Below are 115104 nucleotides of genomic sequence, written 5' to 3'. Positions count from 1 at the left end.
GCATCTCGGCCCCCTCCCCTCCTCTCCCCTCCCCTCCCTACTCACCCGGCCCCAGCGCACGCACGGCCTGCCCCTGCGCCTCACCCAGCTCTGTCCTCCCTGCCACTTCTGCACTGAGGTCCCCCCCACGCCCCAAGGCGAGCCCTTCTCCCACTGCCCCACGTGACTGCCTCACCTCCGCAACCTGGGACCAGCTCAGAGGCCCTCGGAGGGCCTGGCTGAAGAAGGCCCGTCACACCTGATTTCAATTCGCCTCCCTGTAACCTGCCCCTTGTTTACAGACCCACTTTAGGGATGGTCCCTCAGCTCCATGGGGGTAGAGCCTTTGTTAAGGGCACCGCTGTACCCCAGCAACTGAGGCCACGCCAGGCATGCAGTAGGTGCTCAATAAATGGCGGTGGACAAAGGAAAACCTTTCCCCAGCTCCACAACGCCTTCGGATCTAATCCACACGTCTCGCCCAGGCCCCCGAGGCCCTGCGCAGTCGACCGGCCTCCCACCGGCACTTCGGTTCCTCTCCCTGCTCTTGCCCACCCTTCCGCCCCCAGCCTTCAAAAGCGCTGATCCCCACCAAGGTCAAGGCCCCTCCCGCCACTCTGGGGGCCCTGCACTAGAGGAAGGGGGTTAGCAGAGCCTGACATCTGGAAAGGAGCTGGAACAGCGACCTTGGAGGGGCTCCGGGCAGCAGCCGCATGGAGAGGGAGGGGCCTGGGCGCTGCATCTGCCAGTTGTTATTTGGTTCTATGTCCCTCCCGTTCCGAGCCCCCCAGAACCTCTGTTTCCTTGTCTGGAAAATGGAGATGCTAATTTGGGCCCTGCCCTCCACCCAGTGTTATCCGACAAGGCTCTGTAACCTGGGAAGGGCCTTCAAAATCCTAGCAGAAATAATGAGGACATCAACTGCTAAGACAGCCTTAGGGCCCCCCACCGACCCCGCGCTCTTCAACGGTGGGCACAAGAACCGTTCACCACTGGCTTACTGCTATGCCAGCAGCTATAAATGCTTTCTACAAACTAACCCCTGTAACTGTCTCTACAACTCATCAGGTGGGAATTATCCCATGATACCAATGAGGAAAAGGGCTCAGAAGGGTTGAAGAACCTGCTTAAGGTCACACAGCCAGCGAGTGGTGGGGCTGGATTTGAACCTGGGCTCTGAATCACTTCAGTGCAGAGCTACACTGACCACTACAGAGGTCAGAGGGCAGGACACCGGACTCCTGGATCCCGGTTCGGCCAAGGTCAGGGGCTGGATACCCTACACTCAAGAGGACCTAGATGGGGGCGAGGGAGGATGGATGCTCTCTGGACTGCGGACTGAGCGTTTTCAGTGCCAGGCACCGTTCTAGGAGCTTCTTGTGGATCAACTCATTTAATCATCATGACAGCCCCAGGTGGGTGCCATTCTGAGATCACTGGACAGAGGTGAACACTGTGGCCCAAGGTCACACAGCACCAGAACTGGCACGCGTGCCCGCTACACCATCCTTGTGCAGGGACCTCTAACTCGGGTCCCCTGGTAGCTGTGTCACCCCCTGCATGTGTCTCTTACTGTTCTCTCCTGGTTCCCGGTACACACGTTGCCCCACGTTCAAGGATACCCTGGTCCAACTCTGAGAAGGGGCGAGATTTCAACAACAAGCCCAGAACCGCTGGATCGGCTGCCGGTAGAGGTGTTCCCAGCAGCCCTGGGCTCAGGGGATGAGGGAAAGGAACTGCCCGAAGGCGCAGCTGGCAGGGAGCAGGGCAGGGGCTTTGAGGTGACAGAGACCCACTGCAGCTTGAGACCTGGTGAGCAAAGAGTGTGCGACACCAGGGGCAAGCCAACCTGGGTTCAAACCCCAGCTTGGCCCCCTAGGGTCTGACACACCTAGGGCAAGGCCACGCCTCCTCTGAGCCCCAACCGGTGACTGCAAAATGGACGGAAACACCATATCCACATGGGGGCAACTAAACCACTGTTCCAGCTACTCGTCGACGACAGGGTGGCTCTGAGGCCAAGCCGGGTCAGGGGTTCACATGCCAGCTCTACCACTCCAGCTGGCAGATGGCGGGCAAATCATTTCACTTCACAGCAGGTGTCTCACTTTTCTCATCTGTAAAATGGGTATCACACTTCTCCCTACCTCTGTAAAACAGGCATAACCATGTCTACCCCATAGGTGTGTTTTGAGATTTAAATGAGGACAGGTGTGTACAAGGCCTGTCATGTGCCTGACATACAGTGCATGTTCAATAAACACTAGCTATTCACTAGCTCTGGAAATGATCTGCCTTCTCTCTGCCTCAGTTTCCCCTTATAAAACGGACATCACGACAAGAGTACCTACGGCTCCAGGATGTGAGTACTCAGCAAGTTAACCCACGTGAACCATTCTGAATAGTGTGCGGCACAGCACACACTCAACACACGTCAGCCATTAATCTCATGATTATTGTTTTTATTGCTGCTGTTAACCCCAGCAGGAAAACCCTCTAAAAGCTGGCAGGAGGAGACCAGAGGAACAAACCCCTAGTGAAGAAAAATTCTACAGTCACCACCGCCTCGCAGAGACTCAGGGACCTCCCTCTTCAGGAACCACAACCCTCGGAAGGCAGTAAGCTTGGACACCGATGCTGCGGACCAGAAGCGACTATCTGCCCCCTTTGACCACATCACCAGCCACGTTAGCTGGGTCAATGAGGGACTGTGGCCAGCCCTCCGGAAACTCCAGACCCAGGACAAAGGTTACGGGGCAAGCCAAGGTCACACACTGGCCTGGGGAGCAGGGGCAGTGGCCTCATGTCTAGGACTGGCTGCTCCAAGCCCCGACCCAGAGACCACAACAAGAAACCAGATCCGTCAGGGATGTGACTGCCCGAGTCCTTCAGAGCAGCCTTCCTCCCCCGTTGGGCTGGGCCAGGGGCACCCCCGCCTCAGTCCCCTTGGCCTGAACAGCTGGGAAAACAGCGCTCGGCCTCACTGCTGCCTAATGGTGAGGCCAACTGTTATCGCCTGGTGGGAGCGTAAACATGATGGGCCGCTGGACTGCTAACCTGGGGGCCACAAACAGCCTCATGGCCAGGATGGAGGTGCCTGCCGTGGTCTGTTGGTGCCCAGCCCCTTCGCACCCACCTCCAACCGAGGTGAGGCCAGGACTGAATGCCTGATGCTTCTCTAAGAGGGGAAGAGTGGACAAAGTTGAAAGGAAGCCCATGGAAGGACCCAGTTGCTCCAGCACAGGAATCGCTGAGCCCATAAAGCCTCTAAATGAGAAAAGGGGGTCCTCAGAATCCCAAGGATCAAGAGGTCCCGGGCCACCTTGCCCTGGTGGAGAGGTATCCCTCTAAACATTCCTCCCTCCCAAGTCTTAACAAGCAGGTCCAGGGGCACAGCTCCTCAAATCCAAGCTGGATACCCCCTTCCGCACTAATATGGAGCCGAAGAAAGCTCAGAAAACTTCAGACCGTGGCTTCCAAGACATCTACCCACCCACTCCCCACCCCCGCCCCCGGCCCTGGAAAGAAAGAATTGTCCACAGAGGCGTCCCACACACCTTCAAATAAGGTTTAAGACTGTGAAAGGAGTCTGGGGTAGACAGAACTCCCGGGGACCGGCCAGGTCCCCCCCAAAGTCATTAAAAAGTCCAATAAAGGGTGATCCTCCCCCTCCAGCCCAGTGTAAACCCCAAGCCCCACCCACCAAAACACAGGCGGCGGCAGCCCCTCCTCACTCGGCGTTACGGCCCTCCCAAAATACTCCCCTCAGCACCCACTTGGACCTGGGCCGTCCCGAGGACAGTACACACATCGCAGCCCGGCTCCTCTGCATTGATACGGCGCTGCTCCCCATCCTAAGGAGGGCTCCCCCAACCCCTCGGGGGTATAACCCAGACGGCGCTCTCCCGGCCACACTTGGGACAGGCCCCCCCCCAGATGCCCCCACTTTTCTAAACACACTCTAGGAAAGGCTCCCGCAGCCCCGGAGAGAGACGGCCCCCTACACTAGATAAGGCGCGCCCCCTCCATGGCTCAGCTCCCGCACACCAGCCACGCTCTGCCCTCCCGCCCCACCGATTCAGCCCCCCACCCTTCAGTGGTTCAGTCCCCGCACTTTGGCAGCCCCCCCCCCCCGCCGCGGCCTCAGTGGTACGGCCCGCCGCCCCCGCCCCCGCCCCCGCAGGGCTAGTCCTACCGCCCCCGCGCAGGCACCCCCACTCAGTCCCGGAAGGGGGGGCTCGAGGACCGTGGCCCCCGCCCGGCGGGCACGGGTGGTACGGCCCAGCGCGGCATCGCGGGGGGTCCGGACGCGACCATCGCAGGGGGGGGGCGCTCGGAAACACGCGCTGGCGCACTCACCTGTCACCGGCGGCCGCCCAGCCTCTCCGGCGGGGCTCTCCTCCCGCCCATCGCCACGCTGCGCTTGGTCCCGCTCCCAGTGTTTCCTGGCGGCGGCAACGGCGGCAGCAGCGGCAACGCCTTCTCCGAGCCAGGCCCAACGGCTCGCGAGGCGCGGCCCCCCCGCCCCCTCCCCCCAGCCCCCGCTTACCGCCCCCTCCCACCCTCTGGCCGGAAATACCGCCTTCTCCCGCCACAAACAGGAACTGACGTAGAAGAGCGAGCTATGGACTCGGAGAGCGCTAGGGCGCAAGCGCAAGGATGGAGAGGAGGCGGACTCAGAGCAGGGCGCCTGCGTACATTAGGCGAGCTTGGGCCTGTGTGGGTTCGGGCTATGTCTCGCGCAGGCGCGGGACGGAGAGAAGGGCTAGGAGGGCGCAGGCGCAGTGGGCCTCTGACGCCGGCTTTCCCTGGAGGCCGGCCGCGGTAGTTGTTTCCCGGCAGCCCGCGGTCCTCATTTACATACGCTTTGATCTCGCTTTCCTCGCCGCTCGCCTTTCCTCCCGGTTCGGAGGCTCCGTAAGAGCCCAGGAGCGGGGCTTCGAGGGGTGGCCTTTCAGTATGTCCCTGCTGGTTGCGCTCGGGCTCTGGAACCACACAAACCCAGCTTTGCATTTTCTTGCTGGTGACTGTGGGCGGAAGGCTCCACTGTTTCCTGTGCCTCAGTATCCACATCTGCAAAATGGCAACAACTCTAGCTGCCTCACTGGGCTGTTGGACTACTTTATGTTCACGGGACAGTTTATATCAATCAGACACTCTATGACTCCAAGAAATGAATCCTACCTGCTCATCGTATATATTAATTAAGTATGGGGTATAGCTTTTTTATGGGGTAATTTGGGCTTAGAAAGGCCTTAAGATCACTCTGCAAGGAAAGAGCTTTGCACAGATCCTGGCCCATTTATTAGTGTACCAGACAGCTATTGGACATCTGGTGCCCGGTCCCTTCTCTGTCATAGGTTGGATGGGGCTTGCCACCTTCTGAATTTGGGGCCCAGGATGCCCCACAGCGTGTCAGGTATGCGTTGGTTAGTGCATACTTCTAGAAGTCTTGCCTGGGAGTTGCAGAATCCTGGGTCCACCTAAGTCTGAGAGTGTGTCAGGCAAGTCCTGCTCAGGGGTGGATCTTGGCTTTCTCAGAGGTAAACCTAATGTTGGAACTGGCCCTTAGCTAAGGGGTTTCCAGCTTGGAACTCGCTGCTGTGTATTCCTAATTCATGGTCTTCCCCCATCCCAGTGTTGGTAACTCTGACCCATGCCTCCCCCACCACAGCCCTGACCATTTTAGTCCCTTCCTGTCCGGTGAGACGTCAGTCTCCTCCGCTGCACAGGGAGCTCCACAAGGCAAGAGATCAGGACTGTCATCACTGTGTACCCAACACTGGCCAGCAAAAGTCCTGGCACAGAGTGGGCTCTTGGGGAATGTTTATTTCAAGAATTATCCCTTGTGCTCTAATCTAGATTCAAGGTCACTGCGGCCCACCCTCTCTTCCTCTCCATGCTGAACAGCTCAGCCCATCCCCCTCCCTCTAAATCTTCCCGGGCTGTCTCAGTCACTGCCCCTCCTAGGGCACACAATGGATTATCTCACCGAAACCTCCCATTTGCTTGTGTATAAACTCCTTGGGGCACTAGTGGTGAAGGGAATGGCTTTCAAAGGACTTTAAGACCTACTACACACATATACGGACTCACAGTATAATGAAACCAAGTGTCACCAAACAATATTTACCCTTATGTATGATGCACTCTGATTTTTTTTTTTCCTGAGCTGTTAGAGACCCTGCTAAACTGATTTTCTGACCCGCTAATGGGTCATGCCTTGCAGGTTGAAAAACACGAGTCTGGGGGTGAACAGCACTCACCAGCTTCGGAAATGGACAGAGCTATTTCCAGTCATGCCTTCCCTGCGTCCTTGTCAAAATCCCTTCACTTCTCTGCACCTGCCTTTCCTCATTGCAAAATATCAATAGGATTTATTTAGCAACGTTACTGGCCAGGTTCTGTTCTTAAGACATCCCCAGCGGTATCCTGTTGCTGTCAACACAATCTTAGAGGTCAGGTTCGACAGTAAGGGGCTTGCTCAAGGTCCCAGGATAAGTTGCGGTGGAGGCACGATTTGAAGCCAGCCAGTCTGATACAAGAGCCTGTCCTTTGAACTCACATCATGCTGGAAAATGGAAAGTATTGGCCCTACTTCTGTCCCCTGTGTTGCTTTGGCAAACCACTTAATTATCATTTGGGGGCCTCAGTCTCTAAATTTCCACATGAAGGGTGATTGAGGAGAAAATTCCCTAAAACCCAAAATTGTTCTCTCCCCTCTAATCTGTTCTGTGAACTCCCCGCCCATGACTATAAATGTGGGCTGTGCGTGAATTTTTCTGGGGAGAAGGGCCAGTGGCTTCTCAGCTGAAGTCGGCTCGAAGTCCTCTTGATTCACAACAAAGCATGATTTAAGAATCCTGCCTTGGGGCCTGCCCCATGGCCCAGCGGCTAATTTTGCACGTTCTGCTTCGGAGGCGCAGGGTTCACCGGTTCCGATCCCGGATACAGACACTGCACTGCTTGGCAAGCCATGCTGTGGTAGGCGTCCCACATATAAAGTAGAGGAGGAGGGGCATGGATATTAGCTCAGGGCCAGTCTTCCTCAGCAAAAAGAGGAGGATTGGCAGCAGATGTTAGCTCAGGGCTAATCTTCCTCAAAAAAAAAAGAAAGAATCCTGCCCTAAGGAATGGAGAGGGCATCTCCTCGAAGCCCCCTCTGTCCCCAGGGAGCAGAAATCAGCCCCTGAGTCCATTTCAACTCTTCTCACAGAGATGGGGCTCCCAGTGGTGACTGGACAAGCTGCGTGGACCAGCTCTTAGCATCCCCAGATGGGAAGGTTTCCACTCATCCCCACGAGGGCTGGGGTCTATCCGTGGCAGTGGTGGAGGTGGCCATGGGCGGTCCCTCCCTGCCACATGGGCAGTCAGGAGGTGAAAGCAGGTGGAATCCAAATTCCCCCTTTCGTCATCTGCAGCAGAGCATTTTCGAGGGAGAAAGTCCATAGCATTGATCAGATTCTCAAAGGAGGCTGGAACAGTTAAAGAAAACAGTTTTTATTTAAAAGAGTTTCCCACGGTATACAGAAATGTTGAAATAATATCTTTGATTCTGCAGCCAGAAGTTACCAAGCCTCCCCACCCTAGATGCTGCTGTGTTGGGAAGATCCTTTTGGAGTAATTTTAAGTGTTGGGCAAAGGTACAGATAAGCCTCAGGCATTCTGTAAATGTTGGTTCCAATTTCCTTTTTATAAAGTGTGTTTCTGTTTCAAAAATTGCAATGGAAGACGCCATGCACCATGTGCGTTGTAAGACATCAGAGATTCCCAAAACGTTTGCATGGTCATGCTAGGCTATTGCACGTTGTGCAGACCTTGAGATAAAGCTTTTTTCACTCGGTGAGATTGAACACCTTATCAATCTGCTCCAAACACATGCAGGGCTTCCCATCCCCTAAGCCCCCGCCTGTCTCTCTAACTTCATCTCAAGCTGCTCTTGCCCTTGACCACCATGCTCTAGACACATTAACCTCTTTCTGCCCCTTCAAAAAGACAAGCTTGTTCCTACCTCAGGGCCTTTGCACTTGCTGTTCCTTTTGCCTGAACTATTCACTGCTCTGATCCTGATCTTTGCCTGACTGGCCCCTTCTTTGTCTTCCAGAACTCAGTTCAAATCTCACCTGTTTAGAGAGGCCTTCCCTGGCCACCCCAAATCCAAGAGATCCATGCTCTCACTATCTCTGTAGCATCCTTGAATTCCCTACTTAGCGCTTGACACTAATGGCTATTTTTGTTGTTAATTTTGTAACTGTCTTCCCCCAAACCAGAATATAAACTTTCCTGGAGGGTAAAGACCTTGCCTAGCTGGGGCTTGGGGATCAATAAACATTTGCTGACTGAATGTGGTTTTGATTCGGAAGGTGAAAGCTCTGTACGGGCTGACTTTAACTCCAGGTCGGAACTTGTCTACTCACAAATAAGTTGAACAAATAATAATAATCTTAACCCTTACCGAAGAATTCCCAAGTATCGGACATACTGCCAAGGACTATCTCCACAACCTTGTTAAATGTGCCTGCGGGTACACATCTCTGTAAGGCCTGCTTTGCAGATGTAAACACAGGCCCAGAGAGGGGGCGCCTCTGGCCAAATATCACACAGCCAGAAGGTGTGGCACGCAGGTCCCCTCCCAAAGATGTCCCAGGCCAGGCGCACACTTGCACCAGCAGCCCCGGACACCACCTCCGTGGGTCCACATTGGAGATCCAGCGACGTCTCATTTGATGCTAAGTTAAAGCATGTGGGTTTGAAACAGCGACATCCTTAAAACGTGGTTTCCCCCATTACTAAGAAAGATTGGGAGAATATGAATATCACCTAATTTTTTTTTTCGGTCAAGAAGGGAATCATTTCACAACGGCCGACAGTGATTTATAAACGCCACTGGCGCTGTGGCCACAAGATGGCGCCACCCGAGCTGCCATCCCTGCTGGGACGCTGACTTGCAGGCGTCCAGCCTTCTGGAGCCGGTGGGGGACCTTGGCGGTGTTATCTAAACATTCACTGCTTAGCAGGAGGCTCTGACACGACACCCAAAGGCCACGCGGGAGCCGGAGCTGGATTCTGAGCCCGAGGAAAAATGGCAATAAGGAACATTATTGGGGAAACTGATGGAATCAGAATATGGAAGGGGGTTTAGATAGGAGCACTGATTCCATGTGCAATTCCCTGATTTTTATAGTTGTACTAATGCTTATGAAAGAGAATGTTCCCAGGAAATACACACGGAAGGACTCCTAGGTAAAGGGGCATGATGCTCTCCACCTTCACCCCCAGATGGTTCACAACCACACGTGTGTGTGTCTGGATGTGAACATACTCGTGGAGAGGGAGGGAGAAGAGGGGACGGTAAGAGAAATGGAGCAGCAACTGGTAAGTCCGGGCAAAGTCCACAGGAATCCATGGAACCATTCTGCTACTCTTCTAAAAGTTGGCAATTACACTCAAAGTTACCCAAAAAGCTCTTTTCTGTAGCCAACGAAAATGTCATTAGAGGGTTCTTTAAGTGGTGGTGCTAAGGCTGCTCCTAAAAACCTTCCCTGAAAATCATCGATTTCAGAGATAAAAGTAGATGACAACACTGTGCCAGGGGCTGTTGGAAGCCCTTTTCACGAATCGACTCATTTAATTCCCACAACCAGCCTTTGAGGTAGGTGCTACTGTCACTCCCATCTTAGTGAAGAGGAAACTGAAGCACAGAGAGGTTGAGTAACTTGCCCAAGAACACACAGCCACAGAGCTCCAGCTCTGAATCACAGTGGACCATCAGGAGGGCCAAATGATCGCCAAGATAGGTGATACTGGCATTTAGGAGCAAGCACTGTCCCAAATATGAGGGGGCGAAAAGGCAGCTTTAGGGGAAAACTTTGGAACCATGAAAGTAGGTTTACCTTTTCTGATCCCCTGCCTCAACTTGATACTCAAGTCTACGCAAAAGCCAGTCTTGAATTAGGCAAAGTTTAACCAAAATAAAATAGGGAAATAAAGTGGCTGCTAATTCTGATGTGACCGACCTGCTAGCCATTAACACTGGAGGAAAAACCAGAATGTTCCTCAGACAAATCTGATTATATATTCTCAATATTTACTCTTAAATACACAAATGGCATAAATTCAAACTTGTAAAACATAGGTGCATTCCCTTCGCACCTGCAGTTTCACTCCCAGGTATTCACCCTGCGGGTCTGTTCACACACGAGCAAACGGGTACACACAGAGGCACAGTTCGTGATGGACAAAGACTGGGGAACCACCCGGTGTCCACAGCGAGGACTCGTTCAATGCATCAAGGTACAGCCACACAAGGGAACACTAGGCAGTTACTTTAAAAGGAAGCTCTTTTCAATAGGAGCTTTAAACGATGTTTAACATCATTGGCCATCAGGGAAACACAAATCAAAACTACAATAATCAGATATCATTTCACACCCACTAGGATGGCAATAATCAAAAAGACAGATAAAAGGGGCCAGCCTGTGGCCTAGTAGTTAAGTTCAGCACCGTCTGCTTTCGCGCCCTGGGTTCAGTTCCAGGCACAGAGCTACACTGCTCATCAGTGGCCATGCTGTGGCAGTGACCCACGTACAAAATAGAGGAGGATTGGCAACAGATGTTAGCTCAGGGCAAATCTTCCTCAGCAAAAAAAAAAAAAAAAAAAAAAGACACATAATAATGTGTTGGCAAGGTTGTGGAGAAATTGGGGCCCTCATACACTACTGTTGGGAATGTGAAATGGTGAGGCCACTTTGGAAAACAGACCAGCAGTTCCTCAAAAGATTAAACGTAGAATTAACATATGACCCAACAATTCAACTCCTAGGTACATACCCAAGAGAACCGAAAACATAGGTGCACACGAAAACTTGTACACAAGTACTCACAGCAGCGTTATGCATAAGAGCCAAAAAGTGGAAACACCCCGTGTCCATCAGCCAAAGAAACAAAATGTGGTAACCCCATGCAATGCGATACTATTCACCAACAAGAAGGAATGCAGTACTGACACCGGCTGCAAGGATGAGCCTTGAAAACAGGATGCCAAGTGAAGGAAGCCAGATGCAGAAGGCCATGTACTGTATGGTTCCGTTTAGAGGAAGTGTCCCGAGGAGGCACATCCACGGAGACAGGAAGTGGACGAGTGGTTGCCAAGGGCTTGGAGGGGAGGACAGAGTAGGGAAGGACTTGGGGAATGATGGTTAAGGGGTGCGGGGTTTCTGTTTGAGGTAATGAAATGTGCTGAAAGTGTGGGGATGGACACACAACTCTGTGAAAAACAAAAGCCATTGAAATGTTCACTTTAAATGGGTGAATGGGGGGCCGGCCCGGTGGCGCAGCGGTTAAGTTCACACATTCCGCTTCGGTGGCCTGGGGTTCGCAGGTTTGGATCCTGGGTGTGGACCTACACACCGCTTGTCGGGCCATGCTGTGGCGAGGGTCCCACATATAAAGTGGAAGAAGATGGGCACGGATGTCAGCACAGGGCCAGTCTTCCTCAGCAAAAAGAGGAGGATTGGCAGCAGATGTTAGCTCAGGGCTAATCTTCCTCAAAAAAATAAATAAATAAAACAAATGGGTGAATTGTTTGGTATGTGAATTATATGAAAGTTTTATTTTTTTAATAAAAAAAAGCTCTTTATGTACTGATATGATCTCCAGGATATATTAAGTGAAAAAAGCAAAGTGCAAAATAATCATATATGCTACCTTCTCAGTGGGAAAATACAGTTACGTTTGTAAATCAAATGTTTCCAAGTGGAAAAATCTAATTATTTGTAAAGGAAATATTTTTGGGAGGACACATAAAACCCCAGTAACACCAATTGCTTCTGGAGAGGGGAACCAAAAAAGCATAAAGAATAACACAGTGAACACCTGTGTGCCCACCACCCAGCCTTGAAAACCGATACTGGGGCCGGCCCGGTGGTGCAGCAGTTGAGTGCGCACGTTCCACTTTGGCGGCCCGGGGTTCACCAGTTCGGATCCTGGGTGCAGACATGGCACCACTTGGCAAGCCATGCTGTGGCAGGTCTCCCACATATAAAGTAGAGGAACATGGGCATGGATGTTAGCTCAGGGCCAGTCTTCCTCAGCAAAAAGAGGAGGATTGGCAGTAGTTAGCTCAGGGCTAATCTTCCTCAAAAGAAAAAAAAAACCATTACCACACTGTGGAACCCCCATGTGCCCCTCTGTAGTCACATCCCACTCCTGGAGGGAACATTATCCTACATTTGGAGTTTATCATTCCCGTGCATTTTATATATTTACTACACTTTAAGTATCTATAACCAATAAGCATTACTTTGCATATTTTAAACTATACATATCTTGCATTTTGCTTTTTACAATGTTTTGCTTTATTCATATTGATACGTGCAAATGTAGTTCTTGTTCACTGATGTATAACATTCCACACCCAATACATAATATTATACATCCAATATGGATATATAATTTTTCAAGATGGCCACAGGACAACATTTCATCCCACATGCTCTTCTTACAATGAGACCCTGACATTCCTGTCTTGGAGAGGTGGGGTCTGTGGTCTCACCCCTTGAATCTGGGTGGGCCAGAGACTGACAGATGGGAGGCAACGTGACTTCCAATGCCACGTCAGAAAAGGCAGTGCTGTTTTCCCTGGCTTTCTTGAGAAGCCCACTCTTGGGATGAGCTGCCATGTTGTAAGGAGGCCTCGCCACATGGAGAAGCCCTGTGAAGGCACTCTGGCGGACAGCCCACGCTGAGATCTTGGCTAAGCGCCAGTACTGGTTAACCACCGATGACTGAGGACACTTTCAAGAGGATTCCAGCCCCCGCCACATCTTACTGCAACCCCATGAGAGCCCCGAGTGATAACAGCCTAGTTGAGCTCAGCCAACCCCCAGAACCATAAGTGATAATGATTATTGATCTAAGTCGCTAAGTTTTGAGGTGATTCATTATGCACTAATTGGAACAAGTATGCCACAATCTGCCCATTCTCCAGCTGATGGATGTTTGGGTTGTTTCCAATTTTATGCTATCACAGTGAACATTTTTTTTTCTTGGTGAGCTAAAATCTGTTGCCAATCTTTCTCTTTTTTGCTTGAGGAAGACTGTCCCTGAGCTAACATCTGTGCCAGTCCTCCTCTATTTTGTATGTGGGACGCTGCCACAGCATGGCTTGATGAGCACTGCATAGGTCCACTCCTGGGATCCGAACCTGTGAACTGCGTGCCACTGAAACGGAGCACACAAACTTGACCACTATGCCAGTGGGCCAGCCCCTACAGTGATCCTATGAACATTCTTTTTTTTTTTTTAAAGATTGGCATCTGGGCTAACATCTCTTACCAATCTGCTTTTTTTTTCTTCTTCTTCTTCTTCTCCCCAAAGCCCCCCAATACACAGTTGTAATATCATAGTTGTAGGTCCTTCTGGTTGTGCTGTGTGGGACGCTGCCTCAGCATGGCTTGATGAGCAGTGCTAGGTCCGCGCCCAGGATCCAAACCGGCAAAACCCTGGGCCACTGAAGCCAAGCACATGAACTTAACCACTTGGCCATGGGGCCGGCTTCTGGACATTCTTATATGCGTCTCTATGTGTGTGTGTCTAAGTGTCTCCGGAAGGTAATTGCTGGGTTGGAGACTGCATCATCTTCAAGTATCCTACAACCCACCAAACTGCTTTCCAGAATGGTTGGTACCAACTTAGATTCCAACAGCAGTGCACATACTCCCAGAACTCCAAATCTTCCCCAACACTTGAGACTAAATACTTTGCCACTCCACTGGGCACAAAACAGTCTTATTCTATGTATCCTTTTTTTGGGGGGGTGGCGGGGAGATTAGCCCTGAGCTAACATCTGCTGCCAATCCTCCTCTTTTTGCTGAGGAAGATTGGCCCTGAGCTAACATCTGTGTCCATCTTCCTCCACTTTATATGTGGGACGCCTACCACAGCATGGCTTGCCAAGTGGTGCCATGTCTGCACCCGAGATGCAAACCAGTGAACCCTGGGCCACTGAAGCAGAGCGCATGAACTTAGCTGCTGTGCCACCAGGCTGACCCCTCTATATATACTTTTGTACCCTTGAATTTTGTACTGTTTGCATGAATTAATTCAAAATAAACATTTAAATGTAGGCTAATAAAGTATTGCTTTTCTGTTTTAAACACACTTTATATATTGGGGCTCCATATTACAATCGCATTTTTTAAAAAGGAGGTGTTGCCCCAGTAGCAACAAGCATATCTCATGCCTAGATCTGGTTTCTTTTCTTCTCTTCTCTTTTGGTGAAGAAGATTGGCCCTAAGCTAACATCTACTGCCAATCTCCCTCTTTTTGCTTGAGGAAGATTAGCCCTGAGCCAACCTCTATGCCAATCTTCCTCTATTTTTGTATGTGGGACACCACCACAGCATGGCTTGACAAGTGGTGTATAGGTCCGTGCCCAGAATCCGAACCTCTGACCCCCAGGCCGCCAAAGCATAGCACGTGAACTTAACCACTACGTCACCAGGCCAGCCCCTAGCTCTGGTCTCTAACACCATTCTACAGTAAAAGGAACCAGGGTCGGGGGGAATGGTGGACTCTGAGACCAGGGCAGGCTGGGCACGAGATGCACCTGGAGGATCCGTTTCACCGCAAAGTGAGGGAATGTCAAAAAACAAACAAACAAAACCACCACACAGCGATGGGAGCCTGTCAAAGGACACAGGAGCCAACTGAAAGAGCTCCCAATGGCCACAGTGGAACAAGGTGAATGACAAAATGAAGCAGTATTGATTATAACCCAAAGTATAAAATAAATAGCCTTCAGTCTGCCCTGATAAAAATAAATGATGGAATAAGTTAATAAATAGAAAAGACACATCTCCCTCCCAAAAGAATTCCAGCTAATTCTGTCAGTTCTTTGCCCTCAAGGAGACGGAGCGCAAGCCTATCATCCTCAGGTGCGGGCTGTGCAGTGACTTCCGTTCAGAGTCCAGTACGGAAGGGAGACAGAAGAGTCACTTTACCGTGGAGAAACCCAACGAATAGTACGGGATCAAGCCGGGTGATCGAGGCTGACAGACACGGTGACACATTAGGTGACGGCATGTCCCCTAGAGATGACGTGATCCAATCTGAGCTCTTCCTCTGAAACACCCCAGTCCCATTGTGAGAACATCAGACAAACCCCAGCCGAGCGACATCCTGTGATGTCCCCGACTAATATTCTTCAAAACTGTCATGGTCATCAAAAAGGAGTCTGAGAGACTGCCCCAGCCAAGAGGAGCCGAAGGAGATACGATGACATTTGTCAACATTAATGTTTGACAACATAAATGCAATATGGTAAGCTAGGACAGAAAAAGATATTAAAACTAAGGAAATCTGAGGAACTGTGGACTTTAGTTAATACGGAAGTATCAATGTTGGTTCATTAATTGTAACAAATGTATCGTACTAATGTAAGGCGTTCATAACAGGGGAAACTGGATATTGGAACTCTGTACTGACTGTATGTCTCAATTTTTCTGTACATCTAAAACTTCTAGAAAATAAAGTCTGTTACTGGAAAAAAAAAAAAAAAAAAGAGGAAGTGTTGCCTTCTTGAAGTGTGCGAAGGCCTGGTTTGAAGTTTATGAAGCAGGTAAAGTTAAGGCAGTGAACGCCAGGCCCTCAAAGGTGGGTCTATGGGAGCAGCGCTCACCAAACTAAGTCAGCCCAGAGCCCCAGAGGAGGGCAAGGAGGGCCACCGTCGCTGCGGCCCCACTCCTGGCAGCAGGCTCAGACACTGGAGGAAGGGGCGCTGGTGCTGGCCTGGACCCTGGCGGCCTGCCGCGGCAGCTGCAAGTTCCCCTCTTCCCTCTGCACCCACTGGTGTGAGCCAGCAGAGGCGGTGACTTCGTCCCCAGAACCACGCAGCTGGGCCAGCTCCGCTCCGGCTCTGAGATTTCCTGGGAGCGCTGGGCTCGCTGCCCCGCCCTTCCGCATCGGCTTGTGGGATGAGCATCAGAAGTCCCTGACTCGTGGTGTTGCCCTCACCCTGAGGACTCCACAAGTCCCTTGACACAGCAAAGCCCATCTTTAGTCCTTCCCGGCACCCACGTGGTGCTCAGTGTTAGCTCTTCGTGTCCCCTGACCCGCTTCCTCCAGCAGTCTCTGATGAGAAGGTCCGCTGCTCGTCATTCCTTTCCAGAGTGGGGTGATGAACGTATAAATAAGTCATCTGAAGAATGCCAGTCATCTCGGGGCAGCCTGGTTCAGATTGCTGTTGACCCTCTATCGGTATTTGCACTGAAGTGATATGCTTGGAATTCTTCAAATCTACCCCTGAACTGGCCCCACACGTGAACGAGGTCACCCATGGCAGCACTGCTTGTGACAGCGAGACCGGGAGCCACCTGGATCCCTATCCAAAAACGACTGGGTGTAAATGAGGCCGTGTGTGTGCATACTGCCTGTTCCTCCGCTTGCACGTATATACGGATGTGTGTGTACGCGCGTGCATGTATACAAGCACACACACACAAACACATCTCTGGAAGGATTACTCAAGACACTGCTAACACTGGTGGCCTCTGAGGAGGGCACTGGGGAGCGAGGAGGCTCTGGAAGTTTCCACTGTAAAGCCTTTTGTATCTTTTGCATTTTGAACCACATGTGCATATTATTTATGCTGAAAATGTTTAATAGAGGGGCTGGCCCCGTGGCCAAGTGGTTAAGTTCACATGCTCCACTTTGGCGTCCTAGGGTTCGCTGGTTCAGATCCTGGGCACGGACCTACGCCCTGCTCATCAAGCCATGCTGTGGCAGCGTCCCACACAGAAGAACTATAATGACCTACAACTACGATATACAACTATGTACTGGGGCTTTGGGGAGGAAAAAAAAAGGAAGATTGGCAACAAATGTTAGCTCAGGGCCAATCTTCCTCACCAAAAATTATACTCAAAAAAAAATATATCTATATTATTTTTTTTTTGAGGAAGATTAGCCCTGAGCTAACTGCTGCCAATCCTCCTCTTTTTGCTGAGGAAGACCGGTCCTAAGCAAACATCCGTGCCCATCCTCCTCTACTTTCTATGTGGGATGCCTACCATAGCATGGCTTGACAAGCAGTGCTATATCTGCACCCAGCATCCGAACCGGTGAACCCTGGGGCCGCTGAAGCAGAACGTGTGCACTTAACCGCTGTACCACCAGGCTGGCCCCTCAAAAAAAAAAAAATGTTTAATAGAACCAGAGGAAAAATAATGCACCCCTGTTGGTCACAGCTGTTGGGGGTGGTTTGGGGGAATCACCAAATCCAGTGAGGCAGAGGAGTGTCCGGCTCCGGTCCGTCTGGCAGACGGTGGCAGGACGGGGCGGACTCTCAAGGCCCGTGGCATCCCAGAGCTGCAGACACTTCCTCGGGCAAGTTGATGGCAGTGAGGAAAACGTGGACACATGGACAACTCTAAAAAATCCAAACCCACTGTCCTAGGCCCCTGCCCTGCCCTTTCCAAAAGGGCCCCATTTCAAATCTGCAATTGAGCAGCACGGGGCAGGGGTTCAGGGACCAGGACCCTGGTGGGCTCCCTGCCCTCAGACCCAGGCGGCCGCGTGCCAGCTGGGCGAGGCCTGGGGCACCTTCCTCCCGTCTCAACCTCTGTAAAGAGCAAGAGTACGACTTACCTCATGCAGGTAAGCCTTTCACAGTAAGAGAGCAATATGGGTTTTTCTATCATTGTAGTTCCTATCAAGAAATTACCCCATGCTCTTAAATTTAGGAACTGGAACTCTTCCAGTGAATCCTGGCAGTTGCTAAAATTATCCACAAAGCGGAACCAGAGGAAATTAGGGGGGGACAAAAAAAAAAAAGAGTAGAAGATCAGCAAGGAAAGTGCCTATGTGCGTGAGCGCCTCCTTGTGGCGCTGACATGAAGGGGCAGCCTCTGGAATCGTGACATTGCCATCACTTGCTGTTCTTCTGAGGTCCAACCTCAACCAGTACCCGGAGGGTCTAGCCTGGGCCCTCACCAGGACAGGGCTCTGTGGCTACGCTCTCTCCACTGTCGGTCACACTGAAGTCCAGCCCCTCCCACCCCAGGCCCAGTGCTCAGGATACTGCCTGACACACAGTAGCATCCCAATGGGACATTACTGAAAAACTAAAAATAAATGACCAGTCTGGGAAGACGAAAACAGGTCTGGAGATGGCTGGTGATGGCTCTGCAACAATGCGGGTGTAACTTCATGCCACTGACCAGTACACTTCAAAACGGTTAAAATGGTAACTTTTATGTTATGTACATTTTACTATAATAAAATAAAAAGGATGAGGTCTCATCTCATCTTCACCTGCTTTTACTTCCCCTCCAAACCCCCCTGACCACTCCTGGTAATCTCATCAGATCCTGTTCTCTGAAAGGGAAAAGGGCCCCCAATTTCCCTCTGGGTCCTCTCCTCTCTCTGCTCCTTTCCAGCGGGTGTGGCCAGGCCTTGGCTCTGAACACACCTGAGCACGCCCGCTGCTGCCGCTGCCGCCCTCCAGCCCAGGTGGCCCCGAGCGCAGTGGCCTGCTTACCTCTCAGTCAACCTGGTGAGAGCCGACGCCCTCCTGCCCCGCCCACTCCTCACTCCCTGCCTCCCATCTCCACAAACGGCACCTTCCTCTAGATGCCCAAGGTGCCCAGGTGGGTGTGATCCGAGATTCCCACCCACCCCTCGCCCCACTTCCAACCCACCAGCTCAGCCTGCTCCTCCTCTGCACACCTAGGCCCACCCACTTCTCTCCTCTGGGCCGCCACCACCTCCCTGTGCACCTGGGATTTCGTTTCTTGCCCAGGCGACGGCAGCAGCTGCCTCCCCGCTCCCACCCCTGCCCTGCCCACAGTTTATCCTCCTCACAGCGGCCAAAGCCCTCTTCATCAAAGGCCCCTCAGATCATCCTTGCCTGCTCCAAATGCTCCCCAGCCCCTCGAGCTCCCAGGACGGTATCTGAATTCCCCACCCTGGATCACACAGCTCCAGGTCATCTGGTTCCTGCCCACCAGCCCCGACCTGCGCTGGATGGCAGGCCCCTCCTTTGCTCGCCAGCCACCATGGCCTCCCTCTGTGGTCCTTGTCCCGCCTCGGGGCCTTTGCTTGGCTGTTTCCTCTGGCTGATGCTCTCTTCCTGAACTTCCCTGAGTCACTTCTTTCCATCCCCAGCTCAGCCCACATGTCACCTCCTCTGAAAGGCCTCTTACCCCCAAGATCGAAAGAGGCCCTGGTCACTCTCGCCCATCCCTCGGATTCTCTGGACAGCGTGATCACCGTACGCCCGCGGGCCGGGGCTCGGCCGCCCTGCTCACGGGGGGAGCCCCAGCTCCTAGAACAGGCCTGGCACGGGGCAGAGGCTGCGTGGCAGAGAGAAGGCGCATGACCAAGGCCACAGGAACCACGGCCTCACAGACGGAGCCTGCCGTTTGGAAGGCGGCCGCCAAGCAGAGCGGCAGGAACGGGGGAAATCCACAGGGGAGGGGGGAGGGCAGGGACAGATCCGCCAGGTCGCTGAGGGGAGGAGGAGGCCCACCCGAAGAGTGACTGTGACCATCACTCCTTTGACCCGGGGCCTGCCGAAAGGACATGGCCCACGTGTGTGCGGGAAGCCTGACCTCTAGACACAGCCCGGGCCCCACTGGCGCCCCCACCCGCATCGTGCTTGGTGTGAAAAACAATCCTGTGACTCACCCTGAAGGAGGGGAGGGAAACAGTCGGAAAGTCACAAAAATATATTAAAACAGCCGTTCTCTTCTCTTCCAGCACTGGCCTCCCTCCCCAGTGCCCCTTACCCACCCCCTGCCACAGACTTTCAGAGAAAAAGATGCCGGGGCAGGAAAATGGAGGTGCCCCTGCTGCAGCCCAGGGCGTGGGGCGGTCCCTCCAGCCTGGGAGTGAGGGCGGCTAACAGTCTCAACAGGCTCGACGCCACCGTCGACGCGGGGCCCGCGGGGAGGCTGGCGGTGCTGGAGGGTCAGGCAGGACGCAGCGCACAGTCGGGCCTTGCCACGGGGACAGAAAACAGAAAAGAAATGAACAGAGTGAAGAGAGGGAGAGACAGAGAAGTAAAGTGTGTGTGGCGGGGGGGCGGAGGAGTAGGGGAGGGGTGGGAAGTCAGCAGCGGGGGGAGGCGGGATGGGGAGCCCCTCCAGGGGACACCCACTCTGGGGGACCGGGAGGCGAAGAGCCAGGGGGGATGAGGGCAGCAGCTGCTGCTGAGAGGGAGGAAGTGGGGCAGGAGGGAAGAGGACACTGGGCACGGGGAGGGGTGGAGAGGGGTCCTGCCAAGGCCGCAGTCAGAGGAGAGAACTAGGACACGACAGTAGGCAGCGCCCCAGAGCGGCAAGGCCAGGCCGCAACGACCGTCTCAGACTCGGAAGAACGGGGTGAACCCCCAGAAAGCTCGGCCCGGCTCGAACGCCTGAGGGAGACAAGCAGTGTCGTCCAGAAGCCGGCAGCAGGGCGGGCGCGCCCTCGAGGAAGCCTCTGCCTGGAGGGGCCTGCGCCCAGCCGGGGCTAGGTCCTGCGGCCCAGTCTTTTGAACACACTCACGGTGCCCGCATGGTCCATCTGGGCACCAAGGCCCTCGCTGGAGCTGCTCCCCCGGGGCCCCACCAGGGTCCTCTTAATGGTGACTTTGACCTCAGTCGAAGACTTACTCTTGGTGCTCGTGACCTGGCTGTCCTGGGCCTCGGGCACGAGGGCCGCCTTGCCCAGTCTCTGGATGATGCTGACTTTGGACAGGGACTCCGGCTTCCTCTCGAGCCCGGGGCGTGAGGCGAGGGCCAGGCGCCGCAGCGTTGGGGCAGCAGCCGTGGGCGCCGAGCTCGTGGCCTTGGCTTTGACAGTCAGCGCCGGCTGCGCACTGGCCTTGGCTGGGCCCCGGCCTAGCTTCTTCAGGACCCCGGCATACTGCAGGACAGAGCTGCTACTGCTGTCGTTGTCGCTGTCCCAAGCCAGATCCTCATCCATCTCTGGGGTGGCCCCCAGGCGGCTGAAGACTCCTGTGGGCTGTGGAGGTCAGAGACAGGACAAAAGAGTCATTTTCATTCAGTCACTCAACACGCCTTCACAGACAGCTGCCTCATCTGTGCCTGGCCTCATGGGGCTCGCAGTTGGGAGAAACACACCTTGGTGACACTCCAGATAGTGGTGAGAGCCGTGGCAGGGGCAGTCCAGGGAGCTGGGGAGCTCAGAGGAGGCTCCTGACCTCGCCCAAAGTCCAGGGCAGAGTCCCTGGAGAAGGGCCATCTGAGCTGAGATCTGGAAGCTGACTGGCAGTGGGTCTAATAATGACGGGGAGGAAGGGGTGAGCCACGCAGAGGGAAGACTATTTGCAAAGGTCTACAGATGAATATGCGAGAAAAGACGAATCTGGTCATTTACTCAACAGATACTTTCTAAGTCCCGACTCTATACCTGGCCCTGTGCTGGGTGGTGCTGGGGACAGAGTGGTGACCAGGACAGACCTGTGCTGCCCTCACAGTCCAGTGAGGAAGACAGACCTGGCATCGGAAATGACACAAGTACTTCTGTAATTACGAGAGCAGCGCATTCTCTAGAGGGAGCTGGAGCGGGAGGACAGCCGTGCCTCCTCGCCAAGGTCAGGGGAGCGTCTCTGAGGCACCATGTGCAAGTCAGGCCCTCAGGATGAGCCGGCAGAGAAGAGAGTGCAGGCTAAGTCACCAAGGCAGGGATGACAGTCACATTCACGGGGCACTCGCTATGTGCCAAGCTCTCTAGACAGCTGCCCCTTCGAGCCGCCTGATCCTGAGTGTTATGATCACGCTCACAGTAAGATTCTAGGAGGGGGAAAAGGCCAGAGCGGGCGAGCCTGGCGAGCGAGGGGCTGGGAGGTGGGACATGCAGCAGGGGAGCTCGCCACAGTGAATCAAGGGGACACCGAGAGAGTGCCTACCACCCACCAGATGCCCCCAGCGCTGTGCGAGTCTATCCACTTGATCCTCATGACCACCTATGAGGTGGGGACTACACAGATGAGGAAACTGAGGGACAAAGGGCTTAAGTGACATGGCCAAGGTCACACAGCCAGGTGGTGGCAGAGCAGGATTCACACGGGGCTGCGGACTCAGGCTGCAGCTGTACCTGGGCCTGAGGGAGGCCACAGCCAGAGGGACGGGCTTCATCCTGAGCCCAGGGAAAGCCTCGGAAGGACTTCGGGGGCGGGAGCGGGTGGCTGTCCTGTGGGCGGCACACGCTGCCGCTGTGGGAGAGGGCCAAGGCAGCCACACAGGGACTTGTCAGGAGGCCACTGCCCTAGCGGACAGGGAGAGGTGGCAGAGCGGTGCAGACAGATAGCGCCATCAGACCCGTGACTGCCTGGAATCGGGGGGAGGAGCACCCCTGAGACAGGGCCAGGAGGGGAGTCACCTCGGGAGAAGATGCCGAGACAGTTTTGGGACACAGTAGAGGGAAGGGTCTAAGGGCAGCGTCCACGAGTTGGCCAGACCCTTACGGCTGGAAACTGGGAGAGGTGGGTGCAGTAGGAGGCCAGGGAAGCCACCCATGCAAAGAAGGGATGTCAGGCTGGAAAGGGGTATGTGAGGGGTGAGAGGTGGGAAGCGACAGGAGTGGCGCCCAGGGAGACAAGAGCCAAGGGCCCCGAGGAACCCCCCACTGCCAACTCACTTTATTCCCCGTCGTCGTGTCGGCCTTGGTCTCAGCGCCGAGGCGGTCAAACACAGACGTCCTGTGAACACCTAGGAGGGAAGCGCGGCCATCAGCCAGCTCTGCTGAGGGCCCCTGGGAGCCCAGCCTGGCCAGCACCTTGCAGACAAGGGCGGGGACCCCCGGCAGCCCTCGTTCAGGCGGCCACAGACCAGGCCCCATGTGGTTTTACATCTTTGCCGTTGGCTCACGTTGATCTTAACCTACGCACTCCAGCTAGTGCTAAACGTGGGAAAGATGAACTCAAACGGATGCACACTCCTTGCACCGTACTACAGTTCATGAAGTGCGTGTGCGAGAAGAGTTCTTAATCCCTGCTCGTCCCTTCCACTCTTTTGGGGTCATGGGCGTCAGAGGGAATCTGATGAATGGTAACGAGTCCTCTCCCTAAGGAACAAACTGAAGAGCCACCAACAGGAGGATGCTTACTAAATGACGGCTTACGAATACGATGGCAACACCAACCCCTCATTACCAAGAAGAGGTAGCTGTACATGCGCTAATGTGAAAAGAGCTCAATTAAAAAGCTGTAGAACAAGACCTGCGAGATCATGCTATTTGTGTTTAAAAAGAAAAAAACCACCCATCCCTGTGTACACATACGTACAGCTGCACGTAAGCTCATGGATGCTGGTCTGGAAAGGTTAACAGGAGGCGTGGGCTATGGGAGTGAGAGGGAGAGTTTCTTTTTACAGTATATGCTTCCGCATCCTATCTGAATGTCTTTCCACGAGAACATATACAATATTCTAAAAGGCTTCCTGTGAGGAAGACCAGCTCCACACGACTAGACACAAACCCCAGCTGTGCCCTGACGCTCAGCCGCATCTCTCTGGCTCAGAATGACAGCTCCCGCTTTTTTGGGGACCTGCCCTCAGCCAGGCACAGTCACCCACTTCCCAGGCTGGCATCAGCGCATCCAGGCCCCTGCCCCTTGGGCAAGAGGCATCAGCTACACTAACTGCAGGACAAGAGGGCAGAGTGGGTGACTGGCCCCTCCCCTATGGCCACCACCGCTGTCCCCTTGGTCCAAGCACCCCCAGAGTCCCTTAGAGCCTGCGTCTCAGCCAACGCCTGTAGGACCAGCCCTGCCCGAGGCAGCAGAGGGAAAGGCGGCGGCGCCCTGCGTGCCCCTGCAGGCCGTACCTTTCGCTGCCTGCTGCTGCTCCAGGATCTTGCGGGTCCGGGGCGTGGTGCCTTTGGGCATGTTGATGATGTATTTCCCCTCCATCTCGGCAGTGACCCGACGCCGCTTGGTGGGAATGGCCAGGCTCTCCTCCTCCCGGCGGGCCAGGGCAGCTGGGGAAGGGGGGCAGTGGTGAGCACCTTCTGGGGTGGAATGTTCTCTGGGGATGGGGGCTGGACGCCCTGCAAAGGGCACACGTGTGCCCTTCATCTCTATGCCCTTGCATGACTGGAATCCCCTATCTTCCCCACCACCCTCTTCACCACTGACTCTGAACCGAGAAAGGCAGAGGTCTGGGCAAGCTGGGTGCACAGACACTGAGAATCCCCAGGCGGGAGTGGGCCACCCAGGTTCTCTGTGGCTCTGTCCCTGCCCCGAGCAGGCTCCCCTCCCAGCCCAGCCAGAGTGCCCTCAGATGCTGGGTGGGGGAGAGCTCCATCTAGGCAGTGGTTTCACAGGCCTGCTCACTTAAAAATCACTCAAGCTCTACACTTATTTGTGTATAAACAAAGCATACTTGCATTTTTAAAAAAAGAACCCCTTCAAACATGTCGAGGGGTAACAGTGCCAGTTCCCCACAGGCCCACCATTTTTTTAATACTTTGGAAATTAATTTGAACTTTCTTGCTCGTGGCACACAAATCAAAAGGCCAGAGGGGGTGAGGCACTGTCAAACACACACAGCAAAAAGAGGAGTGTGTGATGGAGGCGGTCAGGGCGCGATGGGGCTGGGCACCAGAATAAACGAAGCCCATGCCTGGGCCTCAGTTTCCACTTGTGCTAAGATCATTGTTGTGGGGATGGGTCCAACAAAGGCTGGAGAGTGTGGTGGATAGAGGGAGGGCTCGGAAGCCCGAGGCCGGAGTCCCATGCCCAGCTTTCAAGGAGACTGAGGAGAGGAACCGAGGCCCAGCATGGAAACGTCTGCAGAGGAAGAGTGCTCCAGGAGAAGGGGACATCGGGGCAAAGGCCCCAAGATGGGAAGGAGCCCGGAGGGGATCTGAGCCAGCAAGGGGGAGATACACAAGAGGAATCCACACTACACAGGGCCCTGTAAGGCCACATGGGAAGACTGGACTCCATGACCGGAACAATGGGAAGCCCCGGAGAGTTCTAGAGAAGGGTGTGAAAGGCTCAGATAGAATGTTCTGAAGGATCCCTCCGGCTGCTGAGAGGAAACAGTAGCTTCTTTACCTTTGACCCCAGGCATCAAGCACAGGGCCGGGCACCAGTGCGGGGCTCAGTGAACATCTGTTAAAAAAAGACTGAACCACCCATAGTCAACAACACTGTACTGTACGTGTCAAACTTCATTAGGAGGGTAGACCTCACGTTAAGTGTTCTTACCACAATAAATCAAACAGAAAATCAAAACACTGAAGCGACCACTGAGTGAGAACCACGGTGCACCGTGTTCAAACACACCGCCTCGAGCGCCTCCACGGTCTTCTGGGGAGGCTGTCCCAGCCCCATTCCACAGACGTGGAGGGCGAGGCCCACAGAGGTGCAGCGACTTGACCAGGCCCGAACACTCTGGACGCCAATGGCCGTCAAAGCACCTTGCAATGTTGGCAACACGACCCCCAGTACTGCCTGCCAACCCACATTCACCTCCAGCTCCCCCGCCACCTGCCCGAGAGCCCTCACCGGCGGCCTTGGCACTCTTTGCTGCCATCTTGTTGGACACGGTGACGGAGATCTTGGAGGCGCCGGTGTCTGGCCGCCTGGGGGGAGTGCCGGGTGGGGAGTCACGGTTCAGGCTGTTGGCGATCATTCGGGAGGCAGCTGTGGGAGGAAAGAGGAGCGTCTGGTTGGGCAGGCCCTGGGAAGGAGGCCAGGATGGAGGCTGCAAGCCTGGGGACTGAACGGGGAAGGGGTGGCCGGAGGCACCCTGTGGCTGCACTGTCCTCGTGGGGGGATGCTTGGGGGTGGGGCGACAGGAACTAGCCCACCCCTCCTGCCTGGCGGCCTTTCCTGAGGCCCCAGACCAGACTGGTTCCCCTGACACTTCACCCATCCCTGAGCTCATCCCTCCCCTCCACTGCAGCTCAGTCGCCGTCCCAGGATCTTCCTCGCTCAGAAGCGTGCGCCTCCTCAGGGCACTTGCTGTTCCCACAGCCCGGCATGCAGTTCCCCGAGTCCCGGGGGGCTCGCTCTGACTCTTTACTCAGGTCCCCTCTCAGGCGGCGCCTCCTCTGGGAAGGCTCCCCGGACCACCCACCCCCCTCTACCGCCCTCCCCCGCACCAGGCTTTCTTTTCTTCAAGCCCTGAGCGCTGCTTGACGTGAAATTACATCTATCTGTCTACTGGTGGGCTCTCCCACCAGCACGCGAGCCCCGTGATGAGACACTGTTTCCTGCTGTATCCCCAGTGCCCAAAACGATGTCCGATGCTTCATGGGTCCTCAGGAAACACCTCCTGAAAGAAGGAACGTCGCCACCAAACCTCCCAGCACCTCTGTAGACAGGATACACCGCAAACCAGCTCTACAGATGAGGCACTGCGTCTCGGGGAGCGGCTCACTCAGCCAGGCCCCTGGGCAGTGTGGGTCCGGCTCCAGCTTGGCTGGGCACGGAAAGCAGTGGCCTCCTCTGGGGATGGGGGCAGTGTCTGGGGGCCCCTGTCTTCAGTGGAGAGGGAGGCGGGCTGTCCCAGGGTGCGAGGTGGGAGCTATAGCACACAGACTGGGGGGCCAATGCCATTGTGGGAGGGTGACAGGTCTTGTCTCAGGGTGCAGCTGCTGCTAGCCCGAGCACATGGCTTTCAAGAGCTCTTGGGGGGCCGGCCCTGTGGCCTAGTGGTTAAGTTCAGCACACTCTGCTTCGGCGGCCCAGGTTCAGTTCCTGGGCACAGACCTACACCACTCACTGGCGGCCATGCAGTGGCGGTGACCCACATACAAAATAGAGGAAGACTGGCAAAGATGTTAGCTCAGGGCCAATCTTCCTCAGCAAAAAAAGGCCAGCTCTCAGGGAAGCCCTGTGGGGAAAGAAGGGGGGAATCTTCATGCTACCACTGCTTGCTGGACAGGCCTGGTAGCCCCCTCCAATGGCTTTCAGGTTTTGGTATTTTGTCCTACCTACCCCTAAGAAGTCTCTTTTCCTGCTACATGCTCCCTCTCAAAACCTCCTGAAGTGCCCATAATGACCATCAACACATTATAATTACATATTGCCTTTTAAAAAAAATTCTAACTATAACATACAGGAAAATACATCAAGCCCATACAGACCACTTAACAAAAGGTGAGCTCCCACACACCCATGGCCCCGTGGGGCCCTCCCAATCAGACCTGCTCCCCTCCCCAAGGGAAGACAGGGGGGGTTTTCGGCCCTGCTCCCTCCCTGGTAACAATCAGCTATATACCCTTCCACAGTTTCCCCAAGACGTTTCTTCAGACCCTTCTCGAGCTGGAGAGGTGGCTTCCTTGCGAGCGGCTGTGCAGACTCTGATGGGGAGAGTCACTCGCGGCCCTCTCTGACCGGCCGGGCCATAGACGGGGCTGTCCTGCTGCCAGAGGTATGTGGCTGAGGGCCCCGCTCTCGCAGAGCACACGGAGGGAACCGTCTTGCTCAAACGGGCTCTGGGGTAGGATGCTTTATCACGGCGCGTGAGCACCATTTGAGGGAGGGAAACCCCCCTGCCTGGGCTCTACAGAAGCTGAGCCACAGCCAGGATGTGAGGGGAGAAAAGACTGCTCTGTTTCCCCAACAGGACACATGTATCCTGTGTCATAAAGCGTACACCAGCAGCCACCTCAGGAAAGTGATTCTGGGCACTCTTCCCCTCCTTTCCTTCCTCGCCTGCTTCCCCTTCTCTTCTTAATTGCCGACTTTCTCCACTAGGGTTTATGTTTGTTACTTTTCATTTTTCAGACTTATTTTAAACTATGGAAGGCATTCAGAATGGCATGAAAAGTACCTACTGTGTGATTTCATTTACATAGACTTGAGACTCTTTTTTTTTTTTTTTTTTTGCTGAGGAAGATTGGCTGTAAGCTAACATCTGTGCCCATCCTCCTCCTCTATTTTATATGTGGGACACCACCACAGCATGGCTTGATAAGTGGTGCATATGTCCCTGCCTGGGATCTGAACTGGCAAACCCCAGGCCACCAAAGCGGAGCACATGAACTTAACCACTACACCAGCAGGCTGGCTTCTACACAGACTTGAAAGACTGGCCAAACTAATCCATGTTGGTAGAAATCAGGGTAGTGGGTATCCTCGAGGGGGCAGTGACACTGGTCACGTTCCTGTTTCTGGGTTTGGGTGCTGCTGGCTACGTGGGTGTCCCTTTGTGAAAGTCATTTGGATGTACTGTTATGATCTAAACCCTTTTCTGTATGTAAACTGTGGGAGACTGATGCAGAAAGGAACCCCAATTTGTTGAGCCTCCCTGCATCCAGGCCCTCGAGTTGGCCCTGCCCACACTGATTCTGGGCCCAGCCACGTGACTTGCGGTGGCCAATGTTATACAAGCAGAGGCTTAAGAGGTACTTTGCACCTTGGGGCCTGCCCTCTTCGGCTGCTTCTGGAAACCCTGCACCCGCCACTGTGTGGACAAGCCCAGACTAGCCTGCTGGATAACGAGACACAGGTGGCCAAGTCACCCCTTTCGGCCCAGATAACATCGAGCCAACCATCAGACGTGAGTGAGGCCATTCTAGATCACCCAGCCTCAACCGAGCTGCCAGGTGACCACTGAGATCAGCGGGGTGGCCGAGAACAGAACTGACAAGCCAAGTCATAAAATCAGGAGAAAGAGGGCCTGGCCCTGTGGCCGAGTAGTTAGTTCCAAGCACTCCACTTTGGCAGCCTGGGTTTGCGAGTTTGGATCCAGGTTGTGGACCTACTCGACTCACCAACCACACTGTGGAGGTGTCCCACACACCAACAATAGAGGAAGATCGGCAAGGTGCTAACTCAGGGCTAATCTTCAAAAAAAAAAAAAAAAGAGGGGGACTGGCAACGGATGTTAGCACAGGGCAAATCTTCTTCAGCAAAAAAAAAATTTCAAAAGAAATAAAAGTCTCTGTTTTAAACCAGTTTTGGGATGGCTTGTTAAGCAGCAAGACTAACTTATACGCACGTTAAATTTTTTAAGTTTATGGTTATTTTTTTAAAGTATCACACTGTTGAAAAAATAAAAGTATAAATACAATCAATTCTCAGAGATTCCATATTTGAAAATTTGCCTATTCGCTAAAATTTATTTGTGACCCCCAAACCAAGCTTGTGGTGCTTTTGCGGTCATTCACAGGCATGCCCAGAATGGCGAAAAACTTGAGTCAATCAATGCACACGCCCCATCTGAGGTCAACTACGGTCTTCTGGTTGCAGCTCTCATACAGAAAACAAGTGTCCTTTCTGCGATCTATTCAGTGGCACATTTTTCACATTTTTGTGCTTTTTCTTAGATTTTCCTGTTTCAAATGGCCCCCAAGCACAACGGTGAAGTGCTGTCTAGTGTCCCTAAGCTCGAGAAGGCCATGGTGAGCCTCAGGCGTGAGTTATCATGCTGTTGGCCAAGAGCTCAATGTTAGTCAAGCAACAATATATATTAAATAAAGTGTCTTTATTTATCTATTTTTTTAAGATCGGCACCTGAGCTAACATCTGTTGCCAATCTTTTTTTTTTCTTCTTCTCTTCTCCCCAAAGCCACACAGTACATAGTTGTATATTTTAGTTGTAGGTCCTTCTGCTTGTGGCATGTGGGACGCCACCTCAGCATGGCCTGATGAGCGGTGCCATGTCCGTGCCCGGAATCTGAACCAGCAAAACTCTGGGCCGCCAAAGCAGAGTGTGCGAACTGAACCACTCGGCCACGGGGCTGGCCCCCTAAATAAAGTGTCTTAAACAGAAATACACATAAAATAAGGCGAGGTACTGATCAGCAGACAAAAATGTTGTGACCAGAGGCCTGTAGGAACCTAACCCTGTAGCTCCCCTGGGAGCAGTGGGTCCGTGTTGGCTAATTCAATGTTCGCAGCGCCTTTAAAGAAGAGAACTACCAGAATGAGAAGTGACTGTATACACAGCCCTTCACTACCCAGCTTATTTTTCCCTAAGAGAAGAGGCCCCCATGGCTTTGCTCGCAGCTCTGCAAGCTCCAGGTGCGGCCCCCTCGCTGCCGGAGTGTGAGAATCCCGAGCATAAGGAGGCCGAGCCGAGGGAACTCACCGCTGCAGGCGCTTCGGCGAACCTCGCCAGGGAGGGGGCTGGGGCTGCAGGGCACCGACTCAGTGGCAGCTTTGCACATGTCCTGGAAAAAATTGACACCTGGGTTACCCGGGGGACAGGGACACGAGGCGGGGAATCGGAGACCCAGAGATCTGAGCAATACCAGGGGGATCCGAATGCCCCTGCGAGAGGAGATTTCAAAGTATTTGTCTCCTAGCCGTGAGAAAACATCAGACAAACCCCAGCTGAGGGGCATTCTACACAACAGCTGCCCAGGGCTCTTCAGAAGCAGCACCTCAGAAGACTATGAAACTCACAAATCAAGAGACTAAGGAGATACAATAAGAAAATGCAACGTGGTTTCCTGGAACAGAAAAAGGACATTAGCGGAAAAACTGATGAAACCCCAGTAGCCTGGAGTGTAGTTAACGGACGCGCACTGATACTCATCTCTCAGTTGTGACAGATGCGCCACGACTATGTAAGATGCTAACATTAGGGGAAGCTGGGTGAAGGAAACACAGAAGCTTTCCATACTAGTGTTGGAACTTTCCTAGAATCTAAAACTGTTCCCAAATGTAAAAGTTTAAAGAAAAAAAAAGTTTTGCTCAGTGACCTTCTCTGGGATAAGGCCGAGAAAGCCCCTGGCTTGAGAAAGCGCTCACGGTGGGGTCCGTCCTGGATCATGGACAGATGAAGGCCTGTCCCTGGGACGGAGGAAGCTACTAAGCGTGGTGAGAATAAGCCCAGCAGCCACCATCTGGTGAAGCGGCGTGCTCGAGAGCGCAGCTCGAGAACAGGTTTCCTTGTCGGTCAGGCGGTGGGCAGGCAGCGCGAGGAGTAACAGGGTCATATGTATGAGGGATGGAGACAGGGCTTGGCAGGTGTTAGCGATCCTAACTCGACATGCACTCACTCCAGGCCAGGCACTGGGTGCCGCAGACACCATCTGGCAGATGCCACCGCGACGCGACACAGCAGGGGTGTGTGCAAAGCCCGTTTCAGAGGACCTCAGGGAGGTGACCTCACTGGTCTAAAGTCACTGTAAGCAGAGGGGCCAAGAATGGAACCGCCATGTTGTTGGCTCAGTCACCAAATGGGTCCTACAGAGGGAGCTCCTGTCCTGGGGACAGAGAAGAGTCCTGGTCAAGATACTTATCATGAGGAAGATGAGAACTAGTGATGATGATAATTACAGAGAGCCTTTACTGAGGTCCCACTAAGGGCAGTTTACCCCGTATCAGGGCTTCATATGACTCAATACTTACAACTACCCTGCAAAATAGGTTTGCCTACCTGCATTGAGACAGTAAGGCTCAGAGAAGCTAGGCAAAGTGCCTAACGTCACACAGCAAAATGGAAGAATCACCCTCAGAACCCAGGTCTGCCTGCCTTTGCTTCCAAGCCTCCTGTTCACTCTGCCACTGCCCCTCCACCCCGACCCTAAACCCACGGACAGAGAGGTCGGGCAGAGCACCCACCTGGCGGTGCACCACCTTAGCATGCTTAAGGATGGCGATGATGTCACCCACCACAGTCACGCCCAGCTCGTTCATGATTTCCTTGTTGAGATCCAGCAGCATGCTCTTCTGGATCCTACAGCAGAGGGTCAGCAGTGAGGCCACAGTGGGCCCGGGTTGCCGGGCCAGCCAGAATCCTGTCTACTCCCCCGCCCACCCCGGTTCAGCTCTGTCCCCCCAGCCGCCTTACCTGTTATCCACAAACATCACGGCGTAATTGACCGCAGGTCCCGGAGGAATGCCGGCTTCCTTAAAGAACTGGATCCACTCAGAAGTGGCTGGGGGGGTGGACAGGGCTCATTACTCACATTACTCTCTTTAGAGAACAACGGCAGCAAAACCACAAAAGCAGTGGTTCCACAAATTAAACGCTCATCACACGCCAGGCCCCAGCTGAGTGCTTCACACGTACGATGGAACTGAGCCCACCTGCCCGCGAGTTCAGTGCATTATGACTCCCTCCTCTGCCAGTGCGGAAACAGGCAGGGCGAGGTTGGGCCACGCGCTGCAGGCCACACTGCTAACCTGCAGCAGAGGCCCAGGCCCCTGTGCTCCCACACGCCTTCTCTCTACAGCTCTGCCCTGCCCTGGAAAGTGACCGGCGGCATCATGCTTGGCCAATGACTGACCTGGGGGACCCAGGGCTCATCAGTGGGCCCACTCGAGGGTGACAGGATCCAGAGGTGGATGGAAAGAAGGGTCACAGAGCCTCCACGGGCACGGAGGTTAGAGCACAGGCTTTGGAGCTTTGGTTCAAATCCTGGCTCTGCCATTTCCCGGCTGAGGGACTCTGGGCAAGTTAACACTCAGTGCCTCAGTTTCCTTTCACTAAATTTAGGATAATACCTTCAACAAGTGTTCACAGAGAACCAGGCACAGACCAGGTCCTCTTCTAGGCACTGAGGAGACCACAGGGCACAAGACAATTCCTCTTTCCTCATGAAGCTTGAGCTGACATTCTAGTGACAATAGCGCCAATGTCCTGGGGTCACTGCACTGACTCAGTGAGGAAGTCCACACAGACGGCTTTAAATGACACCTGGCCCAGAGGATGTCCTCAACCCATTACAGCCACCACCAGCACCATCTTCATCATCATATTATTCTGCCAGCAGAACACACGGAGCCAAGGCCAAGACCAGGCAGACACCACCCACGGAGCTTTACTATTTCTAAACCTGTCGGCCTCTTCGATGTGACTTTCAAACTGATGCTGACGTGTCAGGCCAGGTGTTAGATAAGATTGTTAATTCCAAGTAGCACTTTTTTCCACATTTTAATATCTCTGAAACTAGGCTCTACCTCACAGTCAGTGGTGTGCCACGGTTTAATCGGCAACATTTTCTTTGCTTTCTCGTGGCAGAGAACACTGCAGCCAACAATCCGTGCTACTTTAGATGAGAATAAATTGCGTATTACTATGCCCATGTCGCTGATGAGACAACTGAGGCTCAGAGTGGAGAAAGAGACACTCTGGGTCAGACGCTGCATGGGTGGCAGTGCAGGGCCCAGGCCCAGGGGCCACACCTCTCCCCAGGAGGCCCCTGCGTCCCCGCCACAGGCTCGTCTCCCCAGGATGCAGGCAGGTGAGGGGCCCAGGCCCTCAGGACTTCCTCCACCAGCCCAGAGGCAAGGGGGCCTTTTCCCACTGTGCCCAGGCACGGTCCACCTGCCAGGCCATGGGGCCCGGGTCCCATTAGCCAAAAGTGGGCACCTTTGTCTAAGTATCGAAAAGTGCCACATAATGATTCCATTTACATGAAATGTCCAGAACAGGTCAGTCTACAGAGTGCTAGAGACACAGAAAGCAGATTAGTGGTGGCAGGGGCTGGGGGCGGGGGAATGACTGCCAACGGGTATGGGGTCTCTAGGGGAGGGATGACCATGTTGGAAATTGACTATGGTGACGGTTGTCTAACTCTGTGAACACAAAATAGGAAAACCATTGAGCTGTGCACTCCAAATAGGTGAACTGTATGAAATGTGAATTGTATCTCAATTAAGCTGCTAGGAAGCGGGGAAAAAGTGCCACGTAGTTTGGGGGTAGCTGGCTGCCTGAAGCAAAGTCGAGGAACTGCCAGAGTCCCCACCCCTGGCCCATTGTCTCGTGTCCTGCGAAGGAGGAAAATATGCTGCCAGGTAAATGCTCAGAGGCAGCGGCTGTGAAACGCACCCCTACTGAGGAAACGAGAAGACGGGGGCGTGCCCCGGACTCAGTGAGGTGCGGGCTGCTGTCCACACCAGCAGACAGGCACTAGAATATTCGCAGCAGCTTGTCTGGAATGGTCCCAAGCCAGAAACAACGCAAGACCCAGTGACAGCAGCATCGATAAACAAACGGTGGGCACTCACATGGAACATACCACACAGTAGGGCAAAGGAAAGGACTACAGTTACACGCAGCAACACCGACAACCCTCAGACAGTACGTCAAGCCAAAGAAGCCAGACACAAAAGACCACATGGCAGGAGTTTCACTCATAGAAGTTCAAAACCAAAGTCCGTACGGGAATGTTTTCACTGGTGGTTCAAGTATAAAGAAAGGGCCGAAGAGATTATCACAAAGCTAGGATAGTGGTTTATTCCATGCGGACGAGGGAGGGGGTTTGTGTTGGGGTGGGGCCCTCAGTAGGGCTGCAACATTCCATTTCTTGACCTGGATGATTACAGAGGGTTTGCTTTTTTTTTTTTTAATCTTTTTATTGAACTACAATGCATATGCACAAAAGTACACACAAGTTGATACATTTTCATAAATGAACACGCCCACGTAACCAGCACCCAGATCAGGAAATACATTCCTGACATCCCAGAAGCCCCCACCTCGTATTCCCTTTGTGGTCACTTCTCCCCGCCTCGCCAGGGCAACCGCCACCTTCTGACAGCACAGATTGGCTTTGCCTGTGTCTGTGCTGTATGTAAATAGAATCCCAGAGGATGTGCCCAGCCGTTCACTTTTGAACTGCTATTATAACCACACAGATACGTTTTACATTGTCTCCCATATGTACAAATCTCAAAAAATCTAAAAGCTACCAGCTAACCTCTGTGCTGCGGCAATCCCAAAATATAGAGCTTGAAGGGAACACGGTGACGAGGCTCATGAGGATAAAAATAGCTAACGTTTGCTGAGACCTAGGCCCAAGATTTCACATGCAATAACCTCCTGAATCCTTACAGCATCCCAGGACGCAGGGAGTGCCGGCATCGCCATTTTACAGGTGAGGGGCCACGTGGGCAATCTGCGGGACTCCACAACCCAAGTCCCGCGCGGCTGGACCACACTGTCAGGAGGCCAAGGCATGGAGAGGCCGGGGCAGGCAGGCCTAGAGCAGGCCCCGCCCCGCCCCCACGCGCCTCAGAGTACAGCTGTTCCTGCCAGTGACCCAGCCCTCCCTCCCCCACCCCGTCTCCCCCACCAAGGTCATACCTCAAAAAGGGCAGTAGGGAGAGGGGGCCCCGGAGAGAAGGCCACAGACTCACCCATAGTCACCGAGACCATTGTCTCCCTGGCCCTGAGGCTGCTCCCTGGAGCCTGGAAGAGAGAACAAGGGGAGAGGGCCCATGAGTCGCGGCGGCTGTGAGTGTCTGTCCCTTTCTCGCTGCCTGTCTGTCTGCCTGCCAGAGGAGAGTTCCTGGGCTGGGGGCTCACAGCCCAGGAATAGCCTGGAGCAGCTGGCAGGAAGTCAGCCCGGGACAGGGCTGCCACCGCAACTGTCACTTCTGCCTGGGACAGGGCCCAGGGACAGCAAGTGTCCACAGCTCCATTCCCACACACCTCAGAAGATCTGGCTGGAACAGGAGAGGGACAGAAAACAGACACCCCCTGCCCAAGCCTTTAAGCATCAATACCCCTTCATTCATCCATGCAAAACTACTTCCTGAGAACCTACTGTGTGTGAGGCCCTGTTCTAGGAGCTGGGGATACTGAGGTGACACAAACATGGAGCTTGGCATCTAGGTGAGGACAGGTGGAAGGGAGAGACAGAGAGTAAACGAGATGGTGCGTGGGAAAGCCTTCAGTGCCATGGAGGAAAGAGCGGCCCCGGGGAGGGAGGGGCTGCGGTTCTAAAGAGGGTGCTGGGGGAAGACCTCTGACAGTGACATTTGGAGACCCGAAGGAGGTGGGGGAGTGAGCCACACAGTTTCACAAAGGAAGAGTGTTCCAGAAGAAGGTACAAGTCCAGTGCCCTGAGCCAGGAGCCCATCTGGCCGTCTAGGCGACAGCAAGGAGCCTGCATGGCAGGGGCAGGGGAGTGGGGAGGAGAGTGAGGGGAACTGGGAGCAGAGAGTTGGGGCACCAGGTCATGAGGGGCCTCAGAGAAGAAACGGAAAAGCAACTTTCACTTAGAAAAGATTAGCAAATGCTAGAAAGGAGTTAAGGACATATTAGCACCCATGGAGACTTTCTCCTGGACATTAGTAACAGTTTCGAAAAGAGAATTAAAGGAAGGAACTTTCTCGCCTGAGGATCCGATGTCATCTGACCCCAGGACCACCTGGCCCTCCCTGTCCTGGCCCAAACTTCCCACTGAGCCCTCCCTCCTCTTTGGCCCTGCCCTCTCCTCCATCTCCTCGGCCTCTTCCTCCACTCTGTTCCCTCTACCTAGCCCAGCCCCGGATTCTCATCCTTCGCCCTCCCCGCTCCTCCGCCTCCCTTGTAGGGTACAGAAGGCTGTATCCGCACGCTTCTGTTCACCATCACACGCTCCCTGCCCCTCCCCGCCCTCATGCTGATGGTATAACAGGGCTGGTGGAAGAGGAAAGACTCTGGAAGCAGACTGCAGGCTTCCAATCTGCCTCAACCACTTACTAGCTAGGTGGCCTTGGCAAGCAGCTTCACCAGTCCAGCCTCGGGGTCGCCATCTGTGAATTGGGATGTACAAACGTTACCTACCTGGGAGGGCCAGCTGAGCGCCTATGTGCAAAGCACTTGCCACAGTGCCCGGTGCATACGAAGTACTCTAGAAGTGTGGGCTATTCTCACCCCCAGGCCTGACGCCCAGCCTCCCCTCTAACCCCCAGGGCCTTTGCCCGCCTCCCGGTTTTCACACAGAATGTCACCTGCGCCTGGAATGCTTTTCTCCTCCCGTTCTTCTAGAAAGCTCTCCATCACTCCGCTTGGCTGCCACCTGCTCTGTGAAGCTTTGAGAAGTCTCACCCACATGGGAGACTCTCCTCTCTATCCCCGGCTAAGATTCATCCTGCGGTCTCTAGCTTCAGCTGCATCTCTTACTGACGAACAGGACCACAGACGTCTGCCCTGTATTTAACTCCCTAAGATCCACCTTCCCTTTCGGATTTTACCATGGGACAAAGACAACACACCCAGCATCTGTCAAAGAGCAGGGCATGGACAGGCTTCAATAAGTCAGACGGAACAACATCTCGCACATGAAGCGCTAACTACGCACCAGGACCAGAGCTGGGCGTCATGCTGACGCCTCACAACCACCTCATGAGTGAGGACTATTATCAGCCCCATTTCAATCGATGAAAAAACCGACTCATCCAGGCGCAGTCATTTGCCAAATGCCAAATCTAGCAAGTGGCTTTACCAGGATTCAAAAACCAGTTCTCCCTGATTCCAGTGCCCGTGTGGCAGCTCCTGTCGAATGTTTACGTGCCGGGCACTGACTATATCCACATCTCAGTCACTCCTCACAGCCACCTGGGGAAAAAAGTAAAAATGATCCCCGTGTTACACATGAGTGTGGCAGGTCCAAGGTCACAGCCCAGAGGCTCTGATTCACGCCGGTCGAGGGCTTACTATGAGCCAGGCACTGTGGTCTGTCCTTGCCAAGTTTCAGTGAACGCTCACCAGAAGCCTTTAAATACTGGTATCCTCCCCCTATGGCTGCAGAATTCCCTGCTAGACTCAAATTCCTCTCTCCACCGTTAAGAGCCCAGCTCCAGCGCTGACCTCCTGAACAGTGAAAGTTATATAATATTAATAATAGTAGAAAAAAGATAGCTCCCGACTCAAGTAATTACCAGGTACCAGACACCCTGTGCTAAGACCTGAGAAGACTTGAATCCAAAACTCGATTTTGTCACTTCCTAATCCTGACTCTGGGGCAAGTGGCTTAATCTTTCTGGAACTCACTTCCCTCAAATATAGAGTAAGAATGAAAGAAATATCTATTCTTAAGTGGTTAGAGGGATTAAATGAGTTCATAAAACCTAAGGCCTTAGAACGATGCTCGGCAGGTGATAAGCACTATGTACACGTGCATTAAACAAAATAAACCTTCAGTGAGCTAGGCAAAGGACAGGACAGTCATTGACCTAATGTCAGTCATATGCAAAGCGGGAGCTGAGAACAGAGTATAAGACAACTCGACAGGGCCTGTGGGATCTGACAGCACGCAATCACTCTGCACACGTTATTCCCTTCCCAATTCTCTTTCATTTTCTGTCTACGACTTAATAGACTTTTCTGCTTCCAATGTATTTCAGGTTAATATCGCCTTCTTCTCACAGCCAGCAATGCTAGTTTTCCACTAGGATAGCAATACAAATTTTCCTTCTCAAATCAGTACACTGAAGAAAAAACATCAGTGGTTTTAAAGAAAGAGAGAAATCTAATACTATGGGATTCGGCAAGATGAGCCAAATAGTAAGTGGCAGGATGTTGACCGGCCCCGACTCCAGATTCCGAGGTTTTCCTCCTGCTGTCTCTGAGCTTCCTCCTTCCCTCCACTTCCTTGGAAGTCCCATCTACCCCAATGACTCAGAATCATGATCACTACAGCCCCAATCTGTTGAGCTCCTGCTCAACGCTGTGCCAGGCCCTGTGCTGAGGGCTTTGCACGCACATTTCATCAGCATCCTCACGACGACCCTAAGACACTGGGACTATCAGCCCTCATTGCACAGATGAGGAAAATGAGATTCAGAGAGGGGGAAGATCCAGGCCTCCTGCCACAAAGTGGAGCTGGGACTTCAACAGGAATCTGCTGGCCTCTGATTTCACGCTCCCAACGCACACCTTCCACGCCAAGCGCAAACATCATCACTGAGACCAACAAGAAGAGTATAGTAACGAAGTGAGCAGTGTGCAGGCGCGGAGCTAGCGGCTCCGACATGCACGAGCTGACCCCACGCCAACCCATAAGGAGGATGCTATGGTCAGGTTCTGAGCCCCATTCTCCAGAGCAGGAAACTGAGGTTCAGAGAAAGAAGTCGCTTGTCCCGGGCCGCACAGCGGCGCCGGGAAGGACTCCGGGGCCCCGGACGCCATCCATCCATCCCCACCGCATCCGGTCCAGGCCCAGCACCCCCGGCCCCGCGCCTCACCTGCCCCGCAGGGCCCGCGCCCCCTCGCGCCGCCCGCCCTGCCGGCGGCGCCAACTGTCAGACCCTCCTCCCTCGGCCCGGCGGCCCGCCCGGAAGCACCACCCTCGCCGCCGGAAGCCGCACTGACCGCGGCCGCTCTAGCCCGCCCGGCTGCCACCAGCGAGAGCGCGGCGGCCCCCGTCACGTGCCCGCCCCCCCCCCCCCCCGCCCCAGGCCCCCTCCTCTCCCAGGCGCTTCGCTCCGCCCCGCGCTAGCGAGGAGCGCAGCCAATGAGAAAGGCGCATACCTGGCCCCCGCCGGCCCGCAGTCCCCCCGGAGTGCGCCTGCGCGCGGCGGGGGCGGTCCGACCCGGCTCCAGCCTGGAAGGTGCGCGCGGGGCTGGGTCCGGGCGTGGGAGACGTGGAGTGCAGGTACTGTGCGTTCTGGGGGCGCGGCGCGTCGGCCGCCCTCCTCGTGTTGTCCTTCCGTCTATCCTGTCTCTCTCCCCTTATGTCGTCCTCTGTCCCTTTATGTTCCCATTCTTCCTATGTCGCATCCCGCTTAAATCGTCACCACTCCCCTTCTGTCGCCATCACCCTCCTTATGTCGCCGTCAACCCTCTTAACTCGCTTTTGTTCCCTTTAAGCCCCAATTGCCACCTTATGTCGCAATCTTCCCCCCTGTAAGTCGCCATCGCCTTATGTCTCCTGCACCCCTCTTTTGTTGCTCGCTCTCCTTTGTGAAATCCTCACTTCTCCTAAATCGTCATCATATCCCCGTGTCACCTTCGCACGCCTCCAGTCACCGTCTCCTTAAATCACACTGACGCTTCCCTTCTGTCATCCTCACCCCGTATGTCTCCACCCTCCCATGTCGACTTTGCTACTGTGACAGTCACCATGCGTGCGTCATGCTTCGAGTTTTCCCCATAAGGAGTCACCCTGCCTTACAGTCGTTTTTCTTCCCTCCGTGTCTCCCGTGTCATTTCCCCGTGTCACCTCTCACATACTTGCCACCATAGGGGGTACTAGACCCATTTCCCGGGGTGTGCCAGAATCCCAGCTTCACCACTAAACCTCCGCGTGCCCTTGACCGCTGGTCACACCTCTGCCCTCTCAGCTTCTCCATCTGTAAAATGCACACAAGGACAGCCACGTCAGGGACAAGCGTGAGGATTCTGCGAGTTTGCTCTTGTGGTGTGCCAGCTTGACGTGGGGTGATTGGGGCTAGTATTTCCATTAACCATGTCACCCTCACCCTTGTCCAGTCCCCTTCATCCTTGTCACTGTCCCCCTCCCCCCAGCGGCCCTCATCATTCCTGTGGTGTCGTCACACTCCCTGTATCATGATACCCTCTGCCATGGCAGCCACCTCATGCCACCCCACGTCACGATCTCCGTATTGTCCTCCCCTCGGCCACGTCACCACCCCTGAGGAGGTGGCCCATCGGCCATCACGAACTTTGCTCACATTAATCCTTACTTCCTATCTCTTTACCTTGTTGGGGTGAGTGATCGCCCACCCCCAAAGGAGAGCATTTAGCAGATGCTGCGGTGGGAGTCACGGAGGGGTCTTGGGGTGAGCTTAGGCCCAGATCTCCCTTGACTTCTAGAATTGGGGGTACAGAGAGATGAGACAGGTCCCCCCACAGCTCAGTCAAACCCCAGCAGCCCTGAATCCCCAGGGGGGGAGGTAAGTATCTTAATCACTCTGCTTGCCTTAGCAAGGCAGTGGAGCACAGTAGTTAGCAGTGTGTGCCTGGAGGCTGGCACACTCTGGTTCCGATCGGGTCTAACGCTTCCTACTTAAATAGTTGCATGACCTTGAGCAGGTGGGTTAAGGTCCCTGTGCCCCAGTCGCTACACCTGCAATACAGGAATGAAAACGCAAGTTACGCACTCAACAAATATTCATTAAGCACATTCTGCATGCCCAACACGGTGCTAGGCACTGGGGACACATCACTGAACAAAACAGAGAGAGATCCCGGGCCTCGTGGATTTCCATTCTAGCAGGGGTAAGAGGCAATAAGAGAACAGGTAAGTAGATTCTATGACATGTTAGACGGGAGGTGGAGAATGCACGGTAAAGGTTGTAGTTTTAAAGGTGGTGTGGTCAGAGGCCAGCCCCGGCGCATAGTGGTTAAGTTCAGCATGCTGCACTTCGGCAGCCTGGGTTCGAGGGTTCGGATCCCGGGCACAGACCTACACCACTCATGCTGTAGTGGCAACCCACATACAAAATAGAGGAAGACTGGCACAGGTGTTAGCTCAAGGCAAATCTTCCTCAGCCAAAATAAATAACTAAGAATAAAGAAGGTGGGGGCTGGCCCAGTGGGACAGCGGTGAAGTGCACACATTCTGCTTTGGTGGCCCGTGTTTCACCAGTTCGGATCCTGGGTGCGGACATGGCACCACTTGGCATGCCATGCTGTTGCAGGCATCCCACATATAAAGTAGAGGAAGATGGGCATGGATGTTAGCTCAGGGCCAGGCTTCCTCAGCAAAAAGACGATTGGCAGCAGATGTTAGCTCAGGGCTAATCTTCCTCAAGAAAAAAAAAGAATAAAGAAGGTGGTCAGGGAAGGTTTTTCTGAGTGTGGTGACATTTGAATGAAGACTTGAAGTGAGTGACATGGCTGTCTGGGGGAAGAGCATTCTAGGCAGAGAGAGCGACAAGTGCAAAGGTCCTGAGGTAGGAGCGTGCATGGAATATTTAAGAAATAGCAAGGAGGCCAGGGAGTGAGGTGAGGGCTAGGAGATGAGGTCAGAGGGGTGATGAGGGCAGATCCTTTGGGGTCTCATCGACTGTGAAGGAAACTTTGGCTTTACCCTGAGTGAGGCGGGAGCCACGGGAGGATTCGGAGGAGAGGAAGGACGCGATCTGATGTGACATGAAACAGCAGCAGCAGCTCCAGAACTTCGACCAAGGATGGATCAGCAAGAGCAGCCTGGTTGCAAGGAGAGCCAGAGTGCTCTTCTGAAAGCTGCACTCACATATCCTTTATATTCGGAGAAGGCTTCAAATGCCGCCCTCAGAGAGGGGGAGAGGGAGGGGACGTTGATAGAGTGTCTGAGGCCACCTCTGGCTTCAGCTGCTGTTAGGGAGGGAGGGCGGGCAGCTACTGATCTACAGATGCTAAACAACAGGAGAGGCACCTGTCTACACCCGGGACCCTGAGGCATCTTGGGTTCAAATCCTGGCTCCACCATTTCCCTGCTGTGTTCCTTTATGCCAGTGACTTAACCTCTCTGAATCTTTAGTTCCCTTATCTGTTCAGTGGGGCTTAAAAAAAGGACTGTGGTGAGAATTAAATAGATAAAGTGCTTCGAGCGCTGCCTGCTTTCATACCCATAAGGAGCCCTACCCTCTAGCCCCACATCCTGCCTTTTCACGGGCTCAGGCCTCCCTCCGGGTGGCGAGGAGAAGACGCTCTGCCTCATTTTGGGTTCATGAATTGGGTCGACCGTTTAGCGTCCTGGAACAGAACTGAGCTCTGGGTTCCAATTCCCAGCCGACAAACCGACGCTGTGCCACCGGGGGTGGGGGGTGATTTCCCCGAGCGTTCCCGCCTCTGAAAAATGGAGAATAATGTTCCGTGGGCCCCGATGGGTGGTTCCTTTTGAACTGAGACATCATCCATTTCAGTTGGGATGTCCCGTCCCCTGCGCCCCTTATTTTTCTCCGAGGCGCATATTATGTGTTTTACTCGTTTATCTATTGTCTCACGCCACCAAAATATCATCCTTAGTAGGGATTTTGTTTTTCTTTTTTGGGCTGTGTCTCCAGTTTTCAGACAGGATTTGTCAGCAAGTAGTCACTGAATAAATACTAGTTGAAGAAGAGATGAAGGAACTGGCCACTGAGCACCTGCCGTGTGCCCCTGTGCTGGGTGGCACTGGGGACCCAGCAGTGAGGGAGACAGCCCCGCCCTGCCCTCATGGGTGTCACAGTCCAGTCGGGGACACAGACCCGTCACCAGGCACTGACAGCCCAGAGTGGTCAGGGCCACCGGCAGAGGGGTCAGGCCTGGGAGGGAGAAGCCCAGGGGGCGGTCAGAGCCTGGGGATCCCGAAGGGCTCCCTGGAGGAGTTGGTACAGGGGCTGCTGGGAGTGACCAACATGCAGAGGAGAGAAAGGTGTGCTGGGCGGGAGGAGCTGCTGCGGGAGGGTGTTTGGTGGTGACTGTGGTTTCAGTTCAAGGAACTGAAAGATAATTAAATATGGCTGGGGTATGGCGGATGGCGAGAGGATATTTATTAGGGGAAGATCATTCAGGGCTTCGGGAGGGCGGCTGCGAAGAGGTTTTAAGCAGGGGAGGGACAAGTCAGACTCACATAGAGGGGGGATTGAAAGGGTCCAGTGGAGGCCGGGAGCCAAGGGAGGTAGCTGGAGAGGGGTCTCAGGTGCAAGAGGACCAGTCCGGTGGAAGCCATGGAGGGAAGAGAAAAGGGGGTGATGGGAGAAGTTGTGGGGAGTGCAGAATGAGGCCCAGGGCTCCGGGGAAGTCAAGGAGGGCTTTCTGGAGGAGGTGGCCCACAGGCTGAGACCTGAAGGATGAGTAGGACAGCTGTCCTTGAAATAGGGACCGGGAGGAGGAACAGGTTTAGGAGAGATGCTAAGGACAGTTGGGGACAGGGTGGCTGTAAGGGGCTTGGAACACCTGAAGGGAGGTGCCTAGGAGGCCATGGGACTCCAGAGCTGGGGTTCAGGGATGAGGTGGGAGTTAGAGACAGCTTTGGAGTCAGAAAGGGGACCTGAGGCTGTAATGGCGGGGAAGGTCCGCAGGGGCCTGTCCTTGTGGAGCCCTAGAGGACACATAGGAGGTTTGCACTTTGTCCTGAAGGCAATGGGGAGCCACAGAGGGATTTTGAGCAGAGGTGGGACAGCTTTGATTTTTGAGTTCCAATTCAGACGTATTCACCATTCATGATGGGTTTTGGGGTTTGTTTTTCTTTACCTATTTAATTCTTTTTCAGACCGAGCATCTTCTCTCCTTAGAAGAGGCATCTTCTAGGGGTCCTTTGAAATAAAGTTTCTACTGCTAAAAACAAAGCAGACAAACAGAAAAGGTTTACAAACCCAGTGCCCCGTTCTGTTTTCTGTAGACTTGACCACAGACAGTCGATCGTTCAGTCCACAGGGGTCTGCACGGTCAGGGGAAAATCGGCTCCTTTAAACACGAGGACATTTCTGTTTTGAACCATATGGAAGGTCCGTAGGTGTGTGGATGTTTCCTGCGGTGTGGCCCGTCCAGGGCTGCATGCGCATCTCAGCCGCTAACTGGCCCCTGCCCTCCTGCGCATGCTCAGGGGTCTTAAATCAACCTTGGACCGACCTTGAATGTTGGTCTAAGGCTGAAACGCCATCATCTGCACCTTCGCTCCTTGCTCTGGGTTATCATTGTGTATAAAAGAAGAGTCCGTAGGTCTAGAGAGACGTCTGAGACAGTCTCTCGAAGGCTTCCATTCCACTGCTCCATTTCTTCTGTTTTCAGCATTTATTGAGGGTTCCCGTGTGCTGGTCATTGGGGCTTAGAGGGATAAATCAGACCCCGATTTAGGTTTTTAAGGGACACATATAAGTTTATCTGTGACAAAAGTGTGTCCCGGGCACTAGGGGACACACGGATCTCACCAGCCAGCGTGTGTTGGAGGTTTCCTGTGCCACCTGCCTGCCATGAATGGTTTCATTGACCCTTCCCAGCAAATGTGAGGTTGGTGTATGAGTCCCCTCATTGTTCCAAGAATGAAAGTGAGGCTCAGAGAAGGAAGCCTCTTTTCCCAGTAACACACAGCACTGAGATCTGAACCCAGGGCTGTGGGACTCCGAGACCCACCCCCTTAAACCATTCAGTGATTCTCGGGCCACCTCCCCACCCCAGATGGGTATAAGATGACCCCTGTTTTAGAAATGAGGCCAGCAGGGCTCAGAGAAGTAAAGCCCGTGCCTGAGGTCACTCAGTAAGAAAGTGACAGTGGTGGGATTCGAACCCTGGACATAAATCCAAGCTCTGCTATGGAGGAGAGAGCCGCTCTGCCACCCTCACTCGGGGGTGGGGTGTTCAGGGAGCTGTGACTCAACATGTGTCTCAGAAGGCCAGTGGTTTTGCTTCCTCCTTTTCTGCGGGCTGCGGTGTCGCACTCCAAGGCAGGCAGGGCACAGCCAAGAGGATGGGGACATTCTGTGGGCTGGGAGGGGCCCCCCTTGCTGGCAGAGGTGCCTTCCACACCAGGGAGGACACTGAGCATAAGGACCAGCCTCAGCGGTGCCCTGGAGCCCCGTGGGGGTTCTGGGTTCCTGGGAACACAGGAGCGGACGCGAGCTGAGGACAATGCCGGCCCCTGCCAGCCTGGCTCTGTCAGTCATCCCACCTTCAGCCCACTGGGATCTGGGGGTAGGGGCGTTCCAATACTTCTCCAGCTGAGGCCACCGTCCTTTTCTGGAGACTGCATTGTAGGGGAAGGGGTACTCCAGCTCATAGTCTGAGCCTCATAATTTAATTTCCTTGGAAGTCCTATGTGCCTTTTAAAAAATTAAATAGTAAAGGCCTACAAAGAAAAGTAACCATCTGGGGCTGGCCCAGTGGCACAGCGGTTAAGTCCATACATTCTGCTTCGGCAGCCCAGGATCCACCAGTTCGGATCCCGGGTGCAGACATGGCACTGCTTAGCACGCCATGCTGTGGTAGGCGTCCTACATATAAAGTGGAGGAAGATGGGCACAGATGTTAGCTCAGGGCCAGTCTTCCTCAGCAAAAAAGAGGAAGATTGGCGGCAGATGTTAACTCAGGGCTAATCTTCCAAAAAAAGAAAAAAGAAAAGTAACCCTCTTTGCCGCCGGGAGGAAGGGGAGGTGCCTTTTTTTTGGTCAGGAGCCTTAACACAGTCACTCAGATTTCTAGAGAACTATTGCATGCCCATCTGTGCACCTGATAGGTGTTCATTCCTTTAGTTCAAGGAGCCACTTGGATAGATTTTAGACTTCTCAAAATTTATATGCTCAAAATCTGGTCTTTTCCCCCGAATTGTTCCTCCCTCAGTCTTCCCCACATCATCTCTTGGCGCCTCCCTCCTTGCAGCTGCTCAAGCCTTGGAGTCATCCTCTGCTCCTTTCTTTACCTGGAGTCCAGGTCTAGTCTGATTAGAAATCCTGTTGGCTCTGCCTTCAAAGCCTACCCAGACTCCACCTCCTCTTGGCCCCTTGGCTGCCCCAACGCTGGTGCTGGCCACCCTGTCGTCCCAGGACCCTCCTACCTGGCGCCCTGCTCCACCCCGCACCCCAGCCATCCTGTCCCTCACAGCCAGCGGGAGCCTGCCAACACCTCTGTTAGTTTCCCAGGGCTCCCATAGCAAATGACCACAAACTGGGTGCTTTAAACAACAGAAATGTCTTCTCTCCTAGTTCTGGAGGCCGGAAGTCCGAGATCAAGGTGCTGACAGGGCCATTCCCACTCCAGAAGCTCCAGGGGACATTCCATTTGCCTCTCCCAGATTCTGGTGGCCCCTGGCAAACCTGGGTCTGCAGCCACATCACTCCAATCTCTCCCTCCCTGGTCACGTGGCCTTGTCTGCGTCGTCTTTCTCTTTTGGAGACTCTTGTCATTGGATTTGGGTCCACCCAGATAAGCCAGGATGATCTCATCTCAGAATCCTGAATTGAACTCTATCTGCAAAGACCCTTTTTCCAAATAAGGTCACATTCACAAGTTCCGGAAGGTATGCCCACGTCAAATGTATCTTTTTTGAGGCCACTGTTCAACCCACTACAATACCCGAGGCAGATCATGTCCCTCCTCTGCTCAGAAGCTAACTGTGGCCCTGTCCTTCTCGCCACAGTCCAGGCAACCCTGCAAGCTCTGGTCCTGTCACCTCGCTGACTCATCTCCTCTCCCTTTCCCCCCTGCCCACTCCACTATAGACACACTGGCTGCCTTGCTCTTCCTTATCCACACCAGGCACACTCCTGCCTCAGGGCCTTTGCACTGGCCATTCCCTCTGCTTGGAACACTGTTCCCTAAGAAATCTACATAGCTCCCTCCCTCCCCTCCTTGATGTTTTCTTCTCAGTGAGGCTTTCCCTGACCTTACTGAAAATTGCAAATAAGCCCAATCCTACCCCACCCTGTCTCTCTTCCCTGATTCTCAATAACACTTACTACCTTCTAACATATAATTTACTTATTAACTTGTTTTTTGTGTCTCTTCTCTCATGTCTGTTTTGTTGATAGTAGTATCCTCAAGGCCTAAAACAATACCTGGTGCACAGTAGGTAGTCAATAAATAGGTGTAAAATTAGTGAACAGCCTCATGAAAAGTAGATGCTATTGATAGCAGGCCCATTTTGCAGATGAGGAAACTGAGGCACAGATGCATTGTCACTCCTCAAACAGTCACATAAGTGCTGAGCTTCAGATTCAACTCAGGCCCCTGGCCCTGGAACCCACGGCATTCATTGCCTCGCCCACCTAACCCAGTCTGAACCACCTCTCCAGTGCTCGTTTTCTTTTTAAACACCTTAGATAGGTTGCTTTGATGAAAATATAACAGAGGTTAAAATTAAACCCATCATTACAGAGCTGTCATCACTGTCCAATCTGAAAGCCGAAAGGTCACCCACAATTGGAATGAACTCTGTCCATTTTCTTCCTATTTCTGGTTTATTAGTGGCCATCCCAGCTCCCCAGCTTCCCCGTGCTGGGTCCTGTCCCCCATCTCCACACCCCACCTCTCCCTCCGTTTTGCGCTTGGGTTTTTTTTAGCATCTCTAATTTCACATCCCCTGCTGTTCCAACTTAGTCTTCTAAAATAAATACTTCTCACCAAGGCCTTCGCAAATAATAAAAGGCAAACGTTGTTTCCTGCCCCACGCCTCCCCTCGCTCACCCCGAAACCCTGTGGTCAGCCACTTCTAAGACTGTGTTATCTTCTGCTTCTCTCGGTGACCTCTGGAGTCCCAAATAACCTTGCTCTGTTGCCGTTTCTTGCTGGAACCAATTCACGCCATCCCCTTTTTGCCTCCCTGCAAGGAGGAAGGCCATCCAGCTGTGCTCTGCCCCTGCCAATCAGATGGGGCAGTAGGGGAAGGGGTTTCCAAATTGTCCTTTCAGATCTGGCCTGGATTTTGCAGTGAGAGAAGAATCTGGCTCCTTTTTGGAATTTTCCTTTTTTACCCCCTTCTTTTTTTAAATCTCAGTAATGAATGTGCATATTTTTTTTAAGTGACAAAACGTGGGATGTGGCAACACATGTGTTCGCTTTATAATTATTTCTTAACCTGCACGGAGACTTTTTTTTCTCGATTTTTCTGTAAGTCGCTTATATTTCACACTTTTAAAAAAGAAAATAGGCGTACAATAAAAAGCAGCTTTGACCCACCCCAAAATCCAACTGTCAGGGCCACCACTGTTGCTTATCAGTGCTACGTAATCCTTTTCTGCATTTATCTGTTGACTTCCGGCCTGGATGGGGTCAAGAGGGTCCTGGCCCGGTTTCATTGAGAAAGGTGGGTGGGGAGGGGCTTCTCCCATTTATTTCCCCAGCTGTGGCCTTAAATCCTGCTTGCGAGATTCGAGATGGGAGGTGAGAAACCCTACTTATCCCTCCAGCCAGAGCCTGGATTTCAGAAACAAAGTTTTTAAAATTCCTATCAAAATATCAGCTGGCTTTAAAAGAAAAAAAATCTAGTACTGTCATTCAAACAGACTCCAACAGAAATCCCACCGACTCTTGCTCCGCCCCGCTCTTCCCCTCCCATAGCGTGGGCTGTGTCTTCTGCTGATCTAATCGCTACATCTCGAAATCCTATTACTCAACCTTGATCTCTCCATTTTATTTTATAAATTCCTTAATCATTAATTTTATTTATGTATTTGTTTTTTGACTAGGTAATACATGCCCATGGTACAAAAAGTCACAAGGTTTGTAGACGAGAAAAAGATGTGGGGTTCCTTTTTCTCTTTACCTGTGGCCTTCCTACCCGACCCCGGGGCTCTGGGGTGAGGTGTGGCAGAGCCCATCATCCAGCCGTGTACTCCCCCTACCCCGGCCAGGTCGGCCGCACAGTATCTGGGGGTCCCGGCCCCCCTCTCCCCGCAGGGAGCGCGAGCCGGCGAGCGCACTGCGCAGACTCCCCGCTGCAGTGGGCGGAGCCTCCTTCGGGCCCCGCCCCCTCCTTCCTCCCACCCCGGCTCAGCCTGTTGGGGCAGAAGCTGGGGCCCCGTGGAGGTAGCAGCTGCCGCCTGCGGAGTAAGACCGAGGCCCCTTTGGGGTAGGGTGAGGAGGCTGGCTGGGGGGATGGGCTGGGGGCTGGAGGGGAGGCCCCGATAGCCCTAGGTTCCCGGCTTGAGCTGTGTGGTGGATACCTGAGGATGAGAACAGACGAGCCACCTGGAAAACGTGCCCTGGATAGTCTCAGGGCTGGGGGAAAGCCAGGCATGAATTTTGGGGGCTCCGCTGTCCCCATTCAGAGCTGTCTTTTGAGAAATGTCTAAATTAGAGATCAGAGAAGGGAAGATGCTAATGGGGAGCAGTGTGGGCGCTAATGAGGAGCACAGTAGGCGCTAAGGGGGACGGGATGGGCACTAAAGAGGGTCAGGGGGGCACTTCAGAGTGATGAGGAGAAAGCACAAGCATTGGATCTTGAGGGATTTCGAAATCCCTGCTGACCAGCGGTCAGCTTCCTCCTTTGGGGTGCCGGGCCTCGTGCCAGTGGCCCCCGTGATCACGGGTAAGGAAACCCAGTGGATCCTGTGATCCCGAGACTGCTCCGCCTTCCGTGATATCCCCCAAAAGCGCAGAACACCCCACACAGTGCCGGCTTTTGTTCCCCGCAGTTCGGAGACCCTGACACACCCACTTTCCCGCCTGGGCTCTGCGTATCCCCCTGCTGCCTGGCAAGATGAAGCCTAAACTGATGTACCAGGAGGTAGGTGTTTGGGAGCCCCAGTGGGGAGAGGCTGGGCGCAGCGGAGGGCGGGGGCCCCACCGAGTGGCTCAGTCACCCCTCTCCCGTCCCCATCCTCCCAGCTGAAGGTGCCTGCTGAGGAGCCTGCCAGTGAGCTGCCCATGAATGAGATCGAGGCGTGGAAGGCTGCGGAGAAGGTAGGAACCCACTGCCACCCTCTGTCTGTCTCAGGCGTGGGCTGGGCTCCCCTCCTTGGGATGGCTGATCGCCTCCTCCTCCCCACAGAAAGCCCGGTGGGTCCTGCTGGTCCTCATCCTAGCGGTGGTGGGCTTCGGTGCCCTGATGACTCAGCTGTTTCTATGGGAATACGGCGACTTGCATCTCTTTGGACCCAACCAGCGCCCAGCCCCCTGCTATGACCCCTGCGAGTAAGTGGGGGAAGAGGGGCGGGGGGCCCTACCATTCCAGGGACACTTACACACACGCTAAGCAGAGCCTGACTTGGCTGCCCCCCGTGCCCCTGACAGAGTGAGGTGGTCGCAGACTCCCCAGTGAAACGTCACAGGTTCTTCCCTCCGTGCCCACCCCCTCCCCCACGCCGTTCCCATGGCAGCCACAGCATCATCTCCTATCCAGGTCTGTGGACACATAGACGCACACAGACGCGCACAGCATCTTCCGTCCACATCTGTGGACAGACACACACACACACACACACAGACATCCACATCCACACCCTTCCTTCCACACCTCTAGACAGACAAATGGACAGACACAGAGAATCACGAGGACAGGCACACGCAGATACACATCTCCTATCCTCCGCGGGCAGACAGGTGAGCACTCACATTCCAGCTGGCCATCTCCGGCCCCCTGTGGCTGACACCGTCCCCCACCCCCCAGAGCAGTGCTGGTGGAGAGCATTCCCGAGGGCCTGGACTTCCCCAATGCCTCCGTGGCCAACCCCTCCACCAGCCAGGCCTGGCTGGGCCTGCTCGCCGGTGCCCACAGCAGCCTGGACATCGCCTCCTTCTACTGGACCCTCACCAACAATGACACCCACACTCAGGAGCCCTCTGCCCAGCAGGTACCTGGCAACCTGGGCCCTGGCCAGTAGCAGGGGCGGTGGGAGGCATTGGCTGGGGGAGTGAAGGGGGTTCCCTTGTAGCCCGGGAGACAGGTGGGCACGTCTCAAACAGCAGGTTGGACACAGGTGTTTGGAAGCAGCTGTCTTCACATGGCCCTCTGGCCCGGGGGCGTTTGTCACGGTCATCTGGAGGCCTCTGAATGTCAGGGTGTGGGTTCGGTTACGAAGGATTAGGCTGGCAGATGTCGCTCGCCCACAAGCTGCCCCAACCTTGTCCCACAAAGAAAGGGAAGAGCGGAGGGAGAGCTGAGCCTCAAGCCAGGCTGCCGCTTCCTACCTGTGTGACCCTGGGCAGGTCACCCCGCTGCTCAGACTTCAGTGTCCTCATCTGTAGAATGGGGCCGGTACATAGCACCTGCCTCTTGTGAGGACCAAACAGGTTAATCCATGAAAATGATAGCACGGGGCCTGACACACACTCAGCCTTTATAAATGTTTGCATTATATCCTTGTTAGGGCCTACAGATAATTTAAAACACATAAAATGTCAAGATTTGTAAAAGGGGGCCAGCCCCGTGGCCGAGTGGTTAAGTTCACACGCTCCGCTTCAGTGGCCCAGGGTTTCGCTGATCCTGGGCGCAGACATGGCGCCGCTCATCAGGCCACGTTGAGGTGGCATCCCACATGCCACAGCTAGAAGGACCCACGACTTAAATAGACAACTGTGTACTGGGGGGATTTGGGAGAAAAAGTAGAAGGAAAAAAAAAAAAGAAGAAGAAGATTGGCAACAGTTGTTAGCTCAGGTGCCAATCTTTAAAAAAAAAATTTGAAAAAGAACAGCCTCAGTGGATAACCCCTTCTTTGAAAAATGCAACGAGCATGTCCCTTCTCTTTTTCCTCTCCCTGCTGCCTCTTTTTGTCAAAAGTGGGCTTAAAATTGGGGCCAGCCCCGTGGTGTAGTGGTTAAGTTTGCTGTGTTCTGCTTCGGCGGCCCAGGTTTGCAGGTTCGGATCCCGGGCGCAGACCTATACCATTGGTCAGCCATGCAGTGGTGGCGATCCACATATAAAGTGGAGGAAAACTAGCACAGATGTCAGTTCAGGGCCAATCTCCCTCAAGCAAAAAAGGAGGGAGATTGGCAACCGCTCTTAGCTCAGGGCCAATCTTCCTCAGCAGAAAAAAAAAAAATCTTAAGATTGTGGAGCTCCTTAGGCACTGCCTGAAAAAGGAATGAGAAAAGTTAGAAGCGATACACATCCCACTCCCAGCTCACTCCCGCTGCAGTGGTTCAAAACACAGACACAGGAGGCAGACGGTCTGGATTCCAATCCTGCTTCCCCGTTGAGTTCTCGGGTGCCCCGCTTCCTCGTCTGCTCCTCAGGGACTAGACTCAGACCTGCCTCATGGATAAGAGTGCTAGGAATCCAGTGAGTTCAGACAGGAAGGGGCTAGAGCGGGGCCCGGCTCCCAGTAGGAACCAGGGAGTCGTGGGCTGTTGCCATTCCTGTTATTGGCATCATCAAACCTTACTCGTACATCCCCGGACCTCCAGCCTGCACCATGCCCTCAGCATCCCTCCAGCATTCTGTAAGATGCCTAGAGACCCCTGCAGAGCCAGGCTTGACCCTTCCAGAGCAGGATCTTGGGAAAAGTCCCTGGAAGGGCAGAAATGACAGGGAGGCCCTGGCAGGGTTCAGCGTGGCCAGTCATCAAAACAGAAAAAGAGAGGTTTTAATATCTTAACCTGTAAAGCCATCCCTAGGCGTCCGGGTGAACGTAAAGCCTGGTCCCTCCCGATCTCATCTAGAAGCCCAGTCTCAAAACAGCCCTGCAAGGGGCGCTGAGTGGGGTTGGAGAGCCGGCTGGCCCAGCCCCTCAGAGGCCCTCCCCTCCCCTCAGGGCGAGGAGGTCCTGCGGCAGCTCCAGACCCTGGCACCGCGAGGTGTGAAGGTCCGCATTGCCGTGAGCAAGCCGAACGGGCCCCAGCCGCAGGCAGACCTGCAAGCCCTGCTGCAAAGCGGTGAGCTCGAGGGCGGCTGGGGCAGGGGTGGGGGGCGGGCCTGGGGCTGCCCACGCCGGCCCCTGACCACCACCCCTGTCGGTTGCAGGTGCCCAGGTCCGCATGGTGGACATGCAGAAGCTGACCCATGGCGTCCTGCACACCAAGTTCTGGGTGGTGGACCAGACCCACTTCTACCTCGGCAGCGCCAACATGGACTGGCGCTCCCTGACCCAGGTCTGCCTGTGCCCTGCCCACCCGCCCTTCCAGGCCACTCCCTGCCCCACACGGCGCCCAGTCTCCAACTGCACCCCTCGTCATTCCCGGAGTCCCCTGTATCAAGTCTCTGCAGTGGCTTCCTCCCCACCTCCTACCCGGCCTCCCTGAATGTCCCCAAATCCAGCCCCCTACTCCCCTCCTCCTGCTCATGGAAGCCTGGGGTTCCCTCTGACCCCCCGTGGCAGCTGCCAGCCCCTCTCCAGGGCATTCAAGGCCCTGCCACCTGTTCAGCCTTCATTATTCATTCCGAGTGCCTGCTCTAAGCCCAGCTATGTTCTGGGCAATGCTGGGAACACGGTGGTAACAGATGGACCTCTTGGATCCCAGTCCAGTGCGGAGACAGGCTGGTCACCAGGCAGCATCAGCCCAGAGAGGTCAAAGCTGGGATGGAGGAAGCACAAGTAGAGGGGTCAGGGCCAGGATGGGGGACCCAACCTGGGGTACCAGGGAAGGTCTCAGACCCAAGGAGATGACAGCTAATCTGATACCTAAAGGACCTGCAGGGATCAGCACAAGACAGGAAAGAGGTTCAGCTTAGGCAGTAGCATTTGCTCAACAAACATTTCCCAAGCCCCCAGTCTCACCCAGTCTGCGGGGAGATGCTGAAGATACAGCTATAGCTGAGCCATCCCCGGTGCCTGTGCTCCCGGTCCAATGGGGAGATGGGTTTGTCACCAGAGGGAGTGACGAGGGAAGCTCACGGGACCTTGAGAGCCCAGAGGAGTGCCTCACGTAATCTGGGCAGTCAAGGGGGGAGCTTCCTGGAGGAGGAAACTGTCAGCTGAGACCTAAGAATGAGTTGGAGCTCACTTGATAGAGGGTAGAAGCAACAGCATTTGCAACGCTTCAGGAGACCTGGCGCTTAGGGATAACTGATGATTTTCTCCAAAACTTGACTCAAGATTGAGGGGAAGGGGCAGGAAGGGAGGCCGGGAGGCCGGGGGTGTCCATGTCATCTGTGAGCACCAGGTCACTGACCCTGGGCTCAGCACCACCCTCCCACAGGTCAAGGAGCTGGGCGTGGTCATGTACAACTGCAGCTGCCTGGCTCGAGACCTGACCAAGATCTTCGAGGCCTACTGGTACCTGGGCCAGGCGGGCAGCTCCATCCCGTCAACGTGGCCCCGGCCCTATGACACCCGGTACAACCAAGAGACACCGATGGAGATCTGCCTCAACGGAACCCCCGCCCTGGCCTACCTGGCAGTGAGTGTGAGGGAAGCGGGGCCTGTCACGCCCTGGCCACATGCATGGCCTCCGTCTCACCCGGCCCAGTGACTGGAGGAGAGGGGGCTCCTGACCACCAGCCCTCACTCCTGCTCACTCTGTCAGGGGCCTGGGCTATGTTGCAACCTCCCTAGGCCTCGGTTTCTTCTAGAAAATGGGTACCACAATATTGACAACCTCTTAGGGCCGAGAGGAGGTGCGGCTGGTCGGCGCTGGCCGAGCGCCTGGTGAAGCTATCCAGGATAGCTGCGTTTGACTTTTTCCATTTAAATCAATTAAAATTAAATAGGGTTAAAAATGTCGCCCCTCGGTCACACTCGCCACATTTCAAGTGCTCAGTAGCCACCTGTAGCAAGTGGCTGCCATATAGGACTGTGCAGGGAGAAAACATTTCCATCACAGCAGGAAGTTCTAGTGCACCACGCCGGCCATGGCCCGTGGCAGATATTGAGCACCATAGACGAGGCACTGCTGTTGTTAACTGTTGAAGTTTTCATGAGTTGGGGTGGCCAGCCTGGGTTCCCTTCAGTGCCCCCAGCAAGTCACCTGGCCATGCCCAGAGTCGTGGCTGAGGGTGCCACACAGCGGTGGATGCAGGGCCGCGTGACTCGCTGGGGTCCTTTGCTCCAGTGGTCTCCCGCAGGGGTCAGGGTTCGCCATTACCACTTCCCCTTTCAGAGCTTGAGTTGGCTTATCTGTCAGAAGGATGGAGGGAGCCGGGTTGAGAGGCTGGTGTGGCCCAGGCACACAAGGAGTGCTGGCAGGGTGGGCGGTGAGCAAGTCAGGGACAAAAGTGATTAGAGCAGAGGACCCCCAACCTGAGCATGCATCAGAAGCACCAGGATGGCTTGTTAAAACCCAGATTTCTGGGCTCCACCCTGGGACCCTGATTCAGTAGGACGTGTGCAGCAAAGCCTAGAAATTTGCAATTCTAACAAGTTCCTAGGTGATACTGTTGCTGCTGGATTGGGGACCTTATGTCGAGAACCCCTGTGTTAGAGCATATATTCTGGAACCAGACAGCCTAGGTTGAAATCCTGGCTCCATTTATCAGCTGTGTGACCTTAGACAAGTCAGTTAGCCTCTCTGAGCCTCAGTTTCCTCACCTGCAAACTGGACATGGTAATTATCCCCCCCCTTCACGGAGGCTGAGGATTCAGTGAGTCCCCGAGGAGCTGGCTTGTGACGAGCTGTGTGTACACGGGGTCCACTGTGGTGGCACCCCTGGCAGGGCATGTGTCTTGAGTGTCCCCTCGCCCCCAGAGTGCACCCCCACCGCTGTGTCCGAGTGGCCGCACCCCAGACCTGAAGGCCCTGCTCAACGTGGTGGACAACGCCCGGAGTTTCATCTACATCTCGGTCATGAACTACCTGCCCACTATGGAGTTCTCCCACCCTCACAGGTACCACCGGCGCACGGCCAGGTTCCGGGCAGGGAGCCCCCGTGGGTGGACGAGGAGACAGGAGAGGGGAGGGTGGGACCAGAAAGCAGGCAGGGGGACAGGTGGAGAGGAAGCCATGGGGAGAGGAGACAGAGGCAACAGGGAGAGGCGGTCTGGGCACCTGTGGCAGAGGAAAGAGGGACAGAGAAAAGGATGGGAATATTGGGCTTGGGGGCAGAGATGGGGGGCTGGAGGCCTGAGGCCAGGGATTTCCAGAGGGAGGAAGTAGGGAGCATGGGCTAGAAGCGGATGAGGGGCTGGGGGCTGAGAGTCCTGAGGTTCGGGGCAGCAGGGTTGGGGTCTGTGATCTGGGATAGGAAGAGGATGGTTGGGCTTGGGGGGCTCAGAGAAGGTGGTCTGGGGGCAGCAGACAAGGTGATGGGAAGACTGCATTAGGGGACTAGGAATGGGAGCCAGAAACAGAATGGGGGAATGTGCGATTTAAGGAGGCAGGAACAGGCCGGGGGCCAGAGATGGGGTGGTCTCTGGGTTGGGGGCTCTCGGAAGCTGCCGCAGAGCCCAGGCCTGGCTCCCTGAAGCTGAGGGGGAGGCCCATGGGTAAAGCCGCCCTTCGCACCCTCACCCTCTCCCTGAGGTTCTGGCCTGCCATTGATGACGGGCTGCGGCGGGCTGCCTACGAGCGGGGCGTCAAGGTGCGCCTGCTGATCAGCTGCTGGGGACACTCTGAGCCCTCCATGCGGGCCTTCCTGCTCTCCCTGGCTGCCCTGCGGGACAACCACACCCACTGCGACATCCAGTTGGTAAGCACCCGCCCCAGCCCACCCCGCAGCCCCCATGCGGGGCAGGCCTGGGGACACAGCCCTCGTGGAACTCACCTGTCACCTGACAGGGACAACCCAGAGTGACCTATGTTGGGATGGGGTGACCATGGGTCAGGGCTGGGATGGGGGCCCAGGCAGAGGGGTCGGGGCCGGGATGGGGAGCCCAGGCAGAGGGGTCAGGGGTGGGATGGGGGGACAGGCAGAGGGACCCACCCGAGATGGGAGTGCACAGGCAGAGGGGTCAGGGCTGGGATCGGGGGGCACAGAAGAAGCACCTGCAGCAGTCTGAGAGGTCAAGGAAGACTTTCTGGAAAAGGGGACATCTGAGGTGAGACCTAAGGGACAAAAGGAGCCATTCTAGAGGTAATGGGGGCATATGAGGCGACTGGATCCTCCCCTTCAGCCGGCGTTTCCTGAGCGCCCACCCCGCTGGCCCTGCTCTGGCCCGAGGGCTCCTGGGGAGCAGCAGAGACCCCGGCCCTGCAGACCTGCTTCCGCCCCCACCCAGGCCCTGGGGCTTCCCTCACCCCGCCCTGCATCCCCCACTTCTTCTCATTCTCCGCCCCCCTCAGAAACTCTTTGTGGTCCCTGCGGACGAGGCCCAGGCCCGCATCCCGTACGCCCGCGTCAACCACAACAAGTACATGGTGACCGAACGTGCCACCTACATTGGTGAGTGTCCCAAGGACCGCTGGGGGAACAGGAGGGGAGCCCAGGCCTGGCCACGGGCCCTGACTCTCTGCCCCCCGCCCTGTAGGGACCTCCAACTGGTCAGGCAGCTACTTCACGGAGACGGCGGGCACCTCGCTGCTGGTGACGCAGAATGGCCGGGGTGGCCTGCGGAGCCAGCTGGAGGCCATTTTCCTCAGGGACTGGGACTCCCCTTACAGCCATGACCTTGACATCTCAGCTGACAGTGTGGGCAACGCCTGTCGCTTGCTCTGAGGCCTGGTCCAGTGGACAGCCCGAGGCCTGCGAGGCCCCCGTGGACCCAGATGTCCTGGGTCCCGGTCCCTGTCCCCGTGCCCCCGCTTCTGTCTGCCCCGTTGTGGCTGTATCAGCTCTCTCCTGCTCTCCCACCTCTACCTCCACCCCCACCGGCCTGACGCTGTGGCCCCTGGACCCAGCCGAGCTGGGGGAGCGGTCTGCCCTCTAAGAAGTGGGGGTGCATGCTGGGCCCGGCCCCCTGGCCCACCCCCCTTCCCAGGACAAAGAGGGCCCAAGGTTAAAATAAGAAGTAAATAACTTGTCTGTACAGCCTGTGCCTGAGTGATGTGAGGTGCGGTGGCAGGGTGGGGACCGCTGGCGCTGGCCTCTGGTGGGGACATCTCTGAGCCCTCAGTGTGTGACCACTGGGGTTTGGTGTGTACTGAGCCCTCAGTGTGTGTCTGGCCTGTGCTGAGCACACAGCATGTGACTGGGGTGCGCTGAGCCCTCAGTGGGTGACCGTCATGGGCTGGCGTGTGCTGAGCCCTCCGTGTGCAATGCACGTGAGCCGGTGTGTGCAGAGCATGCAGCGTGTGACTGCATGGGCCCGTATGAACTGAGCTCATGTGACCAGCATGGGGTAGCGTGTGCTGCACAGTCAGCATGTCCTCAGCCAGATGAGCACACGCCGAGACACCGCCACCTCCCAAGGGTAGAATCGCATTTCGGAACACTGGAGCGTGCACCGTGCGTGAATATGTGCCTGTCAAGTGAATTCACACACAGCATGTCCCCAGCACGGGTGAGTGTCTGCCAAGCCTGTGACGTGTGGCGAGGACAGGTCAACAATGAGACCTTGGCAGTTGGCACCTGCTCAACACTGAGAATGTTCTGAGGGTGGATTCTCGCGTGCCAAGCACTTACCATATTTAGGGGATGGGTCAGTGTGCCAAGCACAGCCTGTCCCTCTCAGCGTGACAGCAGCCCAGCCTCCAGCCCGAGCCAGTGGCCAACGGGGTGCAGCACCGGAGAGCAAGGCCCTGGCACCAGCCTGAACCCCACCCCAGCGCCAGTCCAAGCCTCGGGCAGGGAGCACAGGCCCGAGGCAGGGCTGCTGAACGGTTCTTTATTGAAATAGGCAGAGATAGCGGGGCTGAGGGCGTGCTCAGAGCCAGCAGAGTGCAGCCCCCTCCCTGCGTCTTTGGCCAAGGGGGCCATGGGCCAGACCCCAAGGCCCTTCTGTGTCCGGGGTGTGTGTGCAGGCATGCGCCAGGGGTGGGGGGAATGGGGAATTTCTGCATAACTGTCTTTCTGTAAGAATAATTTGTGGGTTCAGGGGCTAGCTCTGAGGAGGGGATGACACCCCAGCTAGCACAGCCCCCAGCAATGGGCAGTGGTGGGGTCACCATCAGTGGTGCCCGCCGACGTGCTGCAGAAAGCTGGTGGTCCGGGGTGGACCGTGTGGGTGGGTGTGGTGGGGCGGGAGCCCCTGAGCCCGAGGCCCCCTGACGCCCTCCAGGATCCAGTCTGGCTCACTCAGCCATTCCCCAGGACAGCTGCCGGGGTCGAAGAGGTCAGGGCCTGGCCTCTGTGGGAGAGAAGAAAAGAGGGCCTTCAGCCAAGAAGCCCCCAGCCCTGGGAACAACCAGCCTGCCCCCTCTCCTGTCCCAGCTGAGCCCTCCTTACTTCCTGGGGACTTAAGAGATGTGTGCTGAGACCCTTAATGTGTCCTGAGGGTATGTTACTGTCTCCGAGGCTTTGCCACATCTTCCTGAGGGTGGGAGAGCCTGTGTTCAGGCCATGTTCTGAGTGCCAGGCCTGCATCACCTTCTGTAGGTGGATTACTCTGTTCTGAGTTTGTACACGGCCTGAAGGTGCATTCGTATGTACTGAGCGTCATCCATTGTAAGGGCAGGCGAGGGTGTGCTGAACTTTATATCCTGAATATACGTTCATGTTTGCTGAGCCTTATCAAATCCGAATCAGAGCCCGAATAGACATTCGTGTTTGCTGAGCCTCGTCCCAGCCTCAGGGTGGGCTAGTGTGTGGGAGACCCTGAGCCAGCTGCAGGCTGTGCAGATGTGTGGGAGGCAAGGCCGGGCTCACCGTGCCTCCATCCTGGAGCTCAGAGGGCAGCGCAGTCTCAGAGCCACCTGCAGCCTGCCCGCCCACCCAGCTTACCTCAGCATCCATGGTCAGATCCTTGATGTCTGGCCCATCGCCGTCCCTCTGAAGGATGGTGGGCGGCTCGGCGGAGGCCCCGCAGCGCTCTCCCTCCTCCCAGCCGCTGCCCCGGCAGGGCCCGTCATCCTCCGGTGAGGCCTGGCTCAGCTGGATGAGGTTGCTGAAGCCGGAGTCAGACTTGGAGCCGATGGGCAGCTTGCGGGCCTTGTGGCGCCCTGCCAGGCGGCTGCCGTAGAAAGCCAGGATGGGCTCAGGGCCCGAGTCGGGCCCCCGGCGGCCAGCGGCAGCCGCCTTGAGCGGGGCCAGCATGTCGGGGACCGCATCGGCGCAGGTCTCACCCCACAGTCCATGGCCTGCCTCCTGCAGACTCAGGTCGTCTAGCTGGTCGATGGCCCTTTGCACGCCCGGGGCCTTCTCCTCGCGGAAGAAGGACCCGCTGCCCGCCACACTGCCCATGCCCACGGCCTCCTCCTCCTCGGCCAGCCGGTAGTAGGGGGGCCCATCTTCTGCAGCAGCCACGATGGGCGTGGGGGGCTTGCCCTCCACCTGCAGCGAGAGGCGGCAGCCGCGCAGCGAGAGCTGGTAGTAGCGGGTGGTCTCGTGGGCGCTGCGCAACTGCTGCATGGACACGAAGGGGTGGCGCAGGGCCGCGCTTGGGCTGATGCGCTCGTGCGACTCCCATGTCAGCATGCGCTTGATCAGCTCCACCATGCTCTTGAGGTCGGCGTGCTCGGCCAGCGCCTCGCGGTCTGGGAAGTTCAGCCGACTGGCTGCCCCGCTGCCATTCACCGTCTCAATCTGGTCCAGAGACTTGAGCATGTACTTGCGACGCTCCAGGGGCCGCACCTGGTGGGACACGGGGTCAACGCGGAGTTCAGGCACAGATGACCCCCCGACCCCCCACCGCTTCCAGTCTGCCCTCCAGTCTGGTCCAGAGCTCTCTTGTTGCTGTGAAGGCCACACACCTGCGCCCTGACTTCCAGTGCTGCCTGTGGTCTGACTTGGAGCTCTCCTGCTGCTGGGAGGGCCACACCTGCTCCCTAACACCAGACCCCCTCCAGGCTAATCCAGAGCCCTCCTCCTGTTGCACAAAGACCCCTGACTATGTTCTTTGGTCCTCCCATCATCCAACCCGGAGTTCTCACTGACCCCAGACCCCCAGTCCTCTCCAGAGCCATGGGTCCAGCCCCTACTAGCTGCTAGCAGAGGGGCCTCCCTAAACCGCGAGTCCTCCTTGGAATTAAATCCAGATCCTTCTTGCTGCTACAGCCCCCACAGCCGATCCCAGCCCTCCGCACCTCCCAGTGGTCGCACCTCGTCACACTAGTTGGACAGCCCCAGCCATGGAGCCATCAGAGAAGCCGCCAGACACTTTGAGTCCCACCTTCGGTCTCACCCAGACCTCTTTTGCTGTGATAACCGCTACAGCCGACCCCCAAGCTTCCAGTCCTCCCTGAGGTCTAACCTAGATTTTTTCATGATGCAGCAGCCCTCCCACTGACCGCCTTCCCCCCGCCTGGCCGCTTACCTTGGTCTCGGCCAGGTAGTCGGCCGAGGACTTGAGCTGCCAGGGGTTGGTGGCGTCAGGGTGGGGGTTGCGCTTGAAGAAGTGGTGGGCCTTGCGGGCGGCGTGCAGCAGGTGGGGCTTGGGCAGGCCCTGGGTCTCGCAGATGTAGCGCACCTGGTCGTACTCGTTGTTGCCTGGGTAGAGGGGCCAGCCCAGGTGCAGCTCGGCCATGACACAGCCCAGGGACCACACGTCCACCTTCTCGCAGAAGGGCAGCCCCAGCAGGATCTCGGGTGCCCGGTAGAAGCGCGACTGGATGTACGGCTCCTTCACGTAGCGCACCTCGCTGAAAATGCTGGCTGAGCCGAAGTCGATCACCTGAGTGGGAGGAGGGGGGCAAGTGGGCAGGGCGGGGAGTAGGGACAGCTAATCTGGGCCTCCCCTGGCATCTCTCATCGGGGTCTTTTGGCATCTGTCACCGTCTGTCCCTGTGCCTGTGAGTCTTTCTCTCTCGTTTGTGTCCCTGTCCGCCTCCTCCAGCCTTTGTCTCAGGTTTGTGGGTTTGTCTGTCTGTCTCTGTTTCTCACCACTAGAACTTATGCCGAGGAGGGTGAGGACCCCTCTCTCTCACGCCACACCTCCATCAGCAGATCTGGTTCTGTTGAGATCTGATTCTGAACAGATCTAGAATCTGCTCACTCTGCAGTCCCTCCACAGCCCCCACTTCGGGTGTATCCTCCAGCATCTCCTGTACAGGCTAACGGAGGGGGCTCCTCGCGGGTCTCCCTGCTCCCCTTTCTGCCCCCCAGACTGCTCCTCACATGCACCTGAGGGATCCTGTGAACACCAGGGTCAGATCACGTCCCTCCCCAGCTCAGAGTCCTCCTGTGGCTTCATCACATTGTGTGATAAAAGCTGCAGTCCCCATGGCCTGCAAGGCTCCAGCTACCTGCCCTGTCCCCTCTCTGCCCTCAGCAGCTCCCACGTCCCCCTCACCCACCCTGCCTTGGTCACACGGGCCTCTCACTGTTCTTTGAACCACCCAGACACATTCCCAGCTCAGGGCCTTTGCACTGGCTGTTCCCACTGCCTGGAATGCTCATCCCACAGATCTCCACATGGCTTCCTCTCTCACCTCCTTCGGTCTTTACTCCATGTCACTTTCTCAGTGAGGCCTCCCCTAACAGTCCCATCCTTCCCGTCCCCCTCCCGCCTTCTGTTTTTCCCCGTAGCTCCTAACACCACTTCACATCCTCTCTGTTTTACTTTCATATCGAGGCCATGGTTCCTCCACCCATCTAGAATGTCAGGCCCACGAGGGCAGGGACTTTGACTGTTCACGGCTGTGGCCCTAGATGCCTAGAACAGTGCCTGGCTCCCAGCAGGGGCTCAGGAAAGAGTGAACGAATGGGCCTTTGTCCCTGTCATTCTCATTCTTTCTGTCTCTTGTGTCTCTCTCTCGTTCTTTCTTTGCCTCCTCCTCACTCGTCTGTATCTTTCATCTCTCAGCGTCTGTCTCCATCTCCAACCCCGTGTCACGCACTAGGAAGACACCTCCTTGAAGCCCATGTCCTCTTCTGCCTTCGTTGTTACACGGCACCTCCATGATCTACCTTGGTCCCTGCCTCAGTTTCCCTCTCTGAGTTTCTCTGCTTTTCATCCATCCATCCCTCACCTTCTCTTTTTTTTTGAGGAAGGTTAGCCCTGAGCTAACATCTGCTGCCAATCCTCTTTTTTTTTTTCCTGAGGCAGACTGGCCCTGGACTAACATCCGTGCCCATCATCCTCTGCTTTATATGTGGGACACCTGCCACAGCATGGCTTGCCAAGCGGTGCCATGTCTGCACCCGGGATCTGAATCAGTGAACCCTGGGCCACCAAAGTGGAATGTGCGCACTTAAACGCTGCACCACTGGGCCGGCCCCTCACCTTCTCTTTGTAGAAGGCGGTATGAGGAAATGGTTATTAATCTGGATTCTGAACACAGGCTGCCGAGGTCTGAATCTCGGAGAGCTCGAGTGACCCTGAGCACACAGTCAACGTGTGTGGGATTCATTCACACATTCATTCATTCCACAGACACGGTAGGGGTGCCCATGCTGGCCAGGTGCTGTGGATCTGTCCGATCTCTTGGAGCAGAATGATCTGCCTTTTCCTGTCTCTGTATCACTGTGTGTCTCTGACACTCATCTAGCACTGACTCCGTGACAGTGCTGTGCCTGGAGAGGCTGCGGACACCGTGGTGACCACCTGCCTCACGGTGCTCCTAGTTCAGCCCCATCACCAGACAGTAACAAACCCACCAGCAGACAGAGGGGTCAGGGACGGGGTGAGGGAGGCCAGGGGCCTCCGACGGAGCAGAAGAGGCGCCTCTGCGTGCCCAGCACAGGTCAGGCCCAGAGCAGACATTCAGTAAATGTTTGTTGATGGACAAAATCACTGAGATGAGGAATCGCGCAGGCCACCATCCTTCCAGTTGCTCAGGCCAACAGCTTTCGTCTCAAATCCTCTCTTTCTCTCTCACACTTCGTATAAGATTTGCCAGAAAGTCCTGTGGTCTTGAGCTCCAAAATCTACCCAGAACCCACCCGTGTCCGCTCTTCCCACTACCCTGACTCTAGTCCCACCCACCCCCATCTCCTACCTGGACCAGTACAGTAACCCCTCCCCATCTCCCCGCTCTTGCCCCCTCACAGTCTGTTCCCTCACACAGCCAGAGGGACCCTGTGAATGAAGACCTGAGTCAGATCACACCCCTCCTCTGCCCAGGATCCAGGAGACAACCAAAGTCCTCTCTGTGGCCCACAAAGCCCTGCATGACCGGCCCCAGCACTCCCTGATCCCATTTCCCCCCTCTTCACCTCAGTTACTCTGCTTAAGCCACACTGGTCTCCTTAGTGCTCCTCAAACACATCTTCTCGGCTGACTCCTACCTCAGGGCCTTTGCACAGGCTCTTCTTTCTAGCCAGACACTTTCCCCCAAATGTCTACACAGCTCCCTCTCTCCTTCAGGACTTCCCTGAAGTGTCACCTTCTCAGTGACGCCTCCTTGACCACCGTGTCTAAAGTTTCACTTATCACCACCAGCCCCGATCAACACCCCACATCCTCCCCCTCCCTACTTATCTGTTCTGCTTCTCACTCACATACTGTACTTTACTCATCTATCTTGGCAACTCTGTCTCCTCCACTAGAATGTCAGCCCCACAAGGACAGGACTGGGCCAGAGAAGCTGGGCTAAGAACTGAACAAGGATGGGGAGACCTCAAGTCTGGGAGGGAAAGGGTGTCAGCGGTGGGATGGGGAGATGGGAAGGATTTCAGGGCCAGGAGGTGGGGAGAGGAATCGTGGACAGGGACGAGGAAACACCAGGGCTGAGAGGTGGGAAAGGGAGCGTCAGCATCAGAAGAGCGTCCAAGGCTGGGGGAAGCTGGGAGGCCACGGGGACAAGGGATACTGTGGCCCTCTGGACAGCCCCACTCACCTTGACCCTGAAGGGGCAGCGGGTCTGGTCCACCAGCATGATGTTCTCGGGCTTGAGGTCGGCATGGATGATCGCCAGCTCCTTGAGCCTGGCCAGGGCCCTGAGCACCTGCAGGGTGACCGTGCGGATGTGGCGGGCGGGGAGGGGCGCGAAGTTGTTCTCCTTCTGGAATTCGAAAAGGTTTTGCTCCAGCAGCTCAAAAACCAGGTAGAACTTGAGGGCGTCGTGGAAGAACTCGAGGAAGCGGATGACGTGGGCCTCCTCGGGGTCCAGGCCCCTCATGCAGCGCAGCAGCTTCAGCTCGTTCTTGATAATGCGGTTGCGGTAGGCGTCATTCTTGAGGATCTTGATGGCCACCATCTCGCCCGTGCTTCGCCGCCAGCCCTTGGCCACCTCCCCGAAGGTGCCCTTGCCCAGCACCTCGATGATGTCGTAACAGTCAGTCTCCGACTGGATGGTGGCCATGGTGCCCCTGCTGCCAGACACTGCCTGGCCACCACCCCCACCCTGCAGGCTCTGCCTCCGAGGCCACCTGCCCCGTCGCCGGCCCCAAGACCCTCCCAGCGGGGGAAAGAGAACGGCACACGTGCCTCCCCCGATGAGGTTCGCCCCCGCCTCCCTGGCACTCCCCAGCCCGCTGGGCCGCACGGCGAGTCTGCCAGGGGCTGCACCCCACCCCTGAAGCCCTCTCAGCATGGGACGAGGGGCCCCACGCCCCCCTGAGTGGGTTCCAGCGTTGCTGAGTGGCTCTGGTTCTGTTGTCGGAGACCCCAGCCGCTGGCTGGAACGGGGGCTGGGGTGGCAGGTCCAGCCCCTCCCCCGCCCAGCAGCAGAACCCTGCAGGTGACAGGTGAAGGGTCAACGGATCGCGGACCTCAGGCAGATGGGAAGGGGACATTCCTACGATAGACAGAGGAAAGGCAGGCTTTCGAAGCTAGGGGGATTGTGTGTGTGTGTGTGTGTGTGTGTTCACAAAACTCTTCCCCTATCTGGGACTGCCGTGGGCGAGGTATGGCTGGAGAAGGGCCAGGTCGTAAAAGGTCTTGAACGCCAGGCTAAGGAGTCTGGACTTTGTTCTGAGGGCACTGGGGAGCCACAGAAGGGCTTTGAACAAGGGAGGGCCGGGTCAGGTTTGAGTCGGAGAAAGCTACTGTGTGAAGCAGAGTGGGTTGGAGGGGGCAAGAGTGGGGGCCCCGAGCCTGGAGCAGGGCCCAGCGGGGAGAGGCTGGGGAGGACGGAAAGGAGGTTGGTGGATGAGACACTCCGGAGACCAGGAGGCCAGGCTGTGGGAGGAAAGAAGGGCGCCGTTCAGGACAAGGCCCAGGGCTCTGGCCTGGGTAATGATGGATGGTCCCTGGGATGGGGACAAGGACAAGGAGCACATTAGGGGAGGGGATGCTGAGGTCAGATTAGGAAATCTAACACTGAAACATTTAAATGTGTGCTGAGTGCTTTAGAAGCCTTAACTGATCCTGACCACATCCATCTTCATAGCTCCATTTTATGGAAGAGAAAATCGAGGCACAAAGGCTTAGACCCCAAGCAGTCTGGTTCTAGAGCGCAGCTCCAAACCGCAGCACCCACCCATCCTCCCGGGGCCCAGGAGACACCCAGGGCAGGCGTGCAGAGGCCACTGGATCCCCATGGGCCCAGGAGAGAATTTGAGAATTGTCGGCACAGAGGTGAGGAGTGGAAGCCGCAGGGAAGGTGACACGGCTCAGGGAGGGTGTGGGGTGGATGATGAGGAGAGAGAGGAGGAGTGGGGAAGAGAGAGAAGAGAGCCTTCGTGAGGAGGAAGGGGCCCTAAGAAGTCAGGACAAGGGAACAGAGGAAACCCCTGGGGTGGCCATGGAGAAGTCACTGCGGACACCAACAAGTCAGCCGTGGTGGGAGGAAAACCCCAAATGCTGGGCTGGGCAGAGGATGCGCACCATGAATGTTAATGACTCCTCCATGTTTGGTGGGGACGAACAGAAAGCGTGTGACAGGCTAGCCGGCTTGAAGGGAGAAGGTGGAGTAGGTGGGGAATCCATGACAAGTCAAGGAAGGGCCTGGCCCTCCATCCGCTGGGGTGGGAGGGCAGAGATGTGAACAGAGTGGCAGATATGGGGCATGAGGGGGAGATCTGTGACCGGACAGTGTGCTGTCTTAGTCCCGTCTGGAGCATTGCAGAGAGACGTGGGGGAGGCTGGAGGCCCTGGTGAGGGCTTAGATCCTGAGTGGGGACGGGTCCCTGGGAGCCGAGGCCCAGCCTCCACGGGGGCTGAGGACCCCGGGACCTAGTCCTAAGAGGTGGCCAGGTGTCTGCTGGAGGCTCTGAACCCATGAGCCTGGAGAGGGGACCAGGAGGAGCCTTCCTGGGTGGGGCCGGGGTGGACCGGGCAGTCAAACCAGCCAGACAGGAAAGGGACAGCCAGGATGCGGGGGTGTTCTTGGCGGTGGGGAGGCGGCCAGCAGAGGACAGGTGGATAACCATCACTCTGTTCTCTAGGGCCCCCAGGGCTGTCCTGCCAGGAGTGGGTCCCCAGGACAGGCAGAGTCCCCGACAGAAAGGTCCCACAGCTGTGCTCTTCCAGGAACTTCCCAGATGCCTGCTCAGAGGCCCCTGGTAATTCTGAAGGACTAAGGCAGGCTCCCTTCCTACCGGGCCCAGCCCATGGCCTCCGTGACCTCCTCAGACCAGGGGTGGCCTATGTCACCCACACACAGACTTCCCTCAGGCCAGGCTCAAATCGCCCCTCCTTCCTCCTCAGGGACTCCTTGTGTGCACCCTCTCCCGCCCCCTCCCGCACACAGAGGAGACAGACTCAAGGCTACCTCTGGATTACTTTATTCACATGGCTTGGCAAGATACAGGCTCTCCTGCCAATGAGCTGGGCACGGGGCCTCCCCGGCCCTGCCCCGTCAGTCGCCCCCCCTCCCAGCCCTCTGGGGTTAGTGCTAGTTATCTCACACACAAACAAGGGGGAGGCTGATGGGAAGACGGGAGTGGTCTCCCTCTGCCCGGGGCTTCAGACGACGGCAGCCTGAGCCCCCTCCATCCTGGTGGGGCCTGGAGCCCCTGTCTCCGAAAACCCCACGCTGGGCAGCCGAACCCGGAATCCACTCTCTTCCTGGTCCCCACTCCTGCCCGGGGCCTTGGGGCTTAGGGACACCCGGGGGAAGCGGAACTTGGGGGACTTCTCCCCGCCAGGGGACTTGGGGGCTGCCTCACCCTCCTGCCCCCGAGAGGCCTTGGAAGGGCTAGCCAGGCCCACACGGGGCAAGCGGACTCGGACACGGCCTCGGCACCCGGAGGCCCCTTCCCCGCTGCCCTCCTCTTCCTCCTCCTCTGGGCTGGGGGAGCCCTCCCCGGGGACCGCCTCGCTCTGGCTGAAGCCCACGCGGGGCAGCCTGAGTTTGGGGCTCTTGGCCTTCTCGCCCTCCTCAACCCCGTCCTTGGCCCGCGCCAGGCCAAACCGGGGCAGCCGCACCTTGAGCTTGTGTCCAGCATCCCCCTCACCCTCTGCCACCTGGTACTCGGCATGGCTGCCCACGGCGGGTGGCGAGAGCTCCACGTCGGGCAGTGAGAGATGGAAGGTGCGCTCAGCCCCCGGGGACTGGTCCCCAGGCCGCTCTCCCCCAGCCCCAGCTCTGGCCCCCAGCGTGGGCATCTTCAGCCTCGGCCCACCTTCGCCTGTGGCTGCCTCACCCACCTGCGCCTCTCGGCTCAGCCCCACGTCCAACTCAAGTTGGGGCACTGTCACTGCAGGCATCTTGAAGACGCCCTCACCCACCAAGAGCTCACCGCCCGCCGCCTGGGTTCCAGGCAGAGACAAGGTCACCTGAGGCACGTGGACCCTGTAGCCTGCCGTGCCCTCTGCTGGAGGGGCTGCACTCTCGGCCTGCTGCCCCGGGGTGGCCTCCCCAAAGCTGGCCAGCTCCACCTGGGGCAGGGAGATGCCCAGGGGCATCCTCAGCCCCCCGTCCTGGCCCTCAGTGCCCACTTGCCTGGTCGTGGATGCTTGCAGGCCTGAAAGCCGTACTCCACTGACAGCCACTGCCCCCTCGGCGCCCCCTTCCTCCTGGGCCCCCAGCGTGACTAGCTCCACCTCGGGGATCTTCAGCTGCCCCGCCGTGGACTCTGACTTTTCTCCAGGGCTGACACGCTCACCCTGGATTTCTGCTTCCTTTCCTCGAGTCAGTCCAAAGGAGGGCATCTTCAGCTTGGGCATCTTCACCCTCCCATCCCAACCCCAGCCCTTGCCCTCCAGCTCGGCCGCCCCCGGCACTAATTCTCCCGCCTCCGTGTCCCGGCCTCTGACCCCAAACTTGGGCAGGGCGAACCTGGGCCCCTTGAGCTTCACGTCAGCCCCGGCCACCTCCACCTTGCCCGAGGGCAGATGGGCATCCAGGCTGACCTGCGGGATGGACAGATCGAGGGCAGGCAGCAGGCCCGCCTCGCCTGCCCCTTTGGCCTCAGCCTCAGTCCCGGCCCGAGCCTTGGGGAGGGAGAGGGCAAACTTGGACACCTTCATCTTGGTGGCCCGCCCGGCCCCCTCAGCCTCTGCCTTTGCCACCTTTGGCCCCGAGAGTCCAAACTTGGGCAGGGAGAACTTGGAGGCTGGCTTGCCTTTCATCTCTGTCACCTCCGGCCGCCCTTCCCCAGCCTCCACGGTGGGCAGCTGTGGAGTGACGATCTCAACAGACGGCATTCGGAAGGCCCCTTCCCCGACCCCTGCTGCCACCCCGGGGCCCTCTGCCCGCTCTGCCTTGCCCGCTTCTGCTGCTGGGACCTGCCCCTCCAGGCTGAGAGCCCGTGGCAGGTCCAGCTCCACTGAGGGCAGTGTGAGAGAGGGGACCCCCACACGAGCCTCGCTGCCCACCTCTGGCTGCAGACAGGGGAGTGTCACCAGCTTCCCCGAGCCCTCAGCCCCTGCCTCGCCTGGCTTGCCTCGTGATGGGGACCCCGCCCTCCCTAGCTTGGGCATGGTCACCTTGGGCATCTTGAAGCCAAATTCCATACCCTCTGCCTGCTCCGCCCCAGACGCTTTGAGCTGCCCCTCTGGAGCCTTGGGCAGCTTCACCTCGGGGGGCTTCGGAAGATGCACCTCTGGGATCTTTGGCGCCCGCACTTCTGGCAGCCGCATCTCCGACACCTTTGGCAGCTGCACCTCCGGGAGGCGCACGTCCGGCACGGCCATCTCGGGCACCTTGGGGAGTTTTAACTCCGGGAGCTTCATCTCGGGGACTTTCATCTCTGGGACTTTTGGCAGCTGCACCTCTGGGAGTTGCACATCCGGCACGGCCATCTCGGGCATCTTCGGGAGCTTCATCTCTGAGACTTTTGGCAGCTGTACCTCCGGGAGTCGAACCTCTGGCACGGCCATCTCTGGCACCTTCGGGAGCTTCATCTCGGGGACTTTCGGCAGCTGTACCTCCGGGAGCTGAACCTCCGGCACAGCCATCTCGGGCACCTTCGGGAGCTTCATCTCGGGCACCTTTGGGAGCTTCATCTCAGGGACTTTTGGCAGCTGCACCTCTGGGAGTCGAACCTCTGGCACAGCCATCTCGGGCACCTTTGGGAGCTTCATCTCGGGGACCTTTGGCAGCTGCACCTCTGGGAGTCGAACCTCTGGCACGGCCATCTCAGGCACCTTAGGGAGCTTCATCTCAGGCACCTTCGGCAGCTGCACTTCTGGGAGTCGAACCTCTGGCACCGCCATCTCTGGCACCTTTGGGAGTTTCATCTCCGACACTTTTGGGAGCTCCACCTCTGGGAGTCGCACTTCTGGAAGGGCCGCCTCGGGCACTTTGGGGAGCTTCACCTCAGGCGCCTTGGGTACCTTGACGTCAGGCGGCGAGACCCCAATGCCAAGGGAGGGCATCTTGATGGTGGGCAGCTTCAGCTTGCTCTCGACAACGGCTTCAGGGGCAGCGGGTCGGGGCTCCAGGAGAGAAAGCCCGAAGGTGGGCATCCGAAGCCTGGGCCCCTTCACCTTGGCCTCGGGGATGCCCTTGGCCACCTTGGCCTCAGGAACTTCCTTTGCTCGAGCCCCAAAGCGGGGGAAACTGAGACGGGGCATCTTCAGGGCCACCTCAGGTGCCTCTGCTGGAGCCGCCACCTCTGCACCCGGCAAGGCCAGGTCCACCCCCACTGAAGGTGCTGCCACTTCCAGAGTGGGCACCACCACCGCCACGGCCCCTTCCCGGGTCTCCAGACATGGAAGCGTGGGCAGAGTGGGTAGCGAGGGCAAGGGAGGCAGCTCCACTTGGGGGACCTGGATCCCAACGGCCACGGGCTCCACAGGAGGCGGAGCTGGGGCTCCCAGCCCAAGGGTCGGCAGGTGGAGGGCAAAGCCGCTGACTGCCTCCGCTGCGGGGGCCACGTCCCGCGGCCCCTTGGGGGCTGAGACCTGGGGGACACCCACTTCAGCGCTGGGCAGCCGGGGCCCAACCAGCTCCACCTGGGGGGCCGTGAAACGGGCTCCCGCTGCCACCTCGGCCTCCTCTTTGGCTTTCCTGGGGGGAGGAGCGGCAGCGGCCAGCCGGGCTGCCTGGGCCTCCTCCGCCACTTCTCGGACGCGCAGCCGAGGCAGCTGGAGGCGCCGGCGGGTGGGGGCGGCTGGGACAGGACCCTTGACAGCCTCGGCTTTGAGGCCCCGACGCAGACGGGAGAACTTGGGGAAGGAGAATTCGACATCAATGGGGGCCAGGTCTGCAGGGGCCCCCAGGGCCCCGGGCACCACCATCTTCTTCTTCTTCACAGGGGACAGACTCTGGATGTTCTGGGGAGAGAGGAGAGAGGCTGGAGGCAGTGGGACAGTGGGGAGGCTTGGGGTGGACAGGGGGAGCCCCAGCTGGTATTGTACCAGGCTGGGGATGTGTTGGATTGAGCATTTGTCCCCAAAACAGCGTCCCCACTTCCTGGCATTTCACCATTACTGGCCCAGAAAGCAAAGACGCTCATTTAGAATCTCACAGTGAGTCAAGAGGAGTGTGGAAACTGGGACCCAAGACTTCTGGATCCTCGTCCAGGATTTTCTCCGATACCCTCATTCTAGAGATGGGGAAACTGAGGCCCAAGGAGGGAAAGAAACTGGCCCAGGGTCACTCCCAAAGTGAGCAGTGCCCCGAATGGGACCTGGCCTCCGTGGTTGGGAGTCCGCTGTTCAGGACCCCTGGTGAGCCTGGAGCTGAAGGTGGGGATGCCGCTACGAGGCGGGTGAGGACTCTGGTCTGGGATGGGTGGGTCCCCCTCCCCAGGGAGGAGTTCTGGGGCAGAGAACAGGAGGCAGAAGGTGGGATTAGCGGTGGGTTAGTGAAGAGACAGGGCAAGGGTGGCCCACGGTGTGGGGGCTCACGGTGCCGAGCCGGGATCGCTGGGGTGGTCCAGGGCTGGGGCCGGGCTAAGCACGCGTACCAGCTTGGCCACCTTGGCCCGCGGGCCCTTGATCTCGTAGCCGGCCACGGTCCCGGGCCGCAGCGCCAGGTCCCCGGTGGGCACAGTGCGCTTCAGGCAGAAGGAGACCTTGTAAGGCTCGGCGCATTGCAGCAGGCGTAGCGCGTCCTCGTACTTGAAGTTCTCGAAGAACACGCGGGCGCTCAGCAGCTGGTCCCCTGCAGACGAGGTGGAGGTGGGCAGGGCGTGAGCATCTCCGGGCTCTACGCTAGCCTCGTTGCACCGGCTTCCCCGGAGCCAGCGCAGCGAGGCCACGCCCCAAATTTCGGCCCCGCCTATCCCCGAGCGCAGGATCCAGACGCAAAATTCCTCCCTGTTCGAGATGGGACACTTAACAACGAAGCCCCACCCCTTGCCTTAGCTCCGCCTCCCCGACTGAGCAAATCCACGCCCACTCAGGCCACGCCCATCGCCTTTGCACTCCCCTCCCCCATCTTCACTTTTCAGACGCTAACTTTGCTCCCTTTACTCAAAAAACAGAATCAGAAAAGAACTTCCAGAAGCTCCCACCCCATTACTCACCCCCCTGCTCCTGTGGCAATTTACCCCACTCTCTACTCTTCCTGGGGATGAACTGTCCCCACTCCTAGCTCAGGTCAATTCCCTCCACTGTCTTCTCAGGGCCATCTGCCAGCAATTCGCCTCTCTCTCCCCACATCATCAGTTTGTCCCTCTCTTCTACATTATTCCCATCAGCACACAACATCTCCCATAAGAAACGTTGTCTTGACCTCACTCCTCCTGGAGCTCCCGCCCCACTTATCTGTTCACCTTAAGGGCAAAATGCATTGAGTTGTCTAGCTGCATTATTTCCATTTCTCCAATCACACTTCTGACACCCCTTCCTGGAACCCTGAACTGCCCCTCTCAAGGTCCCACACAGTGACCTCTGTGTAGCTAAGTCCAGTGGTCAAGTCCCAGACTTCATCTGCTTGAACCCCTCAGCCTTTGACCCAACTTCGCTCTCTCTTCTTCATCCACTTGCGTGGCTTGGCTTCCAGGGTGCCACATCCTCTGGAACATCTCTGCAGAATCCTTCTCAACCTCCTGGGAGGGTTCCTCCCCATCTCCCGACCTCTTAAAGACACAGCGTCCCAGAACTCAGGTCTTGGACCTCATCTCTTCTCCATCTACTTGCTACACTCACCCCTTTGTGAAGCGCATCCAGATTCAAGAGTTTAAAGATCATAAATATGCTGACAACTTCCAAGAATCTCCCTCCAGGTGAGCACTCTCCTCTCCAGCCTGGACTCATATATCCAACCAGCCCTCCACATGTCCACCTTGGTGTCTAACAGACACCTCTCATCTGACAGATGCAACCTGTACTCCTGGTCTTCCTCCAAACGAGCTCCAGTCCCAGTGTCCCCCATTTGTGGTGCTACCAACTCCATCCTCATATCAAGAATCCTTAGATACATCCCTGACCCCCTGACCCCTCTCTTCGCATCACACCCCATATGCAGGTTGAAGGCTCCTCCTTCAAAATATATCCAGAATCCAAACCCTTCTCTTCACCTCCAATAACACCATTTTGGCCCTGAGCATCAATATCTCTTACCTGGATAATCACAGTAGCCTCTTTGTGGTCTCCCTGCTCCCCACCCTGCCCCCCTACAGTATATTGCTAATACAGAAGTTCAGCGCGGTCCATTCATGCTCCTCCTCCACTCACCACCCTCCCAGATTAAGAGCCAAAGTCCTCACATGGCACATAAAGCCCTCTAAAATCTGCCCTTTCTCTTACCTCTCTGGCCTCATCTCTTACTCTCTTCTTCACTAACTCTATTCCATCCACACTGGCTTCCTTGCTCTTCCTCCAACAAGCCAGGCGCGCTCCCACCTTGGCGCATTTGCACGGGCTGTTCTATCCTCCTAGAATGCTCTTCCAGATGGCCACAGAACTCTTTCCTTACCTCCTAGGCCTTTCCTCCCTTCCTGGCTCGTCCTATTTAAAAATGCAGCTTCCATCCTGGCATCCTGAGCACGTACTGCCTTCTAATTCACTATGTATTTTACATATTTTGCTTAAATATGTCTGTCCCCACTAGAATGTAAGCTCCATAAGTGCAGAGAGTGTTGTCTGTTTTGGTCACTGCGGGAACCCAAGCACCTAGAATAATATCTGGAAAGAGAAGGCCCTTAGCACATCACCGTTGCATGAATAAATCGCATCAGCCTCATCCATGTTACCTGAAACAGCCCTTACTTACTAAGCTCGCCTCCCCACCCCTCCAAGCTGACTCCACCTCTTTTCTCCAGCCCCAACAACAAAAATAACTAGCACTTAGGTAGTGCTTACTATGGGCCATTTAGCTATGTGCTAAGTGTTTTCAAATACTGACTCATTCAATCCACATAATAACCCTATGAGGTAAGGACTAGAATTATTCCCACTTTAGAGATGAGAAAACTGAAGCACAGAAAGATCGCAAGCTAGTAAACTGCAGATCTGGGAGTCGAACCGAGACAATGTGCCTCCAGAGCCCCCTGTGAGCAACTGCAACGCCGACACACAAAGCCCCGCCTCAAGCCCTTCACCCCTGCCTCCCGGTCGCGGGTCCCGCTCAGGACCCAGAGCAGAGTCCTAGCCCCGCCCCCGCAGGAAGGCCCCGCCCACTCCCCGCCCCGCCCACCTTCCTGCAGGCTGAGGCTCCTGGCGGCTGGCGAGTCCTCGCGCAGGTCGCGGACGAAGATGCCCTCCTTGCCGCCGCCCGCCACGTTGATGCCGCTGACCCCCGTCTGCGCCTCCGTCTCCACGATGATCTCCACCAACTCCGCCCGCCTCAGCTCCTGCGAAGGGCGGCGAGGGGTCGCCATGGGGCGCTAGGGCCGGACCTCGTCCAGAGCCCGCCATCGCTCCTAATTAAACGGGTCCTCGGGGCACGCGCCCCTCGGCGCGGCGCAGGCGGGTCGTGCGGGCCCACCCACGCCGGCATCTCCCCTTTAAGGAAGCGCGGGGACTGCTCGCTCTTGGGGACCCGCGGACAGGTCCAACGGCTCAGTGCCGGCTGGCCTCGTGGACCCCTAGGTCGGCTGTCGGGGGGGGGGGGGGGGGGGGTGGAGAGGCTGGAGGGCACCCCGTCTGAGACTGAGAGGCGGGGCTGTGCTCCCAAGGGGGCGTGGCTAGCCCGGGGGCGGGGCTAGCAGTTTGGAGCCCGGCCTGGGAGCACGCGCGGCCGGAGACACAGGCCAGAGAGGAGGGGCCGAAGATCCGAGAGGAGTGTGGCTAGAGGTATAAGTGGAGGTGCGGCGGGGACCCATCGTCTTAAGGACTGAGCTGTGGGGAGGGGCTTTCATAACAAGAGAACAAGAGTTGAGTTGAGGATGGGGTTGCGAAGAAAGGGCAGGACCCTCAAGTGGTGTAGGATGGAGGCTGGAGGTAGGACTGGCCTCCTTGGAGGCTTGAATGTGTGTGACTGTGTCCTATTGTGGGCTCTCTGACCCTAAGACCTGCAGAACGCCCGTGGGAGAGGGAATCCAGCGAATGGGGGTGCGTGGGTAATGAGTGGTGGACCGGCAGACGTGGTATTCCTGGTATTTACTGTAAATGGTGCTGACCTGGCCCTGGCCCAGCAGCGCACTGTGGGATTCACCTCTGAGCTTCCCAGAAGAGGCAGTGAGAGACCTCAGTTCCACGACTGTCTGGGAACCCAATCTGCTGTGTGTCTCTGGCGGAGAAATTTGCCCTCTCTGGGCCTGTTAACCCACTGTCAGGTTGGACCACATGGGCGTACTGGAAGGAGTCTCTGATTGTGAGCTGAGACCTGAAGCAAGAGGGATCCGAGAGGATGCTCTAGTGGGCAGGGCATCGAGGCTGGCACAGACTGGAGCCCAGGGATTGAGGAGGGGAAAGCAGGTCTGGGCCAGATGCCCCACAGCAGTGGCCCCGGGACTAGAGGGCTGGGCAGAGCACGGTGAGAAGGGGTAAGAAGAGTTGTGGTGCGGGCAGCAGGGAGCAGCATGGCCATCACCACCCCCAGCAGGCCCTGGGCTAGCACTTTCTGTGCAGCATCTCATTTCATCCTTCCCCCGGCTTGGGCAGTCCCTGAGGAGGACACAGAGGTCCAGAGAAGTGAAGTGACTTGCCTGAGGCCACAGAGCAAGTTAAGCAGCTGGGCCTCAACCCCAGGGCTGTGACCTCAGAGCCCCCGGGCCGTCCTGTAGGCAGTGACCTGCTTATACTTAACCTCTGCCTGCCACCCCTCAGCCTCAGCTCGGCTCCGGTAAAAGTAGACCCACTCTACACTCTCAGAAGTGGGGACCATTGCCCCACTTCACTGATGGGGAAACTGAGGGATAGAGAAGTCAGACCCTGTTCAGGGCTGCACAGCCGAAATGGTAGGTCCCAAGCCCATGTCCTTAACCCCTACACCATCCTGCCTCTTCCCACGAAGAGTTTCTCCTTGATTTTCTTTAGCTCATTATTCATCTAACTCCATTACACTCCAAGGAATTAGCCGCTTTGAATCTCAGTCTGTGCCAGGCTCTCTGCTAAGCACTACATATGTTAAACTGTTCTCCTCACAGAGACCCAGAAAGTAGGCCACTGTTGCTATTTCCATTTCACAGATGGGGAGACTGAGGCACAGAGAAGCCAGGAAGTGTCCCATTGCCGCCCTAGTACGAGCCCCTGAGGCGGGCCCCACCAGTCTCCCCCGGCAGGATGTGGGCGCTCACCTCGGCGCTCCGGCTCCGGGCCTCCATGGCGCTGCTGGGAGTCGCGTGGGCCCCGGGCGCCCGCTTCCTCTCTCCCTTCTGCTGCAGGACCAGCTTCAGTTCTGCATGGAGCAGCTGCCTCTGTGCCTGCCGGGGGGCAGGGATGGAGGCTTGAGGCCAGGAGAGGGGAGGGGAGGAGGGGGGGCTTGGAGGGGCAGGTCGAGGGGAGAAGGGCCCCCCACCCCGCTGTCCTCTCACCACAGCCTGGGCACAGCCACCCCCTCCTAACAGGAGCCCAGCCTGGGGTGCCACACAGTCGTCTGCGAGCCTCGCGCCCTTCCTCGGGGGTCTTGCTGCCTGCCAGGGAGAGACCAGGGCATGAGGCTCCAGGCAGGCCAGGGAGGGGCAGGGAGGGGCATGTGGCACCGGCCAGGGCTCACCTCAGGGTCACCTCCAGCTCCTTGGGCCTCCTGGGTCCCGGGCTCTAAGAAGAAGAACATTACTGTCAGCTAACCCCACTGATGGTCTCCTGAGGGCCTGACCCTTCCGGCGCTCTGTCAGTACTCTATCCCCCAGAGCAGGTGGGGAAACTGAGGCACAGAAGACCTCTACCCAAGGTGACACAGCTGGAAAACAAACAGTAAAGCCAGAACTGACCCCTAGGCCTATGACAGCAGAGCCCCTGTGCCAACCACCTCGGCTGACCGAGGGGGCCAAATTCACTATAAAATCATGGCAATTGCTCCCATGTACTCCCCGTGGGCAAGTCACCCCACCTCTCTGTGCCTCAGTTTCCTCATCTATAAAACGGGGAGAATGAGATCTCCTACTTCACGGGGCTGTTGGGAGGGTCAAATGGGTTAATAAATATCAAGTGGCAGGCACATGGTGGGCGCTTCATAAGCATTTGCTATTGTTATTATTATTATTATTATTAAGAACTTCCTGTGGTCCTGTCTCATGTCCAGTGTCCCACAGGGGTCATTGCATGGGGACCTCAGAATAGCCAGTACAATGATTAAGCCCCTTACAAAGAAGACACCTGAGGCTGGGAGGAGGGAAGTCACGTGCTCAGGTCACAAATGAACTTGTCTTGAAAGCTGCGTTCTCTTATGCAGATAATAGATAATAATAACTAATGGGCACTGAGTGGTTACTCTGTGCCAGTTGTGTGCTAAAACCTTCGCTTTCCGCCTCACCAAGGAAAACCCTAGCCCTTCAGAGAGGCCAAGAGCCTGGCTCAAGGTCACACAGCACAGGGAGAAGGAAGCAGAGCTGGGATCCGCAAGCAGCCTCAAAGGGGATGGACACTGTCTCCTTGCCACCCCCTCCCCGACTGTGGCCTTGTCCTCCCGGCCCCCACCTGGCATGCCAACCCGCCAACCCGCACTCCCCGGGGAAAGGTCAGGCCTCACGCGGCACATTCCGTCACACAATGGCCCGTCTGCTGTGCTCAGTCACATTCCGCCCCTGCCCACCCACCCCAGCCGCACAATGGCCCTTCATAGCCCACCACTGGCCAGGATAGAGGACACAGGGACCCCCTCAATGCTCCAGCTGGCCGCACTCCACTGGCTGGCCCCCCACAGCGTCAGAGGGCTCCTCTCTGGCTCTCCTAGGAGTCCCGGTCTTCATTCCTTTCCCAACCTCCTCTCTGAGCCCCTAGCCCCTCCAACTAGGGTTGGCTGCCCCCTCTGGGGCATTTCCTCTGAACTGGGCCCTGTGCTGGCACACACAGGCCTTGAAATCCCCCGAGAGAGGGCTGTTTTAGGGTTGGAAACTGAGGCTCAGAGAGGGGAGGTGACCTGCCTGGGATCACACAGCTAGGACGCATGCCCTTGACACCAACTCTGCACCTTCACTTGCATCGGTGGCTCTGAGCCCTGGAGGAGGCCCAAGCTGCAAAACAGCTGGGGCGGGAGCGGGCTGGGCCGGAGGAGGCGTTGAAGGTGCCAGAAACAGGCATTTTTAGAGGGACCTCGTTGGTGTCAACCCTGGGCCGGGTGGCACTTTATAGACGTGGCCTCATGGTAGCTCATTTTACTGATGAATAAATGAGAATTAAGAGTCGGGATGCCACACTGATGACATCGGGACTCGAACCCAGGTCTGAAAAGCTAGCGCCGAGTCCCTGACACTACATGGCATCCTGAACAGGCCGGGAAGAAGCCTGGTACTTGTGAGGAGGAAGTAGAGACGGACGGAAGGATCTCCTGGGCCGCAAGTGCCCTGTTCCAGGCCAGGGCCAGTGAGGGTCACGCCCAGAGGCTGGCACAGGAAGCTCATCCCGGGCGGAGGCCGGAGAGTGCCCTCCCTCCGCATCCCGGCCCGGGACAGCCGCCCAGCCCAGGTTATATTTAGCCCAGCTGTGCCCTTCCTGAGCCACGTACCCAGCTCCAGGGGGCGGGGGGGGGGTGGTGGGGGCAGCTTCGGAAGGAAGCCCACCCCACCCCACCCCAGGCACTCTCTGTTCCCAGCTCTGCCCGTCCCACTAGGCTTGGAAGGAGAGGCGGGGATGTTGCTGGGAGGTCCCTGGCTTGCGTTAGGGAAAGCTCTGACTAACGGGGCACCCCTGGTGAGTCCAAGCCAGGCAGGACCCACCTCCCCCAGATGCCAACAGCCCATTTCTTGAGCTGTGGCACTGCCCTACTACGTTGCTGAGCTTCCAGAATTCTCAGAGTCCCCATTTCTTGAGCACTTACTATGTACCAAACCCTTCCCTTCTGGCTTGGCTCATGAAGTCCTCGCCACACCTCCCTGGGGAAGGTCCAACTTACATGCCCATTGAAGATGCTGCTCATGCCCTTCGGAGCGGCTGGGGGCAGGGGCTGTCACCCGGGCCCTGGGCCCTTCAGCTGAGCTGGGCTTGCTGAGGGATCCCCCAGCTCTGTCTGCCCTCCTGCACCCTCCCGGCCGCCACTTCATTTAGGAAGTGTCCGCACTCAGAACCTCGGCTTCCCCAACCACCAGGGATCTGGCGCCCTCAGCAATGGGCGTGGGGGTTGACGTGACTCATCCGGGCCCCTGGACATTAGCAGAGGCCATCGGGTTTGAACACTTGGGCAAGGGATGTCACCTCTCAGGGCCTCAGTTTCTTCATCTGTAAAATGGAGCCAGTAAGAGTGGCTCTGAGATAACAGCAGGTCCTTAGAATAGTCTCAGTATATAGCAGGTGCTCAAGTAACGTATGCTAGTCTCTGACAGCAAGTGGTGGCCGGCTGTGCATCTCACAGCATCTCATATCCAGCCTGCGCTCACCAGTGGTCCCAACTTTCTCCCTTACCAAAGGGGGACTTGGGGTGAGCAACAAAACCCAGCTTGCGCCCCGGCCTCCCACCAACAGGGTCTGCGCTGCCTCCCCAGCACCCCATTCCAGGGACCGAAAAGCCTGGCCCTCTCTCGGCTCTTTTTAAGCACCAACTCAGTGACTCGCAAGTCAGCCCTGCAAGGTGGCCGCCATAGGCCCATTGCAGAGATGGGAAAGCAGAGGCTCGAAGGGTGAAGCATCTCACCCCGGGCCCGCGCAGCCAGAAGGAGGAGAATGTTGGGATTTGAACCCAGGGTCCGGCTCCAAAGTCTGGGCCTTTAACTCCTACATCCTGCTGCCTCCTGAGCCCCAGGCACCCTCCCAGCACCTCCCAGGACCCTGGGTCTCATTCCCATGGCTTCTCAGCCTGGCCAGGGGAGGGACTGGCTGGCTGATCTCTTACCACTGGGCCTCCAGACACCTCGAGAGCTCCCGGTCTGTCTGCTCAGCCCCAGCCCGGGGCTGGGGGGGAAAAGGGATGGGGAGGGGGAGGGGGGGAGACCCCAGCCAGTGGCTGCGGGGGCATGACATCGGGGGGGGGGGGGGGGGGGGGAAACAAACATCCCCTCTCCCAGCTGGATCCACCGCAAGCGTGTGGGGAGCCAGGAGACACCGCCGCTCCAGCGCCTGGGCTGAGACCTCCACCAGGAGCCCCACTCCAGGGACTTTCCACGTTGTCACCGCCACTTGGAGACTCTGCACCCCACCAGCCCTATGTCCCGGCTTCTAGACCCTGGCATGGCCCCGCTGGTTCTTGGGGCCCCTGAGATAAACTCCTTCCACTCTTTCTCCTGGTCAGTTTGGGTTCCAGTCCCAGCTCGGCCACTTCCTGGCTGTGTGACCTCTGGCAAGTCACAGCATCTCTCTGGGCCTCTGTTTCTTCATCTCCAAAACAGAGATCGTTAAAGTGCCCACCTCAAGGGGTTGTTGTGAAGATTAAATGAGTTAAAAGAGGCCAAAAACTTTTCAAAGTGCCTGGCACAGAGTGAATGCCCCTTGTAAGTATTTTGTATTATTATTCATACAAATTAGCGCGCTGGTTAGACTTGTCAGGGGGTTTTGGCCTGAGCGGGACCGGGCACAGGGGAACCCCACTTCTCTGTTTAAGGGGGTTTCCATTGGAGGGGACACCTCTCATGTGGTAAGTACTGTGCTGGGCCCCGAAGTTCTGCTCTTTGAATCGAGGGCGGAAGGAGAAAGGATTATGCCAAATTTTTAGCCACACAGCCAGGAGGTGGCGAAGCCGGGGTCTGGCCCCAGTTCTGCTGGGCCCCAAAGACCCTGCAACACTCTTCTGTCCCCTTCATGTAACAGACAAGGAGGCTCCGGGAGGGGACGTGATACCCAGGGTCATCCACGCCAGGTCATCCATGGCACCAGGATTTGAACCCAGACCTGCCCAACTCTCAAACCAAGGCTAGCAGGCCTCACCCTGACCCCCCGGCCCCCAGCCCCCAGCCTGCCCCGACTCACCGGTACCCGGGGGGCGGCAGAGGGAGCACAAGTACCCCCACATGCCACTCGCACCCACCCGGCCGCTGCCTCGGCCGCTGGTGGCTCTCTCTGAGCCCAGGCCTGGGGCCGGCCCGGGATGAGGCCAGGATTACCCCCAAAGCGCGCGTCAGCAGCTTCTGTCCCATTGTCCAGCCAGGCGCGGCCATCAGGCCCTCACCTCGGTGGGCACCCTTGCCCCTCACACCAGCTCAGCTGGCCCCTCTGTGGACCTGACCCCCTCCCCACACCAAGCAGTGGGGACCTGCTCCTGAGGGCATAAGGGACCAAGGACAGGTTGGCAGGATCCCAGAATACTAGGGCTCCCCCCGTCTCTTCTCTCCGAAATGCCCCCTGCCCACTCTCAGCCGCCGGGGAAGGCAGGAATGTGCTGAGCTCCGGGAAATGCCTTCCAGGCCTGGCAGCCACCAAGGGTTGGGCTGTGGCCGGAACCCAGCCAGGAGCCTCCTTCGGGAGAGGTGGAGGGACAGTGTGGTCAGGGCTGCTGATGGGCCTGAGGAGACCCTCACCCCACTGCAGTCCCTTTCTCTGTCATTCACTGATTCGTCCAAACATTCATTTTTCATTCAACAAACATTCACAAGCCCTTGTTGGGTGGCAGGCCCTTTGCTGGGCACTGGGGAGGCCGAAAGGCCTAAAACCACCAAGTGGGACAGGCTTAGGAAAGGCTTCCTGGAGGAGGTGACATCTGAAGTCAAACTGAGGAGGAGGGAGCCAGGAGGGACAAACGTGGGCAAAGAACCAGTGAGGAGAATGCAGCAGTCCTTCACCCAGTGTCAGCAGTCAGTGCGCGCCTGGTCTTGTGCCCAGCCCCATGCTGGAGAGCGCTGGGGACATAATGTGACCAAGATAGCCCGGGCCTGCTTCCACAGAGGTCACAGTCCACCAGGGAGACAGACCCAGAACAGCCACGGTTGTGATGGAGGAATCACAGGCAGAAGGTGCCTGCTCCACCCTAGGAAAGGAGGTCAGGGAAGGCTTCCTGGAGGAGGGGACATGTGAGCTGAGGCTTGAATGACCCATAGGAGCTAGGCAAGAGAAGAGGGAGGGGAACAGTGTTGTGGGCAGAGGGAACAGCCTGTGCAAAGGACCTGAATCCAGAGAGAGCTGAGCACAGAAGAAATTTCCAGGAGCTTAAAACGGTGTCCTTGTTCCTGCCTGTGTCCCCAGGGCCGAGCATGCCTCTTCCTTAGCGTCTCCTTCTCCTTTATACATTTATTCACCAGCTGTTCGCAGACACCGCCTCTGTATCCATCCCTGGGCCGGGCAGTGCTGAGGACTCAGCAGTGACCATGACTGTGCCCTCACAGGACTCACAGGCAGACAGATCGGACATTAAAGAAGTGATCAACAGAACGAGTGTATAATTACACACCGAGCTAAGTGATGTGAGGGATGGATGCAGGTCTATCAGAGGAGCCTGGCACTCTGGGACTGTCAGAAAGGGCAGGGAGGGCTTCCCAGAGGAGGTAACATTTGAGCGGGCACCTGACGGATACATAGGAGTTCATGCAAAGCTGCAAGTGGTGGATACACGAGAATGGGTTTCAGAGAGAGGCAACAGCTGTGCAAAGGGCCTCTCTGAGAAAGTGGTGAATGTGACAGTGTGGGGGGACCCCGAGGGGAGGGCCATGGGGACAGGCTGGACTTTGTTCTGAGGGCCCCCGATGTCTATGGGAGGGACAGAGTCAGAGCTTGAGGGTGGAAAGAGCCTGACTACAGGCCCGGCTAGACAGTTGGGATGAAAATCCACCCCTCGCTGCTCAGGGTGAGACAGACGAGGGAGGCGGGTCCGCGCTCTCCTGTCTTTCCGTGTCTCAGAGGTGCCCTTGCTCCTTGCCAGTCCAGAGGGGACAAGCCTCCAGTCTCTCGCCATTATGCAAGATGGTAGTTGTCAGGTTTTTGTAGCTGCCCTTTAGCAGGTGACAGAAGCTTCCTCTCCTAGTTTGCTGTGAGTTTTTTGTCGTGAATGGTATGTCCCTCTCTCGGTGTGTCCTTCCATGTCTGTAGCTCCCTTTGTCTCGACATTCCTCAACTCTGTCTCTCTACATCTCTGTGTCTCACTCTCTCCGTGTCTCTGTTTCTCTCTTTTCTGTCTCTCTCTCTCTGTGTCTCTTGCTTTCCCTCACACGAGGGGTGTGGCCATCGGAAGTCGAGTTTAGGGGGTGGCACCAGTGTCCTGGTTCCGGCCAAGGCCACCTCCGTAAACACAGGACATCCTGCAGGGCTGGGGAAGGAGGCGGAAGCCTCTCCTTGGGGACCACCCTCTCTCCGCCCAGCCTGAGCCGAGCAGGAGCCGGGTTCCCCCCCGTGCAGCCGAGGGAAACTGGTAGCTCCCTGACCCCCATCCTTTACGCCTGCGCCCGATTCCCGCCCTCTCCACTGGGCTCCTGTCCCAGGGGCCTAGCTGCCTGGGTGCCTTCCCCTGGCTGCCCCCTTAGTCCTTTGCACCCACTATGTCCGTCTCTGGCCTCAGTGTCAACCCCAGATCTGCTTCTCCTCCTGGGCACCATCCCAGGGTGGCCCCACCATCCCCTGGTCTCCTGGCTAGAGCCCTGGGTCTCGTCCTAGGCCCCTCGTCCATCACAGCTCATCACTCCCACAGCCTGTCCTCTCTAGCATCTCCCCCTCCCCCCGCACCCCTGCCCCTTGGCTGCTGTGTTCCTCCCAGCCTCCCCTCTGGGCTCCTGGCCTCCAGTCTCACCTTCCCACCGCCACGTCCACATGGCAGCCAGAGAGAACACTTTTTACCTCTAGATCCCTTTAATCCAGTGCCTTCAGAGTAAAGTCCCCCATCCAGGGCCTTGTGCATCCTGGCCCCCGCCAACCCTCAGCCCCATCACTTACCTTACTGCTTTCCCCTCATCCCAGTCAGACTCAGCAGCTTAGAGACGCCTGGAAGCTTGTAGGGTCCCTCCCCTCCTAACCCTTTGCACATGCTGTTCCCTCTCCCTTGAACACTCTCCCTTCAGAACAACCCTCTGAGGCGGGTGCATGACTGTTCCAGTGTAAGGATGAGGACCCTGAGGCCCAGAGAAGTTAAGTACTTGCCTAGAGTCACACAGCCAGAGAATGGCAAAGCTAAGTTTCCAACGCAGGTGGTCTAACCTTCGGCATGACCTTCGCTCTGTAGCTTATTGCATCCGTGATCATTGACGAGGCATCATTAGATTTCTGCACCGGGAATGCACACCATAGATGCTCAGTAAATCTTCACTGAACGGACGAACGGGACAGGGCTGGAAGGTGTGCTTTGGGAGGTGCAGAGGTCAGATCCCAGACGACTGGGATAAAATCTGTGTCCAGGGCGGGGGAGAGATGTGGTCAGCAGGCACAAAGTAGGTACTTATAAATTCATCTTTGCCAAATGAGGGAAAGAAAGAAGGGAGGGAAGGAAGAAAAAGAGACCAGGGTGAGTTGGCCACGGATCTCCCAGGCATCGGAGGAGAAAAGTGTGTGTATGTGGTGGGGGTCCCTGTGAAGGCCGTGGAGGGGCGCTGGCCTAGGGGGTGTTGTGGCGGGCACACACAGAGGCTCTATGAAAAGCAACAGCGGCGCCAGGACTGGCGGCTCAGCTAGGAATGGTGTGGGCCTGGAATCTGCTGGCCGAGGTACTGCGGCGTCCTGGGGTTGAGCCTGAGGGCGGAGGGGCCCAGAAGAGCCAGGGAGCCTGCACCATCTTTGGGGGTCAGACGAGGGGAGAGTGGGGCAGGTCCTTGGGCACGAGCTGTTCATAAACCCAAGGGCACCAGGGTGGGGGTGGGAGACCAGGGCTGATCTAGCCCATATGGTGCTTTTGTGCAAAAAGTATGCCTCTTCTCCAAGGCACTTGACCTCCATCTGCTGGGAAACTGTCATAATAAATATGTAAATGCACGGTGCCTGCCACATGCGTGGCAGCCCTTTAAGGATGGAGCCCATGTGCAGTGCACAATCTGTGCAACTGTACACAGAGGCTCTAGGGTGAGGGGGGCATTGCTGGCCAAGCAGGCACCGGGCAGATGGAAGCATCGTTGCCAGATGGGTCTGCTGTTTGCCTCAGTAGGTATCACAGATTATCCCCGAGTTTGGCACCTGGAGACATCAGAAGCAGGCCCCCAGGGTGCTGTAAACAGAAGGTATTGCTGACCCCACACTGGGGGACTCCATGTCCCCTGGACACATCTCCAGGAAATCGAAGTCACTGGCATCACAGACCCCCAGACTGGGCAGCAGGGGGCATTGCCGAGTTCAGCCTAAACTCCTAAACTCTGGGTCTGAGTCCAAACTGAGTCTGAGTTCCAATGCCCCGCGGGTTGGAGTCACCAGGTGCTGGAGCCAGGCGCCCCGGGAGACCCTCAGCCTGGGCACCAGTTCCCTTCGGGCCATTGCCACTTCCCTCCTCGGGCGCCGCATTCACTTCCAGAAATGGACACGACTTCCTCCGCTCCTCCAGGAAGCGCCGCTCGGCCCGCCCCTTCCCGGCCCGAGGGGCCAGCCTGGGGCTGCCCGCCTCCCCCGGTTCCACCCCAGCTTCAGTCGCCCTGAAGCTTCCGGCCAGAGGGCAGGCGCTGGGGCCCAGCGATCTCGGTGTCCCCTTGCCGGCGTTTCCCCCATCGCAGGCCCAGCCGGCCCCTCGGGTCCCCGGCCGGCCCTCTGCCCCTCCCCCTCCCCCCGCCCCCGCAGCTGCCCCGTGCCCCTCCCCCCCGCACCCCGGGCGCTGCCCTGCCCCCACGGCCGCCAGGAAGGACGCGGCCTGGGTCCCGTGCCAGGCCTGTGAGTGTGCGGCCCCTCCCAGCCGGGCCAGGAATGCGGCTGGACCGCGGGGGCGGCGCAGACACCCGGCGCTCAGGCCAGCCCCATCACACAGGCAGGCAGGCAGGTGGCCCGGCTCGCCGGGGCTTGGGTTTCTTCTAGAAAGAAGGCAGATCGCCTGCCGGGGGCAGCGAAGCCACCCAGCCTGGTGGCTTTCTTTCAGAGCCAGCCGCCTGCCGTACTGCCCTCTCCCCCACCCCAAAAGGAGATTTGAGACCCGGCGTGGATTTTATTTTTTCCAAACTTGCAGTCTTCCTTTCTTTCACCGTTTTCCTGGAGAGCTGGCTCATGCTGAAAGCTCCCTTTTGCCCCCAGCCCTGGGCCCCAAGACACACAGGTGGTAGACTCCAGGCCAGGGCTAGATTTCATTTTTAAAAAGTGGCTTCACGCTCCTCCTCCGTCACCACCACCACAGTGTACACACATGGACATAAGGGAAGCCTGGCTGAGTGCGTTCTAGGAGTCTGTTTAGAGGCCCAGTTACCAGACCTAACTGTTTCTCACAACAAGAAAGCTGTAAAGGTCAGGGTTGCAAACCCACCTCCCCAAGCCATGAGCTCCCGGAGCCTCAGTTTTCTCAACTGTAAAATGGGGATAATCCCAATAATGCCCATCTTGTGGCAATGATAGGATTAAATGAGTTACCATGGGTCAAGGGCTCAGGACAGCGCGGGGGACGCAGTCCACGCTCAGTGAATGTTACAGGTTCTGATCTCCCGCTGGCCTTGGCCCAGAGAAAGCAGCACACACACTACAGACTTCCCACGATTGGTTTTAATTTCAAAAAACTGGTTGGGGGTCTCTTCCCACATCAGGGAAAGAGTATTCCAGGCTATGACCTCTGAGGATTCAGTCCAGCACGGGGCCCGGTCCAATCCCAGTCCAGCCACCGGGCCCTGTCATTCCAACATGAGGGCGGATCCCAGACTCCCCCATCAGCCGGAGGCAAGAGGACGGAGGTGACTTTGCCCAGGCCTCTGGATTCTGCCCTGGGTCCTGCCTCTCCAAAGCCCGTCTCTCTGTTCTAAGGAAGCCAGCTGGGACTTTCCAAGGAGAGTTGGTCCAGTCACCAGGCTCAATTTGGACGCTGGACAACCATTCCAGCCCTGGGGGTCAGCGCCCCGGCCCCGGCGGCCGCTCCAGCGCCTGTGTGCCCACCAGCACGTCCATGAGGTAGTCCAGCTCAGCCTCGTCCAGCTCCGGAGCCTCCTCCTTGCCAGGCCCATCCTCAGGGCCGGGTTTGAGGCCCTCAGAGGCTGGCGCCCAAAGTTCACTGTCGTACATGGAGGTGTCGATGTCCTCAAACAGACCCTCAAACCCGTCGTCCAGCAGACAGCCAGTGGCTGGGCCCAGCAGGTCCAAGGCACCCAGGCCAGGTGAGGCGCCCCCAGTGGGGCGGCCCGGTGGCCCCTCGTCCGCCAGGGGCTGCGGGGCCTGGCTCAGGCCCTCGATATGGCTGAGGTCCTCCAGAAGGCTGGCCATGGAGGCTGAGAGGGCGGCGTCTGAGCTGGCCAGCAGGTTGTCGGCCACGCCGGGGGCTGCGGGTGGGCTGGGCACAGGGGGCAGGGCGGCTGCGGGTGCCATGGACGCCTGGATGCGCCGCAGCGTGTTCACGACCAGCACCAGGTGCCGCAGGTCAGGCTCACTCTGCCGCAGGCTGTGGTGGAGCTTGAGCACCGAAAGGTCAAAGAGGGAACTGGAGGCCACGGCCGGGGGTGCCTGTGCCACTGCTGGGTGGCCGGGATCCAGCCACCAGGCGTCCACTGCCAGGCTTTCCTTCTCCTCCTCCTCCTCCTCCCGCTTGCGCTTCAGGCCCTTGCTCAGCATCATCTGCGGGGAGGTAGGAGTCATTCAGTTATGGAAAACCAATGTTGAGTTCAAACCCTGTCTCTGATGACTGCTGGCTGTGTGATCTTGGGCAAATCAGTTAACCTCTCTGAGCCGGGGCTTTCTTAGGGAACCTTGAAGATGTGAATGATAATCGTATCTACTTCACTGAATTGTTCTAAGGAGTAAATGAGATAATACACAAAAAGCACTTACAACAGTACCTGGTGCATAGTAATTACTCCTGTTAATAAGTGCTCTTAATAACTATTATAATTTATTTCTTCAACGAATTACATGAAATGTCCAATATTCAACCTTTTTTAACCTAAAAAGTGCCTGTTTCACACAGTTTAATATTTATTGAGTGCCTACTATGCATCAGACAATAAATAAACAAATACAGGAAATGTACAAATGATGCTAGAAGATACTCAAAGATTCTGGGGGTGGTCAGGAAAGGCTCCTCTGAGGACGTGACATTTGAGCTGAGCCCTCAAGGGTAAGGAGGAGTCAGCCATGGAAGCACCAGGGAGAAAGCATTCAAGGAAGAGAGAACGACAAACAGCAAAGGCAAAGAAAGACCCCGAGGCCGGATGAGCCTGAACTGAAACAAGGCCAGTGTGGTCAGTGCACAGAGTGACACAGTGTGTGTGTGTTGGGGGGCGGGGGGGGGGGGGGGCGTTGAAGAGCAGGCGGGACCAGGAGTTTGATTTTTTTTGTGACTGTGGTGAGAAGTTACTGAGGGATTCTGAGCGGCTCGGGAGAGTGGTGTGGGGTACTTATTAGGTTTCCGGAAGATGCCCTTGGCTGCTTCGAGGAAGACAGCGGGAAGACGGGGCAAGAGTGTGGCCCCGAGATCCAATCGGAGGCTACGGCTCCCTTTGCGGTGGGGGACGATCGATGCTGGCTTGGAGTGGAAAGTGGCGGTGGACACGGAAGGAAGTTGGTCGACTCAGGATTTATTTGGAAGGCAGAGTAGACAGAGCCGGCTGGAAAGTCCTGATGGGCCCGGGGTGGGGGGCAGTGGGTCACCGAGAGAAGTTTGAGGACCCACACTTTCCCCCGGGTGGGGGCCCCTGGAGTTCTGGACTTCTGGTCCAAGCTGCTTTTTTGAGCCAGGCAGCCTGGAGGGTCCAGTTCCCCGGCGCCCTTGCCCAGCAGGACCTTAAGAGCGACCCCTCACACTACTCGGGTCCTCGCCGCCTTCCCCGCAGACCCGGGACTCCCGAACCGCAGGAATTCAGCCCCCACCCCCGACTCCGCCCCCCGGTGCCTGCGCCCCCTAGCGGCGCCAGGCCGGCCATCCCCCGGGGATTCCGGCCCCTCCGACTCCGGGACCCTTTACGCCGCCCCGCGTCCCGGCTAGGCTCCTGCCTGCCGCCCGGGGCCGTGTAGGCCGGGGTCCCCGGTGGGCTGTTCCGCCCTCTCGGCCTCCGCTCGCTTCCGGAAGGCAGTGGAGGCAGCTCCTCCTGAAGCGGCGGCGGCGGGGGCGGGTGAGTCACGCCGCCGGAGCCAGGGAGCCGGCGCCTCCGCCCCCTTCCCGGGCTGCGGCGTGATTCACCCGGCCCGGCCGGAGCCCGCGGCACGGAGAGGCCCGCGCGTCTCAACCCCGGACGGCCCCGGCGCACACCTGCCGGACCCGGGGATCGAACCTGCCGGAGGACCCCGCCGCCGGTACCCCTTGTCTCCCCAGGCCCCTTCCTTTCATTTACATACCCAGCTCAGCAGCGGCCAATCAGAACGAAGAGGTAGCCTCCCGCAGCCAATCAGGAAGGCGCGGCGACAGCATCGCTCGCTCGCTCGCCTCCAGCAACCGGCGCCTGGCTCGCGAGACGCAGTTCTGACTCGGGCGCACGACTCCAGGCTCCTGACTCCCCTTAGCGACCGCCCACTCCCGTGGCGTCCCCACCCCCCACTCGGAGATTGGCCCTTGGACCGTGATGGGCGGAGCCGGTTGGGGGCAGGTTTGAGGGGCGGGGAGGGTGGCTTCAGGGCGCATGCCCGTGAGGGAAGGGGAAGCGGGGTGGCTGTTTGCCCTGAACGGCGGTGGCGGGCAAGGATTTTTGCGTCTCAAGGTGCGGGCTCCCTGCTGTCTGCCCATGCACCTGCCGAACCCAACAATTGAGCTGCTTACGCACCCAGCCCAATAGGAGTCTACACTGTAGGCCAGATAGGCTTGGGTTCAAATTCTGACTCGCTCCTAACTCGATGTGTGACCTTGGAAAAATGCTTGACCTCTCTGAGCCACACAGATTCAGTTAAATGGGATCTTCTTGCCTACCTCTTGAGAGTTAGGAAAATCAAAGTAAGGTCGTATCTGTAAGAGCACTGTATCAGACGCCGCAAATGCTGGGCAGCTGGACTCGGCTGTGGTTACAGGCGGGAGTAGGCGGCTCGGGTTGGATGCCACTGGAGTCGCATCCTGGCCTCCATCCCCTAAGTCGCTGTGGGCCCTTGGGCAAGTGTTTTAATCCCTTGGGGTCTCAGTTTCTTCACCTTTAAAATGAGAGAAGTCGTGTCTGGCTCAGAGGATTGTTTTGAAGATTAAAAAGAACAATTCACGCAAAATGCTCAGAGTGGTGTGCAACGTGTCCTTTTGTAAGTGGTACTAGCTGTTGTGGGAATAGCACAGGCGCTTACCTCAAGGGGGGACATGCGGGGCGGGGTATGGGGAGACGGAGTTTAATCCTTGTCCCTGGAACTGACAGTGGGACTCACCTTCTTCAAGTGGCTCGTTTGCTAACGCTTCTGGAGCTGTGGGAAGAACTGTTAGTGGTGAATAAAGCTCCTGGCCAAAGGAAGCTCTCAAAAATGCTAACTATCCTGGTTGATTCAGCCAACGATTATCAATGAATGCTCAAAACTTGGGGTGAAAGATTAGTGGGGAACAGGATCTTGACGGGCTCCAGAGCGTCACCCCACAGGTTTCTTGCCAACTGTAAAGGGGGAAATATCCTTTTACGATGTGGAGATGTGGCACTCGCCACCTCAAACATGCGATGGAACTCTGCATCCACAATAGTGGGACACCCCGACACCGCGTGCCACCTGATAGGAGGCATCAGGAAATACACAGCATTCTCTGTGGAGTCTCCTTGTTAAAGTGCGTAAACTGAATCTCGTCAAGCCTCGAGACCCAACCTCCAGCTTATAGGAAACAGAAAGTAACAAATTAACCACCGACTCCATCAGACAAATACAGGTGTGGGACACCCACAGCACAAGCAGGCTGCTCTACTAAAAATCCAATTTCAAGACAACACAGAAAGGGATTGGTGGGGCTGGGGTGGGGGTCGGGGGGTGTTCCAGAATAAAAGATACTATATAATTTCTTTATTACAAGCAAATGTGCGTGTAAACCTTCCCTGGATCCTGATTTGGTGGTGGTGGCTGGGGGGAACAGCTATAAAAGATATTCTTGGGAATTCTGGGGAAATTTGAAAATAGGCTGGATATTAGATGATATGGAGGAATTCTTAATTCTCCTAGATGTGAAATAGTATTGTGGTTTGTAGCTGCCTGTCCTTAATCTTAAGAGATGCCTGCCATTCTAGGGGTAGAATGTCGAGATGTCTGTAATTTACTCTCCAATGGTTCAGCAAAAGAAAAAATATACGTATACACACCTGCCTATGCAGATAAAAGACGCTTAACACGTTAATAATTAGATCCAGATGGGAAGGTATTCAAGTGCTCGGAATATGTACTTTTTTTTATTTTTGAGGAAGATTAGCCCTGAGCTAACTACTGCCAATCCCCCTCTTTTTTGCTGAGGAAGACTGGCCCTGGGCTAACATCCGTGCCCATCTTCCTCTACTTTATATGTGGGACACCTACCACAGCATGGCTTGACAAGCGGTGCCATGTCCACACCCAGGATCTGAACCAGCAAACCCCGGGCCACTGAAGTGGAACGTGTGCTCTTAACTGCTGCGCCACCCGGCCGGCCCCAGAATATGTACTTTTTAAAAATCTTTTCTATGTGCTTGAAATTTTTCATAATGAAAAGAGGGTAAGGCGCTCATTAGAACCGGGCCCCTGCTAGGCAAGTTCACATAATTTCTCCCACAACCTCTCTTTCTGGCCTGGGAGAAAGAAGGCTCAGAGTCCCCAAGTGGCTCGCCCCGGATCACACACTGAAGAAGAGCTCGCAGAAGTCACTTGATTAACATGTATGTATTGAGTACACGCTATGAGGTGAGCATTGTTGTACATGATGGGGGTCCAGCCCCGGACATGCCTCACCTGGACTCTCTTCTCATGGATCAGGGGACGGGGATGGAGAGAGAAAAAAGTATGAAAACAAATGCCTTCACCGATTCACAAACACTGACGGATCGAGCTCCTTCTGTGTGTCAGGCACTGTTCTGGGGACTGAAGATATGACAGGAAAATTATAGACGAAACTCCCTGCTGTGAGGAGGCGCACGACAAACTTAACGAAGACATTTTTAGTAACTTAGAAGGTGACAGGTGAGAAGGAAAAGAATAAAGCAGAGCGGGAGGAGGGTAACGAAGGAGTGGGCAGTTTAGACAGGGTGCTGGTGGTACTGGAGGTGACACTGAGTAGAGACCTGATGAATGAGAGAGGTAGGAAAGCTCTGGAGGAAGTGTTCCAGCCAGAGGAAAGGGCCGTGCAAAGGCCCTGAGGTGGGCGTGTGCTAGCTGTCTCTGACAGGCAGCAAGGCCCGGCAGCTGGACTGTGTGCTGCCGGGGAGGCGGTCTGGGAAGTTTTCAGGTCCTTTAAAGTGCTTCATAGACCGTTGCTTTTTCTTCCAAGTGGGATGAGAAGCCCCTGGAAGATGAATAAATGAGAAAGAGTGTTTCTGCTTCTGTTCAGTGGCTTGAAGAAAACAATAGGATGGGATGATAGAGAGGCCTGGGGAGAGGTGCCTGTAGCCAGGGTGGTCCAGGAGAGCCTCCCCGAGGATGTGGCATTGGAGCTGAGACCAGAAAGTGGAGAAGGAGCCAAGCTGGGGGAAGGGCGAAGGAGAGAGGCTGGGCCTTGGGAAATGAAACCAGAAGCGGAGCCGCCGGCCTGGGAGGAGCCTCCGCCAGCTGGGGAGGGCGTGGGCTTAGCGGGAGCGCCCGCCCCGGCCGGCCGCCCCACCCGGCCCCTGGGGAGGGAGGAGGCGCCGGGCCGGCTCCCGGGTGTCCAGCCAGCTGGCCGGCTCCGGGGGAGGGTGGGCAGGGGAAGGGACCAGCCTGCCCGGCCACGCCCCGAGGCGGCCCGGCCCATCCCCCACGGGCTGGACTCTGCCCTGGGGACCCGCTTCCCTCTGCAGGGCCAGCCTTTCCACTTCTCCGGCCAGTTCTTTAACAGGGCGGGAGCTGGGCCTCTCTGAGCCTCAGTTGATTCATCGGGAAAGTGGGGGTGCTCCTCATACTGGCCTCGCTCTGGTACCAACAGGCTACACGATGCCTCTTCACGTGGTTATCTTTAGGGCAGTCCAAGAGCGCCTGTGTAAAAGTGGATCAGGTCTCGTCCTTCCTCTGCTCAACACCCTCTCATGGCTTCCATCTCCCTCAGTGTAGACCTTTCCTCCTCCCTGTGGGACGCCACAAGACCTTGCATGATTTGCCCCCCTCAACTCTCACCTCATCTCCTAGTTCTCTCCCCCTTGCTCACTCTAATCCAGCCACACAGACCTCCTCACAGTCTCCCAAACATGGCCACTCAGGCTCTGACCTCAGGGCCTTTGCACTGGCTGTTCCCTCTGCCCGGATGGTCCCCCCACAGATTCAAACGGCTCACTTCTCCCCTCCTTCAGGTCTTTACTGAAAGGTCACCTTGTCATAAGGCCTTCTCTGGCCATCTCATCTAAATAGCGACATCCTCGTCACTTTCCTGCTGCCTTCTTTCCACAGCATTTATCACTGCTTGCCGGAGTGTGCATTTTACTTATGTTTCGTGTTCATTTCAGCCCTCCTCCACCATGATGCTTTATGAGAGCAGGAACGGTTGGTTTTTTTCATGGGCCTGGAAGAATGCCAGGCCCACAGTAGGCGCCCAATAAATTTGAGCAATTATTGGAATCCTTGGTGTGCGTTAGGCCCCGTCGTACACACTTTGCGTGATCGCTCAGTGTGGCAGGTATTGTTACTCTGGGTCTCAAGGTGGGGACTCGGTGCTGTGTTTGAGGAACAGCAGAGAATGGCATGGCTGGGGCAGAGGAGTAAGGGTGTTGGGGGGGAGATGAGTTCAGGGAGGTGGGAGGGAGGGTTGACCATTGCAAGGTTGGGAGTTCATTTTTTTCAACAACAGCAAAAAGCCCTATTAAGTGTCCACCTGTGACAGGCTCAGTTCAGTGCACTGGGAGATACAGCGGGGCTAAGATTGACAAAACGCCTCCTCTGAGTTTCCAGTAGACCAGGAGGCTAACCATAAACAGGTAATAAATAACCTGAGATTGGATAGGTGCTTCTAAGAAAATCCGACGGAACGTGATGAGTGGTGGAGTATCTGGACGTGCGGAGCTAGAAGGGCAGGGAGGACCTCTCTGAGAAGGGGACATTCGGATTGGAAATTATGGGGGAAGTGTCCTCTGGGCAGTTAATAGCAAGTGCAAAGGCCCTGGGGTGGAAATGAGCTTGGGGTCAAAGGAGACCAGTAGGACTGGAGTTGAGGGAGGGTGGAGAGAGAGGGGGATTAAACCGGGGAAGTTAGGAGCAAGACTGTCAGGCCTCACAGGCCTTGGTGAAGCTGAGGTTTTATTCTGAGAATAAGGAGAAGTCACTGGAAGTTTTAAGTAGGAGGCATACATCATGGGCATCCGTATGGAGATGCGGACCTCATGTGCCTTCTTGAGATCCCCTTGACCGCCTCCTCTCCCTCCTTCTGGACCGGCCCCCACCTGTTAGTTACACCACTGCTTTCAGACTTACGTGCGATGCCCACTCAGGGCAAGAATCCAGCTTTGAGCCAGGAAGTACAGGCAAAATCTCCCTCTTTTCCCTGCTTGTGGCCTACACCCAGCTATGGTTCCTCCTTGCAACCCTTCTAGAAAAGTCCCCAATGCTGTGTCAACTCACCTGCTGCGGTCTGTAGCAGCATAGCCAGCACAGCAGGGTGTCACACTGCATCTTGCCTGGCCTCCATTCTCTTTTCCACTCACTCTCACCAGCCTGGCCTTGCACCTCCCAAATAAATCCTTAGAACCGTAGCTTTAGCCTGGGCTCTGCTTCCTAACCAAGTTTTCTAGAAAGATCTGCTTTTCTGGGGGGTCTCTGGGCATTTTCTTTCTCCTCTGGGCCTCAGCAGCACATTTCATGCAACGAATGGGCTGACTTTTAAGCGCTAGAGTACCCTATCCTTTCACACGTAGTTCATGTGACTCAGTTTCTCCCTCCTGTGTCCACCCGTGTGGCTGGCTGGAGAGTCTAAATCTATCAGGAAGTAACAAATACAATAGTTACGAACAAAGCCCTGGAGGCACACTGTTTGAGTCCTAGCTCCTGGGGCCTGGCTCTTCCTAGCTGTGTGACCCTGAGCGAGTGACTTGGCCTCTCTGAACCTCAGGCTGTTCCTGTGTAAAACATGGTAACAGTATCTACTCCTATGGAACCATGAGGATTAAATGACTTAATTCAAATAAAGTGGGTAGAACAGTGCTCTTAACCAGCATGCAATAAAGGTTATTTATTTATTTTTTTTTGAGCAGGATTAGCCCTGAGCTAACTGCTGCCAATCCTCTTCTTTTTGCTGAGGAAGACCGGCCCTGAGCTAACATCCATGCCCATCTTCCTCTACTTTATATGTGGGACGCCTACCACAGCATGGCGTGCCAAGTGGTGCCATGTCCACACCCGGGATCTGAACTGGCGAACCCCGGGCCGCCGAAGCAGAACATGCGCACTTAACCACTGCGCCACCGGGCCAGCCCCTAAAGGTTATGATTAATGATATACCCGCCCCATCTTTGGCAGGGGAGGGGTATACGTGTCTAGAGGACATACCAGATGCCTCCCATTGCCCCACTGAAGTTTAGAAACTTTAGGCAACACCATCCCTTCCAAAATACTTTTATTAAAAAAACTCATTACAAACCATCGGGAAAAAAAACCCCCAAAAAACCCGCCTTTCTTTTAAATAATGCGGCATGGAGCAGTTTGGTTTCCACCCTATTGCACGTGGTCCGGCCTGGGTATGAATCAGGAGGCTGCTGGGGCTGGGTCCTGCCAAGGAGGTGGGGTCCAGCCTGGCGGGAGGAGGCCAGCCCCTCCCCGTTCCCTCTAGGTGGGAGAGGCAGAGCCTGGGTTTCTATAGCAACCAGGCTGCACATCCCGGTCATCCTTTACCAGGCCCAGCTTATCTTCCCTGAGGCCCCAGTGGTCACAAGGGGAGTAGGAACTGGAGGGAAAGGCAGAAGAAATGTGGAAGTAGGAAATCAGACTCCCAGAAACAGAGAGTCTCAGTAAGGCATTTGGGACAGATAAATTAGCTCAGAAAGACCCACCTTCACAGAAGGCTGCGGTCACCAGACACACACACACACACACGTGAGACGGTTTGTGGAACCCTGAAATGGGAGGAAGGGAGGCCACAGTCACTGCTTAGAGCCCCCACCAACACACACACACCCCCCCCCACCACAGTCGCATCCAGGGATCCAGGGATCCAGCCCCCCGAGGCTGAGATGAGGAAGGAGCCCCGTCATCAGTGTTAGGACCCCAGAATAATTTCCATGATGTGATCGAGTTCATTCCACTCCCAGGACCCTGGGGCACAGAAGAGGTTGTGAGGAGGCGCCGGTGGGGCCAGGGCGGGCTCCTTCTCCACTGCAGACGTGTCAATGTCCAGGAAGAAGTCATCCAGACCAGAGTCCCCCAGGTACCGGGAGCTTAGAGCTTCTAAGAAGACTGGATCGGACTGGGACAGCACCTCATCCTGGGGACCCACGGGAGCCACTGGATCGGGAGGGGACTCCGTCTCGTCCATGGAGGTCTCCAGCTCCCTGAGGATAGAGCCGATGGTGGCCGACAGGGAGAAGTCCTCCTCGCCCAGAAAGAGGGGCTCAGGAGGCAGGGCGGGTGCGGGAGCCAGGCACAGCGCGGCCTGGAGCTGCTGGAGGGTGTTGTGGATGAGGACGTGCCTGCGGAGGCTGGGTGCTCGGGGGCCCAGGCCTCGCTGGACCTTGTCTAGGGAGATGCGGAGCAGGGCTTGCTGGTAGCTCCGGAGGCCTGCCGGGCCCCAGTCCCACTTCTCATCCTCCTCCAAATCCGAGTGTTTCCTCTTCAAGCCTCCTACCATGATGCCCTGTGCAGAGAAGAGGAGCAAGTCAGACACAGCAGTGCTAGTTCAACTCCCGAATCTCCTGTATGGTTGCGGGTGCTTTTTAATGATCTGAACCTCAGTTTCCACATCTATAAGATGGAGAGAATACGAATCTTACGAGGCTAAGGTGGAGAGTAAACGTATGTAACTAAGAAAACAAGACCAGGACTCACACATAGCCGGGTTTGAATCCTACTTACTTGCCTCTGTGGCCTCGAATAGTGTTTTTACCTCTTTGAGACTCAATTTCCTCATTTGCAAGATGAGGATGGTAAATCAAGTCCCTCTGAGACTTAAAACTTTTCTTCCCACAATACTCATTTCTTCAAATGGGACGAACACGCGCACGCACGTGCCCGACAGGTGTGGAGTACAGAGACTGGGGCCGGAAGCAGGGAATCCTGGGTTAGAATTCTGCCTTTCACACTGCTCAGCCCTGTGAGGTTGGGAAGTGATGGGACATTACCTCCCCGGGCCTCAGTTTCCCCATCTGTAAAAATGGGGATAGTAAAAATTCTCACCACGTCGTCAAGGAGATCGCACGTGTAACAGGCACAGGGCCCACTACACAGGAAAACACTTAACGAGCAAGAATGAACTGCCATTTATTCAGTCAATATCTTTACGTGGGTGCCTATATCTGAGCCCCCTGGAGCCCTGTTACGGCAGCTATCTGTCGAGACCCTGCTTTCACAGGGAGGATGTTTAAGCGCGCGCCCTCTTCCTGAGTGACTGTGAGCGCCCCTGACACCAGGGCGGGGGCCGGCCCCTTTCCCTCCGCCCACGCCTTAAGCTTCCCCAAAGCGCACCCCACAGAAAAACTTGCTAGAACTCGACTCAGGCCAAACCCCGCCCCCTCTTGACTCATCCAACCAGACCTCGGCTCCTTCCAGGCCCCGCCCCCACGGCTCTCCATCCAGCACCCAGGCACGCCCCAATTTGGCCCAGGGGCTTCTGGGAAATGTGGGCCAATAGCAGCCAGGTACGCGCACTGACGTGGAGCGTACACTACAATCCCCAGGGGCTCCGCACGCCCCGGGGACGTCCCTCCCCCGCCCTCCCTCAAGGCATGCGCACAGGGGCCCGCAGTGGGTGGGGGAAGGGAACCCGGACGTCCAGCTGCCCGGCGCCTGCCGAGCCCCGCCCTCCGCCGCCTCCGGGGCGGCCGGTCTGAGCTCCACGCCCGGAACACCCCTCCCCCACCCCAGACTACGGCTCTAAAACTGCTTTCTCCCAGTCTTTCGGACCCCAGAAGGTCCTGGATGCTTCCCCTAGACTGCTCTCGGGTCCAGAGACCCAGGCCCCAACACATCGCTCAAGACGACAAATGCTCTCCGATTCTCTCCGTTCGGGAGACTAGAGGTCTCAATTTTGAGATCTTCCCCCGTTAACTTTCCCTTATTCTCCCATCTTTCAAACGCCTCTGGACTCTTCCTCCAAACTCTCCCTCCAAGACGTTAGCGTGGAACTCTTCCAAGCACTCCCTCTCCACCACTGTATCTGAGACCAAGATTCCTTGCCTCTAGTTCTCTCACTTCTCCAAATGCCCGGGATCCCAGCCGCAACCCTTCAGACCTTTTCCAGAACACTAGAGCCCCGAATTCAAGCCCTGCGGGAGACCTGGATTGTCCTATCTCCAGATTCCCCGCCCCAAAAGTTCCTTGCCGGGTTCTCTCGCTTCTCTAAACATCCCATGTCCCAGCTTCAAACTCCCTCCACTTAAAAATCCAACTCCAACAACCCCGTCTCCCGTCCAGGACCTTGAACTCAATCTCCGGTCCCCAAACCCTTCAAACCCTATCATCACCCTTAATTAGCGCCCCGCACTCCCGCCCAGACCCCGCCTCCACGGCTCTCGGGGGCGCGCCTCCACCTCCCCGGACCCAAGCTGGGCAGCCACCCCCTCACCTCAGCTGTCAGGTTCCCGATGACCACGTCCTAGAACGTCCGCTGCTTCGCGACCCTCCAGGGCTGGGTAGGGGCCTCGTTCTCCTCCCCGGGGCCTCTCAGTCTCGCCTCCGGTCCACCCGGCTCCGCCCCGGAGCCGAGCCGCGAGCCGCGATTGGCTGGAGTCCTGCCCGCCGCGGGGCGCGGATTGGCTGGGCGGAGCCACCCGCCCGTCTCCAGGAGACGCGCGACCCGCCCTCCCCTCCCTTGCGCCCCGGACCATTTAAAGGATTCCGACCGGCCAGGGGGCGGGGCCACGTCTCTAGGATGGAGGGGGGCGGGGACCTCAAAACTATTTCCTTCAACTCAGCAGCTGTCCCCGCTCCGAGATCCTCAGCACTGCTCTCTGCGACCCCTTTATCCCAAGCCTGGACCCCATCCCGGAGCAAGACTGGCTGGCACGCCCCTCCCGACCCGGCTTTCCGGGAGGGCGGCGGAGGCCGCGCCCCGGGGGTTCCCAGGGCAGACTCTGCGGGGCCGAGGAGGAGGACGCCGCCGAAGGCCAGCCAATAGTTTGGCGCGGCCTACGTTGCCTGGGCGATGGCAGCCCCGCCCCTTCGCTGCCCCTGTCCTCCTGCTCCCCAACATTTTGCTCGGCGGCACCCTTCTTAACCATCGGGACTTCCCAGCTTGTCTTCTGGTGGTCCCTCCTGCATCCACCTGACGCCCCATCCTTCCTCTTTCAGGATGGCATCTCCGCTGCTGGAAACTCATTCATGGCTCCTACTGCCCTGGGGACAAAGTCCACACTTCTTTTGGGAGTTTGCCACAAAGCCCTTCACGATCCCGCCTGATGCACGCTCCTCGTTGCTCACTACGATCCAGCCACACGGATTCACTGTCACTTTTTCTAAAATGGCTTCAAGTGCCTTCCACCACCATGAATCTTCCGTGCCTTATCCCCAGTGCCTACAACAATGCCAGGTCCATAGCAAAGATTCAAAAATGAGAATAAAAGGCCTCTGGATCTTTAAACTTGTTTCCTGGTCCTGAAAATAGCCCCTCAGTTCCTAGGCTGCCTCTCACCAGAACTCATCTCAAAGGTTTTCTCGTCCCGGAAGCCCTCCCTGACACTCTAGGGTGGTGAGGACCCATTCTGGGCTCCCATGGTGTCCTGTGCTTCCCCCATCGCGGCCCTGACCCCTCTGCCCGTGCCTCCCCCCGTCCTAGCCCTGGGCTGTCACTATCTGGACTGTGCGCCTCCTGAGGACGAGTACCAAGGTTATCATGGTCACCCACCGCTCAGTCCGCGGCATCACCTAGCACAGGGCTGGGCACAAGGCAGGCGCCCAGTGACAGTGTTCAGTGTCCAGACAGTGTGACAGAAAGAAAGCGAGAGGGCAGAAATAAAACAATGCTTGTGCCCTGAAAGGCTGATCCAGCGGCGCCGCACCCCCAACGTTTTCACTAAGGGGAGGGGGAGGCAAACGGTTTCCTCCAGGTCACCCCTGGAAGGGGAGGTTTAAGGCTCCTCAGACCGGTTCTCACCGTTGGAACTTGTCAACCAAGTCATCCTGCTGTTTGCAGAAGCAGTATAGGACTGGAATGGATTTTGGGGAGGCGGAGGGGAGGTGCTATGGGGCTAGGTGCAGGGAGGCTGGAGATAGGGTGAGAGGAGTAGCTCAGGCAGGTCTGGAAATAGTGTGTGTGTGTAGGGGGTGGGGCAGGCCATGATTAGGAAGGGGCAATTCTTCCCCTTCCTCCTCCTCCAGGGTCCCTTTCTCAGGGTGGCCCCGCTGTAACCCCACCCCCAGGTTACAGCGCTATGCTTCTTCCGGGACGCCTCCCTCCCCTTCCCCCTGGGCTGCCAGGCTCCACGCACTCTCTCTTCTCCTCCTCCAGGCCTCTGCCTTGGTCCCCTGGGGCTCCCAGCCTCCACGCTTGTCCCTTCCGATCCACCTTCACATGGTAGCCAAAGGAAGCTTTATAACACACAGACCTGACTGGGCCCCCTCCCCACCTCTCCCCTGCTCCACTCCTTGCATAAAACCTCAGAATAAAGCTCAAACCTTTGACGACTCTACACAATGACTCTTCTGTCCATGGAACAGCCTCTTAGCTCTGCCCACTCCTCACCTCTGAGAAAAGTATTAGGACTGTAGGGGGTGGATTTTAGTTCTTCAAAAGGGCCATGTGATTTCCAGCCTCCTGCCTTTGCTTGTGTGGCTCCTTCTGCCCAGAACGCCATCAAGCCTTAGAACCTTCTCCTGGCTCATTCTTACCAAACCCAGTTTCAGGTGGGACATCCCCTCTTCTACAGAACCTTGTAGAAGGTCCCTCAAGCTGGGTCAGGTACCCCCTCTGGGCTCCCTCAGCCCTCTGTGCTTCCTCTGTCAGAGCCCTGGCCATCTGGGTTGTCACTGTCAGGGACATGGTTGTCTTCCCCACTGGACTGTGAGATCTGTGAAGGCAGGGTCACCACCAGGTCCTCACAGTGACCACTGGGTCCCCAGCACGGGGCTGAGCGCAGCACAGTGAGTCAATAAACTGTTCCTGGGGAAATAAATGAATGAATACCCAGAAAATCTGACATAGAGGCAGACAGAGACACTGAGACACCCAGACACAGCGAGAGAGGAAGAGTCCCAGAGTTGGGTCTTCTAGAATAATTTGAAGCTCTTGGCTCAGGATTTATTGCTCCCTTCCTTTGTTCTCCATTTCCCAGGATGCCGTCCTCTGGGGTGGGGCTGGCACCCTACTCGTACTGGTGGGAGGGGTAGGTGCTGTGGCCGTCATACTCATCGGTGGTCAGGCAGTGCAGCATGAAGTGGCCCAGGTCGTGTTTAGAGATGACCCTCGAGGGCCCTCGTCCATCCAGGGTCACTGAGTACTTCCCAGTCAGCGGCTGGTCTCCGGCTAGGTAGACAGAGGGGCGGGATGAAGCAGACGTCCTTCCTCCCTCCCCCAACACGTGATCCCTCCAGTGGCCGTCCCAGGGTGCCTCCCGCGTGCCCAGCCCAGATGGCAGGCGAGTCGCCAAGGTATGAACCCCCTCCCATGTGCAGGCACTAATCTATGCCCTTTACTTCATTCATTTGACAAATCCTTGTTGATTACCCATGTGTCAGGTGCTGGGCACCCAGAGGGGGACAAAACCGACAAGAAGCCCTGTCCTCAGCATGCAGGCATTCACTAGGATGAGGCAACTAATCAGGTAAGAAAGCAACATGGACACTGTGTTAGGTGGAGAGAAATAAAGCAGAGAATGGGCTCAGAACTATTATTAACTCTATTTTACAAATGGACAAACTGAGTCTCGGAGAGAGGAAGTCACTTCCCAGGGTTGTAAAGGGTCACTTCCCAGTGACAAAGGCTAGATTTGCTCTGGTCCCTCTATCTGGATGCTTTCCTTTCTCTGAACCCCCTGGGACGGCTGAGTGACATGTCGCAGGGTGGGCCTGCATTTTATAGACACTGTAAGAGCGAACAAGGAATTGTTGTGTCCTGATGCCAGAGGTACGACTGGGTCTTTCTTAGACAGTGGGGATAGCGTTCAGGCATGACCTGGCTATTACGAGGGCATCTAGTGGCTGCGTGATAATTAAAAATAGCATCTGACAGAGACCAACTTAATTTAGGGATGGAACGCAGCAGACCAGGACAGGGACAACCTGGAGTCACGTGCAACAAGAAACACACACCCTCACCCAGGTGGCCTTCCTGCCAAAAGTGTTTAATCTGAATCTCTGAGAAAACAACCAGAAAAATCCAGAACGTGGGGCATTCAGAAAGATACCTGGCCTGGTTAATGTTATGAGAAATATTAAAAAAAAAAAAAAGATGTGGAGGATTGTTCCAGATTAAAGGTGACATGGGCAACTAAACGCAACACATGGTCCTCCACTGGATCCTGATTTTGGGGCGAGAGAGAAGTTGAAAGGTATTTTTTGACAACTGGGGAAATCTGAATATGGAACGGACACTAAGTGATGAGACAGAGCTAATGGCAGTTCCTGGTGCAACAATGGTGCCGTGGTTCATACACAAATATTTTCCTTCTTGGGAGATGCCTATCGAAGGAGGAGTGAAGCGCGATGCCGTCTGCAACTTACTCTCAAAGGGTCCTGATACACCTCGCTTCGTTGAACCTAAACATCGAAGCTTCTTGGAACCTCTGAGGTGTGTTGGCCTCCTCCTGTCGGGGCCCCAGAAGGCAGAAAGCAAAGCTGTTCTGCCAGCTGGCAGGCAAATGTCTCCCCCGCTAGCAATGGCAGCCCCAGGAGAGCAGAGGCCCTCTTGTTACCAGGGCTTGTGATGGTGGCCAGGCACACCGTCCACATGCAGGAGGCATTTGCTGAATGAACGACTCTCTCCCTCTGTTTGACTCCGTGTCTCTCTCAGTGTGGATTCCAGACCCGGGCGGGGAAAAGTGGGTGTGGGTGCAGGTGTGGCTCACTGGTTTCCTCCACACCACCACCGTGAGGCGTGGTGCCCCGTGTTCGTTCATCTGACAAATATTCACTGAGCATCACCACCTGCCAAGCCCTGTCCTAGGCACTGGGAACACAGTCGCGAGCAAAACAAGACAAAATCCGTGCCTTCAAAGAGTTGACATTCTAGTGAGGGAGACGCACGCTAGAGAAGATAAAGAAAATATCTGATCTGTGTGGTGAAGCGTCATTCCAGTTCTCTTGAATCTAGGCCAGCCCTAGTAGCTCGCTTCTAATAAACAGAACGCAGCGGAAGCAGCACTGAGAGATCTGACGCTGGGGGAGGCAGCGGGCCGTGTGCCAGCGACAGTCAGCAGCTCCCACCTCCATGAGGAAGCCTTCCTCCTTCCTCCCACTGGACTCCATCCCCAGCTCCTGAGCCACCGCGTGGAGACCCCAGCAGGACCTGCCTGCTGAGCCTAGGCAGCTCCGGGTACGGAGAGGGATGGTCACAATAAAAGAGGCTTGTTGTTCCGCAGTTCTAAATTTTGGGCGGCTTTTCAACACAGATAACTGAAAAGGACACAAATCAAGCACGAAGAAGGATAGAAAGTGCAGGGCAAAGGTCTGCAACTTCAGACTGGTCAGGGAAGGCCTGGGGGAGCTCCCCAGAGGGCGGAAGGAGCAGGCTGGTGGCGCCCCCGCTACTGGGTTCCCAGCCCCACTCACCTATGTGTGGTGGCATCACGGCCACGTACTTCAGGCCCGACTCCTTCAGCACGTTGTGCATCCGGATGTGGTCATCGGTCACAGCCTGCAGTCGTTGGGGCACGGTGGCCAGGTCCCGTAGCAGGAAGGCTGGAGGGACACAGGGCAGGGTCAGCCAAGGCTTGAGGACAGCCTGGCCAGGCCCCCAGCCCGCCAGTCTTGTGCCAGGACAAAACCCTGCAGCGGCTCACCATGGCCTTCCAGGTGCTCTGGGCCTCCTGTCCTGTTCCCATGGCCCACAGAAGAGCTGAGCACTTCTCACCTGCCTGCTCCCGCCCACTGTTACCTCCTGCCTGGACCATGGCAGCACTTCCTCCCTGGTCTCCTTGTCCCTGCCCCCTAGGATCTGTCCAAGTGTAGCCAGAGTGGGGCTGAGGGGACAGAGCTCATCCGTGGTTCCATCTCACCCACGGTGAAAACAAAGTCCCCACCCGGGCCCTCGAGGCCCCGCCAGGTCTGCCTCACCATCCCTGAGCTCACTGCCCAAGGAAACACAGAGTGGAGTGTGGACCATGGAGACGGTCTGGTTTCACACGCCAGATCTGCCACCACGAGCTGTGTGAGCTCGGTGAGCCGGTGGGCCTGCCCGGGCCTCCACTCCCTTAGCTCTACAAGGAGCTGATAAGAACAGCTCTGCGTTACTAGCACCTGCTATGTGCCTCCACAAGCAGGCGTACTCAAAGGGGTTTTGTGTCTTTTGGATTTACTCAGGGCAACTATTTGTTGAAGGTCCGTCTCCCCGTATCAGGAGCTCTGTGAGGGTAGAGCCTTGGTCTGTGTATCCATGGCTCTGTCACTTCCTCTAGGAAGCCTCCCCTGACCTCTCCTCAGGTTGGGCCAGAGCTCCCACAGTCCTATAGGCTTCCCCCATCCCGGCCCTGACCCCTCTGCCTGGGCCCCCTGCATCCCAGCACTGACCCCTCTGCCTGTGCCCCCTGGATTCCAGCCCTGACCACTCTGCCCTGTCACAGTTTGATGATGGCTCTGTTTACCATTTCCCTTCCATCTATGAGACCCATGAGTGCAGGGTCCAGGGCTGTACGGTCACCACCGTGTCCCCAGCATCATCCAGCAAGGTCCAGGCACACAGTTGGTGCTCACTAAATGCACAGTAACTTGGGATGACTCCAATGCCTTGCAGAGGCCCCTGGGCTGCCTGTCCAGTACTCACCCCCCATCCTTCAGACCCACCGCTACGACCCCGCCACCCACCCGAGGTGCACGCCACGACCTTGTCCACGCCATGGGCCTTCATGGCTGCCACAATGTTCCGGGCACCCTCGGACATCACTGTGGTAGGACCTTAGAGGGGACAGAGAGTGGCTGTCACTGGTGGGTGGCGGTGGCGGCGGGGGTGGCAGGGGCGGGGCCGGGGGCGGGGGTGGTGCTGGGGGCCGAGGTGCAGGAGGGGGCCGTGGGCAGAGGGGGGGCCCAGTACTGAGGTCACTGCCGGTGCCCAGCAGCACGACGACAGCGTCCTGCCCAGCCACGGTCTTGTCCACATCAGCCGCCTGCCGAACGTCGCCCACTACCACGTGGGCTGGCTGGGGCCCCTCTGAGGGCAGCTTGGAGGCATCCCGCACCAGCACTGTCACTTCATAACCTGCGGGCAAAAAGGGGCAGAGAGGCAGGTCAGTGGGCTTGCGGGCTGGCACTTCCGGGCTCCAGGGGCTGGGTCCTGGAGGGTGTCAGAAACCCCTAAATCCATGACCCAGGGGTTCTGTTCTGGGGCAGTGGTCTTCACACATCTTTGCTGGCATACCCACAGTTGATATTCAGTCGATTGTTAAAATAGGGCCATAGCTTCAAGATTCTTCTTAAATAATTTATACTGAGGCCTCCAAGGGCCTCCCCCAGACTTCCGCACCCTCCAGCAACTAAAGGGTTAATCCCTGGCATCATACGGGCCTATGCCCCTCATCCATGGTCCCAGAGGAAAGTGAGGAACAGAGGAGGACATGAGTTACCCAAGGGTTGCCCAGCACTGGGACAGTCTCTGACCCCCCAGCCTTCCTTCTGAAGGGCCACGCTCCACCTCTGTGGTCATTAAAGATTTTTTTTTAAAGACTGGCACCTGAGCTAACATCTGTTGCCAATCTTCTTCTTTTTTTTCTTCTTCTCCCCAAATCTCCCCAGTACATAGTTGTATATTTTAGTTGTAGGTCCTTCCAGTTGTGGCATGTGGGACACCGCCTCAGCATGGCCTGATGAGCGGTGCCATGTCCGCACCCAGGATCTGAACCGGTGAAACGCTGGGCCGCCGCAGCGGAGCGCACGAACTTAACCACTCGGCCACCTGGCAGCCCCCATTAAAGATTTTCACTGCCTTAGTATGTCCCAAAAGAACCTTGGCTAACGCTGTCTCCTGGTACCTACGTGTACACGCCCATTTTAAAGTTCACAACTAAGCTATTTCTTCCTTCGTTTGAAATAGTGGCAAATGATGTATTCCAAATAGTGGTGTTAAAAAAATAAAACTATTGGGGCTGGCCCCGTGGCCGAGTGGTTAAGTTCGCGCGCTCCGCTGCAGGCGGCCCAGTGTGTCGTTGGTTCGAATCCTGGGCGCGGACATGGCACTGCTCACCAAACCACGCTGAGGCAGCGTCCCACATGCCACAACTAGAAGAACCCACAACGAAGAATATACAACTATGCACCGGGGGGCTTTAGGGAGAAAAAGGAAAAAATAAAATCTTTAAAAAAATAAATAAATAAAAAAAATAAAACTATTCATTGTGGTCTCTGTCACGGCCTGAGGGTTGTGTCCCCTCCAAATTCATATGCCGACACCGTAACCCCCAATGTGATGGCATCTGGAGGCGGGGCCTTTGGGAGGAAATGAGGTTTAGATGAGGTCATGAGGATGGGGCCCCCATGATGGGATTAGTGTCCTTATAAGGGGACCTCAGGTCTCTCTCCACTATGTGCGAATTCAGCGAGAAGACAGCCGTCCACAGGCCAGGAAGAGGGCCCTCGCCAGAAACCAAGTCTGTCGGTACCTTGATCTTGGACTCCCCGGCTCCAGAATGGAAGGAAATACATGTCTGCTGTTTAAGCCCCTCGTCTACAGCATTTTATCACAGCAGCCCGAGCTGACTAAGCCAGCCTCCAACAATCCTTCTCACGCAAAATGAACCAGAGCTCCTTGGAGAAATGGCTGATGCTGGGCTGGGCAGGGAAGGACAAGACGAGCCTGGAACGCCTTGATCTGCCAGGTGGTACGGCAGTGCCTCAAATATCTTGGGGCCATGTCGAAAGGACACAGAAGCCACTTGAAATGTTCTCACTGGGACATATCACGGGTAATATGATTTGCCCAAAAGAATAGTGATGGCAAAGAATTGAAACACATCACACATGTAAAAATCTGCGAGTTCAGAATGATCCTACCAATCGCCCATTGGTCCTCACTGGTAGACATCAGAGGATTAATCCATTATTTGAAAAATGATAAAGGAAAAACAATAAAATTGTTCCAATTCTCTTGGTAGCTGTCATCATGTATTTCAGAATCAAATGATGGGAGATTTGAACACTCTGGGGCGAAGATGATGATGATAATGGTAAACAATATTTATAGCACCCACCATGTGCCAAGGACCAAGTGCCTTACAGCTATCAACTCATTTAATCCTCCAAATAACCCTGGGTTTGAATTCCAGCCCTACCACTAGCTAGCTGTATGACATAAGCAAGTCACTTAACCTCTCTGGGCCTTGGTGCCTTCACTTGTAAAGTGACACTAATCATAGTCTCTACTCTACAAGATTGTGGTAAGTTTAAACAATATATATAAAAGTTTAATGCAGTAAGTTGATTTTTGACAAGGGTGCCAAGATAATTCAATGGGGAAAGAATAGTTTTTTCTAGAAATGGTGCTGGAACAACTGGACATCCATACGTAAAAGAATCAAGTAGGATCCCTACCTCACGCCATATATGAAAATTAACTCAAAATGATCAAAGATCTAAATGCAAGGGCTAAAACTAAAAAAAATCTTAGAAGAAAACACAGCATAAATCTTTGTGACTTTGAATTAGGCAATTGTTTCTTAGCTATGACCCCAAAAGCACAAGCAACAAAGGAAAAAAATAGATACATGGGACACAATCAAAATTAAAAATTTTTGTGCTTCAAGAACACAAAATTTAGTGCATCAAGAAAGTGCAAAGACAACCCATAGAATGGGAGGAAATTTTTGCAAATCATATATCTGATAAGGGACTTGTATTTAGAATATATAAAGAACTCCAACAACTCAATAATGAAAAATTGAATAACCCAGTTAAAAACTAGGCAAAAGATCTGAATAGGCATTTCTCCAAAGAAGATATTCAAACGGCCAATAAACACATGAAAATATGCTCAATATTACTAGCCATCAGGGAAATGAAAATCAAAACCACAGTGAGATACCACTTCACACCCACTAGAACGGCTATAATCAAAAAGACAGAAAATCAATGTCGGCGTGCATATGGGGACACTGGCACCCTCAGACACTGCCGATGGGAATGTGGAAGGCTGCAGCTGCTTGGGAAAACAGCCTGGCAGTTCCTCAAAAGGTGAAACAGAGTTACCATATAACCTGGCAATTCTGCTCCTAGGGATGTGCCCAAGAGAAATGAAAACAAATGTCCACACAAAAACTTGTACACGACAACTGAAATTTCACAATGTTGTAAACTATCCTAACCTCAGTAAAAAAAAAAAAATATATATATATATATAATTAAAACAGAACAAAACAAAAAATTTGTGCACAAGTGTTCCTAGAGGCATTATTCATAATAGCCAAAAAGGAAACAAACTCCAAATTTCCATCAACTGAATGGATACATAAAATGCGCTATACCCATAGAACGTAACAGTATTCGGCAATAAAAAGAAACGTCATACTGACCTATGCTACAACATGGATGAACCTTGAAAAAACGTTTTTGCTGAGCGAAAGAAGCCAGTCACAAAGAATCACATAGCGTGTGATTCCATTTATATGAAATGTCCAGAACAGACAAATGTACACAAATCCATACAAACAAAAAGTATGGGGCCAGCCCCTGGCTGAGTAGTTAAAGTTCCGTGTGCTCCACTTCAGGCCCAGGGTTTGTAGGTTCAGATCCAGGGTGCAGACCCACTCCACTCATCAGCCATGCTGTGGAGGCATCCCACATACAAAGTGGAGGAAGGTTGGCACAGATGTTAGCTCAGGGATAATCTTCCTCAAGTAAAAAAAAAAAACAAAAAGAGGGGGATTGGCAATGGATGTTAGCTCAGGGTGAACATTCCTTGCGAAAAAAAAAAAAGGTAGATGAGCGGTTGCCTAGGGCTGGGGAAGGGATTAAGCAGAAAAACGGGGAGTGATTTTTAGGGGTTTCTTGTTGAGGGTGATGAAAATGTTCTAACTTGATCACAGTGATATTTGTACAACTCTGTGAATATGCTAAAACCCACCCAATTGTATACTTTAAATGGGTGAATTGTATGGTTGTGAACAATATCTTAATAAAGCTGCTATTAAAAAATGCAAAACTAGGGGCCAGCCCGGTGGCGCAGTGGTTAAGTGTGCACGTTCCGCTTCTCGGCGGCCCTGCATTTGCCAGTTTGGATCCTGGGTGTGGACATGGCACCACTTGGCAAAAGCTACGCTGCGGTAGGCGTCCCATGTATAAAGTAGAGGAAGACGGGAATGGATGTTAGCTCAGGGCCAGTCTTCCTCAGAAAAAAAGAGGAGGATTGGCAGCAGATGTTAGCTCAGGGCTAATCTTCCTGAAAAAAAAAAGCAAAACTAAAACAATGTGCAGGGGAGTGTCTGGCACAGCAGTGCTGTATGGGCGTTGGCTGTCACTACACCTTTTAATCATCTCATGATTTTATTTCCTGGCCTGGCATCCCCGGGCTCCTGGCCTGCCTCCCCCTCCAATCCATATTCCACAGGGCAGCCAGACAGAGCTTTCCACAGTTCTATCAGAGTACCTCCCTTGCTCAGATCCCTCCCATGACCTCCGGTGCTGAGATAAAGTCAGGCTCCTCATGACAGCCTTCAAGGCCCCTTGGGAGGTGGCCTCTCCTCCTCTCCAGCCTGTGCTGGAGCACCGTCCTCCTCACCCACTGTACTTTCAGTTCCACAAACGCACTGTGCTGTCTCCTGCCTCCTGGCCTTTGCACATGCTGCTCCCTCTGCCTGGAGCATCCTCTACCGCCCTCTCCAGGGCCCTACTTATGTTGACCTGTAATAAAGCAAGGGCCCTGCGGGCCCAGGGCCTGTGTCATATTCGCCACCCTCTCTCTGACTTTTTATAAACACAAAAGCACAGGCTTTAGTGCCCCAGGGACCTGGGTTCAAACTCCGGCTCCATCTATTACTGGCTGGAGTAAGGAAACACCTTCCCTGACTGGACCTCAATTTCCTCTCCAAAATGAGGATGGAAATCTCCAGCATCTCCATCCTGTGTGGACCACCTTTCACAAAGGAATGACACAAAACCTGTGCTGCCCTCACACACATCAGGGAGCAGAGGGGGCTTTCAAGGGGCCAATGGGAACATTTGTGAACTGCCACTGGTTACAATGGACCCTAGTAAATCGTGGCTAATTTGGGGGAGAAACTTGTTCTCACAGACAGTGAGAGCTTTGACACAGGCCCAGCACAGGGTGTCCATTAGGGTCACATTATTGGTGACTAGAGACATTTATCGAGAACCTTCCATGTGCCAAGGGCTATGTGAAGCTCTTTCCACAGACAAATGGTTTTTTTCCTCCCAATTTTTTAACACAACACACATTTAAATTTAGACAAATTTAAATATAAGCTAGTGGCTACCACACCAAACAGCACACTTTTAGAATGCATAGATTTTACAAAGAACAAGAGCATTGGGAAGCTAGTCCCAATTTTTTTTTTCAAATTCTTTACTTAAATTTTTCTGTTAAAATTTTTTTTTTTTGAGGAAGATTAGCCCTGAGCTAACATCTGCTGCCAATCCTCCTCTTTTTGCTGAGGAAGACTGGCCCTGAGCTAACATCCGTGCCCATCTTCCTCTACTTTATATGTGGGACGCCTGCCACAGCATGGCTGGAAATGCGGTGCGTAGGTCCACACCCAGGAACTGCACGGGCGAACCCCGGGCCGCCAAAGTGGAGCTCGTGAACTTAACTGCAATGCCACCGGGCCGGTTCCTAATTTTTTATTTTGAAATAAATTCAGACCTATAGAAAAGTTACAAGAACTAGATTTTCATATTTGCTTTTCCTTTGTCCTTCTGTGTGTCTATATAATAAATCTATAACATACATAGTTATATACCTGTGTATATAAATGCATTTATACATATACATATATGATTATATATATATATAGTTTTTTCATAACTATTTGAGAGTATGTTGAAAAAATCATACCCCTTTTAAGGTTTTTTTTTTTTATCTCCACCCTCAGTACAAAATAGATTTCACAGCCTAACCCAGTATACACAAACCCATACATATATAATTCAAACAAAAGTTTCATAAAACCAATATTTAACATGTGAAACATTCTGATACTGTTGCAACCAATTAAATAGATTTCGGAACTCACTATGAGCCACAGTGTGGAAAGCACCAGACTGCAACAACCCTACAAGGTAGGTATTAAAGTGTCCATTTTGAGGATGGGGAGACTGAGGCAATTTTAGGTACCTGAGCCAGGAGCACACAGCTATAATCTGAGTTCACTCAGCTAAGGGACATTTATGGAGGTAAATAAACGCCCAGCTACTTCAAGCCCTTCCTTTTTCTGGTGGGGACCGCAAGGCACAGGGCTGTGAAGAGACTTGTGGGAGCCACAGAGAGAAGGCAGGGTCGCCCCACGGCCCCAGCTCTCAAAGTCCAGGGGTGCAGTCCCAGCTGCGACCGCCAGGGTGGATGAGTGAAATTCAGGGTTATTTACTGAGGATTAAGAAAAAGGTAGTAACATGGAATCTGGCTGCTCAGGGTGACTCAGCACCTCTCAAATTCTCCCTCTTACTTCCTCCCCCAGAAATGCCTATCAGCAAACTTGTTTCTCCTCATCCCACATGTCAAGATCCTCACTGGGTCCTCCTGGGCACGGGGAGAAGAGTGGGTTTAATGGGGAACTTTCCAGTAGAGTCCCTCCAAGGGAGGGCTGGGCTGGGAGACAGCAGAGAGTGGGATCTTGGCGGCCTCCGCCCTTTGGGAGCACCCAGATAGTCAATATCTTCAGAATCACCGAGGCCAGCAAAGGTGGGGCCCTCTATCTGGAAGTCCCAGGCCTCTCTGGGGGTTGGTGAAGTCTGGACGGTGGGGCACGGAATGCTCATCCCCTTCCTGCCGAAACTGCGAAGTTTCAGCCCTCATCGACTTCCCCAGGACCGGTGTCCCCAGTCTTCACCCAGGCCTCCGTGCTCCTCTTTCCACTACATGCCCACCACAACCCACTCTCCAGCCTTTTCAACTTCCAGCCTTGGTGCCCCAACCAAGAGCCGGTGGACTTTAGGCCGCTGAAGCATTGGCTGGCTTCAAATTCCGGCACTGCCACTTTGCAGTTGTGTCATATCGGGACATTCACTTTCTGGGCCTCGGTTTTCTCATCTGTCACCTGAAGTGATATAGTTCCCACCCCACAAGAGTGGCGTGAGGATTTATCACCTGTGAAGAGAGGGCGGTGCTGGCGGCGAGCGCATGCCCAGCTTAGGAAGCCCTGCCTGGGTGTGCTAACCGCCGCCACCACCACCACCACATTTCGTAATCGCCCTGAATCTAAACCTGTCACTGGAGAGCCCCAGGCCGATTCCTATTTCCTGGCTCACATAAAATTGGACCCCCTAGCGTCCCCCATTTCTGCCCCGTGCATACACCAAAGCACGGACGGCCCCAACCAGCCTCGGTACTGCCCCACGATGTCCTTCCCTAAGGCATGGCCCGCGCACCCCGGGGCGCCCCGCGCCCGCCCGAGCTCATGCCTGCTTGCACCGCCTGCGCCAGTGTGGTGAGCCCGGTTCTGCCGGTGGCGCCGAAGAGCGCAATCTTCTTAACGACCATGCTGCGGAGTCGGAGGGGTGCGAGGCCGCCGAGTCGCAGGACGCGCGGGAACTGGCTGGCTGCTGGGCCGCCCTCTCGGTCCTCCTGGCGCGGGGCGGACGGGGCGGGGCCGGCACGGAGGGCCACGCCCCCGCCCGCCTCTGGGCCGGGGGTCGGGGCCGGACTGACCACGCCCCTGGGCGGGGAGAACGCGGTGGGCGTGGCCAGACGGGCAGCTCCGCCTGCCGCCCAGGACCGCCCCCTCCGCCCGCCACTTCGCCTGGGAGGCGTGGCCGCGTGTGGCCGTCTAGGAAGGGCGCGGGCGGACCCCAGTGCCCCGCCTCCGCGCTCAGGCTCTCAGGGCGGGGCGGGGCGAGCGCGGGCCACGCCCACCAGCCTCTCCTGGCTCACGCCCCCTCTCCCAGGGCCACGAGGCCAACCTGGGACACTGCGCCCCAGGGCCTCCAGGAAGCTGCAAGGGAGAAAGTGAGGGAGGACAGTGTGGGTGTATAGGTGTGTGGGACACTGTGCGTGTGTCTATGTGTCCACGGGACCCTGTGTGACTGAGAGTAACCCCAAGGGAGAGCATGATTGTGAGTGACACCATGCGCCCTTCTGTGTGTAACACCGTGTTACACTGTGAGACTGTGTGACACCACGTCTGGCAAGCATTGAGGCTGTTCTTGCGTGACCTTGTGGTGATACTGTGTGTCAGTCTGTGATGCTGGATGCATCCGTGACACTGGGGGGACATGGTGTGGGACATGCGTGAAATCTGTTATACAGGAGTGTGTGATTCTTTTAGACTGTGACAGTGTGACACCACATATGTCATGTAAGGATGTGTGACACGGTGATCCCATTGAGAGTGTGGCTGTGGTTGTTACTGTTGTTGAGATGCTGGTTGTGACCTCCTCTAACTGAGTGATGTATGAGTGTGTGACCGTGCAGGAAGTGTGACCCCCATGTGAGTGTGTGACAGATGTGACAAATTTGAGTGTGTAAAAGTGTGTAACACTGTGTGATTGTGAGGCCGTGTATGATGCGTGAGTATATGACACTCTTTGTGACCCCACGGGAGTGTGTGACAGTGCCTGGACATATGTGTGCTTGTGTGTGACACCACGTAGGTGATGGTGGCACTATCTGAGTGTGTCACAGTGTGTGATGCTACCGGGCGCTGTGCCCGTGTGGGACCCAGTGTGAGCATGTGTGTAACTGCATGTGAGTCTGAATGTTTGACCCCGTGTGACCCCATGTGAGGGGGTGACTCCGTGTGAGTGTGTGCATGTGGATGATGTTCATGACGCTGTATGTGACCCAGCGTGGGAGTGTGTGACCCCGTGGGGGTGTGTGACCGTGTGACGCCACCTCTGGCCCCCGCGAGCGCCGCTGTCTGTGACACGCCGTGGCCGGGCGTGTGACCGCGCGGGGGCCAGCGCTGCCGGCGGCCGGGGCGGCGGGGACCGCGGGCGGGAGGGGGTCCCGGGGGCGCGCCGAGCGCGGCGGCCGCGCGAGCGGGGGAGG

At 55.9% G+C, this 115104-nt stretch overlaps 8 protein-coding genes across 21 annotated transcripts in view; 1 reads left to right on the top strand and 7 right to left on the bottom strand.

Moving 5' to 3' along the window:
* The window catches only part of AKT2 (AKT serine/threonine kinase 2), a 46533-nt gene extending 42007 nt beyond the window's left edge, over positions 1-4526 (bottom strand). Inside the window, exon 1 of one of the 2 annotated variants that reach the window (XM_046681529.1) lies at positions 4339-4526. The gene's annotated coding sequence lies outside the window, so the exon portion shown is untranslated. The remainder of the gene's footprint in view (positions 1-4338) is intronic. The other variant, XM_046681534.1, reaches the window with a different exon arrangement.
* A 15165-nt stretch (positions 4527-19691) lies between these two features.
* C13H19orf47 (chromosome 13 C19orf47 homolog) lies at positions 19692-38968 on the bottom strand. Of its 7 annotated transcripts, XM_046680885.1 has the most exons (12): positions 38852-38968; positions 36967-37223; positions 36366-36418; positions 34983-35087; positions 31743-31830; positions 31514-31628; positions 30033-30114; positions 25496-25633; positions 23809-23961; positions 22624-22694; positions 20634-20985; positions 19692-19976 (listed from the first exon to the last, which is right to left on the bottom strand). In XM_046680885.1, the coding sequence occupies exons 5-12, from the start codon at positions 31757-31759 to the stop codon at positions 19888-19890; spliced, it is 1017 nt and encodes a 338-aa protein (XP_046536841.1). In that variant the 5' UTR covers positions 31760-31830; positions 34983-35087; positions 36366-36418; positions 36967-37223; positions 38852-38968; the 3' UTR covers positions 19692-19887. The 7 variants fall into 7 exon arrangements, with proteins under 7 accessions (XP_046536841.1, XP_046536840.1, XP_046536839.1 ...); XM_046680882.1 differs by lacking the exon at positions 19692-19976 and having other exon boundaries at positions 20040-20985; positions 35036-35087; XM_046680881.1 differs by lacking the exon at positions 19692-19976 and having other exon boundaries at positions 20040-20985; positions 35036-35087; positions 37111-37223.
* Positions 38969-39130: 162 nt separating this feature from the next.
* On the top strand, positions 39131-57806 carry PLD3 (phospholipase D family member 3). 4 transcript variants are annotated; one of them, XM_046680876.1, is made up of 13 exons: positions 39146-39261; positions 48716-48748; positions 49664-49755; positions 49857-49931; positions 50020-50162; positions 50638-50821; positions 52722-52842; positions 52931-53058; positions 54106-54306; positions 55591-55730; positions 56365-56530; positions 57124-57223; positions 57309-57806. In XM_046680876.1, exons 3-13 carry the CDS (start codon positions 49729-49731, stop codon positions 57494-57496), a joined length of 1473 nt encoding a protein of 490 aa, XP_046536832.1. In that variant the 5' UTR covers positions 39146-39261; positions 48716-48748; positions 49664-49728; the 3' UTR covers positions 57497-57806. The 4 variants fall into 4 exon arrangements, with proteins under 4 accessions (XP_046536833.1, XP_046536832.1, XP_046536834.1 ...); XM_046680877.1 differs by lacking the exon at positions 48716-48748 and having other exon boundaries at positions 39131-39261; XM_046680878.1 differs by lacking the exons at positions 39146-39261; positions 48716-48748 and adding an exon at positions 48864-49076.
* Positions 57807-57937: 131 nt separating this feature from the next.
* HIPK4 (homeodomain interacting protein kinase 4) lies at positions 57938-65166 on the bottom strand. The gene is made up of 4 exons (XM_046680874.1): positions 64654-65166; positions 61191-61547; positions 59660-60508; positions 57938-59066 (listed from the first exon to the last, which is right to left on the bottom strand). The coding sequence occupies exons 1-4, from the start codon at positions 65116-65118 to the stop codon at positions 58887-58889; spliced, it is 1851 nt and encodes a 616-aa protein (XP_046536830.1). The 5' UTR covers positions 65119-65166; the 3' UTR covers positions 57938-58886.
* A 2347-nt stretch (positions 65167-67513) lies between these two features.
* Positions 67514-80490, bottom strand: PRX (periaxin). Of its 4 annotated transcripts, none has more exons than XM_046680434.1 (7): positions 80464-80490; positions 77194-77237; positions 77012-77110; positions 76775-76900; positions 74731-74887; positions 72056-72252; positions 67514-71420 (listed from the first exon to the last, which is right to left on the bottom strand). In XM_046680434.1, exons 4-7 carry the CDS (start codon positions 76799-76801, stop codon positions 67665-67667), a joined length of 4137 nt encoding a protein of 1378 aa, XP_046536390.1. In that variant the 5' UTR covers positions 76802-76900; positions 77012-77110; positions 77194-77237; positions 80464-80490; the 3' UTR covers positions 67514-67664. The 4 variants fall into 4 exon arrangements, with proteins under 4 accessions (XP_046536390.1, XP_046536391.1, XP_046536392.1 ...); XM_046680435.1 differs by lacking the exon at positions 80464-80490 and adding an exon at positions 79531-79621; XM_046680436.1 differs by lacking the exon at positions 80464-80490 and having other exon boundaries at positions 77012-77106.
* A 6635-nt stretch (positions 80491-87125) lies between these two features.
* Positions 87126-90060, bottom strand: SERTAD1 (SERTA domain containing 1). The gene is made up of 2 exons (XM_046682697.1): positions 89913-90060; positions 87126-88196 (listed from the first exon to the last, which is right to left on the bottom strand). The coding sequence occupies exon 2, from the start codon at positions 88194-88196 to the stop codon at positions 87480-87482; it is 717 nt and encodes a 238-aa protein (XP_046538653.1). The 5' UTR covers positions 89913-90060; the 3' UTR covers positions 87126-87479.
* Positions 90061-96205: 6145 nt separating this feature from the next.
* Positions 96206-99524, bottom strand: SERTAD3 (SERTA domain containing 3). Its single transcript, XM_046682617.1, has 2 exons — positions 99379-99524; positions 96206-97452 (listed from the first exon to the last, which is right to left on the bottom strand). Exon 2 carries the CDS (start codon positions 97444-97446, stop codon positions 96859-96861), a length of 588 nt encoding a protein of 195 aa, XP_046538573.1. The 5' UTR covers positions 97447-97452; positions 99379-99524; the 3' UTR covers positions 96206-96858.
* A 2498-nt stretch (positions 99525-102022) lies between these two features.
* On the bottom strand, positions 102023-113686 carry BLVRB (biliverdin reductase B). The gene is made up of 5 exons (XM_046680188.1): positions 113520-113686; positions 105994-106158; positions 105768-105857; positions 104517-104645; positions 102023-102273 (listed from the first exon to the last, which is right to left on the bottom strand). Exons 1-5 carry the CDS (start codon positions 113596-113598, stop codon positions 102113-102115), a joined length of 624 nt encoding a protein of 207 aa, XP_046536144.1. The 5' UTR covers positions 113599-113686; the 3' UTR covers positions 102023-102112.
* Between the last annotated feature and the right edge of the window lie 1418 nt (positions 113687-115104).

The sequence above is a fragment of the Equus quagga genome, chromosome 13 (genome assembly GCF_021613505.1).
Source record: "Equus quagga isolate Etosha38 chromosome 13, UCLA_HA_Equagga_1.0, whole genome shotgun sequence".
NCBI classification, from domain to species: Eukaryota; Metazoa; Chordata; class Mammalia; order Perissodactyla; family Equidae; genus Equus; species Equus quagga.
This window is presented reverse-complemented; position numbering and strand designations above follow the sequence as displayed.

Coding starts and splice junctions, on each gene's coding strand:
- SERTAD1 (XM_046682697.1), bottom strand. CDS start 88,196: ATGATGCTGAGCAAGGGCCTGAAGCGCAAGCGGGAGGAGGAGGAGGAG.
- C13H19orf47 (XM_046680882.1), bottom strand. Junction 31,629..31,742: donor GTGATGTTTGTGGATAACAG/GTAAGGCGGCTG, acceptor CCTCTGCTGTAG/GATCCAGAAGAGCATGCTGC. Junction 30,115..31,513: donor CTAAGGTGGTGCACCGCCAG/GTGGGTGCTCTG, acceptor AATTTTTTCCAG/GACATGTGCAAAGCTGCCAC.
- HIPK4 (XM_046680874.1), bottom strand. CDS start 65,118: ATGGCCACCATCCAGTCGGAGACTGACTGTTACGACATCATCGAGGTG. Junction 60,509..61,190: donor ACTACCTGGCCGAGACCAAG/GTAAGCGGCCAG, acceptor GTGTCCCACCAG/GTGCGGCCCCTGGAGCGTCG. Junction 59,067..59,659: donor ATCTGACCATGGATGCTGAG/GTAAGCTGGGTG, acceptor TCTCTCCCACAG/AGGCCAGGCCCTGACCTCTT.
- BLVRB (XM_046680188.1), bottom strand. CDS start 113,598: ATGGTCGTTAAGAAGATTGCGCTCTTCGGCGCCACCGGCAGAACCGGG. Junction 105,858..105,993: donor GGGCACCGGCAGTGACCTCA/GTACTGGGCCCC, acceptor GTCCCCTCTAAG/GTCCTACCACAGTGATGTCC. Junction 104,646..105,767: donor GGTCGTGGCGTGCACCTCGG/GTGGGTGGCGGG, acceptor GTGTCCCTCCAG/CCTTCCTGCTACGGGACCTG.
- SERTAD3 (XM_046682617.1), bottom strand. CDS start 97,446: ATGGTAGGAGGCTTGAAGAGGAAACACTCGGATTTGGAGGAGGATGAG.
- PRX (XM_046680434.1), bottom strand. CDS start 76,801: ATGGAGGCCCGGAGCCGGAGCGCCGAG. Junction 74,888..76,774: donor CCCGGAGCCGGAGCGCCGAG/GTGAGCGCCCAC, acceptor CGCCCTTCGCAG/GAGCTGAGGCGGGCGGAGTT. Junction 72,253..74,730: donor GAGCCTCAGCCTGCAGGAAG/GTGGGCGGGGCG, acceptor CCTCGTCTGCAG/GGGACCAGCTGCTGAGCGCC.
- PLD3 (XM_046680877.1), top strand. CDS start 49,729: ATGAAGCCTAAACTGATGTACCAGGAG. Junction 54,307..55,590: donor CCGCCCTGGCCTACCTGGCA/GTGAGTGTGAGG, acceptor CCTCGCCCCCAG/AGTGCACCCCCACCGCTGTG. Junction 56,531..57,123: donor CCCACTGCGACATCCAGTTG/GTAAGCACCCGC, acceptor CGCCCCCCTCAG/AAACTCTTTGTGGTCCCTGC.